The sequence below is a fragment of the Arvicanthis niloticus genome, chromosome 15, assembly GCF_011762505.2.
Source record: "Arvicanthis niloticus isolate mArvNil1 chromosome 15, mArvNil1.pat.X, whole genome shotgun sequence".
In the NCBI taxonomy this organism is placed as follows: Eukaryota; Metazoa; Chordata; class Mammalia; order Rodentia; family Muridae; genus Arvicanthis; species Arvicanthis niloticus.
In genome coordinates this window covers 16,095,866-16,207,296 of record NC_047672.1, presented here as the reverse complement: position 1 = coordinate 16,207,296, position 111,431 = coordinate 16,095,866, and the positions used below count along the sequence as shown (strand labels likewise).

General features: G+C 46.2%; 3 protein-coding genes, 1 long non-coding RNA gene and 2 other non-coding genes across 11 annotated transcripts; 3 read left to right on the top strand and 3 right to left on the bottom strand.

Annotated features, from left to right (window-relative positions):
- Positions 1–2,744: 2,744 nt before the first annotated feature.
- Positions 2,745–13,998, top strand: LOC117721036 (zinc finger protein 783). Its single transcript, XM_076913402.1, has 7 exons — positions 2,745–5,122; positions 7,319–7,657; positions 7,742–7,868; positions 7,985–8,113; positions 9,786–9,911; positions 10,807–10,917; positions 11,972–13,998. The coding sequence occupies exons 1-7, from the start codon at positions 5,099–5,101 to the stop codon at positions 12,709–12,711; spliced, it is 1,596 nt and encodes a 531-aa protein (XP_076769517.1). The 5' UTR covers positions 2,745–5,098; the 3' UTR covers positions 12,712–13,998.
- Positions 13,999–15,352: 1,354 nt separating this feature from the next.
- Positions 15,353–31,653, top strand: LOC117720389 (uncharacterized). Its single transcript, XM_034518839.2, has 5 exons — positions 15,353–15,653; positions 17,895–18,248; positions 19,571–19,697; positions 24,253–24,360; positions 25,071–31,653. Exons 1-5 carry the CDS (start codon positions 15,630–15,632, stop codon positions 26,165–26,167), a joined length of 1,710 nt encoding a protein of 569 aa, XP_034374730.1. The 5' UTR covers positions 15,353–15,629; the 3' UTR covers positions 26,168–31,653.
- Positions 31,654–38,639: 6,986 nt separating this feature from the next.
- On the top strand, positions 38,640–38,711 carry Trnac-gca (transfer RNA cysteine (anticodon GCA)). Its single transcript has one exon. It is a non-coding gene; the product is annotated as a tRNA-Cys (tRNA).
- An 8,855-nt stretch (positions 38,712–47,566) lies between these two features.
- Positions 47,567–47,702, bottom strand: LOC117721162 (small nucleolar RNA SNORA70). The gene has a single exon (XR_004608421.1). It is a non-coding gene; the product is annotated as a small nucleolar RNA SNORA70 (small nucleolar RNA).
- Positions 47,703–56,221: 8,519 nt separating this feature from the next.
- LOC143434518 (uncharacterized) lies at positions 56,222–71,653 on the bottom strand. The gene is made up of 2 exons (XR_013104028.1): positions 71,402–71,653; positions 56,222–57,038 (listed from the first exon to the last, which is right to left on the bottom strand). It is a non-coding gene; the product is annotated as an uncharacterized LOC143434518 (long non-coding RNA).
- Positions 71,654–80,157: 8,504 nt separating this feature from the next.
- Znf777 (zinc finger protein 777) lies at positions 80,158–103,784 on the bottom strand. 6 transcript variants are annotated; one of them, XM_076913385.1, is made up of 7 exons: positions 102,989–103,127; positions 100,374–100,475; positions 98,724–99,596; positions 96,756–96,882; positions 92,538–92,651; positions 84,928–85,179; positions 80,158–81,773 (listed from the first exon to the last, which is right to left on the bottom strand). In XM_076913385.1, exons 2-7 carry the CDS (start codon positions 100,401–100,403, stop codon positions 80,584–80,586), a joined length of 2,586 nt encoding a protein of 861 aa, XP_076769500.1. In that variant the 5' UTR covers positions 100,404–100,475; positions 102,989–103,127; the 3' UTR covers positions 80,158–80,583. The 6 variants fall into 6 exon arrangements, with proteins under 6 accessions (XP_076769500.1, XP_034375368.1, XP_076769501.1 ...); XM_034519477.2 differs by lacking the exon at positions 100,374–100,475 and adding an exon at positions 102,635–102,689 and having other exon boundaries at positions 102,989–103,063; XM_076913386.1 differs by lacking the exon at positions 102,989–103,127 and adding an exon at positions 102,635–102,657.
- Positions 103,785–111,431: the final 7,647 nt, after the last annotated feature.

The window sequence follows — 111,431 nt, the reverse complement described above, 5'->3', positions numbered from 1 at the left end:
TTTCTGTATTTTTTTAAAGAACCCAAAATTCTCACTACATTCTAGTTTCCTCTACTGGATTTTTGTACAGACTTTCCTAGACTAACACCATTTTATAATCTTCACTCCCAAATGACTGATAGCTTTCATGTGTTTAAAAAAAAAAAAGAAGAAGAAAAGAAAAAAAGTTTTTTGAGACAGGTGTTTGCTGTATAACCCAGACTTGGGCCTTTTCAGTTTCCCTGCTCCAGCTTCTCAAGTGCTGGGATTACAGGAAAGTGCCGCATACCCAGATGAACATGAAGTTGGTTGTTTGCTTGTTTTGGCTTTCCAAGACAGGACGTATCTGTAGTCCTGGCTGTCCTGGAACTCTGTGTGGACCAGGCTGGCCTCCAACTCGGAGATTAGCCTGCTACTGCCTCCCAAATGCTGGGATTAAGATGTGCATCACCATGCTCAGAATACAACTAAATTATATATATACATATTTAAAGTTTTACTTCCTATTTGTGTGTGTGTGCCAGAGGAAAACTTTGTGAAATAAGCCCTCCCTTTCCACCTTTATGCAACTCACATCATCAGGTTTGCATCATCTTGGGCAGCAAGTGCCTTTACATACTGAGTCATCTTGCCAGCCTCTCAACTGTTTTTTTTTTTTTTTTTTTTTTTTTTTTTTTTTTTTTTTTTTTTTTTTAATGTTTCAGATTTATTTTATGTGTCTTGAGTGTTTTGCTCAAATATATATCTGTGTACCACCTGAGTGCCTGATGCACAAGGAGGTCAGAAGAGGGGTTTGAACCCCCTGGGACTGACATTATGGACGACTGTGAGTCACCATGTGTGCGCCATGAATCTAATCCTCTGCAAGAACAAGTGCACTGAAACCACTGAGCCATCTCTCCAGCTTCTCCACCAACCCCTCAACTGCTTCTTACCCAGCATCTTTCTATCCTGTGTCCACCTTTCCTTTAAAAGCTCTTATTTAGCCCAGGATGGTCTTGAATGTGCTATGTAGCTGAAAATGATCTTGAATTTATAATCCTACCTACATTATCTGACTGCTAGGACTACAGGAGAGAGCCACCATCCCTGATTTATATAATGCTGGAAATTGGACCCAGGATTTTGTGCGTGCTAAACAGGCATTCTATCAACTGAGCTACATCCCTGACTGTTTTGGTTTTGGTTTTTGAGACAGTTGGTTGTAGCCCAGGCTGTGCTTGAACTCCTGGTTCTCTTGCTTTCACCTCCCAAATGCTAGTAGTCTGGTCAGATGGGAAGGAAATGTGGTAAATAATGGTGGAATGGCCAAGCAGTTAAGAGGCAAACAGCAGTCAAACAGTTGCAATCTGGCTGGAAAGTTGGGAGTACGTGAGAAGTAGAGTAGTGGAGGCATGGCTGGGGCCAGACTTTTCATTTAGTAATGGGATAAGGAATAAGCTTTGCAAAGATTGGCCTTGATTCTGACTGATTTGGGTTGGGATTGGGGACTGGTGTGAAGAATGGGATATATTGTCCTGTGAGGTTTTGAGTGAGACAGGCAGGAGCCTGTGAAGATCTGTTAGCAGCTGTACTCGGGAGAGAGAAGGACAGGGTCACTAAGGTTGAGTCATTGCTACAAAATGCAGGGACAGTTTCTTAACTGAGTCCTACATAAGGTGCTTGCCAAATGTTCATTTAATGAACATGTATAATGGGTATCCTCAGAACAGAAAGACAGTATTGTCAGAATTCTTGGGGGAAAGAGGCCTGGTTAAACATATAGTCTGTGTTTTTTCTCCTGTGAGCATCCACTTTGTCATTGGGGGTGAATCCCAGGGATTGGACTCAGGGCTTTGTGCATGCTAGGCAAGCAGTCTCAACTAGTGTCTAGTTTCAACACCTACATCTCAACTTACTATACCATACTTGGATTGTAGGGTGAGGTGGGTCATGGGCAATGCTCGCTCTGAACTGTCCTCATCTCTTAATGGGCACAATAATACTTGAATGAATATTCTGCCCCATTCCTTGAGTTATGTTAGGTGTCTATTGCCTTAATTTTTGATGACCCCACCTTCAATAGCAGAGGCCAGTGGCTAGCTGTTTCAGAGTGACCTGTGTCTGTTAGTCAAAGGTTGTGACATTACTTTAGAAGCCCCAAGGGTTGTTAGTTCATAACTTGTCAATTTGTTACTGGACCGTCAACATATAAGGCCTTACTTGTGTATGACTGATCATCTGCATTGAGAGAAAGAAAGAGAGACAGAGGAAGACAGAGAGAGAGAGAGAGAGAGAGAGAGAGAGAGAGAGAGAGAGAGAGAGAGAGAGAATGACTAAGGCAAGAGATTGAGGCTCACATCTGTAATATTAGCATTATGAGAGTCAAGGGAGAGGGCTAAAGCCAGAATGAGACCTTGTTTTGAATGAGGAAGAGGACAGGCTTGTTGTGGTGGCATATGCCTTTAATCCTAGCACTTAAGAAACCGAGACTGGTAGATTTCTGAGTCAAAGCCAGCCTGGTCTACATACCAAGTTGATTCCAGTTAAAGGGGGCTGGAAGTGGCTTGTGAACAGAACCTGCTCTTGCAGAGGACTTAAGTTCAGTTCCCAACACCCATGTCAGGCAGCTCATAATTGCCTGCAACTCCAGTTCCAGGGAGGTCCAACACCTCTGGCTTTTGTGTACCTGCATTCTCATGCTCATAGCATAAAAACAAAATCTTAAAAAAAAAAAAAAAAAAGAAAAGAAAAGAAAAGAAAAAAAGAAAAAAAACCCCCAAAAACAAGCCCCCTCACAACATTATAAAAGTAATTTTAACTTACACTAGACCTACTGTGAGCCTGACAAACCCAGATTGGTCTGTTCAAGAAACCACATTTTACCGTAAAGTATTTTGATGAATATATTGATGAATTTAGCATTGAATGGTAGGTAACTAAACCAGTAGTTCTGGGAACCAGTTAGCAAAGCATATCTCATCACTCCATGCAGCCAAGGCAAGAGTTCAAGGCCAGTCCAAGCTATATACAAGTTCACCAGGCATATGGAGATTACATCTCAAAAAGCAAAAAAAAATCCTCTTCCTTTCTGAGTAAAGCTCATTATTAATGTTTCCCACTTTCTAGTACATTTTCAGATTCTTCTGGTTGTATTGCACATTAACTGTTATTATCATCATCATTATTTTCTGGAGCAGGATCTCAGTCTCACAATGACTATACTCATATAGGTAGTATGGTGGTTTGAATATCCTTGGCCCACTGTTAGGAGGTGTGTCCTTATTGGAGGATATGTGGCCTTGTTAGAGGACTTGTGTCACTGTGGGAGTGACTTTGAGGTCTCCCAGTGCTCAAGCTCTGCCCAGTGCAGGGAGAGTGCCCTTCTGCCTGCCTTGGATCAAGATATGGAACTCTCAGCTCCTTCTCCAGGCCTGCCTGCATGATGCCATATTTCTCACCATGACTATAATGGACAGAATCTCTGAAACTGTAAACCAGCACCAACTAAATGTTTGCCTTTGTCAGTTGCCTTGGTCATGGTGTCTCTTCACAGCAATAAAACTCTAAGACAGGTAGTCTGAAATCTAGGAGGCTGGCCTAGAATTCACAAACAACAATTCTGCCCCAGCCTCCAGAGTTACTAGGATTAGAGGTGTGTCCACCAGGCCTTAACTATCATTTTAAAAGTCACAATTTATTAGTGTTTCATCACTTTAGGTGTCTTAGACTGACCTTTAATGAGATCCTACGGAGGTTTCTATTTTATGAGCACATACTCACAGTTTTGTCTTTTAGGTGAGATTACTTAAGAATTAAAAAAAAAAATTTTTTTTCAAAGTGAACTGGTTATTGTGACACAAGCCTGAAATCCTAGCACTGAGGAGACTGAGGAAGGGGGATCACGAGGCCAGTCTGTGCTACATAACAAGACCCTGTTTAATAATAAATCAAAATGAATAATTCTAAATGTTGATTTGGATCTTGTTATAAAGAGTTAAATGTGATTTAACTCTTGATGTAATTCAAAGTAGCACTTCCTAGCCTTGCCGGTGTCCTTACTATGTCAAAACAAACCCAAAAGATTCAAAACACAGTTGCTAGCTGGAAGTTTATTGGCTTATTGAATAACAAAAATGACTGGGAATACAATACAGGAAACAAAGAAAACGGCTTTATTTTTATATCCCAAGGTCAATTCTGCCTTTCCCGGGTAAAGCTTTCTAATTTCAGAGGGAAATTGGTCTTAAATGGAATAGTTTATTCGGAGTAATTCAGGTCATGAATTGGCTAGAGTGCCTTACAAGTGAACCAGTAGCTGTGGTCCTGTCCATTGTCTCTTTTGAAGCCTCCTGGCAGGGAGAGCAGGATGGCCAATCCCAGCTCCCCTCCTGGAGCCAAGGCTAATAGGATGCCCTGCTGATGCCACAGGTAAGTCCAGACGGTGCGGCAGAGAGGCTGGAAGAAGGAGCTCTGCCGGGGGTACACAGATGCTACGAGCCTCAAAGGTGAGTGAGTGCAAGAGGGGAGAGTACCCCGAAGTACCTCCCTCGGGTTCTGCCCGAAGCCAAGCAATTGCTCTGCCACTGAGGTACACCCCGGTCCTGGGCTTGCACCATCTCCCTTAACGCTTCCTACTTGTTCTGAAAAACCAGAATTGGAGTTTAGAAACCTTACGTTCTCCTCTAGATTCCCCTTAGAGACCCAAGAAAAGGGAATCTGAACACCCTTGCGATGAGGGTGTTCGGTTCGGGGATTTCCTGAGCGTTTCCCTCACGGACGTCTTGCTTGAATTCACCCTCCGGTGGGCTTGCCTGAGGCCAGCTGCCTGCGGCCCGGCAGGTGGCAGGGTTGACGTCGCAGGTTAGCAGCCGCGGAGTGCGGTCCTTCTGGCTCCAGGGGGCGCTGTGCGCGCCCGGCCTTGGCCTCCGCCGCAGCTCCGTTTAAGGGTGGCCAGCAGGGCACGTGGCTTGGGACCGTGTGGAGTTTGCGGCCGCTAGACAGCAGCTCCCGAGTTGGGCGGCTCCTGCTCCTTTCCGACGCGCAGCCCGCGCTCGGTCGGACCTGCTGCCTGAAAATCAGCCTGCGCCTGGCCAGATCTGTCGGCGGAGGACCGCAGCCCAGCGACGACGCGGTAGCCATGGCTGCAGCGGCGCCCGCCCCGGTAAGCGCCCCGGCCCATGGCCGCCGCGTGCGAGGGTCTCTGCCCACCCGGCCCCGAGCGCCCCCGACCCTGGGGTCAAGGAGCCACCGGCCTGGAGGCCACGTAGGCCACCAAAGCCATCAGTCTACACCTGGCGGCGGGCGGCCTAAACACCGGGCCCGGTGGGCTGGGCCCTAAGACCGGTGACCGCGGCACGGCCTCCGTGGCCCCGCTAGGCCGGGTGCTCGCGTATCTCCGGAAGGCCTGGAAGGAACCATGCAGATAACACAGTCGAGAGTCCCCCTGCCCGTTGTTTCTCCTGAGACCTGCCGCCGAGCAGTCAGACAGGAGCCAGTGCCGCCTACCTGCCGTATCCGCAAGGTTGAGGCTGCGAAGGGGCCTCAGACCAACACCTTAGAATGAGCCCACCATTAAAATACCTAGCGACTCTACTTTTTCGTAGGAAACAATACCGAACTCAGTTTGCAACAGGTTTCTGACTTTTGTGACTGTTTTTTTTTCTTCCACCCAAGATCTAGAGGTTCTCAACCTGTGGGTCTCATAATCCCCGTGGAGTCGCGTATCAGATATTTACATTACAATTCATAACAGTGGTAAAATTAGTTGTGAAGTACCAACAAAATAATTCTGCTTTTGTGTGTCAACTTGACACAAGCTATAGTCGTCAGAGAGAAAGGAGCCTCAGTTGAGAAAATGCCTCCATCCAGTAATACTACTTAAGGCATTACTCAAGTTGCGATCACAGCCAATTGTGGGTGGTGCCATCCCTGGGCTTGTAGTCCTAGGTTCTATGAGAAAGCTGACTGAGCAAGCCATGGGAAGCAAGCCAGTAATAGCACCCTTCTATGGCCTCTGCATCAGCTCCTGCCTCTAGAATCCCGCCCTGTTTGAGTTCCTGTTTATAGAGTGAGTTCCAGGACATCAAGGCTACACAGAGAAACCCTGTCTCAAAAAAAAAAAAAAAAAAGGGTGGGGAGGGGAGTAGCTTGGTAATGTTCAGTATGCCAATTAAGAGAACATGCTAGAAGAATTTTCACCTGTAAAAAAAAAAAAGCTCTCAGTAAGTGGTATCTATTATTACCAATATATCTCAGACAGGTTTCTGAAATTGTAGTCTCCTGGAAGCTTTTTGAAAGGAACCTCTCCTTTCTTTAGTTTGCTGTGTGTCCTTCTGGGTTCCCTGACTACAAGGAATAGAAAATGAGCTGGAATTCTCTAGGTTGTGGGAGCAGGACTGGAAACCCTTTTGGTCTCTGTCCACCTGCTTCTACCCCTCAGCTGTCTTGCAGTACCTAATATCCCAACAAACTTGCTAACAGGATCGATATGTCAACACTATGATAATAACTACAGCTGATACCACAGACGCTCAAGTCCCTAACGTAAAATCGTGCAGTGTTTGTATATAACCTACTCATATGCTTTGAAATACATTCATTGATTTCTAGATTGCCAATACAATGGAAAGGTTAATAGTTGCGTCATGGAGGAAATGATGACAAGAAAAATGTGTATACGTTCAGAATAGACACAACGTTTTCTTTTCAATTTTTTTGTTTGTTTTTTGTTTTTCGGGACATAGTTTCTGTGTAGTCCTGGCTGTCCTGGAACTCACTCTGTATGTAGACCAGGCTGTCCTTAAACTCACAGAGATCTGCCTGCCTCTGCCTCTGGAGTGCTGCAATTAAAGACGTGCCCCCTCCCCTACCAACACTGACTCCAAATACTTTTATCCAAAGTCAGGTGAATTTTTGATTGTAGACCTGCAGGTACATGGGACAAAATGCCATTTAGGCAACAACAAAAATGCCACAAACCAGTGTTATACACGATGCAGCCTTGGCTGGTCTGGGACTTGTCATGTAAGTGAGATCAGGTTGACCTTGAGCTCACAGAGATCTACCTGCCTTGAGCTCCTGAATGCTGGGATTAAAGACATGCTACTATGTCTGGCTGGTCTCAACTTTTCAGTCTAGGCTAGCCTAGAACTCACTGTTGAGTTCAAGCTGCCCTTGAATTTGAGGCAACCTCCCTGCCTCATTTGTGAATGTTGAGATTATAGGTGTGTGTACTACCATGCCTGGTTTACGACGTGGATATTTTGATTATATGATTCTCTTGTCTCTTGAGCAGCTTTCTGAGAGGGACAGTCAGAGGTGTACTGAGAGGCCTCATACCCCTTCTTTTTCACTCCAGCCAAATACAGAGAAGAGTTCATACTTCTACTCCACGGAAATCACACTGTGGACTGTGGTGGCTGCCGTTCAGGCCTTGGAGAAGAAAGTGGATTCTTGTCTGGCCCGCTTGCTGACTCTGGAGGGCCGTGCAGGGACAGCAGAGAAGAAGCTGGCTGACTGTGAGAAGACGGCTGCGGAGTTCGGCAACCAGCTGGAGGGCAAGTGGGCCGTGCTGGGGACCCTGCTGCAGGAGTATGGGCTGCTGCAGCGGCGGCTGGAGAACCTGGAGAACCTCATGCGTAACCGGAACTTCTGGGTCCTGCGGCTGCCCCCTGGCAGCAAGGGCGAGGTCCCCAAGGTAGCCTTTGGATGCCCTGATGTAGGGAACCTGAGGGCCTGTGGCTATAAGCATGTGGGTGAACAGGTGTGACACTGGTTTCAGGTGCCCCTGACCTTTGATGAGGTGGCTGTGTATTTCTCTGAATCAGAGTGGGCCAGACTGGAGGACTGGCAGAAAGAGCTCTACAAACATGTGATGAGGGGCAACTATGAGATGCTCGTTTCCCTGGGTAAGGCTTCAAAGGAATACCTGGGCTTTTACTCAGCAATGGCTTCTCACAGTCTGCCTGTGCTTTGGAAAGCCAGACTCAGATCTTTCTCCATGTCCTCCCCACTCTGTATGCAGATTATGCCATCTCCAAACCAGACATTCTTACCCAGATAGAACGGGGAGAAGAGCCCCATCCTGCAGACCCCTGGGGCCAGGAGAAGGGGAGCGAGGAGGAGACAGTATGGCCGAGGAAACCCAACACCGGTAAGCATCGGTACACCCTGAGACTGCTGGGGCAAGCGAACAACAAACTGCCTTCCTGGAGCTGGGAAGAGAGCACAGGCCCTTTACCCAGAGCTGGCTGCACTTTGTCCAAGGCTGCTCTGAGCAGGAGTAAAGCGAACTGTAAGGATTCTGACTCTGTATAAGAGGTACCAGCACAAAAGGGATGGCCATGAGGTCAGAGGCAGCAAATAGAGATCAAGGATATAACGGGCCTCTTCTGAGTGGGCTGATGGTCTGTCCTGGTAAAGCATCTACTTTGTGCCACCTGCCGTGGTGTCCATGTCCATCAGCGTTGTTCAGCTGGCCACAGCAGGAGCAGTCTCCTGCTGTTGTGCTTCTCTCAGGGATATGTCCCTGGTGGAGAAGGCTGGGGCTGCTCCAAAGCCAGCGTTTGACAGTGGTTCCAAAGGGACTATTATTGACTCCTCTGGGGGCTGGCAAGGCTCAGTGGGTAAGAGCACTCACTGCTCTAGCAGAGGGCTCGTGTTCAGTTCCCAGCACCCGCATGGCAACTTAGAGCTGTCTGTAACTCCAATTTAGGGAATCTGGTGCCCTCTTTTGGCCTCTGTGGGCCGGAGTCTTGCATGCAGTATATATACATACATGCAAGCAAAACACTCATACACACTGTCACACATGTACATGTTTATTTACTTATTTTATTTTTGGTTATTTTATTTAGGGTCTCACTATTAGGTAGCTCTGGTTGTCCTGGAATTCACTATGTAAACCAGGCTGGCCTTGAGCTCATGGAGATCTGCCAGTTTCTTTATTCCCAAGTGCTAGAACTAGACACCTGTGCCACCATGTTTGGCAATAAAATAAATATATCTTTAAAAAAAACATAACCCAAAGTAGAACAGAACAGTAACCACAAAATCATCATGATAGCAGTTTTTGGCAAACCTGGGTTACAGAGTAAGACCTCATATCAAAAAGAAAAGAAAGGGAAAAAAATCAGTAATAGAAATTTACCACCCATTTCTCTTCGTAAGCACAACCACAATATTATCACCTACCCACAGAAAATTATCTAACACCCAGTCCTTATTCTGTTTTCAGTAGGGGCTTGGATCTTAATTTTAATAACCCAAAGTCCACAGACTGCATTTGGTTTAATCTATAAAAACTCCAAATCCATCCACATTTTCTACAGTTTTACTGAGCTGTAATTTATGTACCATATAATCCACCTATTAAAGTCTAACCCTAACTCCTCAAGGTTGGAGGTGGGAAGACTGTAATCTAAAAAACCCCAAACGAATTGGAAAGAATCAAGAGTTCATGTTTAGGTGGGGTCTATGGAACAGGTTTGTAATCCAGACTATTCTAGGGCACAGGAGACTCATGGGTCAGAGCCTACTTAGTCTACAGAATGAGTTTAAGGCCAGCCTGGGCAACTTAGTGAGACCTTGTATCAAAATTTAAAAGTGAAATTAGGGCTGGTAAGATGGCTTAGCAGGGAACAACATGTGAAAGACACAAAAAATAGGCTTTAGACAAGGACTGAGCTCCAGGCAGTGGGCATAGCCACTGTGTCTTTACATTCTGTCTTTGGTCTGATAGCCCAGAATGCCAGAGACTCTTAGTGTGGCCCCGGAGTCTGGGAGACCATGGTATTGTGCTCAATGACAATGGTTTGTGTTTCTAGGTATTTCTCTGAGTCCAGAGCAAGCCCCAAGTCCAGCTAGCCCTGCTCAGGAGGAACCAAATCAAAGGCAGACACCTGGGCAGCAGCAAGAGGACACAAGCATGGCTCTATCTGAGCCAGGCACTGGTGAGTGCGAACAGCTGGACAGTAACACTGGTGTTCTCAGCATAAGAGACAAGCCAGATGTTGAACTCTTAGAAGCTGGACCTTGAAGAGGTAGGGTTAGTCTTTTCAGTGCTCAGATGTCTGAATAGCACTGTGGGGGCCTGGACACACCCGTCTGCCTGGAGTAAGAGGAAGAGTATAGATGGGCCTGCTGCAGCTTTCTGCAGTGGCCATGTAACCGGGTTGGTCTCTGTCTCACCTCTCAGTGTGGTGCTAGGTTGGCACGCTGCAGTTTCACAGTATTGTTTCTGAAAACTTGTTGAGACCTCTGACTTTTCTCTTTCATCCGGGATCTGTGTCTGCTTCTGTTTACAGGTGGGCCTTTCCTAGACTGACTCAGAGGATGTGAGCGCCATGCACAGAGTTGGCCTTACTGCGTCCCCTTAGTCTTCTCTTGCTGGTGATCTCACTCCTAATCCTTTTTGCCTTCCTTCGAGTGATTTCTCTGCATCTCCCCACAGCACATGACTTCTTCCTTCTGTGGAGTTCCACCCAGCTAGTATAATAAGCTTAAGCTGTATGCATGGAATTTGTGAGATGGGACTGGGTTAGGAGGGTAATGTCCTCACCCATTGCAAAACTGGGATTCTGTTCTGGGACCTTCCCAAACCTTCTATTATTTTGAGACTGATGACGGTGACAGATGTGGAGGGGCAGGTTATGAGCCTGTGTGTACACGGGATTGGCGATGTGGCCTTTATAGCTCTGTTGTCATCTCAGAGGCTCTCCAGATGAAGCCTGAGGAGTTCTTCTTCCTGCAGACCCTTAAGCATTCTAGGGCCTGCTGAGGCAATGGCCATATCTCCTATGACACTTGTGTCAAGTATGACCCTCATCGGATTGTTCCCTCTCACAGGGATTCCAGCAAGCACCAGGACTTTATCGATTAGACAGGAGGAAGAATCTGCAGAGGGAGGAGAGTTGCTACCCTCCCTTTCCACAGATAGCGTGCCTTCTGTGGGGTCAGGTGAGTGAAAGAGAAGACACTTGTGACTGTGGCAGAGCCTCATAGAAGCTCAGAGGGTCATTTGGTAGTAACAGCCTGTGGTCAACTGGCTTTCATGGAAGTCACTGCTTGAAGACATGCCGCAGGTAGACAGATTCTATCTGCTGGTGTTAGAAAGGCTGTTCATAAGGTCTGCTCCACTCCCACAGTGACTCTGTGAGGTGACCTACCTAGATTCACAGCCTGTGGTATCTTGCACTTTGCATGTTGATCTAGAGTTTCAGTGTAGGTCCTTCACCTGGATTCCATATTTTTTTGATAAAGCTCAATGCCAAGCCTGTTTATTTTCTGTCCCTGGGGACCACTATCCTCACCATCTCAGTTACACTCTTGCATCAAGTGAGACCTTCACTGAGACCGCACAGGAATCACATGCTGATAGGGCAGCACACACCTTAGTGAATTTGTTTCAGATGGGTGACATACAGGCAAGTCACTCCCTTCTCTCATCTAGGCCATGCCCCCTTTTTTGAGATGGGGTATATGTATTGAGATGGGGTGTATTTAAAGTCGGCTGGCTTTAAAATCACTGTTTGACTAAGGCTTGTCTTAAATTTGTGGCAATTCTCCCATTTCTCTTCCTGAGTGCTAGGATCACAGCTACATGTGACCCACAAGGCCTCTTAGATTGTGACTATTCTCATCATAACATTTAGGGTCTTGGTAGCACCATTGCCATGGCTGGAGTGTCTTCCCTCACAGTCTCAGCCATCTGTCTCAGAATCAAATCATGGACTCTGCTGGGTCCCCAGCTCTTGGCTTCTGCAGCTTTCTTCTTCCTCTGGAGTTCTTAGCTCAGCTTCCAGGAATAAGGCATAAGACAGCAAACAGAGTTGAATAATACATGAGACACTGCCTGTCCCATGATGTCTGTGAGTAGGACCACTGGCCTGCTCTGATGGCACTCACAGAAACTGGGGAAGGGAGGAAAGGCTTGAACCTGGAACAAGACCTGAATCGAATGACAAGGGAAGCCATGTGGTCCTCTTGGAACCAGTAATGATTTCTTTGTCAGGTGGCGGTACTGTGACCATCAAGACAGAAGCCCTGTCTGAGGAGGAACCTGAGGAGCAGCTGCCGGAGTCCTCGAACCAGTCTGTATTTAGAGTCCGCAAAAGGCCCAGGATTAAGACTAGAGGCTACAGACGGCATCACATCCAGGGAGTGCCTAGGGTGCGGATTGGGGAACCCCAGGCAGCAGAGGCAATGGGAGAGCCACCCTGTATCCTTCCTCGACCCCAGACGCAGGGATTCCTGTGCCCTGACTGTGGGCAGAGCTTCCACTTGAAGATTAATCTGATAATCCATCAGCGGACTCATGTAGAAAAGGAACACAGGGAGGCTTGGAGTGGCTTCCCTGTTAGGTCAGGGAAAAGCCACTCCACACTGGAACCAGGAGAAGTAGTGGTACCAGGCCCTGTCATCCGCTGGCTTCCTGAGGAGCCCACAAGCCACCAGTCCCCAGTAAGCCATGCCTTCATGGGACAAAGGCCAGCAGCTAAGGTTTACCACTGTAGTAAATGCCTTCGCTCCTTTCAGCATCAGAAGAGCCTGGCACTGCACCAGTGTCAGCACGCAGGCAAGAGGCACGGCCTGTCTGCCTGTCCCTACTGTGGCAAGGCCTTCCGCTGGCCCTCAGACCTCTTTCGTCACCAGCGCATCCATACTGGTGAGCGTCCCTTTCAGTGCCCCAAGTGCGGCAGGGCCTTTAAGAGGAACTACCACCTGACTGTCCACATGCAGAAGCATTCCTGAGGCCAGGCAAGCCTCATTTCTTCTTGCTTTCCGTCCTCCCAGCAAGGCTGACCACGAGCCTGCCATGATACTCTCTGGCTCTCCTGGCAGGACCTGCACTATCTCAGGGCCTTTCTCTGTGCCTGACCTGAAATTGGTCCCTCAGTCTGGGATGGCTTTGGAGAGTCTGTTTTTATTTTCCTTTCAAATTGGAAGAAGCAGCTCTTTTGGTGACTGTGTGTGTATGACAGGATGCCTCTGTCTCCTAATTCCTCCCTTTGGACATTCCTGACTTGTAAAAGATTCTTAAGATTTAAGGTCAGGCCTCTTTCGCTGGTACCGCAGGCAGTAGGAACAGAAATTGTGTCTCTTCCAGGTGGGACAAGAGGCCTGGGGGGAAAAGTTTGAATGGAGAAAAGTCTGCAGTCCACCTGAGAAAAGAAGGCAGGATGGACAGATGGCTAAGGGAAGCACAGGAAGTGTGCATTGGTTTGTTTGTTTGCTTAACGTTGTTACTTTGAGATTTTTCTTGGAGACCAGAAGCTGCTGTGGGGCAGGAACTTTTGCTACTTCCTCCATGTGGGGTTGACAGGATGGGAAGACCAGCTTAGTGTAGACTTGCTTCAGTGGGGATGCCCTGAAAGCAAAGTGCCAGGGGATTTGAATGCCTACAATGGCTTTCTATGAGTCCATGTGAGTCTCTCCCTCACATGGCAGGTACATATCCATTACTACTACTTGTGAGGAAAGAGAAGCTGGGAAGAATGGATTACTCCTCGCAGATCTCAGTGTTGACAGTGAAGTTGTGTAGCTGGGCTTTGGCTACTTTGTGGGTTCTTCTTTCTTCTATCCTTCACCCCTTTTCTTCCCTTCCAAATAATAATAGCTGGGAGAGAGAAAGGATGGAGGGAAAAGTGGGTGATGTTATCATTAGACTACTTCCTGCTGATAAGTGGTGTTGAGTTTCTTGGGACAAGTTTGATCTCCGATGTCAGGATATCTAATTTGTCCTTTGTGTACAGCTACATAACAAACCCTAATGGACAGCAACCAACCAACAGCCCACCATTAGCAACAACAACCAACACTTGGGGCTCTAGCATTTACCCTCTTGAATAGTCCCCAGAATTCCAAACAGCGCACAGGTGCAGAAACTATCTGCCGCTTGCAAAAATCACACTCCTGCTAAAGCACAAAAGAAACCATAGCCACTGCAGACAGTCTGAAGCAGTCCAGTTCCCACACCTGGGTTTAAGACAAAAACATTCCTGTAAGGTTTCTGTGTTTTTCAAAGAAACCAAAACTCTACTGCTGTCACTATGTTATTGATCCATTGTGACAGGCCTTCAAAAATGCCTGAAAGAGAATGTTAGAGCAAGCTCAGAAAGCACCTGTCCTTTGCCTCTCTCAGGGCTCATGTTCCTTGTGTGACAAGGAGAACAGCTCCAGGATGTCACCTTAGAGTTGTGTCAAAAGAGGCACCAGACAAATATGCATGGTTTTGCTTTTCCTATTAAGTCTGGGACACTTTTCTTGATCCTGTGTCCTTCTTCTCCAGACAGGAGGGACCTTTCTTTCCTGCCAAGTGGTAGAAGTTCCTTCACTTTCCGCTGAGCTGGTACTTTAGGGGCCCTTCAAAAGCACAAGCTCGAGACCAGGAATTTGAGGTGATAGTGTCATGCCTCAAAGTCATGAGAGCCGGTGCTTCACGTGCCTCTTTGTCACAGCACCTTGGGTGCTCCTGGAGCTGGGGTGTTGGATTCCAGTACTGATAGTTTGCTTTCTTGTTCGGCACTCAGACACCAGAGCACATGCTCCTGGGTGCCTTCATCCTTGGCTATGCTATTTCCTAATGTCCTTCAGACTATAGCCATTCAAAAGCCCTGCACAGATGAGGCAGAGGGTAACACTGCCATCATTCCTGGGTAAGGGTAAGTAAGCAAGTCTGTGGCGTGCAGCCATGGTTCTGGACTCTGCTGGCCTTCTCACCCAGCTGTTGTTTATGCCCTACAAGCCAGACAGCCGTCTTCAGTAAGTGTTCAGACAGGATGTGGACAGTATAGCTTCCCAAGCTTAATCCTGCCTGCAAGTGCTCATGCCACTGTCCCGGAGGCTCCTGGCCTCTCCTAATGCTTTAGGTGTTCTCTGGAAACAAGTATTCTATATTTGAAGCACAAATTCAAGTGCTAGGGGCGAGGAAAAGGGTGCTGTGTAATCCTGGATTTTTGTTTTTCCTACCTCTATCTCCAGAGTTCTAGGATTTACTTGCCTTTATCATTATGCCCAACTGGGCTTACTTACTGCATTTATACTGAAATTCAATAGGACAGGTTAAAGAGAGTATTTTGAGTTAAGAATGAACAAAGCCTGCTTGGTTGCAGGAGCTCAACGACGTTGGATCCCAGATTCTCTGACTCATTTTGTAAAACAAAGATATGATTGGGCCACGAGGCCCTAAACTCCGGAGGTGGAAATCTTAGCCCAATCGGTGCTCTATAAACACACTGGAATAAGCAACTGCGTGTTTGTGGCCTAGTTTGTTCTGGGGAGTCTCAGCAGGTGACCCTAGTGGTTGGCTTGGCTCAACAGTTCATTGGTGAAAGAAGCTGAACACCTGGCTCTCAAACCACACCTGCGGGGCTGGGACAACACGCTATAGCGAACGCTGTGCGGCTTGTGCTCCCAGCTAGCCAATAGAATCTGGCTTCTCTACCTCCAGGGGCGGAATCTCCGGGGCTAGCCAATGGGGAGCCGCCTTGTGGAGGGTGGGGCCTGCGTTTCAGCCGCGGGAGCAGTGGAAGAGCAGCAAGGACGCCGCGGTCTCAAAGCTGCGGACTCCGTCCAGGACGACCGTCTGGGTTCCGTGTCGTGGGGCCAGGAAGGGCCGCCTGTAGGGAACACAGCAGCTACAACGAGACGAGGCAAAATCTCGCGCAGCCATGACTGAGGCGGCCGCTGCACCGGTAAGGGTGGCCCTCATCCATCATGTGGGGGATATGAAGCGAATTCGCTGCGAATCTTACCACCTAAAACTGGGTAGATCTTTGGCCAGGGAGTCGAGGAGGACCAGGAGGCCTGCTGCTATATGATAAAGTCCTTGTCTCTTTTGCCACGGTTTTGATCATTCGTAATATATGGCCATTGAGCTTAACCAGGAAATCTGGGCCCGGTGCACCGGCTGCGGACGTTTTTACCCCACATGACTCCTTTTTTCCCAGGACCTCTCTGCTCCACCTCTCAAGTATTGGCCATCTCCAATCCAATCCCGAGCTAAGGCCCCTACAGTTAGCTCTCTTGGTCCTGGGACCTAGAATCTTGTTCCAGCCTAGGAAGGTTCCACGGCCTTTCAGGCCTGAATTCGATTCCATTCAGGCTGGATATGCATATCTTTGCCTGCTGCTTTCTGATAACCACCAGGAAGACTTTCCTACTGCAGCTGGTTAGGGAATCAGTGTTTATAGGGTAGGCGTGTTTTAGGCTCAGACTTGACTTAGTATTGCCTTCAACCCCTGTGAGTGAACTACTGAGATATACTGTCCCTGAAGGTAGGAAGCATCTCCTGCTAGCAATAGCTATGCAGTGACTTCAGAGACATTTCTTGGTGTTAGATTTGTGGCAAGGGATCACAGAGAAACAAAGATATTTGACCTTTATGTGTGAAGACTGTCTCCTCCCAACCACGTTTTGTTGTATGGGTCAGTGGTCACAGACCCCAGGATGGCACCATGCTGCTGAAAGAGGAGTGAGGAAAAGATAGTGTCTGGTGACAAGTATCTTACTGTGTGGGACGCTTTGCAGTGTCTTTTTATGGAAGATGACTTGGGGAAAGTTTAATGTCACACAATTGTATTAGTTGCAGTCTTTGGTTTATAACATATAACACATTGTGGCCAATGGTCAGGAGCCTTCATGTTTATTGGTAATACAGTATATAATAATGTCATACACCCTGAGTGCTTTTTCATACCTGTAGCTTCACCACCTTAGAGATAAGAGGAAAGTTCCATGATTTATCTGCTGTCCCCACAGCTCATTTTATTTATAATTATGCATGGTAACATTGTCCCCCTTCTTTTGACGAAGATGCTGGCTTTCAGCTTTCTCTGGCTCTGCTTACTGGCATCTAAGATCTAGCTTCCAGTAAAGTGACTGTTCAGGGGCTGTTTGTTGAGGTGTCCCAGTCACAGGGACCTAGTGTCCAACTTGACACAAGCTGAAGTTACCTGAGAGGAAGGAACCTCAACTGAGAGAACGCCTCCATAAGATCCAGCTTATGTCAAGCCTGTGGGCTTTCTCTTAATTAGTATTTGGTGTGAGAGAGCCCAGTTCATTGTGGGTGGCCCACACCTGGGCTGGTGGTCCTGGGGTTCTGTAAGAAAGCAGACTGAGAAAGCCATGGGGAACAAGCCAGTAAGCAGCACTCCTCCATGGCCTCTGCCTCAGTTCCTGCTTCTAGGTTTCTGGCCTGTTAAGTTCCTGCCCTGACTTCCTTCATTGATACATAGTGATGTGTGATGTGTAAGCAGAAAAAACCCTTTCCTCCCCAAGTTGTTTTTGATCATAGTGATTCATCAAAGCAATAGAAACTCTAAGGTACCTAGTAGCAGGTTAGGAATTTGCACAGTGTTAGTTGAGTCACCGGGCCCTTAGAGATCACCAAGGAAGGAACACTTTTGGGGAAGCTGCTCCAAGAGGCGGTGAAGGTGCAGGTGGTGGCCTTTAATCCCAGCACTCAAAGGCTGGTGGATCTCTGAGTTTGATGCCACCCCAGTCTACAGTACAGATAGTGTTCCAGGGCTACACACAAAGACCCTGGTAGGGAATGGAGTGGGGTGAGAGTTGAGCTTGCCATTGGGTAGGCAGGTTTGTGGCCTTGCTGTTTTGCTATGTCCCCAGAGGAAGAAAATGTGGTCAAATAACTGGTGGAACTAATGTAAATAGTAGGGCAAGATTAAATCCAGCACACTCTGGACACTATTTTATTTTCCATTGCAATGGATCTAGGTTCAGTATTTTTTCCATGAAGGTTCTGAGGGGTCTTTGTACCTGTGTCTTTGTTCTTTTGTGCCTGTGTCTTTGGTCTTGACTGGGATCTGATCAGTGAGGAGTCAATCCATTCCAGAAAATACTGTTCTTTCTGTATTTGAGAACAGTTCTGGGCCTTCTTCTGGAAACCAACATAATCTTCTTGTCTCTGGTTCCAGGATTGGCATATAGGGACTGACCTCCAGCAGCAGGCCCAGATCCAGTCTGCAGAGATTTCCCTTTTAGCTATCCTAACTGCTGTTCAGGCAGTGGAGAAGAAAACAGAGTCCCAAGCTGTTCACCTTCAAAACTTGGAAGTACGAACAGGGTCAGCTGAGAAGAAGCTGGCTGACTTCGAGAAGACAGCCATGGAGCTCAGCAGTCAGCTGGAGGGCAAGTGGGCCGTGGTGGGGACCCTGCTGCAGGAGTATGGGCTGCTGCAGCGGCGGCTGGAGAACCTGGAGAATCAGTTGCAAAACCGAAACCCCTGGGTCTTGAGGCTTCCCCCCAGCAGCAAGGATGAAGCACCCAAGGTATTCATTGAGTGAGGAGAGGCCTCCAATCTGAATTCTAGTGCTTAATACTAGTCACTATGGAGTTTAAGGAGCTTTAAAGAATAGTCAGAGGTATAGTATGACATTGGGAAGGTGACAGTAGAATGGGTTGTTGGAAGTGTATTTTTGGGTGGCAACAGTTGTCTTCTTCCAGAATGACATTTTTTTTTCTTATTGAAAAGAATTATTTTGCTAGGTGGTGTGGTAGCACACACCTTTAATCCCAGTACTTGGGAGGCAGAGGCAGGCGGATTTCTGAGTTTGAGGTCAGCCTGGTCTACAGAATGAGTTCCAGGACACCCAGGACTACACAGAGAAACCATGTCTCGAAAAACCAAAAAAAAAATTGTTTTCACTAAGCATGGTGGTACATGCCTTCAGAGGTAGGTGGATCTCTGTGAGTTGGTGGCCAGCCTAGTCTGCATAGAGAGCTCAGGACAGCCAGGACTATAGAGAGAGACCCCATCTCAATAAATAAATAATAAATAAATAAATAGAAAAGAGGAAAAAGAGGGGCTGGAGAGATGGCTCGGTGGTTAAGAGCACTGACTGCTCTTCTAGAGGATGTAGGTTCAATTCCCAGCATCCAATGGCAATATACAAGTGTCTGTAACTCCAAGATCTGCTACCCTCACACAGACATACATGCAGGCAAAACAAGACAAAGTCTCAAAACTACCATTGAGTCTGTTTTATGTTGGCCAACTACTCCTTGATATAGGGCTACCCTGAAGCGTGTTATCCATTGCAGATAGCTTTTAGTTAGAAGCCTGTGACTATCAGGACTCCCATCTCTCCTTCTTCCTCCTTTTCCACATAGATCCCTGAGAGGAGGGGTGATAAAGATATTCCATTTAGGACCAAGTGCCTCAAAGTCTCTCACTCTACACATTGCCCATCGTGGGTCTCTGTGTGTGTTCTCACATACTACAGGAAGAAGCATCTCTGATGGGTGAGCCAGGCACTGATTTGAGTCTCAGCCTGATGTGGCTACTGGGGTTCCCCCATAGAAAATGTTTCTGAGGATGGGCAGCTGACCTACAGGACTGGAGATGGGCCAGAAGGGAAGACACCAGAAAGACTCTTTGAGAGTGAGAACTGTTTTAAGTAGAGGAAATCAACAGAAAGCATCTCCATTCAGGTTCCAAGAGAAAACAGAAGTGTGCATAGGAACCAGAAGGACTCTGCACTTGTCTTCCTTTCTATAGAAAAATGCGGGCAGAAGCTAGCTAGGTCAGTGGTGCTCACAGTTTTGAAGGCTGGTTTCTGAAAGGGTGTTGGCGGGACTTGTGTTCCTCCAGGTTTCTGTGACTACTGAGGAGTTGGCTGGGGGTTTCCCTGAGCAACAGGAACGTAGCCCTGAAGACTGGCAGAAGGAGCTCTGCAAGCACATAGCAAAGGAAAGGCGTGAGGTGCTGGGCTCTCTGGGTAAGCGACATCCCTGGGGCCGTCCAGATTCGTTCTCATTCTTGTCCTCAGTATATCGAGACTCTTGGATCTGAGAGCCAGAGCAAATTGGTCCTCTGCCTTCAAGCTAGCAGAAGGTATAATTCCCATCTTTAGAATTAAGTGTAGACATGCTTCTTTTGTTTTGCCTGCATGTATTTCTGTGCATCCATCATATGCTTGCCTGGTTCCTGCAGAGGCCAGAGAGGGCATTAGAGCTCCTGGATCCATTGCAGGGAGTTGGTTGAGAGCTGCTGTGAATGTACTCAAAATAGAACCTGCATCCTAGCAGTCAGTGTTCTTAACCACTGAGTGATCTGTCTAGCCCCATGGGCATGATTTGTAAAGAAGATTCAGGTCTGAGATGTGAGGGCCAGCAGTAAACACTAGGTCCTCTAGCCAAGTATGCTTGTGTGAGACTTGATTAAATCTAGAATTTTGTAGCTATAGCCTCAGCTCTTGCATCATCCTGGACCTTGCAGAGAGGTTAAATGGCTTATCCAGAGCTTCCAGTGAAGACCTCAGGTTAGACTCTGCTCCTCATTGTCCAGCTCTTCCCAGTTCATTCTATAGTGTAGCGGCTTCCTCTACTTACGTTTATCCTGCTAGGTTTGCAGTAAGGCAGACAGCTTACCACCTCTATTACCCTTTGACGCCCTATTTATGCCCATGGCCCAGCTCTTTACCCGGCTTCCACCATGGTGTGCTCTCTTTAGGGAAGGAACTAAGTCTTAGTGTGATGTTTCTCTTTCCCAGTGCCTGGCACTCGCTAGGATTATAAACAATGAACGAGTACTGGGCCAGTACAGAGCTCAGTTTTCATTCTGTTAGGTAATAGCACCAAGTTGGAATGTGGATTGGAAAGCCATTTGCATTCATAATAGGTCAACTCTTGCAAATTCTAAGGGAGGCCCCTCCCACTGAGTTATCGCTCTAGTCTTTTGTGTCTCTTTCTCAGACAGGATCTTGCTATAACTCAGGCTGGCTGGGAAGTTACTGGGTTGCCCAGGCTGGCCTTGGATTTGTGCCTCCTACCTCAGCCTTTGGAGTATTGAGATTATAGGATTATATTATATTGCTTTTTGAAACTTTTTAAAGGTGAAGAAACCCTTAGTTCAAATGACAGAAACAACAGAAGGGATCACTCTTATTGAAAGAGGAAAGAGTCCTGTTTGCTTAGAACACAAAGGTACCATTCGCTCTAATTGTGTGTGGTGTGTGTAGTGTGTGGTGTGTGTGTGTGTGTGTGTGTATGGTGTGTGTGTGGTGTGTGTGGTACGTGTGTGGTGTGTGTAAAATTATGCTATTACTATAGATTTACAAAGTTAGTATGACAGCATTTATTTCTTAACCAACTAATTCCCCAATAACCACACAGAGAGGCTGAGATTTATTAAAATTGCCTTGAACCAAATACTGAACAATCGTTGCTTCATTCTAAACCTCCAAGCGAGCCGGGATTCCTCCCAGGAGACATTCCTGTCTTACTTGAACATTTCCATCCTTACTTAATTCCATTCTTTCTCCTGATGTTTTTCTCCACTGCCCTCGTGGCTCCTTCCCCCCTCTCTATCTACACCCCTCTTAGATTGGAAGTCCCACCTATTCTCTCTCTAAAGCTCTGTATTGGTTCATTGTTTTTATTGGCAAGGCAGAGAATGAATGGGGAGCAGTGTTTATACAGACTTGAGACCAGTGCTTCTAAGAGTAAACATAACAAAGCCATGTCTGGATTGAAACAAGATGTGAGGACACTAACCTTTACACATTGTACAAAAAAATCATACCTGCCTGTCTGTATGTGCCTGTCTGTATGTGCCTGTCGAGGCACTGCACATGTGACATTAGACTCCCTAATAATGGAGTTAGTCGGTGGTGAGCATTCCCGAGTGGCTGCTGGGAACTGAACCTAGGTTCTCTGCAAGAGCTATCTCAAACCCCTTTCCTTGTTTTTAGATTTTTACTATATTTGAGAAGAAAAGCCCTCATTTGAAGGGGTCTTTGGGTAAGGAGGAATTCACTGAGTGGTTGGCAAGTTACACTAAGATTAAAAGTTTGGGTTTTTTTTTTTTTTTTTTTTTTTGGGGGGGGTCTCTGCAGGGATAGGGACATCAGAGACAGACCAGAGTGCCAGCATACAGAAGTCACTTCCAGCACACAGAAGTGCTTGGAAGATACAAAGGATCGTGAGGGCATGTTTGGTAGGTGGTGGCACTTGTTGTCTCACTGAGGACTTTCTACAAGAGCCAGATGGCAACCCCTTCCTGTTGTACAGAAAGGCCTGGGACCCCATGGTAGGTGTGGTCAGGAAGCAGACACAGAATAGGCTGGTATGTCCCTGGAGGTACCTAGAACTTGCTGTGGCAGTTGTCATGCTGTGGAACACGGTGACTTCAGGGGCCTGGGCTGCCTGTCCCTTGACAGTCCTGGCTGTTACTCAGCCCTCCATTAGCTTCTCCACTGTCATTTGATAGAAGCTTGCTTAATTTTCTAAGTTTTCAAAGACAGCTCTTCCTGCCAAATTTCTAAGGAAAGCATAACTGAGATTCTTCAATCAGTAAGCATAAGCATTATAGTTTCAACGTGTACAAGTGATTTAGATACTTCAGAGTTTGAGACGTTGGTTATAGGGGTCCCCTGGACAGGGACTGCCGAGCCTCTAACCTTTTGACTGTGCAAGCACATTCTTACATAAATACAGTTTTGCTAGGCAGTTCGGAGAGCCAGCATTTCTCTCTGGATAGGGTCTTGCCTGTAACTCTGGTTGGCCTAGAACTTGCTGTAGAGACCAGGTGGGCCTTAAACTTGCAGCTGTTGTTCTGCCTCTGCCTTCTGAGTGCTGGGATTACAGTTGTGTCCAATTTCAAAGGCGCCTCATGAGCTGGAGAGATGGCTCTGAAGCTAAGAGCGTGTGTTGCTGCTGTTCAGAAGTCCTAAATTCGATCGCCAGCACCTATATTGGACACCCATATCAGGCAGTCTGTACTCACAAATACCTCACAAAGTGTATTTGGCCGTCAGAGGATAACTTGTAGGAATCACTTTTCTCCTTCTGCCTTGTGGGTTTCAGGGATTTAGCTCAGGTCATCCGACTTCGTGGCAAGTGCTTTACCCAGGTGCTATGTTACTATTGACTTCTTTTTCCAGAGCTTGAAGTGCCACTTGCAAAAGACTTGGTTTCTCAACTGTTTGGTTAAAATTACAGAAGCAGTCTCTGTAGAGGAGGTGGGCACACATGTCTGGGCAGCATCTTCTTGTATTTCTGGGTCAAAACCTAGCATAGTGTTGAAGCCCATGGTTGATATCTAGATAGTTGTGACTTAAAATTGAAATGTTCTTCACTTTTTTTTTTTTTTAGCTTTTAACATTTATTTTAACATAAAATAAATAGATTTATTTTTTTAGCATAAATTGATACAATGGTTGTTGGATCCCCTGAAGGGGGGGGGGTGGCAGGAAGGGTTGAGGGGGGATGCATGATTTTCTGTGATGTGGATTTAGAGCTTTCTTGGCACAGATTAGTGAAGTCACTTGTCCCTTGAAGGACACTTACCCTAGGGTACTGTGCTACATAGGCTGTCAGAGATTGATGGAAACCCCAGCTGTCAGGTTCAGATTGCAGAAGCAGCCTGTGTGATGCACAGCAGCTTAGACAAGATGGTTTTTCTTACTCCTGACAGGCTTGTTTGGAGCTCAAGGTGTCAGAGACCCAGGTGGCTTTCAACTTGTTGCTTTCCTAGCTGCAGTTCATGGTGACCGCTAGGAAGCAAGTGGAAGCTGGGCTTGGTAGCAGACACCTTTAACCCCAGTACTGAGGAGGCAGAAGCAGATGGAACTTGGGAGTTAGAGGCCGACCTGGTCTATGTAGTGAGACCCTGTCTCCAAAAAGAACCAACAAAACAAAAACCTTGTAGGAGCTGGGTGTGACGAGTTCTAGGATAGCCAAGGCCACTTAGAGAAACTGTCTTGAAAAACAAAACAAAAAGCTACTAGGAGGGAAAGATGAATTGCCCATTTCTCTTAGGATGATACATTTATTTCCAATTTAACAAAGTTAGTACTTACGCACTATACATATTAATTCATTTCCATCTCTGGTAGGTTTTTGTCTTTTCCTATATATAGATGAAGAAACTAAGACACAGAGAGGCTAGGGAAATTATAGCTGGAGAAGTCTGAACCTTACATCCTGTTGGTTAGGAGTAACCAATATCCTCCTGCTTGAAGGAGCTTAGAAACGTGGTTTGTATTCTGGAGCGATCTATGGGCCCAGCCTAAGGGGTGGTAGTGATGGAAGGCTACAGGCCCTTGGGCATAGGCTACTGCTGGTCATTCAGAAGCCATGTATCCCTGCTCTCCTGACTCCCTACCACACCTCATGTTAGCTTTACCAGAAATTTCTCTCAGTATCTGTTCTGTCTTTGCTGGCCTCTGTGGTTCTTTTGAGAGTACATGGTGGTCACAGGTCCTAGACAGAGATGGTAATAGGAAAGACCATGACATCTGATACCCTCAGAGCGTCCTCTCTTTTTCGTAGAAACGGGGCAGCTGGAATCTGCCCAGAGTGTTCTTCCCTGGATCAAGCAAGAGGAAGAGGCATGTGAGAAGAGCCTGCAGGAGACAACCAGTGCATCCCTATGCTCAGGTGAGGCCCAGGGTAGGATGCACTTCTGAGTTTCTGAACTATATGGGACCTTCTGCATGAGTGTCTGGAAGTGGCATTGAACAGGTATCCTGTGGTGTCCTGTGGTCTCTGTGCCATGTTTGCTGTGGACATCCTCCCACAGAGTTGCATAAATTGTCATTTTGTGCATGGTATAGGTAGGCACAGCAAGGATTGACTGCATGGACCACAATTCCCCATCTCCCATCCCCAGAAGAGCTTATTAGTTAGAAGAAAGATTTCCAGAAATTAACAGTACAACATGAGAACAAGAAACCATGTCTGAGCCAGAGAGCCCTTTGAGAATGGTAAAAGTTGTGGATAGTATACACAGAAGACACATATACTCAGTGTGTTTACACTTCTGTAATCAGGGTGTTATAGGCAGCCTATCTCGTTCATGGTCTTGATGGCACAGAGCAGCGGTTGTCAGAGAACAGCATCTGGTAGTATAGATGAGAAGAAGCCTTAAGCAGAGGCACATGGCTTAGCTTAAAGGGCATCTGAGTGTCATGGAGATGACTCAGAGTGGGCCTCTGGCAGAAGACAAGTGGGAAATGGGTTAGTGCCAGTGAGGGCCTTCAGGAACAGGCTCATGGGAGCCTCAGGCCTTTGATACCAAGGAACAGTCAGTTGTCTCGGATCCGGAGCCTGTGGCAGAGATGACTCATGTTTTTGTCTCATCTCACCAGAAACATGGCTGGCTAACAAGAAAAGGACCCTGGAGGGGATGACCATGGCACCAGAGCCATCTTGGGGAACTGAAGGGGGACCTGGCAAGGAGGATTTTGAGCAGGGAACCTGTGGCGATCTTCTTCCTGTTTGCAGAGAGAGAGGGGCAGCCTCCCTCCCTCGAGGCTCTCAGAGTCAGCCTGTGGCAGCTGCGGAGGGCACTGAGCACGGCCAGAGCTTCAGTTTCAGAGAGCGCACACAGCATGAGTTCTCACACCATGGATCTCAGCCCAGTCTGCAGTGTCCCCAAAGTGCTACACAGCAGGTCACTCTCACCAGGAATCGTCGTGCACCCACAGCCCAGCGTGCCTACACCTGTGTCCAGTGTGGCAAGAGCTTTGTCCACCAGTCAACACTTACCACACACTACCGCACACATACCGGGGAAAAACCTTACAAATGTGCCGAATGTGAGAAGCGGTTTGGCCGCCTGTCTACACTGCTGGAGCATCAGCGTACCCACACTGGAGAGCGGCCTTTCCCCTGTGCACAGTGTGGCCGTCGTTTTGGGCGCCTATCTACTCTGGTGGAACACAGGCGCACACACACAGGTGAGAAGCCATTTCCATGTACCCAGTGTGACAAACGTTTCACACGGCTGGCCAACTTGACAGTGCACCAGAGTGTGCACTCTGGTGAGCATGCGTTCCAGTGTGCCCAGTGTGGCTCGTGCTTCACCCACAAGCCCAGTTTCCTGCGACACCTGCGCAGCCACTCTCAGGAGAAGCGCTTTACCTGTGGCCAGTGTGGCAAGAGCTTCACCTGTCGCTCCTGGCTGGTACGCCATCAGAGCACTCATGCACACTCGGCATCCTCTGCTTATGTGGCTTCTGAGAGGAGCTCACCAAGTCATGTGTCACCTACAGGTCTCTTTAAAGGTGCAGCCAGGGGAAAGTTCTCTACTGACCCTTCTGTCTCACCCAGATCCAAGGACACTAGAGTCAGTCAGGACCACAAGTCATATGGCGGAGGTCAGCAGCTCAGCGACCATGGTCAGGAAAGTCTAGTGGGGTCTCTGCATAGTTGTCTGTCTGTAAAGATGGAGAATGCAGGGTAGCACCCAGAGAGCTACATAACATGGCTACTAGGAAACAGGCTTCTGGGTCCCCATGTATCCAAGCTGCTTTTCCTGGGTCAGATGTGTGGTGCCTGCCATCTGCTAGGCTTCCCAGGCCTAGGTTCTCTCCCGTGGACTGCATTGGCTAAGTGCCCCTGGGATTCTTGCTGCAGGGGAACTTGATGCACACAGAAAATGTTGCAGAAACAAGCAGCCCACTGCACAGCCACTCTCAGGAGAAGCGCAGGGGCTCCATCACCATCTTAGCAATTTAGGCGGCATCGACAGGCCGGTTAGGAATGTTGCAATTTTGAAGAGTTGAGTTGCTCAGTCAGAAGCTGAACAACTCAAAACTCAAACTAGTTTCCAAGATTTCCCTAGGACAGAACTGAGAATGTGACTCGATACAGTGTTCACTGAGCATGGATGGATGGAGCCACGGTTAGATTCCCAGCATCTAATTACAGCCATGGTGGTACATGCCTGTAATCCTTGCATTTGAGTAGAGGCAGGAGGAACAGAAGTTCAGGGTCATGTTTGGCTGCATGAAACCCTGTTTCAAGGAACCAAAAAATATCTTTAGGAGTTGGAAGTCTGAGTTGTCAGAATCCATCTCTCTCAGCATTGGGCACATACTTCTATAACCACATGTTTGTTTCCATGGACTCCCACTGAAGGGGCTGGGACTGTTGGTGTGATTGTTCCCACTTTGGGGGAATGTGGGAAAACAGGCCTATGCTGCTTTCTTCTTGGCCTGGGTTTTACTGAAGGTCTGATTTCCCTTACACACACACACTCTCTCTCTCTCTCTCTCTCTCTCTCTCTCTCTCTCTCTCTCTCTCTCTCTTTTTTTTTTTTTTTTTTTTTCTTGTTCTTCTGAGACAGGGTTTCTCTGTGTAGTACTGGGTGTCCTGGAACTTGCTTTGTAGACTGGCCTCAAACTCACAGAAATCCACCTGCCTCTGCCTCCTGAGTGCTGAGATTAAAGGTGTGTGCCACTACCACCGAGCTCCATATTCACTTTAAAAACCTATAAAAATAAAGGTATTTATGAGAAGTGTAAAGTCCCCTTCTTGCACTGATGACTCTACCAAACTTGGTCATTGTTTGTGATGCAGTATTATTTTGCTCCAGATGTTGATAATGGTGATGATTAGTCATTTTCAACTGTGTGTCCATATTGAAGTTCTGAAAGAAAAGGATTAATAGAAAGTACCATGGAGACTTGGGGCGGGGTCAGCTGGTTTCTCATGGAGGAAATTGCTGGGTTTGCCATAGAAAGCCCAACCCCCTTCTGTAGCCCTCTTTTGACTATGATGGACACACATAAAGACATGACATATACTCACATTGACACATGCACATATAAGATCTTAAAGCACTCTATGGAATGGGTGGTACATATGTTTCCATAAGGTGGCACCACAGTTCACCACTTCCCATCTGCAATGTTTATACATTAATTTTCATAAATCCTAAGGTCCATTGATTGAAAGACATACCTTTATTTTCTACTTCTCTAAGAGAGGAAACGCTGTAGCCCTGTCCTCATGACTCCTACAATGGAGGATGTCAACTGCTGTAGCCATGTTACCAAATTAAGCAAAAGTGTTAGGCTCTCCTAAGTAGGTCCTGACCAGCAAATTTCTCTCCTCCCCAGTTACTGGTGGCAATGTGTCTTCCTCTTCCTCACCATTACCCTGTACTAGACTTGAGCCCTTTATGTGACACACACCCTACACACTCAGCATAGACTCTGCAGGCCCTCAGCTGCTCTGCCTCATGCTAGAGGAGTGAGGACTTTGAAACAAGGCCCTTTGTGCAGTGCTTTCATCATGGAAGCATATTCTCAAACACCATCAGGGTAGGACACCATGGGTCCGGCCCCACAAAGGGCCTGCATTTGGTTGTATAATCTCAAAGAATGAGCAAGTATCTTGGGATAAAAGAGGGCTGGAAGTAGAGCCTGGTAGGATGTTGATCTACCATGCATGAAGTTGTGGGTTTGATCCTCAGAGCCATAGACTGGTACACATCCATAATCCCAGCACTTGGCATGTGGAGGCAGAATGAGCAGTTTAAGGTCATCTTTGGCTACATAGGGAATTCAGGGCCAGCTTGTGCTACATGAATCCTTGTCTTAAAAACAAAGATCTGAAGCCAGCCTGGGCCACATAGACCATCTCAAAAGGAAAAAGTCTTATGTAACAAGAACTGAATATTTGGAAACCAGAAGCAGAATTGCTTGGGGGCAGGGGGCCAGAAGGAAAATCCAGTTCTGTGCAGAGGGTGCTCAAGTTTGTCTAGTGAAGCAAGTCAAGACGAGCTCCGGGGATCATCTATGAAGAGAACAGGTTTTGTGTCTGAAGCCATGGAGCTGGGATGAAAATTCTTTCCCTCTTTCTACTTCTCAACCTTCTCCGAAATGAAGACCTGAGTAGCCTGCTCTCACTGTCCCAGACAAAGGCATCCCAGATGCCGTACTTTCCTCCCCACGATGGACCAGAGGGTATTACACTGCAGCAATCTAAAGTCCCTCCCTTAGATTGCTCTTGAGAGCAACAGTATGACAAAAATCTCCACTGTAGTCCCCTTCTCTCTTTTGTTACTTTGATACTCTGACCTGAAGCTCCTGTCTCAAACCAGGATTGTCTGTATGCTGTTTCTTTGTCCCTGTATTATTCCTTTTTAAAGATGTATACCTGTCAATCTACAAAAAAAAAAAAAAATTCCACAAAGCTTTACATAGGACCCATCAAATCAAAGGTCAATATAAATTGCTATGTCTAAAATATCTTGAGTTGGAGCTGACCACCAAGCCGCACTTCCTGCACCTGCATATGAACTCATAGTGGTTTTTTTCTTTATAAACTGACAGAAAAAGATACCTGTTGTCATAGTTCAGATAACTCTGAGCTATGTCCCTGCTCTGGGCACTATCAGGGCGTGCGTTCAATAAATAATTCTTACTTAACTGAGGTCAGTGTCCATATGGTTTGCGTGGTGACTCCTGAGCCCCAGCAGTAATTACGACTCTTTCTCCCAACAGGCAATCAAACCAACTAGAGCAGTTCCACTGAGGTACAATCAAAACGATCATCTGTAGGGGGTGCAGCAAACTTTTATCGATATTCAAGAGTACGGAGGGCTCCCTAGGCCCCTCGTGTTATTATGGGGGTCTGGGATGGAATTGTGAGGAGATGCTCAGTGTTGGGGACAGGGACTCCTCAGCAACCGAGGGCCTCTCTCTTGCTCTCAGTGTCCTTGCTGCGGAGGGTGGTCCAGGGCATCTTACTCCTTGGAGGCCATGTAGGCCATGAGGTCCACGACTGTACTGTACTGTATCCTATTCATTGTCATACCAGGAAATGAGCTTTACAAAGTTGTCCTTGAGAGCAATGCCAGCCTCAGGATCAAAGGTGGAAGAGCGGGAGTTGCTGTTGAAGTCGCAGGAGACAACCTGGTCCTCAGTGTAGCCCACTTTCTTCTCCTTCTCCTTCTCCTCCTCTTCCTCTCCCTCCTTCTCTTCCTCCTCCTCCTCTTTTTTTTTTTTTTGTTTTTGTTTTTGTTTTTTTGTTTTTGTTTTGTTTTGTTTTAGACAGGGTTTCTCTGTGTAGCCCTGGCTGTCCTGGAACTCACTCTGTAGACCAGGCTGGCCTCGAACTCAGAAATCCACCTGCCTCTGCTTCCCAAGTGCTGAGATTAAAGGTATGCGCCACCACTGCCCAGCTAGGCCACTTCTTTAAACCCAGTTCTCAGGAACAGAAGCAGATGAATCTCTGATTTCAAGGCCAGTCTAGTCTATACAGTGAGTTCCAGAATAGTCAGGACTACACAGTGAGACTCTGTCTACACTATGTGTAGATCCAGGACTACAATACTGCCCTGTAAAATGCATTATGGGAAGGGCATGGGTGAAAAAAAAGCAAAACCAAAAAATACAACCATGTCAGTCCTCTTTTAAAAAAAAAAAAAAACTATCTTGATACTAAAATTTGTTTTGAGAATTGTATATTGCAGAATGATCAGCCTTGGTGTATCTACTCATCAAGCAAGGTGGGCAGACCTGCTCAAACCTCTGAGGTCCGGGAATTCCATCTGGATGCAGTGAAGACACAGCATCAGAGGCTTATCAATTTGCTCTTCCCCCCACTCCTCTTCTAATATCTCAACGCCCATAATCAGCTTGAAGAAGCTAATGAAGAGTCAGTGCCCCTATTCCCTGGGCTTGAGTGGTAAATGTTGGGCTGTCTTTCTAGGAAAAAGTAGTGGTTTTGTGGGAATAGAGAGGATTAGCTAGGATTTATTGCATATGGCTTAGACCCAGTCCTCCTTTAACTTTTTTAACTTATTTGAGATGGTTAGACTGAGTTAAGGGCCTATAGCAAATTCATGGCTTTGAGTTTATTGTTGGGGAGTTTTCTATATTTTCTTTAGAAATAGCTGAGAGGAGTTAACAGACAACAGCCCAGATAGCCTTACATGGATAGTTGGTTTTCAAAACATCAGAAATCCACAGAATTGACATGATAAACATTTCTGTATTAATGTTCATTTTGATTAGAGAGCTGTCTGCTCCTGACAGCTTCCTGTCTTGTATTCCAAGAAGAAATTGAGCATCTTTGGAGTTACTCCAGTTGTGGTGAGACAGCCACTAGGCAAGAATTGCCTCTTTCCATTTACAGACAAATTACTGTCCAGAAAAGGACACACTTGCAGAATAGTCGACGGATTATATCTGCCTAGACAGAGTAATCAGCCCTTAATAATCCTGCATCACTAAAGTCTGTCAGATGATTCTAGGCAGAAGGCTGAAGATTTGATGCTCCAACGTTCGGTAGTATAGGGGCTTTTCAGGTGTTCAAAGGTCTCTATAAATTGGCTAAGTTTTAGAAGCTATGCTTTGTGCTTCCCACAATTATAGTTAACTCAGTCATTCTGGATTTCTGACGGGGTTGAAAACTTATAGCCTCATAGCCAATCCTGGCTATTTACCTTGAGAGAAAAGATTTGAGTGGATGGTTGTCAGCTGACATTCATCCTAAAGCCAAGGAAAAAGCCAGGTTCAGAACTAAGTGTTTTAGTTAGGATAGATGACAGAGGTTCTGGTTAGTCAACAAAATGATGGACTGGGTATTAGGACTATCTTGTACCTCACTGGTACAAATTGGCATAATTATGCTCTAGTTGTATTTTGAGAGAAAAGTTTCATTTTAGCAGGAAGGGTGATATGTAGGAGGAGCTAAGGTTTGAGGAGTACTGAGAGGAAGAAAAGGAGTAAGAAGAGGAGGAGAAGGAGAGGAGAAGCTAGGTGATGAGAGAGAGAAGGGGGAGACAGGGAGGCAGATGTTCATGTATCTCTGCCAGTCAAATATAGTTGATATATCTAGGTTGGGTAGTGGGTTACACCTCTGATTGAGCAATACCAAATTTATAAAGCCTTTGATTAACATTTTTTTAAAAATGTGTAAGTGCAAAAAAGGAGAAGGGGGCATGGGATAGGGGCTTTCTTAGGGGGCGAAGAATGGGGAAAGGGGATGGTATCTGAAGTGTAAATAAAATATCCAATAAAAAAATGGAAAAAAATACAACCAACAGCTGACTGAGACAGACCCAGATACTTATACCCAGCCATTGGACTGAAGTTGGGGACCCCTATGGTTGAATAAGGGGAAGGCTGGAAGAAGCTGAAGAGGAGAGCGACCCCATAGGAAGACCAGCAGTTTCAACTAACCCGGTCCCCAGGCACTGAGCTAACAACCAGGCAGCATACAGGAGCTGGTGCGAGGCCCCCAACACACATATAGCAGAGGACTTCCTGGTCTGGCCTCAGAGGGAGAAGACATGCCTAATCCTGAGAGACTTGACGCTCCAGGGAAGAGAGGCCTGGTGGTAGGGGAGCAGCCTCTCAGAGATGGGGGAGGAGAAATGGGATGAGGAACTGTGGAAGAGGGTACTGGGGGGAGGGAGGCTGGATTATAAATAACAAAATCCCACTTAACTATAAGTAACAGGATTAGCAATATTTTGGGGACAAAATCTTGATCAAAAAGGAAGACTTTATGAGGCCTGTGACATATACCTGTAATCCCAAAGGCAAGAAGACAAGTGTAAGGCCAGTTTCAGCTATAGAGTGAGTTAAAGATCAGCTCGACGATAGGCCTTGTTTCAAAGAAAGCAGGAAACCTTGGCTGGACATGGTGATAGACACCTCTAATTCTAGCACCAAGGAGCCAGACGCAGGGGAATTTCTTGAGTTCAAGGCTATTCTGGTCTACATAGGGAATTCCAGACCAACCAGGACTACATACTAAGACCCAGTATTTAAAAAAAAAAAAAAAAATAGGGTCGGGCAGTGGTGGCGCACACCTTTAATCCCAGCATTTGGGAGGCAGAGGCAGGAGGATTTCTAAGTTCGAGGCCAGCCTGGTCTACAGAGTAAGTTCCAGGACAGCCAGGGCTACACAGAGAAACCCTGTCTCAAAAAAAAAAAAAAAAAAAAGGAAGAACACAAAGCCTGGAGGGGAACAGGATCTCATGTTGGTATGTCAAGGACAAGAACAACTGCAGAGTTTGTCCAAAAGGCCCTTCTACATATGTGCCAGTGACATGGAGGCACGTCCGCATAGGAATCCTTCAGTTACTTGCCAGCTGTTTGGTTTGTTTATGTATATCCCATGCCTTGTAATAACGCACTGACCAGTTTAGCTCCTACATCTGAAGATAGCAACGTACACACACCCTTCTGAACAACACACCTAGCAACTTCAGAATTCCTCAGGCCCCTGCCCACGTCAGGCTGTACCCCTCTTGAACATTAGTGTGCCTCTCCACACCTAGCAGCAATCAAACGTGCTCCAACCTAAACTGGTTTTGAGTGTATGATAGCAAAAAAAAAACAAAAAACAAAAAAAAACAAAAAAACAACAAAAAAAAACCCTCCACTGTATACTAGGTATCATTTCTCTAACTCCAGTCCCTGAAAGATAAGTGTCCAGTAACCCTGATTCATTGACCTCCACTGGAAAATGTACAACCTTGGCCACCTACTTATGACTAACTGCTGTTTTGGTTTCTGTAACTTGCTCATGCAGACACCCAAGGACTGTTTTGGGGCCTTTGAGTCGGGAAACTGCTGATGGCTGGGAGAGTGAGTGGGCAGAGTGACCTCTGGAGGCTGGCAGCAACAGGCCAGCTGCACTGTCCACAGCTGTATTGAACATCCCTGTGGACATTTCCGAGAATTTGCTGAACACTGCAGATGCTGAGAAGGACTGCTCAGCTTTCTGTCGGGATTCTGGATTGTTCTTCCTTGTTACTTTAGAATATTGCTGATCTTGGATGACATGCCAGCCTCTGTGCTTGGTAATGGAGCAACACAGGGAACTGGGACATGGCAGTGGTCCTCAAAGGAAGATGGGGAATGATGAAAGCAGATATACAATGCCCTACTCTGACATGGTCTGGTAAATAACAACAGACCACGTTAGTATTAGAAACAGTATGTCCACAAATCTAACTCACTGTGCCTGGATACTGTAAATATGAATACCTTCTTTTTTCCTCTCGGTGTTCATGCTTAAAGCCTAGGCCTCACACATGTAAGGCAGGCTGAATACCACTGAGCTAGACCACCAGCAAATAAACTTGTTTTTTTTTTTTTTTTTTTTCAGTGCTGGGGATCAAACCTAGGGCCTTAGGTATATTTGGCAAGTACTACTACTAAGTTACATCCGTGGCTCCTGAATCCCCTTTCCTTGTGTTTTATAATAGCTCACGAGTAACTGGGTTTGGAAACTTTACTACTCATATCATCTTTAAAACGTAAGTGTCTTCGCCATGGCAGTAGTTCAGTGAGCGAAGGCAATTGCCACCTTGCAACACAAGCACAAGCCTGATGACTTGGATTTCTGGATTCTACCATTGTGATGGCTTGTAGATGCTTGGGTCAGAGAGTGGCACTATCAGGAGGTGTGGCCTTGTAGTAGGTGGGTCACTGTGGGCGTGGGCTTTAATACCCTAGTCCTAGCTGCCTGGAAGTGAGTATTCTGCTAGCAGCCTTCAGATAAAGTTGTAAAACTCTCAGCTCTGATGCACCATGCCTACCTGGATGCTGACATGTTCCTGCCTTGATGATAATGGACTGAACCCAGCCCCAATTAATTCTTGTCCTTATAAGAGTTGCCTTGGTCATGGTGTCTGTTCACAACAGTAAAACCCTAAGACAACCATAAAAATGGATGGTGAGAACTGACGCCAGGAGTGATGTTCTCTGACCTCTGAACATATGCCATGGTATTCAGGGACCCCCATCACACTCTCACATATAAGTGTGTGTGTGTGTGTGTGTGTGTGTGTGTGTGTGTTGGATGCATTTGAGCATGTGGATAAATGTGTCTCAATGTAGTGACCTGAGCAGGACAAAAGGTGTGTTCTTCTAGCCTCTCTGCCTTGCCTTGATACAGAATTGCACATTAAAGCAGAAACTTGCTATTTCCTCTAGCTTCTCGAGATCCCCTGGCTCCACCCTCAAGGTTGGTTACAGGCACATGTAGTGATTCCTAGCTTTTTGTGTGGTTTCTGGGGATTCAAAGTGCCAGGGATCATGAACTTAGGTCCTCTTTGTGCTCTTTCCCACTGAACCATGTCCCCAGTCCCACTTTTAATGTGATCCTCCTGTCACTATGTAATTCTGGCTGTTTTGGAACTTACTATGTAGACCAGGTTGGCCTCGAACTCGTAGAGATCCCCCTGCCCCTGGCCCTGCCCCTGGCCCTGGCCCTGCCCCTGCCCCTGCCCCTGCCCCTGCCCCTGACCTTGCCCTTAACCCTGCCCTTAACCCTGACCCTGCCTGTGCCTTCTGAGTACTGGGATTAAAGTTATGTGCCACTACACTCATGTGACATAGAACATTTTATAAACTGACATTTGATATTTATGGAGCACTTATCTCCATTATTAAAACATTCTAAGGGCTAGAGAGATGTCTCAGAGGTCAAGAGCATTCATTGACTATTCCCTGAGAGGTCCTGAGTTTAATTCCCAGCACCCATATGATGGCTAACTACCATCTATAACTCCATTTCCAAGGAGAATCTGCCACCCTCTTCTGGCCTCTACAGGCACTGCATGTGTGTGGTATAAAGACATACATGTGGGGAAAATATTCATACATGTAATTCCTCCACCCAAAAATATAGGTCAAGATTAGTGGTACACACACTTTTAATCCCATCACTCAGGAGGCAGAAGGCAGAAGCAGGTGAATTCTGGTACAACCAGGGCTACACAGAGAAACCCTGTCTTGGGAGAAATATGCTGGCAGTGGTAGCACAGGCTAGTCAGCCCAGTTACATGAGAGACTAGAACATACTCCAGCTCCTTTCACCAGCACCACCATAGTACACCATACTGTAGCTTCCTGCTCTCTTTCTGGGGTAGGGCAGCAGGAAGAAGGCCCGAGAGGTCCTGGTCCATATTCTGCCTCCAGATATGAGGATGGGTTTTGCACAGCATGTGAACGCCCCTGCCTGCCAAGGCATTACACGTTGTTGAAGCCATTGGCTTTCCTCCAATCGGAGTTGAATTTCTTTCTGTAGTACTGCTTAGCCTTCTGCCTGTTTTGGGAGTAAGGCTTCAGGGAAAGCTATTTTCTGGCCAGCCAGCCAGCCAGGGTGCCACGCCAGAGTCCTGCACATCTGAGTAGCTCAGTGAAGCTGGAGAAGCTGGTACTTAGCATCCAGGAAGCACCAGGTCTGCTTCACTGTTCTCTTCATAGGTCAAGGCTCTAGCCAGAGAACCCCTACCTGGGGCCAAGTCCCCTGAGGTTACCGGAGCAAAGTATCACAAATTAGGTGGCCTCAACAATAAAACTTTAACCTCCCATTTCTTTTTCTTTGAATTTTTTATTAGATATTTTCTTTATTTACATTTCAAATGTTATTCCCTTTCCTGGTTTCCCCTCTGAAAACCCCCATCTTATCCCCCCTCCCCCCACCCACCCACTCCTGCTTCCCTGTCTTGGCATTCCCTTACACTGGGGCATCAAACCTTCACAGGACCAAGGGCTTCTCCTCCCATTGATGACCGACAAGGTCATTCTGTGCTATATATGCGGCTGGAGCCATGGGTCCCTCCATGTTGTACTCCTTGGTTGGTGGTTTAGTTCCTGGAAGCTCTGGGGGGTCTGGTTGGTTGATACTGTTCTTCCTATGGGGCTGCAAACCCCTTCAGCTCCTTCAATCCTTTCTCTAACTCCTCCAAACCTCCCATTTCTTGGGAGCAGAAGTGTGGCATCCAGGTGAAGACTGGCTCAGTTTCTTTCCTTACTCCTTCTTCCTCATTGCTGGGGATAGCTAGCAATTCTTGGAATTTCTTTGCCTTAGAGACTAGATCAATCCCATATCCACTATCTTCGTGTTAATCTATGCCTGAGTGTGTCTCTCCCCCTCTCATAAAAACACCAGCTGGCCTGTTGATTCATCTTGACTTTATCAAGTGCAGTTGCACATCACTATTTCCAAAGAAAAGCACAGTCAGAGACCAGATGAGAAAGTCAACATGTTTTGTTGGTTTTGGAGACAGTCACAGGTAACCCAGAGGAGGGCCTTGAACTCTCAATCCTCCTAAATGCTGGGAGCAAGGGCGTCATGCCCCACCGCACATGATCTCGACAAATCTTTTTAGGCAACACAATTTAAAGCATGACAGTGACCTTGCCCCATGGAGAATACAAGTGTAGAGACTGTCTGGTTTCGCAGAAGGTTGTAGTGTGACTGAAACACAAGGGTGCTCAAGTGGGAAACCCAACCCAGGATGGAGTAGAACATCTGGACTTCAGAACATCTGGATCTAGCCCCAAATTCTGAACTTGTAGTTCAGGACCTCAAACCGTTACTGGCCAGTCTGGTGGCCCTTTTTCTCCTTGGAATTTCAGTGAAAACTCAGATACTTAATAATTCTGTCTTGGGTCGGGGAGAGTCCCCACTGTACCACAAACACTGTACCTGGACATCTCCTAGGTTCCTCTCCTACCTCTCAGAAGTGCAGGGCTATGCCAAGCCTCTTAAATACAACACTGTTTCCCCTGTTCTTGTAGCCATCTTCCCCCTAATCCCTCCCACCACCCTATCTATGAGGTAATCTATCCAAAGTGTGAGAGAATAGCCTGGTCTCCAGCTGTGCTCACTGCTAAAGAGCATTCCCTCTTCTGTGTTCTCCACAGCATCTAACTCACAACTACTTTTGCTTTTGCCGTACATCAGGCATTTCCCCCTTGGCTGTTAGCTTCTGATATCAGGAACTGTATGGATGTTTGAGCCAGGCACACTGAGTGTTTGCCGGGTAAATGAATGATGACTTCCAATGAATGTAGCAGTGGGCTTTGGATGGCTCCATGAAACAGAACAATATAAAACATATATACATATATAAAACATATATACATATATATATATATGTATATATACACATATACATATATAGTTAGTCTCCTTTAACATAATAATATATATGTAATATATTTAAGACTATATAGTCTTATATATTCTTTAACATAGTAATCTCAAATGAGTTTTAGGGATGACCTGCTCTAGTCTCATCTTGGTTACCCCTGACTTCTTTTGGAGATTAACTGTTTCTCTCCACTCCATGAACTCATATTCTAAGTGGAACTGTGTTGGGGTTTGTCAACTGACAATGTACTTGGGAAGAACAAATCTCAGTTGAGGAAATGCCTCCCTTAGATTGCCCTGTAGGCAAGTCTGTGGAACATTTTCTTCATTACTGATTGATGTGGGTAGTGCCATCCCTAGGGAGGTGGTACTGGGCTGTAAAAGAAAGAAAACCGAGCAAGGCAGTAAGCAGCATGGCTTCTCTCTGCTCCAGTTCCTGCCTCCATGTTTCTGTCCCTGCCCTGTTCATGCGCTGACTTCCCTCGATTGATGGACTGCGATCGGGACATAGAAGATCGGGGTATTGTGTCCTGTGCAGCAAGAATCGGAGCAGAAACCACACCAGACCAAAGGCAGGCCCAAGCCTCATTTCTGGAGACCTATGTATGAGGTGTGAGTTTACAAATGCTGGAGGTTATCTCTACCGCACGGAGAGACGCCTGTGAGACATTAAAGCTGACGTACTAAGGAGCCCGAGCTGGGTTCAGTGGCATATACCTGTAACCCCAGCCCGAAGGCAGCAGGAGGAAAACAGTTAAGTTCAACTTGGGTTATATAGTAGAACCCTGTCTCAGTATCTCACCCTGCAAACAAAAGTAGGAAAGCAAAGCTTGACAGGCAGTTCTAACGGCATTTGAATTCTTGATATTCATTGGCTTCTTTGATAGTTCCACTGTTGTGGCCCAGTAAATTTCTTTTATTTTGTATCTATTGAAATTTAATGTGTATCATCTGTGGCTAATAGGACCATACTAGGAAACTGAAGGTAAATTGGTTTAGAGAGATTCCTCTGGCCAGTAGGGGGTATAGCTCAGTGGTAGAGCATTTGACTGCAGATCAAGAGGTCCCCGGTTCAAATCCGGGTGCCCCCTTATCTTCCCATGGTGGTGAGTCAGCTTTTTTGAGTGTATATTTATCATTAAGTAATATTTGGGAGAAAAAACAATAATGTGGGAAAAAAAACATTTCTTAAGGTATTTCTTAAGGACTGAAGGAACAGAATCAGTAAGTAGGTGTCCACCAGAGGGAGCAAAAGAACAGGCTAAAACTGGAAAAACAAAACCACTGATCTAGTTTGCTTGGAAGTGCAGCTACACAGATGACCTGGCTCATAGACACTTCACCTCCCTTGTGCAGGGCTTAGTCTCATTCCCTTTTGAGCTTTTTCTTTCCCCTACACATATGACAAAAGCACCAACCGAAATAGTTTCTCCTTATTGATCTACACACCAAGCTTAAGCTCAAAGATTTCGTGGCCTTGGGATTTCGTAGGAGCACAATTGAGGTGAAGGACAAGAAATCCAACTTAGTTAATAACAGCACTTGGGAGGCAGAGGCAGGCAGATTTCTGAGTTCCAGGTCAGCCTGGTCTACAGAGTGAGTTCCAGGACAGCCAGGACTAAACAGAGAAACCCTGTCTCAAAAAAAACAAAACAAAACAAAACAAACAAAAAAAAGAAATCCAACTTAGGTTTACTGTGGTGTTCAGTCATAATGTCAGGAATATAGAAGCAACATGGGCTGCAATGATACTGGGCAAGCAAAATGTAGTGTACATGTATGACAAAATATTAATTCAAGTTTTTTTTTTTTTTTTTTTTTTTTTTTAAAGAAGGCACTGAGGGGGTGGTTTCAATGAGAATAATCTCCATAGGCTCAAATATTTGAATGCTTGTTTCCCAGTTTGGTGGAACTATTTGGGAAGGATTAGGAGGTGTGGTTTTGTTGAAAGAGGTGTGTCACTGGGAGGGAAGACGTCAAGGTTTCAAAAGCTAATGCCAGGCCCGGTCTCTTTCCCTGCCTTCAACTTTTGAATAAAATGTAAGCTCTTAGTGTGCCTTTAATCCCAGCAGTGGTAGAAGTGGGCGAATTCCTGCAAGTTCAGAGTTCCAGGCCATCCTGGACTACATAGTAAGTTCAATGACAGCAAGAGCTACAAAGAGAAACCGTGTCTCAAACACACACACACACACATACACACACACACACACACACACACACACACACACACACACACACACTCACTCGCAGACGTAAGCTTTTAGCTCTCAGCTACTGCACCAGCATCATGCCTGCCTGCCTGCGGCCAAGCTCCCCACTGTGATGATCAGGAACTCAGCCAGTACGCAGCACTCCTCCACGGCCTCTGCATCAGCTCCTGCCTCCAGGTTCCAGCCCTGTTTGAGTTCCTTCCCTACTACTATATGTGGAAGTGTGAGTGGAGTAAACCCTTTCCTTTTCAAGCTGCTTTTGACCACAGTGTTTCATCACAGCAGTAGAAACCCAGTGAAGACGCGTGGTGGGACACACCTTTAATTCTAGAACTCAGAAGCAGAGGCAGGTAGATCTCTGTGAGTTCTGGCCTGATCAACACGGGCCAGCCAAGGCTACACAGTGAGACCTTGTCTCAAAACAACAACATAAAGGAGGACATTCAAATACATGCCCCAGAAAAGGCATTATGCTAAGTGAAGACAATTTAATGACATAATGACAAGTGTGGGTGGGTGCTGGGAAGACTGCCCAGCTGGAAAACTGCCATAAGCACTGAGTTCAAACCTCTGCACCACATTAAGGGGGGGGAGGGCAGGTGAAGGGGCACACACCTTTAATCTCAGCACTCAGGAGGCAGAGACAGGCGGGTCTCTGTGAGTTCAAGGCCAGCCTTGTCTACAGAGCATGTTCTAGGCAGGAAGGATAGTCAAGTCTACTCAGAGAACCTTGTCTCAAAATAAAAATAAATAAAAACAAAACAAATAAACAAAATTAAAGGCTAGGTGAGAACTGATTCCCATTTGTCTTCTGGCCTCCTGGCCTCCATGTGTATGCTGTGGCTGGTGTGCACACACACCAAATAAGTGAGAAAATCAAAGGTGTGCAATGCAGTGCACACACAAACTGTATGGTTCTGTTTATATGAAGTACTTAAAGTCATCAAAATCATCATGAGAAAGAAAGTAGAACACTGGCTTTGAGAAGCAGGGGAAGAGGGAGAGTTGGAGGTTAATAATGTTTCAATTTAGCTGGGCAGTGGTGGCGCACACCTTTGATCCCAGCACTTGGGAGGCAGAGGCAGGTGGATTTCTGGGTTCGAGGCCAGCCTAGTCTATAGAGTGATGTTCCAGAACAGCCAGGGCTACACAGAGAAATCCTGTCTTGAAAAACCAAAATAAAAAATATATATGTTTCAATTTTGCAGGATGAGTTATGAAGATAGATAGTGATGACACTATTAGCTACAGAACATTCTGGATTTACAAAAGTTTTTTATTGTTTTTATTTATGTGTGTACTCTAACTCACATTATAGATTTTTATTTTTAAAAATGTATTTTTATTTTATGTGTATGAGTGTTTGTATGCATATATGTGTACTAAGTGTGTGCCTGATGCCCTCAGAGGTCCTGGACCCAGAGTTATTAGTGTTTGTGAGCCAACACATATGTGGGTGCTGGAAACTGAGCCTGGGTCCTCTGCAAGAGCAGGAGGCATTCTCGACCACTTCACCGCGGCTCCAACATTATGGAGTTTTAAAAAATATCACTGAACTGTGCATGTACATCTGGTAAAGATGGTAAATTATGTGTTCTGCGAATTTCACCACAGTGATGACAACTGAGAAAAATCTCATTTGTAGTTCTATATTTCAGGTACAATAGAAAACATAAATTGTATAAAATTACATTTATTATAGAATAAAATATGAAGCATTAGAAGTAACTCAATCAAAATACTGACAGAATTTCCTCCACCTGGGAAAGTATAAAACCTCGAGGGATATTGTACACTAAGTAGATGAAATAAAGTACTCTATATTCCATTTATAAAATGCTTTAAATCTCATAGAATTGACTTAAGAGATTCTTTGAATTCCAACCAAATTATTGACAGGCTTTGCCTGGGGTAGGGGAAACCAACAAATTCTAAGGTTCATTTCAAAATATTTTGTTTTTAATATATATTATATATATTATATACATTTTGTTATTGAATATATTATATACATATGCATATGTATATATATTCTAGCACTCGGGAGCAGAGGCAGGTAGATCTCAGTGAGTTCAGGGAATCCCAGCTTTGGCCTCAGCCTGTGCCATTTCTCATCCTGGCTGAGGTCCACATCTCAGGCTGAGTTTCCCACCCACTGAGTGGTGCTTCCCACAGGCCCAGCACCGAATGGCGTACCACAGAGTGATAGCAGCGCAGGGTGAACGGCAGTCTAGGTTTCCCAATTCATCTGCCTGGCATGCCCCAGAATAGACAAAGAACGCAGAGCCACAAATTGAGGCACTTTGAATTTCTTTCTTTCTTTCTTTCTTTCTTTCTTTCTTTCTTTCTTTTTTAGTTTTTTGCGTGGTATAGTCTGACAAAGCAGGCTCTTTGAGCATTGGTTATCCCTTGGACATCCTAGGGCATGTTATGTGTCTAAGATTCCAATGGCTGGGAATGTGGGGAAGACATCTTGATGGTTCTGGGTTCTCACTAGGATGCAGATAAACAGCCAGCTCTTCCAGGAGGAGCCCTTCCAAGCTGTCCCTGCCATGGCTGTTGGAAAAAAGACTTAGTGCCTTGCTGGTACTGAAGGTGTCTCCTTCCTGCTATGTGGGGCTCTTCACAGAGCAACTCCATGTGTCCCCGTGGCACTCACTTGACTTCTGCCAGAGATCCAAGGGGTAGCAGATGTCATCAGTGACCAGGTTCAGAAGTGACAATTTCACTTCTGCTACATCCTAGTCATTAGAATGGTGTCACCAAGGCAGCTCACATTCAAAAGAAGGTTAACTGAGCTTCATAGCCTTTGAAGAGATGCATCTTCAAGAGAAGGAGTATAAAGGTGGACCCCTCTGAACTTTCCCAAATGGACGATGAGCTGAGATTTCCCAGCCTGATGTGTTAGTTCCATTCAAAGGTGGCATCTGGATTTGAACCAGGGGTCCCTTAGTAATTACTGCATATAATAGTTGCATACACTCATCTCCCCATCAGCATCCTCTGCTCCCGCTGATATCCCTTTTCTTTCTAGAACTACCCTTTCCAAAACTACCCTTTCTACTTTTAATTTTTTTAAACAATTTCTTTTTGGTTTTGTTTTTTTTTTTTTTTTTTTTTGAGACAGGGCTTCTCTGTGCAGCCCTGGCTGTCCTGGAATGAACTTGCTCTATAGACCAGGCTGGCCTTGAACTCTGAAATCTGCCTGCCTCTGTCTTCTAAGTGCTGGGATTAAAGAGGTGTGCCACCATGCCTGCCTACAGTTTCTTAAATTGTTTACTTTCTTATGATTGGACTCAGGTCCAGACTTTTCCAGTCAAGGCTTTTATCTGTGAAGCCACTTCACACCCCAACACACTTTGGTTGGAGGACACAGAAAAAAAAAAAAAAAATCAAGCTGAAGAACTGAACTGGCAGCTTCCCTAAAGATCAAGAAGGTGCCACGTGGACTTTGGCTCTGTGTGTGTGTGTGTGTGTGTGTGTGTGTGTGTGTGTAGTGAATTGTCGCTAACAGTCTTGCTCAGGTGTAGACCATAAAAGCAGCAACTGTACCTGGAAGTGGCCTGAGGACAGTCAGAAGTCTCCCATGAGGAGGGGCCCCAAGCTGGTGCATGATGCTAGGTGCTGCTGGCTGTAAGTTCTACAGGAGGCAAAGGCTGTGGCACCTGCCACCTGCTGAGGTAGGCAAACAGAAGAGCTTAGCAACCTGGACTCCATTCAGCTTGGACTATGTACACATCCCTCTTGGAATAAAGCAGCTAGCAATCTGTCAGCCTGCGACCTCCATTTGTACAGAGCTGCAGCCCACTTGTTTCAGAATCCTCTGCTTTCTGCATCACTCTCCTTAGCAACCTTTGTCTGCTTTCTACTGCTTTGATAAAGACCATGACCGAAAGCAAGTTAGGGAGGAAAGGGCTTCTTACAGCTTAAAATCCACCATGAAGGGAAATCAGAGCAGGAGCTCAAGGCAGGAACCTGGAGGCAGGAACTGATGCAGAAGGTATGGAGAACCCTGGTGTGCTCTTCTTAGCTTGTTCAGTGTTCTCTCTCTCTTTCTCTCTCTCTCTCTCTCTCTCTCTCTCTCTCTCTCTCTCTCTCTCTCCCTCCCTCCCCCATTTCCTTCCTTCCCTTGACACATTGACACATATAGCTCTGTATAGCTCTGGCTGGCCTGGAACTTTGCCGACAGCGGCTTGCACCACCACACCCGGTTCTTGGTTTGCACAGAGCCACCTGTGCTGGGAGGGCCCTGCCCACTGTGCAGCTGTAATCACCAATCAAGAAAACGCCCTCAGGCTCGCCCAAACCCCATTTGATGGAGACATTTTCTCAACTGGTTTCTCCTCAGATGACCCTCAAATTGTCCCACTCCACAAAAACAAATCAAAAAAAGTCTAACCGCCCTTTGATAATACTGTACTGTATCCAAACACTTCTTGGAACTCCAGGTGCACTCTTAACATGGCAAACTTCTAGGGAGAACCCCCTGGTTATCATCTGATACCTATTCATAGTTGGGTATGTATGTGATTAAAATCAGCTGTATTGTGGAATGGGACTTATGTAATAAGCAAGGGCTTAGGTCAGTCAAAACAGAGAACCACCAAACTAAACCCCTAGCGAACAAACTCCTCTCTTGTAAGACAAGGTCTCATTCTTTAGCCCTTGCTGGCCTGGAACTCCTCATGAAGACCAGGCTGGCCTCCAACTCACAAAGATCCTCCTGCCTCTGCCACCACTGTGCTGAAATTAAAGGCGTGCACTGCCACAGCCAGCTCCTCCTTCTCTTGACCCCCATACAAGGAAACCCCAAATAATAATGGGGGGGGGTCTTGGGCACCCTCACTCCTGTGGCTCACTGACGGTCTTAGCAGGGTGTTTCTGGTCAGTTCTTGTGCTCTGCTGCAAGCTTTTCTCCTTTGCAGTTTAAATAAACTTTTTCTTAGTCTTTAACAACTGGTTCAGACCCTAAGCTCCGGTACCACTGCTGTAGAAAGCACACAGCTACCAGGAACATGGATTCTTCCTTCTCCGGGGCCTCTGTCTTCTTTATAAGCATAACATTGTGCCAACTGATTAGAGAGAGGTGTACAGTACCTCTGTACTACTGCAGAGCAGGGAGTCGTTGTCTTTTAAATTAAGAGGTGGGGCCAGGCAGTGGTGGTGCACGTCTTTAATCCTAGCACTTGGGAAGCAAAGGCAGGCAGATTTCTGAGTTCGAGGCCAGCTTGGTCTACAGAGTGAGTTCCAGGACAGTCAAGACTACACAGAGAAACCCTGTGTCAAAAAAAAAAAAAAAAAAAAAAAAAACAAGAAAAACAAACAAACAAACAAACAAACAAAAAAGACAAAAAAAAAGTTAAGAGGCAGGATGTTGATAATTGCTACAGGAAACATCTGACCAGAGATACTTCACCTCTCATGTTAGGGAAAACAAACAATCAAACCTCATCAGTCCCAGGGACCCCAAATGGTAGACAGGCCCATCTGTGCATACCACTGTAAAACCAGCTTTGCAAAGAACCCTGCTAAGTCAGTTTAGTGGGAATTGCCTTTGACACCTGTTCACTACCTGCATCCAGTCAAGGTCCTCATCCTTCACAGCCACCCAGGTACCATCCAACCACTCACCTGTCTTAGCAAGAATTCCACTTTCTTCTGTTACCTTTTAGGAATTTTCTTTATAAAAAAAAAATAGCCAGGCATGATAGCAGCATCTGGGGGAGGGATAGACGAGTGGACCTTGGTGAGTGAAGCCAGTTTGGCATACATAGTGAGAGCCAGGCCAGTCAGAGCTATATAGTGAGAACCTGTCTCAAAAAAATCATCTTTGGGGGTTATGTGTCTGTATGCACATACATACATTGGACCCCCAGGGAGTGTTACCAGTGGCTGTGGGTAGTCTAAGGAGAGTGCTGAGAACTAAACTCGGGTCCTCTGGCCATGTAGGGCAAGCACTCTTACACGCTGAGCCACAGCTCTGCTCTCTGTTCTCTTTGTTCTTTTATAAGACAGTCTGTCATGTACTTCAGGCTGGCCTCCAACTCCCTAGGGAGTCAAGAGGTTTAGTTAGGTTTCCATTGCTGTGATAAAATACTGAACGAAACCAACTTTGGGAGTAGTAAATGACTGACTTACATATCCTGGGTTATATAGTCTACTGAGGGAACTCAAGGCAGGAACCTGACAGCAAAACTGAAGGACAGGTCATGAAGAAACAAAGGCTGCTGTCTTACACAACGCAGGACCATCTGTTTATAGCACCACCCACAATGGGAGGAGCCTTCCCATATCAATTATAGCACCACCCACAATGGGAGGAGCCTTCCCATATCAATTATAGCACCACCCACAATGGGAGGAGCCCTCCCATATCAATCATCAGTCAAGAAACTTCCTATACCTTTTCTTACAGGCTAGTCTTACACAGGCATTTCTCAGTTGCAAGTCCTCTTCCCAGATACTCTAGTTTGTGTCAACTTGACAAAGAAACCACCACCACCACCACCACCACTAACAACAACAACAACAAAAACCTAACCAAGAAGCCAAGGATGACCTTGAACTCCTGAACTCCTGAACTCCTGCTTCTACCTGTACTGGGATTAGAGGAGAGAGTCACACACCCAGGTTAGTAGTGGAGCATTTGTTAAAGTAGATGCTCTTCGAGACCCTGAGTAAGCAGTCCCCATGACCATCCTAGGTTCTTCAGTTCTGCTAACATCTGGCTCTACTCTTACCTACTCTGCTTTCCCTCAAATATGAAGCTACAACTTAATGGGCCACCTAGATGCCTCTCCTGGCATCCGGGACAGCCTAGTCCCCTGTGAATGGAAACAGAAACAAGTGGGAGATAGAGAAGATGCAAAAGAAGTAAAAAGCAGAGATCTTTTTGTATCCAATAGTGGTGATCATGGGGGAGTGAGGACGTCCTGGACAGGGGTGTGTGGGTAGTAGCCAGTGGGAATACTCAGAAAAGGAAGCAGATCTGACCTTGGTAGAGGTGTGTTGTTGATCTGTGCTACTTTGTTGCAAAAGAAAGTTTCCACCCTCCCTCCCCCCTTCCGCCCCTTATCCCAAATGGGAGAGAAAGAAGGATAGAGGGGGAGAAAGAGAGCTCTGAATTTCTTCTTGTTTCTTCTTTGAGCATGAAACCAACCCCCTGAACAACTAACAACCCCTGTCTATGGGGCTCTAGCATTGATATACCCTCTGAAAAGTATCCAAAATTCCATACAATTGCAGAAACTATCTGCAGCTGGCAGAAGCATGTCTCTGCTAGAGCACAAAGTAAATCATAATCAGCTGCTGCAGCTGCTCCATATCCCACACCTGGGATTAAAACAAAAACATATTCTTATAATATTTTTGTTTTAAGAAACCAAAATTCTAGAATTCTCACTACAGGTGTGAGCAGAACATCTTGGATAGTCTCCAGAAGACGATGAAGCCAAAGCGCTACTGGAGAGGGCAGTGATCATGAAGACAGTATTACTAGACAATATTCTGTAGCCGGGGATAGCTGAGGATAGCTCAGGGGTAGAGGAGTTTGACAGTCGATCAGGAGATCCCTGGTTCAGATCCAGGTGCTGCCTCTTTTTTTTTTTTTTTTTTTTTTTTTTTTTTTTTTTTTTTTTTTTTCCCTCCAAGTAGTCCTTTTTGTCTGGTACACTGACTTGTGAAATTCTTTAACCATCATTAACTGGACAAGTTATTATTCTTTTTTTTTCCCAGAAAATTGTCTCCAAAGTCCCTTGAGAAAACCCATATAGACAATAGGCGACATACACTACCAAGGAGGCTGCTGTTTGCAGCCATTGCACACCAGAGTCCCCATGGGGAAAGGGACTTGGTCAGCTTAATTAGCTGCACTGGATGAGTTATTATTGTGACGTTTTTCATGCTTCATCTTTACCACTTTAGTCACAGTAATTTTTTGAAGGACTTGAGAAAATCTTTCCCAGGCTTTGTCAGTGTTCCCTGTGTCTAATAATTATTATCCCGACTTTATTTGTTGATACCACACTTGCTTTTAAGGGAAATGGGATCTGGAGCTCACAATAAAGTACTAAACTGTTTAACACGTACATAAAGACAAGAGCTGACATTCTGGATGAGCTAATAGACAATATTCTAGAAGTCTTGGTTAGAAGTTACCACAGTGAAATACAAAATCATCTTGAAGCTTCCTGGTCATTAAAAAAAAAAAATGAAAACATCCCATTCAGCCACTAAGAACTAGCTGTGATTAGCTCTGACCAGTAGGAATTCATAAAATAGATCTTTACCAGACAGACGATGTTACTGCCAAGGTAGTCATCTATAGCAGTAAGTGGACGTTACACATTTTCACCAAGTGCATAGCACCCTAGGGCTCTATAACATTGTGACTCCAAATACTCGACACACCTTATGGTTTTTTTTTTTTAAAGGGGGGAGGGGTGGCTCAATGGGTAAAGGTGCTTGCTACTAAGTCTGACCATCTAAATTCAATCCCTGAGACACACATGGTGGAAGGTGGGACCTGACTTCCAAAGCCATCCTCTGACTGCCACGCATTCACCGTGGGCTAACCCATGGTCTCGAGCCCACCACTTCATTAGACATTAATATTCACAGACATTCACTAGACAACATATACTCTGTTCTAGTGTGTTTTCTGTGATACAGACCGTAAGTATATGATATACCGAAAGTAACGTGGAGAGGAGAGGGTTTACCTGTCTTTTTTTGTTTGTTTGTTTGTTTGGTTTGGTTTGGTTTGGTTTGGTTTTTCGAGACAGGGTTTCTCTGTATAGTCCTGGCTGTCCTGGAACTCACTCTGTAGACCAGGCTGGCCTCAAACTCAGAAATCCTCCTGCCTCTGCCTCCCAAGTGCTGGGATTAAAGGCATGAGCCACCACTGCCCTGCCTTGGCTTACCTGTCTGATCACAGTCTATTGTAGAGGGAAGTCTGGGCACAAACTTGGAGGCAGGAACTAAATCAGAGACCATGATGAAAGAATTTTTGTTTTGTTTTGGTTTGGTTTTTTGGTTTGTTTTGAGTTGGGGTCTCTTTATGGAGCCCTGTCTGTGCTGGAACTGGTTCTGTAGATCTGTCTGCCTCTGCCTCCCTGCCTCTCCCCTACCTCCCTGCTTGTAAGTGCTGTGATTAAAGGCTTGCACCAACTGCCTCCCACTCCCAGCTCAGCCAGTTTCTTAACCACCTTCTGTCCAGAGGTGGTTCTCCCCTCTTGCATCAACCACTAATCAAGAAAATGTCCCGGGCTGGAGAGATGGCTCAGCAGCTAAGAGCACTGACTGCTCTTTCAGAGGTCCTGAGTTCAATTCCCAGCAACCACATAGTGGCTCACAACCATCTGTCATGGGATCCGATGCCCTCTTCTGGTGTGTCTGAAGATAGCAATAGTGTAATCACATAATAAATAAATCTTAAAAAAAAAAAATGTCCCGCAGCCATGCCACAGGACAACTTGATGGAGGCCTTTTCCCTGTTCAGGAAGGATTCATTCCTCTCAGATGACTCTGGCTATGACAAGGTAACAAAATAAAGACCCACACACACAACAAAGCTGTGAAGTCTGACTCAGAGAAACAATTGTTTTCTGTCACTTATCCTTTTTAGTTTTATAATTCTGATTTCATCCCTTCTTCCTACTTGAGATACAGATAGAATGGCTGGAGCCCCCGCTGCTGACTTTGAGAATGGGATCCATATTTTAAGGACAGCTGACAGAGAGATAAAAGAAGGCTGTGTTCCTAAAATACACTGAAGTCACCATGCCAGCCCTGGCCACGGCTCCAAAGATACTTTACCCAAAGAAAATTCCTATCCTGTTAAAATCTCAGGGGAGCGACCAGCCCAGGAAACTAAGAGCCCTCTCCCTTTACAGGATGATTCCTTAGATGAATATATTTCCATCGATACACTGGAAATTCCCGTGGCCTTCTCAGCTCACTTGAAACGTAGGACAGTGTAGGCAGACCTGTTACAGCAACATGCGTGGTCACTGACTGGTGTCTGTGTCCCCACACAACAGAAGGTTGTTGCTTCTTGTGCTTCCTACAGCATCACAAGTAGGCGGTTCCCACCTTCCGGTGATAGAGATGAGCATGCTGGTACAGGGCTGCAATCCCCACCCTTGCGGGGTGGAGGCAGGAGGATTCTGCTCTTGGTCAAGGCCATTGCCCTCTTCTATCAGCAACTGTGAGACAACATCAGATCTGCATAAGATCAGGTTCATCAACGTCCATCTCAGTGGGCGGGGCTCAACCTCTACCTAAGGATGCTGCTGCGCAGATGACTGTGTTCCTGTTGGCAACCGCTCACCCGGGCACCCGTAAGCAACTCTAATGAAATGAATTGGCTCATAAAAGGGAGAATACTCAACCCACAGAAGACTGATTTACAGGGGGAATTTGGGTAAAGATCAAACTTGCCCCAAGGAGCTGGGCACCCCAATCAGCAGGAAGTTGTCTAATGATAACATCGCATCCTTTCTTTTTTCTCTCCTATCTAGTATTAGGGTGTTGAAAAGGTCAGAAAGGGTGCAGAAGGGTGGAAGAAAGAAGAACACACAAAGTAGAAAATACCAACTGTAAGTGGTGCCCAAATGTGGGGCTTGAAAATTAAGGATAAAAATGGGAAATTTGATTTAGAAAATGGCAGGCAGCCGGGTGGTGGTGGCGCACGCCTTTAATCCCAGCACTTGGGAGGCAGAGGCAGGTGGATTTCTGAGTTCGAGGCCAGCCTGGTCTACAGAGTGAGTTCCAGGACAGCCAGGGCTACACAGAGAAACCCTGTCTCGGAAAAAAAAAAAAATGGCAGGGGACAAAGGAATGGATATGTCTTTTCAAGATGCCAGCAAACAATGTATTGAGCCTGCTGCCTCTGCAGTATCCCTTGCTCTGTGTCGGGGGGGGGGGGGGGAATTTTCCATTTTTTTTCTTTTTTGTATATACTGTTTCAAAAACGGTTAGGAGAATGGCTGAGCGGTTAGAAAAATTGCAGGGGGAAATGGAAGGACCTGAGTGTACTGGCTGGTTTTGTGTGTCAACCTGACACAAGATGGAGTTATCACAGAGAAAGGAGCCTCAGTTGAGAAAATGCCTCCATGAGAGCCAGCTGTAAGGCATTTTCTCAATTAGTGGTCAAGGTGGGAGGGCCCAGCCCATTGAAGTAGTGCCATCCCTGGGCCGGCAGTCCAGGGTTCTATAAGAAGGCATGCTGAACAAACCAGGGGAAGCAACCCAATAAGCAGCACCCCTTCCTGACCTCTGTATCAGGTCCTGCCTCTAGGTTCCTGCCCTGTGTGAGTTCCGGTTCTGACTTCCTTCAGTGATGAACAGCAATGTGGAAGTGTAAGCTGAATAACCCTTTTCTCCCCAACTTGCTTCTTGGTCATGGTGTTTCATTGCAGCAATAGAAACTCTAAGACACCGAGAAACAAAAAAATGTCTGAAATGAGAAAATAAAAGGGTTCATTCTGCCCTTTCTTCTTTCTGTTCTTTCTGTTCATTCTGTTCATTCTGTTCATTCTGTTCTTTCTTCTCTGAAAGGGCTGCAGAATTGGCCGAGCAACTGGGAAGATTGCTGGTGGAAGTAGGATTGTGGGAAGGTGAGGAGCACCGGAAAAGAGAGAAAAGGCTCAATATGGTGACTGAGCAATAAAAGTACAGTTTCTGGCAGAAGATAAGAGGGAACCTGTGGCAGTCAGTCACCTTCTTCCCTCAGGGAATCGAAGACAAGGGAACAAGTGTTGCATAGCTAGCTGTGCCAGCAAGCCAAGCTCTGTCTCTATTCACCCCATGGAGTCCTATTTATACCCTCCAAATGTCACATGTCCTCCATGTGCCTTACCTCAGCACATGTCTTATGTTGGCATGTGCATGCAAGCAGCCTGAGTCCTTGGAAGTGGCAATAAACTGCAGCACACCACCAGACTTTTTGGTGCATTTCTTTCTATGGAGTCCCGACAATTGCAGCTCAGCTACACAGTGTAAGGTGGACCAATACTTGCATGTTGTTAGCAAAGAATCCTTCATCATGTGTCCTTTCATGTGTTTGCTTTAGCAGAACATCCTCTCTCCTGTGTCTGCTTGAGTGCAACATTCCTTCTTGACTCTGCCTTAGCTTTTCACACATGTCCACTTTAAAGGTTCCTTCACATGTTTGTCCCAGCAAAACACCATCCAGTCGACTTTCCAAACCCTTAAGTTTCCACTTCATTTCCCTCCATGACAATAATGGGCCAGCCCTCTGAACTGTCTTCCTTTATACGGGTTGCTATGGTCATGGTATCTCTTTACAGCAATAGAAACCCTAAGACAGGATCCTTCTTGTAGTAGTCCTGAAAAAATGAATACGCCAGAACCACTGCTTTCCCCTCTAGCAACATGGATATCCATGACTGAGCATTCTTCTAGGTAAGTGAGGTGTTGCGTTTATCCCAGGTTGAGTTTTGCCTTACAAGGGACTGAAGAGTGAAGAGTCACGACAGGGGTTAGAGAGTTGGCTTGGTGGGTAACAGTGCTTCCTGCTTTCCCAGAGGACCCACGTTCACTTCAAGTTCAGTTCCAGGCACTGACATGGGGCTCCTCACAACCACCAGTGACTTCAGCCCCAGGGGCTCTGAGCCGCCTTCTGGCCTCCATGGGTACTGCACTCATTTTCACAAACCCACACAGACAGACACACAATCAAAAAGAGTAAATCCTGGGCTACAGCGGGCTCAGAGGCTGAGGACACATCTTGCTCTCTTAGAGGACCTGAGTTAGATTTCTGGAACCCACATCCTGTGGCTCATGACCATCTGTAACTCCATCTCTAGGGGAACCAATTACTCTGGTGTCCACAAATACCCCCCACCCCCAACTTGGTCAACTGTACTCACATGAACATAAGCCCCATGTATACAAAAAGAGTGGCGTCAAGTGGATTATTTTTCCAATATTATGAGCATCACTTTAATGAATTTAAACACCTCTTTCCCTATATCAGACTGTATCCCAAGAATTGACTTCTTTTCCTTTTTTTTTTTTTTTTTTTTTTCAAGACAGGGTTTTTCTGTGTAGCCCTGGCTGTCCTGGAACTCACTCTGTAGACCAGGCTGGCCTGGAACTCAGAAATCTGCCTGTCTCTGCCTCCCAAGTGCTGGGACTAAAGGCGTGCGCCACCACTACCCAGCTAGGACTTATTTCTTAATGTGAGAATTTTAGGATCCAAGGCTGCTCTCAGTAACTTACAAGTAACTCTCAGGATAAACCCTTAGAGTTCCTGGCAGTTCTCTGTCTCCCTCACCAATGTCTCCTGGCTCTCACATTCACTCTGCCCTTTGCCCTCATGAGAATGCTAACAATTAGCTTAGAAAAAGACCCAGAAATCCTGATTTGGCAGACCTTCTGCACAGCCATCCAGGAATGGATATTAGACCTCAGATTTGCAGCCGGATCTCTTGACTTGTACAGGAACCTGATTTGACTGTATTCTCAAGACCTCCTTAATTATACTCTCAAAGACTGATACATAATACGCCATAATGCCCTTCAGGTTACCTGGGAAACCAAATTAGCCAACAGAAGGTTGCTTAGTGAGGCTGTCATCAGAGCAAATGGAATTGAATGCTCTTGAGACTATTTTCTCTGGCTGTGGAAAATTAATATGAACCATTCTTGTTGCAGAATACTGGCCTCTCTCTAGAGGCCAGAATGTATTCTCACATCCACAAATTCAAACCCCCAATTAATCACCAGCTCCGTGACCTGCTATGCAGGTCTAAATCTTTTGGCACAAGCTGAGGGATAGAGGATAGTTAACTTTATTCTTTTATAATAAACCGGAAGCTAGGTTTGATGATACACATGAGAACTAGGGAGCTGAGGCAGGAGGCTGTCAGTGAGCAGGCCTCCTTGGTTTACATAGTGAGTTCCAGGATAGACAGGGCGACATAATCAGTCAGACCCTGTCTCAAATAAAACAATACAAAATAAAAGAACTTGATCTAAAGTTTGGGTTTAGAAGAAACTGAATGGCCCACACTTAGTGGCTTCACTCTGGATCCCTCATGCTTCTCTCTGGCATTCTGTGCACAGCAGGGGTAAGGGCTCTGTCCTCCCAGTGCCTCTGGTCTCCTCCCGCCTGGGTTTAGGTCCTTGCCCGCGTCTCTTTGTTATATTCTTGAACATGTCTAGCTGTGCCCAGTTGTTTCTGCTGCTGGTTATTCACATATCAACACTGATTTCCTGAGTCCCCCACGCTCAGTGTCTTAGGGGTCTGTATTGCTGCAAAGAATGTGACCAAAAAACAAGTCAGGGGAAAACAGGGTTTGGCTGACCCTTCCACATTGCTGTTCATCACTGATGGGGTCAGGGATTGCCTCACAAACCACACAGAATACCAATCTCAGTCAGACAGGGACAGTTTATTGAGCATATGCCCCAGGACTGATCACCCAGGGCTACGGTCCAGATTCAGAAAATGAACCATGACCCCGAGTTAAGATCCTACAGTGTTTTTAAGCCCCAAATCCACAGACATTCGTGCCAAGTTATTTTTACCAATCAGGATTTAGGGATAGGGGATTTCCTTAGGAACATGTCTTTGTTGTACATTTATCCTGTTCTCATTGGTTGGGGTAGTCAACTGCGACAGGGGACTTGCCTTGTCTAATATTCATGTCCTAACTTGTCTATCAGGATGAGACTTGTGTAACATTCGTGTCTTAACTTGTGAACTTGGTGTCGGTTTCCAGGGAGGTGTTGGGGACTTAAACTTTACTGGACTACCACTCAAAATGGAAGTCTTATGTAGAATCGTGAAAGGACAGCATGGTTTTATGGTCTAGCACTGGCTAGAAATGGCTGGAGACCCTGCAGGGTTCCCTGCAAGGGATGGCAGGAATTTCTCCACGTTCCCAGACTCCAGGCTCCTGACGGGTGGAACACATCCATGGGGGGAGGTCCTCTGGTTACGTAGGACAACACCCTCTATCCCCTCCACAGGTAGACGGCATGAGTACAGGCCACAGAGCCTCAAGACAGATCTCCATATTAATGAGATACCTAAAGGCCAGATGGGCGTAGCCAATTAAACATTCCTTCCCAGACCCTCCTTCTTACAAAAGGTATTTAACCTCAGGCCCACCCTGAAAATACCAGGGTATAGTTTCATCCATTTTCTGCCACGACAATAAATATCTTAAGACCATAGCCTATTTCTCTTCTTTGGGACCCACTGTGGGGGACTGTGGAGGTTTTCAACTACTGAGCCATCTAATCTCCTGCTAATTGACCTCTCTACGTTCTCAGCCATGGAGGCCCAGAAACCCAAGAAAGCAAGCTGAGTCAGCCATGACCAAGCCAAGCCAGTCACTGTGACCAAGACTCTCATCCTCACAGGATACAACCAGAGCTTCTCCCCCCCCCCCCCCGACTTCAGCTGCAGGCCAATCTAGCCTGTATGACCCTCTTCAGTCTTGAACCTTCCACAGCCTCTCAGTGGTGCCTAAGATCCCAAGGGCCTGAGAACCAACAGGTTCCAGGCCACCTTTTGGCCCAAGGATCCCCCAACCCAAGAGTTCTGCCCCACCCCCTTGGGACCTCAGACTGTGCTCCCTCACCCCTGGAGCAGAGTCCCAAGGCTTCACATAGCCCAACATCTGCCTGGTGCCAGTGTGGAGTGAACACAGTCAAATTCCTTCCTGAGCTTTGGCCCTAGCCCCTTGCGGGGGCAGATGTGGGACCCACATGAACATTGTCACACCTGCTTGACCAGCAAGGAAGACTCAAACAACCGGATCCTTCTCAACAGCCTTTATTGTAGAAGCGCTCTTTTAGTTTTCAGGAGGAGACCCTGAATGCCCAGGGCGAGCTGCTTATATACCCTCAGCCCTGGGTGGGGGGGGGGGGAGGGGGGAGGTGAAGCACGTGGAGGTGCTTGATTGGTCAGAACTGCAGTGCCTCATTAGCATACCACATTAGCATACCCCACCCGGGAGGGGGTGATTGGTCAGGATCGTGGTACCCCATTAGCATACCCTGCTCGATTGTGGTACCTCATTAACATACCCCGTTCGGGAGGGGTTTGGCGCCAAACTGAGTTGATGCATGTGCAGTGCACTATTTACTAGTAGCCGATACCAGAGGCCGAGGCCGGCACCATCTTGACCGGCCAAGTCGGGTCGGCAGCCTACAGGACACCACAACCCAACAATCTTATTCCAAATAGTTTCTTATATTATTACAGGTGTCTCACTTATGTTGGGGTCTATCCCAAGGGCAGCTAATACTATAAATGCAGGAAATGCTGTTGGGTGGCTGGTTCTGTTCAAGCTTATTGTGTGTCTTAGTTAGGGTTTTACTGCTGTGAGCAGACACCATGACCAAGGCAAGTCTTATAAAAAACAACATTTAATTGGAGCTGGCTTACAGGTTCAGAGGTTCAGTCCATTATCATCAAGGCAGGAGCATGGCAGCATCCAGGCAGGCCTGGTGCAGGTAGAGCTGAGAGTCCTACATTGTCATCTGAAGGCTGCTAGCAGAATACTGGCTTCCAGGCAGCTCGAATGAGTGTCTTAAAGCCCACACCCACAGTGACACACTTACTACAACAAGGCCACACCTTCTAATAGTACCACTCTCTATACCTAGCATATAGAAACCATCACATTCCAGCCCCTGGCTCCCATAGGCTTGTTCGAGAATATGAGTCAATGGGGGCCATACCTAAACATAGCATAATGCAAAATGCATTTAGTCCAACTTCCAAAGCCCCCACAGTCTATAGAAGTCTCAACAATGTTAAAAGTCTGGCCCCAGGGACCAGACTTTTAAGTTCAAAGTGTCTTCTGAGATTCAGCCAATCACTTAACTGTGATCCCCAAAGCAAGACAGGAAACCAGCTGGGCAAATTCCAAACTCTGCAACTCCATGGCTGATGTCAAAGAGGTCTTCAGATCTCCAACTCTTTTTTCATCTTTGTTGATTGCAACAAAGTTCTTTCTCCTGGGCTGGTTCCACTCCCTGTTAGCAGCTTTCCTCAGCAGATAGCCCAAGGCTCCGGCATCTTGAACATCTGGGGGTCTCCAAGACAACTTCAATGTTTCAGCTTCTTGTTTCAATGTCTGGGATCCACACATGATCTTCCGGGCAAGAAACTGCAGCACACCACCTGAAGTTTCTCTCAGTGGAGTCCTGACAAATGCAGCTCAACTACAAACGTAAGGTAAACCAATACATGCATGTTGTTAGCAAAGAATCTTTCATCACGTGTCCTTTCAAATGCCTGCTTTAGCGGAACATCCTCTCTCCTGTGTCTGCTTCATTCTCTCACGAATCTGCCTTAGTCTTTCACCCGTGTTCACTTCAGGAAAACACCGTCCAACACAACTGACTTTCCAAAGAACCCTTAAAGTTTCCACTTCATCCAACCTTCTAATCCTGCCTCAATTCATTGACCAGTCAGCATTTTATTGATAGGTGAATGCTTTTACACAGTGCACAAGAGATTATCTCTACAGGGTTTCTCTGTGTAGCCCTGGCTGTCCTGGAACTCTCTCTGTAGACCAGTCTGGTCTAGCACTCACAGAGATCTGCCTGCCTCTGCCTCCTGAGTGCTGGGGTTAAATGTGAGAACCACAACTGCCCAGATCAGCTTGCTTTCTTATAGGACTTAGGATAACTAACCCAGGAATGGCACCTCCTCCATTGATCACTAGTTGAGAATGCCGTACAGATGGATCTCAGGAAGGCCTTTTCTTGACTGAGGCTCCCTCCTCTCTGATGACTCTAGCTGGTGTCAAATTGACACAAAACCAGCCAGTACACTCAGCTTGCTAAAATTTAAAAGTGAAGCACTAGGGGGGCCTGGTGGTGCAGGTTTATGACAGCTATTTGGAAAACTCAGGTGAGAGGACTGCAAGTCCAAAGGCCTGCAAGGACTCGAGTGAGCTGTCTGGGGAATTTAGATTCTTTCTCAACACCAACAGCAGCAGCAACAAAAACTAAAACAAGAACCAACCAGCCAAACAAAAAAAAGGTGACCCTCAGTTACCCTGTGAATTCATGACTAGTCTGGGATAAATGAGACCCTGCCTAAACAAACAACAATAAAAACAAATCAAAACAAAAGTCCTGTAGGTGGCAGAGGGTCTAGGTCTTCTCAGTGGGGTGAGGGAGACACCTGTCCATCCATCTTCTTTCTGTAGATCACAGTTAGCAGAGTGAGTTCCATCTGAACTAGCCCCCTTGGTTGCTCACAGATGCACATGTCTGGGTCACTTCTGCACACTCCCTGCATGCTGGCTGACTCACTGTCTCAGGCTGAAAATTATCTCCAAGTGACTTAATCCTCAGGTTCTGAGAGTATGTCCTAGTTTTATTTACAAAATAACCCTGACAAAACGTTAACGGGAATGGGATTATTCAGCCTAACATCCCACATCATACTCCATCATTTGGGGGAAGTCAAGGCAGGAGCTCAAAGTGGCTAGTCACATTCACAGTCAAAGCGAGAATCACGTTCACAGTCAAAGCCGGAGTGGGAGTGAACGCACATTTAGTGTTGAGCATACTCTCTCCATTCCTCTACAGTTTAGAATCCAAACTGAGAAAATAGTCCTACCCTCTTTCAGACAGGGGCTTCCTACACCAACGAACATAGATAATCCCTCACAGATGCATCCACAGGCCAGCCTTCATTTAAATACTACCTCGTTGTCTAGATGAGACGCTCTCATGTATTCGATACTAGAGCATCTCATAGCATCTACCCATGTGATACTAGAATGTGTCAAGTTGACAATTAGAAGTAATCACAGGGACTGGCAACTCTGCTCACAGAGGGTCTGGGTTCAGTTCTCAGCACCCACATCAAGAGGCTCACAAATACCTGTAACTCCAGTTCCAAGGATCCAACACCCTCTGACTCCTGTGGGCACTGCACACATGTGGTACACATCAATTCATGCAGGCTTGACTCACATATGCACAAATAAATCTAAAAAAAACCCAAGAATATCGCCATTTAAAATCTAAAGGAGCGCGGGAAACAGTTCTGCTTTATAGCTCAGGCAGGTGATGGATTCATGAGTTGTAGGAGCCCAAAGGGCTGCTATGCCCTGGCTGAGACTCTGGGTGTGCTGCTGTCTACAAAGTAACATTCTGCAGTTTTTCTAAGAACAAAACATCCTGTTAAAGGAAGGGAATTTACACTTGACATCCTATTGCCCCCTTCTTGGTTCCTGTTTTTTCCTATTGCCCTCCATTTGAGTTCCTGTTTTTTCCTGAGTTTGTGTTTTTCCTCCCCTGGCTTGGTGTATATACTGAACCTGCCCAGTAAAGGCATTGGCGTTCTCTCACAGCGAATGACCCAAGTCTGAGTTGTTCTTTAATCCCCTAGGCCTACACCCGAGCTCGGTACCATGGGCAGCGCTGGTGCTGCCAACGAGTCACCTGCCTTAGCCTCACAAGGCTGGGATTACAGGTGTGCCGCACATATGTAAACTTTGAAAACTGTTTGAGTCAACGGGAATTAAACATAGGGGCTTGGTTCGCACACTACTCCAGAGCGTAATACCCAGCTCTCTTTGTTCTTTGGGACAGGGTCTTGTTGGGGGTATTCACCAGGGAAGTCTGCTAGGACAGCGTTTAAACCAATAGAAAGTCTTTTATTAGGTGACCACCCACTACACTGTGTGTTGGGGACCCCAGTGTAGCACTTTCTCATGTGAGCTTTTAAGCATTAAAAACCATGTCCTGGGTTGACATACTTCAGTTAACAAGAACAGTTAGCCGGAAGCAGAACCACAGAAGCCAACAAGCAAGGTCAGTCCATTTAGAGACTTTCCCAGAGCTAAGGACTTTGATGGATTAGGCTTTAATTTTAGTTTTGGCAGGTGGCGCTGTCGTCATGCTGAGTTTTGCACTTCCACCATGGAGTCAGTTGCGCTAAGGTTTGGCTTGTTATAGTCTCACTAAGTTGCCTAATCAGGGTTTGAACATTATAAGTAGCCTGCACTACCATGCTCACCTTTAAACATTTAGATTTTATTTAGTACTACCATTTCTGAGTATGTAATGAGGAGGGGTATGCACCACCATGCATGTGTAGCTAATAGGACAGCTATGGAATTAGCTCTATTCTTCCACTGTAAGTTCTTGGGGCCAAACTCAGGTAGTAGGCTTGTTGCAGCAAGCACTGTAACTCACTAAACCATTCTGCAGGCCCCATACCCAACTTTAAATTGTACCTCTTTGTTGTTGTTTTCAAGACAGGGTTTCTCTGTGTAGCCCTGGCTGTCCTGGAACTCACTCTGTAGACCAGGCTGGTCTCGAACTCAGAAATCCACCTGCCTCTGCCTCCCAAGTGCTGGAATTAAAGGCATGTACCACCACTGCCTGGCTAAATTATACCTTTTAAGACATTAATCTTTTATTTTTTGAGACAGGTCTCATTATGTAGTTCTGGCTATTCTGGAATTCCTCATTATGTAGACCAGGTTGGCCTCAACTCATAGAGGTCTGTCCGCTTCTGCCTCCTGAGTGCTGGGATTAAAGGTGTGTGCCATCATGCACAGCTAAATTGTACTTTTAAAACATAATCACTGAATTCACAAAGTTCACATTCAAAAGGAACACATCAAACACTAAAGATTCTCCTGTGGTTGGTTCATTTACCCAGTTTCTGAGCCCACCTGTGATGGTTGGTTTAAACTGCTAACTTGCTACAACTTAGAATCACAAGGGAGAGTTTCAATGAGGGACTGAACACTGGGTTGACATACAGGTCTATGGGAGGTGTCTTAATCAAGGTAACTGATGGGAGAAGATCCAGCCCACTGTGGGCAGCACCATTCTCTAGGCAGTGGGTTCTGAACTGTGTAAGAGTGGAGAAATGGAGCTGACCACAAACAACCAACAAGAGAAAGAGTACGCTTTCATTTCTCTGCTCTTGACTGTGAATATGATGTCAGTTGTAGTGAGACTTCTGGAATTTTGGTTTCTTTAAAAACAGAAATATTATAAAAATATGTTTTCATTTTAATCCCAGGTATGGCGATGTGGGGCTGCCTTGCAGCAGCTGTGATTTGCCCCGTGCTCTAGCAGAAGCATGATTTTGCCAGCTGCAGATAGTTTCTGTGATTGTGCAAGGTTTGGAATTCTGAGAACTTTTCAGAGGGTATATATGAATGCTAGGGCCCCAGAGGCAATGGGGTTGGTTTTGGTTTATTAGTAGTCATGCTCAAAGAAGAAGCAAGAAAAAGGAAATTAGATTCTGAGATCTCTCTTTCTCTCCTATCTAATGATAGGGGGTGAAACTGGGGCCGGGGGTAAAGGGTGGGAAAACGAAGAACCCACAGAGTAGCAAAAGCCCAGCTACAATCAATACGTGTCCTACCACGATGAACTAACTGTAACTTGGATTTATGAGGTTTTTTGTTTTGGGTTTTTTTGTTTGTTTGTTTGTTTTCCAGACAGGGTTTCTCTGTGTAGCCCTGGCTGTCCTGGAACAAACTCTGTAGACCAGGCTGGCCTCAAACTTGGAAATCCAATTGCTTCTGCCTCCTGAGTCCTGGGATTAAAGTCACGTGCCACCGTTCAGCATATCTGATTTAATTTTATCTCAACAGTAGTGTATGTGAGCAACCCACTCCTAAGCTAAGGGGTGATATTCTCAATGTCTGTATGCTGTCAAAAGAAAAAGATGTCATCATTTCTACAGGGGCTTTGCTGGGAGAGGAGCATCATTAGAGAACCCAGAAAGGCACAGAAACACTTATGCTAACTAAGGGGGTGGCTATACCTATGTTTGAACCACATATCTTTATATCTGCTGTCAGATGATCTACCCCTAAGCTACACCTGACGAGCCACTGCCTGGGCACATCTCATTTTAATAGCTATATCTAAGATTCATGCAGGACTGTGCCTACAGCTTTCTTTTCTTGCTCTGTGTGTGTGTGTGTGTGTGTGTGTGTGTGTGTGTGTGTGTGAGAGAGAGAGAGAGAGAGAGAGAGAGAGAGAGTGTCTGTGTGTTTATGTTTACCTTTTTTTGTTTTTAAACAAATAAAATTTTAAAGATTTATTTATTTATCCCTGCATGAGTTTATATGTACCACATGTGGAAGAGTCTGTGAAGGACAGAGGGTGTTTGATTTCTTAGAGATGGAGTTAGAGGCATTTGTGAGCTGTCTTAATGTGGGTGCTGGGAACCTAACTCAGGCCCTTTGTGGGAGTGCTTGTCCCTGCTGAGGCATCTTTCCAGCCCCCTTGCTATAATTAATTAATATTTTGTTGTTTGTTTGTTTGTCAAGACAGGATTTCATGCCGGGCAATGGTGGCGTACACCTTTAATCACAGCCCTCGGGAGGCAGAGGCAGGTGGATTTCTTCTGAGTTCGAGGCCGGCCTGGTCTACAGAGTGAGTTCCAGGACAGCCAGGGCTACACAGAGAAACCCTGTCTCGAAAAACAAAACAAAACAAAGGCAGGATTTCACTGTGTAGCCCTGACTATCCTGGAACTCATATAGATCTGTCAGCCTCTGCCTCCCAAGTGCTGAAATTAAATGTGTGCCCATTACCTCTGCGTTTGTTTTATTTTTAACACAAGAGTTCCTGAAGTTAAGGTTGATGTAGAGGCAAATTTTGGCCACACAGCTTTGTGCTCTTGGCAGGTCGAGTGTTTCCAGCCACCCACCTAGGAATTCTTTGGATCCAAGAATGAAACACACACACACACACACACACACACACACACACACACACACACACACACACACAAGCTTATTTATGTAATGCCTTGTGTAGCTCAAAGGCTGGGCAGTTCTAATCCTCAGTCTGGCTATCATAGATTTCCCGCTACGATCTATCTTTGCTGCCCTGTTCCTTCGGGGTGGGCCCCTAGTCTGTGCTGCCCAAGACGCTTCTGGGCAGCCCTTCTGCGGACTGGACCAAATTCCTTCACACCTACATTTCAGATGATTTTCCTTCTGCAGTTCTAAATCTGATCCATCTTCCTCCAAAACCTGGCAGTGCTCTGTCTCTCCTCCTCTCTCCCCGACCCTAGCCAATGCAAATCTAAGGGTCCTGCCCTGTCTCCCTTTGCTGCTGGCATCTTTATTGATCAATCAAAAACCAATTGGGGACAAGGACCTTCAGGGTTTGGACATGCAGATTCCCGATTAAATCAAAGCATTAGAACCAATCCCCAACAGGCTGACCTACAACACTCAATTCTCTCACCTTCCAAGTGCTGGGAATGCAGGGCCAAGCCTCCACTCTCAGCTCTCAGCACTTACAAGGCTCCGGAGGCGCTGTGTTAGGGGCCGCATGTACACATGCTAAAACACTGGGGATGGTTGATGACAGTGACACAGGACACTGAGGCAATTTGCTCCAAATGATGGTGAGTGGACAGGGTCAGAGTTGAACATTATCCTAAGGTCAGCTGCCCTTCCTGATGCTGCTTCACAACCAACTAACTCTTCCTTCTCTGTCCATTTTTGACCAGTGCCACCCTCAGCCTCCCTCTGTGAAGGGGCTGCCTCAGGATCAGAGATGCCACCTGGCCTAGTACCTTGAGAAGGCTCAACAGATAATGAAAGTTTAATGTGACATTTATTGTTTGGTTGGCTTTTGCTTTTTTGAAGCAGGGTCTGTATAGCCCCAGCATCCTGGAACACACTACGCAGCCATGCTTGCCTTGAACTGATCTTTAGGTCTCCGTCTCCTGAGTGCTAGGATTACAGGCGACACCACTAAACGTGGTTAAACTGAACTTTTTTTTTTTTTTTTTTTTTTTTTTTTTTGAGGCATGTGAGCTAATTAGCCCTTATAAGAACTGTGGTTTCACATAGATGAGAATGGAAAAGGCACAAATGGCACACGGAAATTTAAGACTCCATTCCAATCTGTCACATTGTCTCCATGTCACCCTGTTACCCTTTCTTGTACATCCTTGAACAGGAAGTGCTTCCTCGGCCTCCCAGGGTTTAGTTTATCCTGATGCTTGCATTTGTATACAAACAGGTGCATAGACTGAGACATAGATATCCATGCTTCAATTTCATATATTAAGGCAAAATAATTTTAGAAATAAATACAAATAAAACTGAAAGTGGTTGTTTGCACCTATGAATAATCCCAGCATTCGGGCGACTGCAGCAACACGATCACCACAAGCTTGAGGCCAGCTCTAGTGTCATATTTGTCTCAAAAAACAAAACAAAATTATATCTCTATGGACTTTGAAGTTAACAGCCATTCGGTGACACTGTTTTTGCTAGATCTGACAGGCTCTGCTCGAGATCCTTATGAGGCCACCAAGCCTATGACCACCCCATTGAACCCAGTGCTCCTCTGACAATGTAGCCAGCTCTTGTTCTTCTGCTATCACAGGTGTTAAAGTACTCTGGAGTGAAGCCGAGCACTCGGACGCTCTGAAGCACCAAGTGTCTATAAGTAGCTCTTGATTATAAAGTGGCCAGTCAAGCAATCCACGGCATGTTTGCATGGAAATCGTCAAAGCTGCAGGACTGATGGCTGGCGTGTGGTTTGTGTGCCTGCAGTCCCAGCACTTGAAATGTGGCAGCAGAAGGATCAGGAGTTTAAAGTCATCCTTTACCGCACAGTGAGTTTGAAGTCAGCCTGGATTATGTGACAGCCTGTCTCAAACAAAACAAACAAAAATGCAAATGCAAGCAAGCAAGCAAGCAAGCAAGCATACAAACAAACCCTCCAGCCCCCGAAAACACAAGAAAAGAGGGCCAGCAGTTAAGAGAACCCAGGTTTAATCCCCAGCATGCACGTGGTGGCTCAAAACCATCTGTAACTCTAGTCCCCTGAAATCTGACACAGGCATGTGGTTCACATACATACAGGCAGAATACCTACATACACATAAAGGTGGGGACACAGGCATGCTCCATTGTGTTGTCCTCTGACCTCCACATATGTCCTGTGGAATGTACATGTGGGCGCGCGCGGGTGCGCGAGCACACACACACAGGGCGGGGGAGGGAGAGAGAGACACAGAAATATAAAACATTTAAAAAAGGAGAGTATTCATAATCTCTTTTATTGAAGGGAAATCTGGGGTATTTATACTTGGAGGCGTGGCTAGCATGTGGATAGCTGCTTTCTAGCCGCTTTCTGCTAAAGGTCAGCTCCCAACAGAGTTCTGTCTGAAAGAGGCTCCAGGTTGCCTGCCTGGCACCTCGAGGACGCTGGTGACATTCAAGGCTGGGACTCTGGAGATTTGGCTTTTCTAGAGTCTAAACCACAGACCTCCCAGGGGTGGGGCTTGCTTCTGCTTCTTCCTGTTCTCCCTTCCAGAAGCACTTCCATGCTCATGAGAGTCACCAGCAGGTGCTGCAGATATCCAGGAGTTAACAGTCCTCTTTTCCTACAGAGAATTTAAGTCTGCCATCGGGGACAGTTATACTGTCATGCCTGTTGCCTGGCATCTGTAGTGAGAATGTTGGTTTCTTTAAAACACACACACACACACACACACACACACACACACACACACAGAAATAATAATGTGCTTTCCTTTAGGTCCCAGGTGTGGGATATGGGGCTGCTTCAGACTGTCCACAGGAGCTGCTTAAGATTTGCCTTGTGCTCTAGCAGAGGCGTGATGTTGCTAGCTGCAGACAGTTCCTGCTATTGTGTGAAGTTTGGATTTCTGGGAACTTTTCAAAGGGTATATGAATACTAGAACCCTGATAGCTAGGTTGTTGTTGGTCACAGTTTGTTAAGTAGTCCTGCACTAAGAATAAACACGAAATTAGATATCCTGATGGTGAAGATCAACTTGCCCCAAGAAACTCAATGCCCGTCACCAGCAGGGAGTCATCTAACGATAATATCCCCCCCTTCCCCTCCATTCTTTTTTTCTCTCCTATCTAGTGTTAGGGGGTTGAAAGGGTGGAAGAAAGAAGAACCCACAAAGTAGCAAAAGACTACTTTGTGGGTTACTTACATCATCTGTTCAGGACAGCAAGTGAAGCTTTTGGAAGTTCATTTTGTCTAAAATGAACCAAAGCACAATCAGCACCTAAGTTTATGTAAGGCTACCATAGTCAGGGTGAGATTCAGTTCATATGCACTGCCTCTCCTGGGGGGCGGGAGGTGGTAGTCAGATTAGGACCTCCTGAGGACAGGGCCAGTACCTCTGGGACCTCCCTGATGGGCATCTGCAGTGGGTTTCACATACGCATTCGTTACCTCTGGCCTGACCTGTTGAAATAGGCTTTCCACGTCAGCCTGCATTCATCTCAGCCATGCTGAGTTACCGATTCAATAAGCCTCATGCAGTCTTCCTGGTTCCCACCCTTGAGGAGTGGCTTCTAGTGGAGGAAGCACAGGTGAACACACCATAGTCATTCGACATCACCTCAACTGAGTGGTTTCAAGAATTCCCTGAGGTAGTGACATTTCTAAAAAGCAGCAGGGGTGGGATGGGGGAATTAACCAGGAGATAAGTTGATTAGGATGTCTGTGATTAGAAAGATGGAAAAGATGAAGCATATGGTGAAGGCTGGGGTGACACCACAGTAGTCCTCCAGAGACAAGGTGAGGGGCTGGACTCTGAGGTGCTTCACTGACATTCTTGTCTTAAGAAGCTCTAAATGAGACCTAACTGGAAAATAAAGCCATCGCTGATGTAATGAGTTAAAAATTGAGGCCACATTGTAAAAAGGAGCCTTCAATCCGCTATGGCTCTTATCCTTCTAATGAGAGGGAACTGGGGTCAGAACAGCCATGTGAGGCGAGGCATGTCTAACATAGACTAGAAAGACAAAAAAACCGTGAAGCAACCCGGGAAGGGGAAGGAATCCTGCCAGCCCTGTGGCTGAGAATGACAAGAATCTCACAGGTGTGGCATGGCTGTAATTCCAGCACTCAGAAGGCTGAAGCAGGACCATCATAATTTAAGGCTATCGCTACCCTGGGCTACAAAAAGAAAACATATTAAAGATTATATATATATATATATATATATATATATATGTATATATATATATATATATATATGATGTTTAATAATATATATACACACATACACATATATGTATATATGTACACACATATATATGACATATATATACATATTCATATATATATGTATATGTATGTATATATGTATATGTATGTGTGATATATATATGTGTGTGTGTGTGTGTATATATATATATATGTATGTATGTATATATATATATATGTATGTATGTTGGGGGCGGACTTTTAGCAGAAAGCGGCTATCAGCTTTGCAGCCATCTCAAGCCATATACCCTGATGTGAGACTTGTTTTTCAACAGCCTACAACAGCTGAAGCACACTCTAATATCCCACATATCTTGTTTTGCTGTTTAGTGCCCCCAGCTGCAAGGCGCACGTGGTATCCATGCCTGCAAGGCATGCGGTTCACGTGCTATCCACGCTATACACGCCTGTAAGGCTTACGTCATATCCATACCTATAAGGCACGTGGTATTCACGCACCTACAAGACATGTGGCAAAAGCCTATAAATACCCCAGATTTCCCTTCAAAAGAGAGAATACGGGAGACAATGAGAGAGACAATAAAGGAAGAGAGACACAATAAATGAGACTTGAGACTTGATCAGACCCTCTGTCTTGTCTCCATTCTTCGCGTTGCTTGCCCCACACTCTCTCTCACTAGACCCGGACCTGTGGAACAGAGCGGTCGTTACAGTTTGGCGCCCAAAGTGATGCTCCAGTAAGCGTTACAGTTTGGCTGTACACACATATATGAATGATAGTGTCTTACTATGTAGTCCTGAAACTCCCTGTGTAGACCAGGCTGGCCTGGAACTCACAGAGATTCACCTTCCTGCTCCTGTCTCCAGAGTGCTGGGATTAATGAACTACCACATCTGGCTAAAGAGAATATTTATAAACAAAGTTATGAGGTGTGTTGTTTCTATCCTGACTTCCTTGTGACCTGGGGATGATTTAGTGTTGTCAACTGCACTGCCTCACACTTGGCGCCACTTTGTTGAGGCCCACCCTGGCCCTCGCTTGGGGCTACTATGTTGATAACCGCACACTGCCTCATGCTTTGGGGCTAAGTGATCTGGTCAAGAGAGAGAGAGTGGTGAAGAATGGAGACAAACCAGAGTGTGTGACCAAGTGTCGTTTCTCGTTTATTGTCTCTCTCTTATTGGCTCCCCCCTCTTATTGGCTCCTCCTCTTGCAAGGAAATCCTGGGTATTTATAAGCACAAGCAGGGGAACACAGCTGAAGAAGCTTTACCATGTGCACCATGCAGCTGGGGTCACTAAACAGCAAAACAAGATATTTGGGATAAACAAGATGTTTATCAGTGTGCTTCAGCTGTTGTAGGCTGTTGAAAACAAGTCTCTTGTCAGGGTATATGGCTCGAGATGGCTGCAAAGTTGATAGCCGCTTTCTGCTAGAAGTCAGCTCCCAACAATTCAGAACTCCTTGGAGTAGGAGGGACGATGGCCTAAGACCTCTGCAGAGGCCTGGAGTCAGGACACCAAGGCTCAGGAACTGTGTGTAACTCCAGTTCTGGAGGACCCGATGCCCTCTTCTGGCTTCTGAATGCTAGGATCAAATCCTGATTCCTCTGGAAGAGCAACAGATGTTCTTAACTACTGGGCTGTGTTTCTAGCCCTGGGTCACAGGATGTTTGCTGAGACAGGGGTTGCCCAGATTGACCTCAAATTAGCTGTGGAGATGAGGATGACCTTGAACCCCCGATTCTGGTGCCTCCATCTCCCAAGGGCTTGGATTACCAGAGTTCACCTCTGGGACCAGGTCTGACATAGATCAATGATCTCAGCTCTGCAGGCTCCTACAAGTGCAGAGAGCAAAGACTGCTGGTCCACACAGACAAGGACAGCAGAAGCCAGGAAGCTTAAACTCCCAGGCACCATCATAGGAAAGAGATGTTTAACCTGTCTTCCTCCTGGAATGCTGAGCATTGATATAGTTTACAGCCTGTTGATCTTTTGCTGTCTGATGGGCCAGGCTCTGTGCGCCTGTCTGCCAGAATTTACGTTTTACTTATCCCAGACTCCTTTTTCCTGAAACCTTGAACATTACTTCTAGGTATAAAACTCACCCTTGTGAGAGATGTCATTTGTACATTAAAGTGACTTCTATGCTATCCTAGGGCCAAATCCTGACTCCCACAGGGATTGTGTTTACCTCAGTCATTCTCTAGAGAATTCTCCCTAGACCCTTATCTTGGGTATTGCTTCTAAGTCAATAAAAACTGATCTTTTAAGGATGAAGCCAGGCAGGGGCAGGCGGATTTCTGAGTTTGAGGCCAGCCTGGTCTACCAAGTGAGTTCCAGGACAGCCAAGGCTACACAGAGAAACCCTGTCTCGAAAAACAAAACAAAACAAAACAAACAAACAAAAAAAGGATGAAGCCACATGTACTTTGTAGAGAGTGTCTTAAACTTGTGTCTGAAACATGTCTTAAGCATTTTTTTTTTCTTTTTTCTCCCTTCCCTTCTCCTTCTAGCCCCGCTTGCTCCAGGCCCTGCTTGCTCATATGAGGTAACAGATCTGATTAATGCTGGTTGTAAGCCACCATGTGGTTGCTGGGATTTGAACTCATGACCTCCGAGTTAAGAACAGTCAGTGCTCTTAACTGCTGAGCCATCTCACCAACCCTCTTAATCATTGTTGTACTCACCGGGATGAGTTGGTATCTGAAAATTTTTCCCAAAATTGTGCTATGCTTAGATACGGCAACATTAAACAAGTGGACGTCGGAATCTAATAAGTCTTGTCCCAACAATAGTTCCCTAAATCAGGCTAAACCGAGTTTTATTTTTCCCTCTGTGGGATAATCTTTCCTGCCAGCTGTAAAGCCTGTAGGGACCTCCTGTGGAAACTTACGTGTCTCTTGCTGACGCTGGTAGCTCTACTCGTGGCTTGTTGAACAACCCTCAGAAGCTAAGAGACAGTCAGAGGGCAGATTCACTGCCAAGGCTGAAGGTTTCTGTACCTAAACTGGGTCCTTTTTCCCTCTAGGAACTGTGGAACCAATATAAAGACTGACTGACTAGTGAGACGTTTATTATTATCCAAGAACAGGAGACGTGAGAGATAAACTCCATAACCAACTCTTGGTGTCTAGGAAGTTACAGAGAAAAGGAAATCAGGGCAGGTGGGCTCAGACAGGAGAGCAGTAGCATGCTTTTTTGAGAATGGGAGACTTGCAGAGAATTATGACACCTCTCTTTCTCCATCCTACCCCATCCCTCTCACCGATTCTTTCCAGATATAGCTGTGGAAATTGTTGCTTGTTATGGCAAAGGATGGCGTGTTCTTTAGCATGCAAACAGGATTTATGATGAAGTCACAGGGTGTCTAGTGGTTACTCTGTCAACCATCTTAAATAGTAGTTCCTGATGGCTCACCTAAGGAGACAGGTACCCTATCTTCAAAGATAAAAATGGGCCATTGGGCGGGGGTGCCGTGGGGGGAGGAGAAGAAGCTCAATTGGGCACAGAGGCAGTACTCCCATTAACACAGCCAGGAAGGACCTATCTGTCCTACGTTGAACTTGGGCTTCCCTCCAAAATTGTGACAGAATTAGTGGGTGTGGTGATCTAGCACTTGGGAGACCTAGGCACGAGGCTGAATGTAAGGTCATCTGCATAGTCGTCCAGCTAAGACCATATAGTAAGGCCTTGCTCTCAAAACAGAGTCCGGAGGGTGTCTGCTCCATAAGTAAGAGGACCAGGATTCAGTTCCCAGTACCCACACAGTGTCAAATACCCCTTAACTCCAGTTCCAAGGGACCCAACACCTTGTTCTGACCTTTGCGGTACACATGTATACATACAGGCAAAACACTCATACACATAAAATAAATGTTAAAAACAAACAAACAAACAAACAAACAAACAAACAAACACCATGAGAGCTTGCTGCTCCTGCAAAGGACTGGAGCTCAGGTCCCAGCACCCACATCAAACAGCTCACAACCAAAAGGGGATCCGGTGCTTCTGGCCTTGGGAACTGCACTCATGTGCATAGACCCGCAGTCAGAGGCAGACTCATACACATTTAAAAAAAAAAAAAAAAAAAAAAAAAAAAAAAAACCCGAAAGGTCTGTAAACTCATTCATTCCTTTCTCCTTTTGGCTTTTTTCTTTACAACTGGTTTGAGCCGTCGGTTGGGTGTAAGTCTCGTATCTATTATTACCTGCAAATTCCTGAGGCCTCGCCTTGGTGTAAAATAAATGTTAAAAACAAACAAACAAACAAACAAACAAACACCATGAGAGCTTGCTGCTCCTGCAAAGGACTGGAGCTCAGGTCCCAGCACCCACATCAAACAGCTCACAACCAAAAGGGGATCCGGTGCTTCTGGCCTTGGGAACTGCACTCATGTGCATAGACCCGCAGTCAGAGGCAGACTCATACACATTTAAAAAAAAAAAAAAAAAAAAACAAACCCGAAAGGTCTGTAAACTCATTCATTCCTTTCTCCTTTTGGCTTTTTTCTTTACAACTGGTTTGAGCCGTCGGTTGGGTGTAAGTCTCGTATCTATTATTACCTGCAAATTCCTGAGGCCTCGCCTTGGTGTATACACAATTGTGTTTGCACGGGGATTTGGAGAAAGAACAGGAAGCACAAGACCCAGGGAACGGGCCGTGCTGCCCCGAGGGTGCAGGGTAAAAAGAGTGCCGGCGTTGAGGCATCTCTGCAGTGGAAGGGCAAGCCGCAGGCAGACGACGCTGGGACTGGCCCTCCAGGGTCCAGCCACCCCTGGGCGTGGCACGGGGACTGGGCGCGCGGAAACCGCCTGCGCCACCACCACCGAGAGGCACCCCCCCCCTTTACATTCCTAGAGCGGCCACCAGCAGCCAGGTGGGCGCCGGCCTCCGAGGCCTTCTCGGTGCGGGCCGCCAGGGGGCAGCACAGCAGCCAGCGCGGCCCGACGTGGCGGGGCCTGCAGGAGCTTATGCAGTGTGCCAGGCCTAGGGAGGCCAGAGAGAAGATGCTGGGAGAAAGAACTGTTTGGAATTTACACCATTAAAATTGGTTTAAATGTATAAACAAATATCTATTTACATTTATTGAAAGTATAAAGCCCTATAAAATACGGTTTGAGGATTAGAAAATAGGAAGGCTTTCTGGAACCTTGGCTCATTGTCTTTCTGCCGCACGTGTGTTCAGGAGTTGAGAGGTTTCTATAAAAGTCTTTGGGGGCAGAAGTGATGGGCTCTGTCGCCATCCTGGGGGGTGGGGTTCTCTGGGAGTCTGGAGAGCTTGCCCTTTCTGGACGGGGTTAGATGACTGGAGTTGGGAGATCTCTCCCCAGGGTCAGCGCTTCTGCTCATGACTTAGAGAGTAGCCAGACAGCTAAGCCAGGCAATAAAACAAGAGTTCCAGAGTCTGACTTATTTTGGATCACAACAGTGTGTGCTCAGTCAAAACGGTGGAGTGGGGTCCTTGGGATATGAAGACACACCACACCGTCTTCCTTGCGACTGGCTTTCAGCCTGCCTGCCTTGGATTCCTCATCAGACCTCGAGATACCCTTCTCTCACATACCAGGAATCCGTTTGGAGGCTTTGGCAGGGGCCTGCAGACTCTACCTAGTATGTGGGCTAGATATGAGAGGCAATACAAAAATGAATGCATACTAAAAGGTAGTATCATTTAAAAGTTTTAGAGTTTATTTTATTTAATTTTTTTACTGAGGCAGAATTTTGCTATAGCCCTGGCTGGCTGCCAATCCGCTATATAGTACATGCTTGCCTCAGCCTCCTGAACACTGACACTGCTGTGCCACCACACATGGCTCTGGTTTGGGATTGTCTATAATTAAGAAAGTGTTTCTGACTGAGAAGCTGGTGTTACGTGGTGGTCTTGCGGACTTGGGAGGAAGAGGCAGGGTTCTGTAAGTTTGAGGCTAGCCTAGTCTACATAGCAAGTTCCAGACCAGTCAGGGATACCTAGTGCCACCCTGTTTCAAAACAAAAACAAAACAAAAACAAAATCTGTTCCTGCAAGGCCAAGTTTTTATCATTGTTGATCTGTAGCATATTTATCCATGAGATTGATAAGCCTGGGTGTCAGACTCCAGAGCAAATACAAAATAAGTAGAAGCTATTCCCATTTGTGAGGAAATCAAACACATGATTGCCCCAGCCTTCGGGGATTCGACGAGACCCCAGGGAGGCGGGGTGAAAGAATGAAGGGACAAGAGACACAAGAATGGAGAGCAAGTCTGGGGTTCTGATCAAGCTCTGAAACTTTAATTTTGGGGGCAGGATATAAAGACACAGAGAAACGGGAAGTTTAGTCGAGGGTCATTGCTATTCCAGTATTGAATCATTGTCTAAGACCATCCCGCGGTTGTAACCTTATTGCCCAAGATCATCCCATTGTCATAACTGGCTCCCAGGAAATGCCAGACGTTCTTTAAGTTCCTGGGACCTGAGACCTGTGAATGTCCTTTCTTAACCTTGTACTGACTAGGCTTTCTAGAACAGCAGGAAATTTCCTGGGTTTGGCTCCTGGCACATGATGGCCATTAAGTGCTGCCCCAGGAAGTGACACTAATCTACCAATCCCAGGACAGCACAGCCCCTCCAGGATGCTTACAAGGTATGAGGCAAGGTTCCTGAATCTTCCATGGAAAAGGCAGTGGGAGCATGTGCTGTAATCATAATGTATCCTTTAAGGACATCTGTGCTGTCATTTCCAAAGCCTTCCAGGAATTCCTGGTGAGTTTTGGCTTCTGAGATTTTCCTGGTGAGTTTATAGGGACTTACCATCTCCTGATAAGAATATCTGCCAAGCGAATGAAACCTTAAAGGGAATTAAAGTTAAGAAACTTTGCTCCATCCAAGAGTGAGGTAACTATGGCAAGTACCACTGAATAAATCAAACACCCAGAGCCTGGTTTGAGACTGGGAAATGTTAAGAAGAGTCCCAGGTACTTGGTCAGAACCTTAGGTGTAAAGCCAGCTTCTCCCTGGTAGTTTCCTCACAGAAGCCCAGGCAGTGGCCAGCAGGAAGGATGCCCTGACATTGAAATGATTCTATTAAACAAGGGATTTAGAGGCTGCAAACAAAAGTTTTGGACTACTGACAAAGTGTGGAAATTCTGAGCTGCAGATTTGGCAGATCTTCATATAGTTGACAAAGCTTCGTGTCTTGAATCTGGTTGTTCTAGCACTTGGGACATGAGGCAGATGGTCACCCTTCCACACATAGTGAATTCTCCACCAGCCTGCGCTTCATGAAACTCTGTCTTTAAAGGGGAGAGGGGCAGCGAGCAGGTTTTTCCTAGTGACACACTTCATGTTGACATCACAGGTATGGAGATGGTTACAAAGTTCTCATGCCAAATGGTAGCCAACACACATTTCTTCTGTTATGATTGGAAATGGAATTGATTAACGGGAAAATAAGTTGTTTGTTTACTTAAAAGTTTCCTCAGTGCCGGGCAGTGGTGGTGCACGCCTTTAATCCCAGCACTTGGGAGGCAGAGGCAGGCAGATTTCTGAGTTCAAGGCCAGCCTGGTCTACAAAGTGAGTTCCAGGATAGCCAGGGCTACACAGAAAAACCCTGTCTTGAAAAAAAAAAAGTTTCCTCAGAAAAGCCCACTTGATCCTGTCACAGACACACTTGGCACACAAAGAACCATCAGAGATCTTGGACTGTGGCAAAATGGTAAGACCACTTTCTTAGCATAAGGGACTCGGTCTGACCCTGGCCCTTAGATTTTAGAATTTATAAACATAGTTTATGTGCAGGAAATTAGATCATAGAAGACTATAATTTTTAATTACCTTTCATAGACAAAACAGTGCCATAGTTTCACAGTTATTTGTGTGTGTGTGTGTGTGTGTGTGTGTGTGTGCACTGGTAGAGGACAGCCCTCTAGAGCAGAATTTTTTGTAATTCCACTATGGAATCTGGGAGTTGGAGTTTGGTTTGTCAATCTTCCTGTTAAGACATGTAAACTATCCCCACCCCCCTTGTTTGCTTTTTTTTTTTTTTTTTTTTTTATTAAAGTTAGCTTAAATCCAGCCAATTTTAATTCTTTGAGAGCATAGTTTTAGTAGTTGTATATCTTGTAAATAAAGGACAGGTTGAATGTTTTTCTTAAAATGATTCTGACCCAGGCCTAGTGGCATTTGTAATCCTAGTTACTCTGAAGGCTGTCAGGAACAATGTAAGTTCAATGTTTGGTTGTGTTAATTTAGTACCCGTTCTTATTCATGTTGGGAGGGATGGTAGCACTGTCCTGCAGCAGGCAAGGTGTGTGGCACTTTATTAGGTGCCTTTTTCTTACAGAAATCTTCTCCCAACTGCTGCTCTGATCACTGCACAAAGGGCTTCTTAGGTGACAGACTCAGACAGAACCCCAGGAGGTAGCCTCTAGCTCACCTCAGTGTACAGTGTAGCTCACATCACTGCAGCCATTACTTTGTCAAACATGCAAACTGGCAGTCTTCTCAGAGGCCTGTTTCAGTGAGTGGGAAGCACCTAATAAATCTCAGTTAGGGAAAACCGTACTGGCTGTCCAGTGCTGTGAGAGGGCTGGAAGATGCCCAGGTTTACCTGAGGTGTCTGTGAAAGTCAGAGCTGCCTTCTTTTATTAAACACCACCTGTACGGAAATGAGGAGGCATGCCAGCAACTTATGGGGCCACACTTACGTTAGATTTTAGCCATGTGAGTTCGATGGCTTAACTTCATCTGGTAGAAGGGACAGGGATAGCAGTTTCATAGCTTGTCATGGGATAAAACAGAAGCATTTGCCTGGTATAATGCCTGGTGACGGTAAGAGTCAATGAATTATTATACATTATTATCATTATCCTTGATAAAATGCTGAGTGGTGATTTCAGACCAGAAGTTATTATGTTTGGCCACTATCAGTAGTATTAGGTTAAATTCTTTTCCCTTCCTTCCTTCCTTCCTTCCTTCCTTCCTTCCTTCCTTCCTTCCTTCCTTCCCTTTCATTTCTTTTCCTTTCTTTGATTCTGTGAGTCTGCAGCTGTTTATCCTTTGTCAGAAACAGAAGTTAGACTGTACGTGTTTACTACAATATTTCAAAAAACCCAACTAGAAATGATCAATTCAAGATTGATTTTGAAGACATTCTAATTTAAAGGTTCCCACTCTGAGAAGTAAGATGATTCTGCAGCCAACTCATTTCCCAGAAGGTTGATGCAGAGGCCTGGGCCTGACTTGGCGTTGCCCTGGCAACAGGAGGGCCTACAGCGCCTCAGTCCCTGATCCCAGAATCTAAAGAGCTGCCACAGGGCGCAGCAAGGACGGTCTCCTCTAGGCACCTGGCTGTTGAAAACTGCTCTCAGGAAGAACAGAGGAGGAAAATTGAAGATATGGCTTGCTTTTTTTTTTTTTTTTTTTTTTTTGCGCTACCTGGGTTCTTCCTGAAGGCCTAGGCTTCTCTGGATCTCAAAGAGTCAGTTTAGAGAATGAAGACCAAAACTGCTCCCAGACTCCAAGCACTGTCAGGGCAGTTGGTTTCTCATATTTTTGTTTTCCCTATGGAGCCCAGAACATAGTAAGCTCTATGGGGTTGTACAACCAAGCTCTGCTCCATATGCTCCCCCCCTCCTACACAAGAGCCTCTCAGATGACTGAGAAAACAACCCCTTGGTTGCCTACTTAATGTCTCCTGCCAGGAAGTACTGTCTTGACATCTTGACTCATGACTTCCCATGTCCATTGCCACCCTCAGGACACTTGTCATCCTGACACACGAGGCCTGACCCCTTAATAGCTTCCCTTTACCTCAATTTCATTCTTAGTTTAAAAATATCTGGGGTAGTTGGGATAGTTAACAGACATACTGGTTTTTATCTTACAACAACCTCCAGTTCCCAGGAAAAGAACACTATGATCAAACGTGGGTTTGGGGGTTTAAGTTTTTTAAGATTTGAGTTCAAATCCAGACTGTAACTAGGCATGGGTGGTTCAGGTCTTTAATCCTAGAATCTGATAGACAGAGGCAGGTGGATATCTATCAGTTCCAGGCTACTCTGGTCTACATACCAAGTTCTAGACCAGCTAGAGCTATATAGTGACACTCTGGCAAACACAAAAACCAACACACACACACACACACACACACACACACACACACACACACACACACACAGAGTCATGAGTTTGAGACCAGCCTGGATGAGAGTAAGATCCTATTTCAAAACACTAAAATCCAAAAAGTAAACAAAAATCCTGGTTCCCCATTTCCTTCTTACGACTCTGGGCTACAAACGCTCTCTATGCCTCAAATTCTTCACCTAAAATAGATGTGGGCTGGAGAGATAGCCCAATGGTTATAAACATTGGCTATTTTTCTATATGGCACAGGTTTGATTCCCACATGCCTTACATTCAAACAGCCTTACACTAAAGATAAAGGGGAAAATAAGTGGAGGAACGGCGCATAGCTTAATTGTCTGCAGTCACATGTGGAAGGGCTTCAAGATAAGAAGCACACATGCAGTGAGTTTCTCTATCTGGTGCCATCCACATGGGGACAATAACTCTGGGCAATTTAGAAATCCAAGTCTGTCTTGCTTCTGACTGTCACTGCCACAACAGGAGCACAAAGCAGCTGCTTGGTTGGGTTTAAATGTCCTCTCCTCACAATTGAAAGTGTTCTGCCTCTGCAGGCAATCCCCCCCACGGGCCTTCTGCCTGAGGAGCCGGCTTCTCTAAAAGAAACAGAATTCCCTTCTCAGGTTTGCCAGTGATACAATGATACAGCACAAGTCTGAGGAACTTTGCTTTTTACTAAGACAACCTCCATCTCCCAGCTTTAGCAAGTTGAAACATCATTGCAGAAGTTAGAGGAAGTCAGTAAGCTTTTGAATTCTTAGTTAAGATGACAAAGTCTGTGCTAGGTATTTTTTTTCTTTGTTATTTAAGCCTCAGGACAATGTAATTTGACACTGACTTAATTTAACAGATAAGGAAATGGGTATTAACTAAGGTGAAAAGCGCAGGTGGATTTCTGAGTTCGAGGCCAGCCTGGTCTACAGAATGAGTCCAGGACAGCCAGGACTACACAGAGAAACCCTATCTCGAAAAAAACCAAAACAAACAAACAAACAAACAAACAAAAAACAAAACAAAACAAAAAACTAAAGTGAAAAGCCCTACACTTTGACAGGATTTGGTTGAATTCCTTAAAAAACAAAACAAAACAAAACAAGAAACCCAACTAGGTTTCCTCAGCAGACTGGCTCTTAAACCCCTTTCCTACGTGCTGTGTGTTTCAGAAACTTTGTGGTTATGAAAAGAACTCTGTTAGCTTTGACTCTAAACTGCATGCATGGTCTACACTTGAGTCTGGGCACCTATATTACTCCTGCATCCAGATAAATAAAGATCTTAGGTAACTATCAAACACCTCCAAAAGACCTTAGTCTCTCTTTGGAGCTTCAAATACCCTGGTGTTCAAAGGAACTATTTCCTCTGCTCTCCCTTGACCCCTCACCCACTTCCATCACTTGTAACCTCTCCCCATGGTCCTCAGCTGGCTCTCCCAGCCATCTGACATGCTTCCTCCCGACCCTCACTCTATCCAATCTGCTTCGTGTTGTCCACTGACATCATGTCCCTCTCCTGTTCAAGTGTCTGATGATTCAATGTCTAGTTTAAATTCCACAGCCATAAAACACTGGATCCAAGATCTGCTCTGTATCCCTGGTCCACTTTAAGCCAGCATGTAGACTGTTTTTCCTACAAAGCCTTCTCAGACTTAGTGGGATTCACCATAGGAGCCTTCTTATCACCCTTTAGTTCTTAAGAACATCCTACTTATAAGTCCTTATACAGAAATTCTCCCCATTCAACAGATCCAATTCTGATTATGCCACCTGATGGGGAGCCTTCGCTTCCATCCCTGCAGGGCAGTCTTCCTTCTGCCTCTCTTGGTGTTTGCGGCACAATGATGTAATACCCAGGTTGGTATCTGCCCTAGATTTCTGCCTGGCTCTAGGCTACTAGCCTACCTCCTCTCTTGGGCTGTTCTCTGCTGTCCTACCATCATTCTGGAAATGTGCAAGTGAATGGTGAAGTTATATCTTTTGTGCCTCAATTTATCTTTTTTTTTTTTTTTAATTTTACATATAAAGAGTGATATATTAGCTGGTGATGAGTTATAGTCACCTTAAAACCCACATTGGGTTACCTTTACCCTCCAAAAGTCCCTTGAAGCTTCCATTAAATAGTTCATCACTTGGTATGTCTAGCTTCAACAGGCTCTCCTCTGAAGCCAGTCTCTTTCTTCCCTAAGCCTAGCTTCCAGTGTGCTGAGCTGGACTCAGCCCACTGTCCCTTCTGTTGACTCAACTCTTCTCTGGCTACCTCCAGGTCCAAAGCATGTGAACGTAAACAGCTCGGGACCAGTATAATACACATGCAGCTCCTTCTGGAGATGGAGCAAAGGGTGACAGGAAATGCACACAGCTTTATTATAAGTGCATCCAACACATCCTCTCAGCAACTTGAAATAGAGAAAAGTATCCTGGAGCTGGAGAGCTGGCTCTGTGCTTAAGAGCTCTGTGGTTACATTCTTGCAAGAGGACTGCAGTTTAATTCTCAGCACCCATTTTGGGTGGTTCAGGACTGCCAGTAAGTCCAGCTCCAGGAGCTCTGATATACCACTGCCCTCTGTGCACTTGTACACACACACACACACACACACACACACACACACACACACACTTCCCACATAAATAAAAATAAAGGAAGAGGAGGAGATGGTGGAAAAAGAGAAGGAGAGGAAGGTGGAGGAGAGGAAAAAGAGGAGGAGGAAGAAGAGGAGCCGTTCCTGATGGGGCTATTTGTGGCTGCCCCATAGACCACACTGGAGGCTCCCTCGCTCCTGCTCCACTTCTCTGCCAGTGGCATTCCAAGCTGAACACGAAAGGATAGGCCCCGTGGAAGCCCCCATCTTTTGCCATAGGACCATTTTTTTTCGGATCATTTTCAACCTGACGATCACTTTCTTCCTGATCACTCTGGTCAACTGGGATTACCTACTGAGATACCACAGCCCAGGAAAACAAGAAGGCACAGGAAGGCTGGCAGGCAGGTGCTTCTACCCTTCCCCAAATGTCTCTTCTTCAAGTTGGTCAACATCCTTCCTTTTATTTTATAATAAGCGGTACCTATTTCTCCTCCATCCAGCAGACAGCGGGTTTGAGAAAGGAATTTGGTTGTCAGCTGATATTGGGCACACGTCCCTGGGGGACTTCAGCCCCTCCCCTTACAAACCAAACAAGAACAGCAAACAGGAAACACTCGTCTTTTAAAAATTACTCTATTATTATCAAATAGAACCACAGTATCCAAAAGGTAATTAGAAAGTTCTATCCCCGACTAAATGGCCCTGCATCGCGCCTGTGAGTGGCTGGCAGCCAAATCACTGCCCCCGTGCAGATTGTTTTCATCCATTTTATTGTCAAGGAAATTAACAGCCTGAAGGGGTTCCCCAGGCCCAAGCGCTCCCCCCTGGGGCCCTGGGGAAGCAGGCAACAAGCGACCTGGTCTCACTACCCCGTCCTGGGGAGAAGGGACGGGAGGGGAGGAGGGTTCACAGCAGAAGGGCTTGGGGCGCCCCGCTCCCGCCCACTGAGCTCAGTTTGGGGGCAGCCGAGGTACCTGTCCCAGGGGCTTTTAGACCCTTGCACTTGGCTGCGCATCTGGCCGGGGCAGGGGCGGGGCGCATGCTCACTCGCCCGTGTGGGTCCGCAGGTGGTACTTGAGCGACTGCTTGTAGCGGAAGCACTTGGCGCAGTGCGTGCAGGGGTAGGGCCGCTCGCCCGTGTGTGCTCGCTGGTGCTCCAGCAGGTGGTGCTTCTGCGTGAAGCGCTTGCCACACTCGGCGCAGTGGTAGGGCCGCTCACCCGTGTGGATGCGCCGGTGCTCCAGCAGGTGGTGCTTGCGGATGAAGCTCTTGCCGCACTCGGGGCAGGCATGCGGCCGCTCGCGCGAGTGCACGCGGCAGTGGTTGGTGAGCTTAGATTTCTCACTAAAGCTCTTCTCGCACTCCGGGCACTTGAAGGGCCGTTCCCCAGTATGAGTCCGCTGGTGGCGCAGTAGATGCGAAGGGCGGCTGAAGCTCTTGCCGCACAGACTGCAAATGAAGGAGACTTCATGCTTGCCTGCATGCACACGCTGATGGATCACCAGGCTAATATGCAAACGGAAGCTCTTCTTGCATTCTGGGCACGTGTAGGGCCTCTCGCCCGTGTGTGTGATCTGGTGCTTGGTCAGGCTTGACTTGTGGCTGAAGCTGCTGTCACACTCAGGGCACTTGTAGGGCTTAGGGCCGCCACCACTGCCTGAGCTGGGTGATTTGGGACGTGGCTTGAGTGAGTGCTTGGGATTGAAGGCTGACCCGCGCTCGGGGGAGGCGTAGCCGCTGCGTACCCGGTGGATGCGCTGGTGCAGCGTGAGTTGCTGCTTGTGGCGGAAGCTGATCTCACACTCGGCACACTCGTAGGGTCCTTCCTTGATGTGGTTGCGCTGGTGGATGATGAGGTTAATCTTCAGTCGAAAGCTTTTGCCACACTCCATGCAAGTGAAGGGCCGCTCGCCACGCCGGTTCCGCTGTTGCTGGCTGGAGTTCCCACGGTTCTCACCTAGGTGCCGCTCACCGTGCCCGTGCCCGTGCCCATGCCCATGCGTATGCCCATGAATGCTAGGTGCCAGCCTCTTCACTGCTGGGTTACCCAACTGCAGTGGTGGGGGGCTTTCCTCGCCTTCGGGTGACATCTCCCCAGGAAGGGGGGTCTGGTACATACTGGCCTCGTACCTCCCGGACAGCTGCCCAAGGGACTGCAAGTGTTGTGGCAGCTCATCCTCCTCTTCCTCTTCCTCCTCCTCCTCCTGCTCCTCTGTCTTTATCACGATCCCCTCTGCTCCAAAGTTAGAAAGAAAGCATTTAGCTATTGTCTAGAGCACCCTTATCCGGGAGAAGTATAACATGGCTTCAACCTCACCGACAGACTTCGAGCTACACAAACTCACACACACGTGTATGTGTTTGTCCACATTCCTCCTTTTGGGAAATCTGGTTTCCTGTCCCATGATTCCTACCATCGGACAACTAGCCATGAGACCCAGAGCTTAACAGGGCTCTTGGGGGGAAGTAGCAGGGGAGATGGCTTCTCAGAAAACCAGCCTCAAAACCATCACACCTGCCTGCGCTCAGTATTTTCATGGACTCAAGTTTGTGAGCCAGAGAAGTCCTACTTTTCCTTTTGGAGCAGTTGGGGGCTGAGTGTCTGCCAGTGGGCTCTGAGCAGTGCGGACTCATCTACCTCCGCATTGCTCTTCCCTCCTGAGCCCACCCTCATGCCTTTTCTCCTCATGCCTTTATTTACCCACCTCTATCATTTCTTCCCCACTACCTCTCATTCTGTTTTCCTCTGTGATCCTGACCTGTGAGTGACATTCAACACCAAAGATTCTCTTTGGTGGGTCTCAGGCTCTGGCCGTTTGTGGCAACTCGGAACTGTAGATGCAGGACTCACTGTGCAGCCGGAACGCCGGCCTTAAGGCTTCCTTCAGAGTGCAGTACCACGCATGCCTGACTGGTGGATGCCCTTACCTCAGAGCCTCATTTGTCCCAGGGACATAAAGAACTCGGAGTTCTCTAGGGGCCCCTGGGAACCCAAGCAACTTGTGACTCATTTCAACTTCTTCAGGTAGTCAGTTATCTGGCACTTCCTAACCAGTGTTAATTGGAGTTTTTTTGTTTGTTTTTGAGACAGTGTTTCTCTATGTAGCCCTGGCTGGTACTGCTGGTCTCTGCCTTCTGAGTGCTGGGATTAAAGGTATATTCCACCAAGCTCAGATACTTTTTTTTTTTTTTTTTGAAAATTAAAGTATTGCTTCCTTCCCCCTCCAAGGCCTCCTTGCTCTCTTTTAAATTTATGGCTTCCATTTAAGTTGTGATTAGATACATGTGTGTCTGAGTGTATATTCTGAAGTATAACCTCCTCAGTCTGTATAATATTACTTATATGACTGATCATGTAGTATACCAGATTTTTAAAAATTATCTTTCAATTGTGAATCTGTGTGTGGCTAAGTATGTATATACAAGTGCAGGAGGCCATGCGCTGTCAGATCTCCTTGGAGCTGGAGTTAGTTACAAGCAATTTTGAGCTGCCTAATGTGGGTGCTGGGAACTAAATTCTGTCCTTTATAAGAATAGTGTGTACTCAAAAAAAAAAAAAAAATAGTGTGTACTCGTAACCATCAGTCACATCTCCTGTCCATTTTCTGAATTCTAATGAAATCTTTTCTAGAATATTTTAACCTGTCCTCTTAACTTGAGCACAGCACTGGAAGAGGACCACGTCAAGCAAGTATGGCAACATTTCACAGCTGGAGTATCTAAGCCCAGAAATCAAAGGATATTTCTAAGTAAAGTGACAGGTCACAGGCCATCTGGTTTACCCTCACTGACAGGCACACTAAAGCTAGCAATGCCTGTGGCATGACAGAGCTTATGGGTTTTGTTCAGTGTGTGTGTGTGTGTGTGTGTGTGTGTGTGTGTGTGTGTGTGTGTGTGTGTTTTAGAGACAGAGTTTTTCTGCAGCTCTGGCTATCCTGGGTAGATCAGGCTGGCCTCAAACTGAGAGATCCACCTGCCTCTGCCTCCCAAGTGCTGGAATTAAAGGGCTGGGCCACCATGGCCTGTCTTGTTCAGTTTTTTGTTTTGTTTTGTTTGCTGACTCCTCAGGCACACATACTGTAGAACTTGTAAAGCAGTGGATCTCGGTATGTGGGTTGAGACCCCTTTGGGGGTCAAACCACCCTTTCACCCTTGCCTAAGAGCATCAGAAAACAGAGATATTTACATTAGGATTCACAACAGTGGCAAAATTACGGGTATGGAGTAGCAACAAAAATAACTGTATGGCCGGGGGTCAGCAGGGCCTGAGGAACCGTATTAGAGGTGACAGTGTCAGGATGAACTGCAGTGTTTAATGGCAACACAGGTGTGCCAAGTGAGTGTTGTCACAGCTGGCCATTGTGCATTCATCTAAATGTAAGGAATTTGATCCTGATGACTTGACCAAGGTTGCTATGAGGTTTTTATTCATTGAAAACATACCAATTAAAGCCATGTGGGGAGGGACAAGCTTGTACTCAGCACCTGGGAGGCTGAAGCAGGAGGATCAAGAATAAAGCCAATCTAAACTCTTGGTTTTAAAAATAAACAAACCACAAACACCCAGCTAAACAGTGAGAACTGGGACAGCAGAAAAGCTGTCATGAAGGATGGACACCTCAGGATCAGCACCAAGGGCTCTGCTACAATGCTGTCCCCTCATGGGGACCCGGACGAGGACATGGGATTATGGAGCTAACAAGCTCTATGACTGGAGTCTACCAAAGAAGGAGAAGAGTCTTTTTTTTGTTTGTTTTGTTTTTGTTTGTTTGTTTGTTTAAAAGGAAAACCCCAGGGCAGGCAGGCTGTCAATCTTAGCATCTGCTCAGAGAGGGATGAGAGTAAAGACGACCTCATATCCTGGGTATGAGAAAGCATACCCAGGCTCTGGCCAGTTGCAGGAAGATGGACAGGGAAGTGAGAGGGAAGAATTAACCCTTTCTAGGCTGGGACTCAGACTGGCAGGCAGAGCCAGCAGACCCTCGTAGCAGCAGCTCACAAGGACCACTCAGAGCTGTTTTTTAAGAATCACGTTTTTCTTGCAGGGTGTTAGCACAGAGCTTTATTCCCAGCACCCAGGAGACTAGCTTGGGCCACTTAGTTAGACTCTGTCTCAAAACAGACATAGCCACCCAAACAAAGCAAAATGAAAGTAGCAAACTCTAAAATCAATGGTGCTGCAATGAGTGAGACGGAAGCTGGAGCCCTGCCTCCACCTGCATGACCGTGGACATGTTTCTGACCTCATGGCCTTTGAATTCTCGTTTGAGCCAATCTCGAGCAGAACAACTTCTTTGCTAGGCTTGGGAGATTCTAATAAATTCTGAGTTTATTAGGACCACATCCTGGAGACAGGGCCCTCAGCAGCTCCACCCTCCAGAACTCACCCGTGCAGTTCCTCTGCTGCACCAGCATCTGCTTGAGTTCACTGAACTCGCTGGAGCCCTCAGTGCATTCCTCCAGCGCATTCTCTTGGTCCTGCATGTCCAGCTCTGGCTGCTCTCCACAGGGGTCACCCAGCTCTGAGTCCTGAAAGCCGTGCTCCTCCACTTGTCCCATCAGCGGCTCTGGTGTCTCCAGCCCTTCGGAGCCCTCATCGTTGGTCTGCACCTCGATCTTAATCACGATGCCATCATGTGCTGAGGGAAGGTGAGGACACACAGAGCAGTCATGGCACATCCCCAGGTTTCTACAGTCCTAGCACTTACATTCCAACTGGTCTTTTTAAAAAGAGACCCTAAAAAATACAATAAAGTTAATGGTGAGCAGAAAGAATTTTCTGGACACTTTGTAGTCTTGAATGCGAATACAAATTGGAGTTAAGTTACAATAGATTAAAACCTTATTCTCTTCAATTGTTTAAAAAATTATTTTACTTTCCAAGTCAGGCAGCCAAAACCCAGTTTTCCTCTTGTTGGTCTAATCATGCACCAAAGACCATAAAAGGTGAGCGGTCTCCTCACTCTGGCCTGCTTCTGAGAGGCGCACGTTGCAGAAGGCCCTTCTTGTGGACCACAACATTTTCCCATCATATTGCACGGCTGTGAGTGGGGTGTTTGGGTTTTGTCTGTTAGACAGAACACCATTATATACACAGCTGTAACATCTGCATTTTCTTGTTCAAGTCTGTAGATCGGCTTCAGATGGGCTTTACAGATAGGCCATCAGTCTACACAAATGATAACGTAACACACACTTTTGCTTTTCAGTGCCATCATCTTTTCTCTAATAATTCGTTTTCTCCTCTCATTTCTCCATTAGGACCTTGAAGATAACTCTAGTTATTAACCAAAATTGCTTCCATGTTTACACAGATATGTTCAATCAGCATACATATACTTATTTTTCCTTGGGTCACACTGTTGAGGTAAAATAAAACAGCCTCTTTTCCTCCTCTGTGATCAAATATAGAAATTCCTGTAAGATGATTTCCTATGGTGCTAACCACTCTTTAAAATGATGAAAATATCATATCCTGTGGCTCATGCTGTAATTTATGAAGTTATTCCCAAATGGAAAACCCTTGGGTTCTCATCTTTTACTATAGTAAACAATAGTACAACATCTGCTTCCATCCCGTTATAAAAGTGCTTCATTTCTATGAGTTGCTCAGCACTGTGACTACAGAATACAAAGGTTGAGTATTTTTAGTGTTGGTGGATGTTACAAGATTGCTTTTCAATAAGGCTCTGAGAGTTCACCCTCCACTAGGCTGTAAAAGATAGCCCTTTCCCCACAGCCCTGACAACAATGTCTGAATATGCTCATTTTTTTTTTTTTTCAACAAATGTAAAACGTGGTAACTTAGACTTTGATTCTATTTCTTTCTTTGTTTTGTTTTCACTACATAGCACTGGCTGGCCTGGAATTCACAGATCTGCCTGCCTCTGCCTCCTGAGTGCTAGGATTACAGGCGTGTATTAACATGCCTGGCTGATTCTATTTCTTGGAGAAGGAAATTTGAATATTATTTGCTTTATCTATTGGTCCTTTAGAATGATTTTGTGTAGTGAGTACCGATTATCTCCCCCCCCCCCCCCCCCCCGAGATAAGTAAGCTTAGTGATACACTTTTGAGAGATGCTCCTGTTAAATTTTCCGTGCTGTCTTGAACTCACTCCAACTTAGTCAGGTCTTAAATCTGTGACCTCATCCTCCCAAACTACCAGTCCTGGTGGTCTGGGTATGTTTTGAGTATTTCTAAAGGTTCACATGCAGTGAGTTTGGTTGTATGTAATGGGTCTGAGATGGAGGGTATTAAAGACAGCTAGACTTGGGGCACAGCTCTTGTGAAGGCAGTGATGTGGCTTAGTCAGGACTTTCTCTTTCTCTCATCAGCATCTACCATACTGTGATGTAGCCAGGACTTCTGAGAGTAATGAGGTGGCTACAAGCTCTTGGAAGGCAAAACTGTAAGCTAAACAAACTCACTTCTTTACTATCTTCAAGGTCTTACTCTGAAGCTCAGGCTCATCTGAGACTCAGGGTAAGCCCCGGCTGACGTCCACATTTACCTCCCAAGTAATGGGAATATAGAGGCATATCACGAATGCAAAACAAAACTATTTTCCGTATAAATTACCAATTTGGGGGGAGTTTGTTAGAGCAACACAAAACAGATTTTAAAACTCCCCCTTCTCCAATCTCTCCTCCAACCCTCCCTCCTTCAACCTGCGTCCACTCGTGTTGCTTGTTTTTATCCTGTAAGTGCCATGGATGTGCCTCTTTACCCTGTCTTCAAGCCTATATTAAATTATTACATCACCCCAGGAACATGACTTACCAAATTGCATAAACTCCTGAAAGTATTTTACTTGTTTATTCCCTAAAACAAAGTTTCAAAACTATGGTCTCTCTGGACCTTTGTGAATAAATACATAGGCAAGCTGGGTCACCACTGTAATCTTAGCACTTGGGGTGCTGGGGCAGGAGGGCTGTTACAAGCTTGAGACCAGCCTGGGATACAGTCATCCAAAGTGGGATTGGAAACAGAGGCTCAAAGAGGAAATGGAGTAAGCAGCCCAGCTATCATGATAAACAGTCATCCAATATGGAAAACGAAAAACTCTGGAAATGAATCTCTTCTAAGGATAGGTAGAAACCTTCCTCAATTATCTCACTTCGTAGAGAATGAATACACGCTGTTACTGTATATGGACAGATCAGAGTCAGGCCTACTGTTTTTCATTTTTACAGATGCAGGTCCTGGAGCACTTCATTTATAGCGGTATGTGGATAGGCTGGAATGTGTGCACTTAGAAAACACCACTTGATTCTTTGAACTTATCTTGAATTACATGCTACAAAAATCATGTGGTTAACATATCATCAACCATTGGTTGACAACTCTATTCTTGCCATCCAGGTCTAAGAGCAATGTCCGTCTGGACATGTCCCCTGGCAGTCTGGATGATCTGGGTGGTGACCCAGAGGGTTAGACCTCAGAAATATCCATTTAAGGCTGGTAAGACAGGGGGTGCCCTCTCATTTCTTGTGGTCCTTGGGATGGAACCTGGGATCTCATGGAAACCAGACATGTCTATCACTAAGCTGCGCTCCTGGCCTGCACTTTACTTTTTAAATTTTGAGACATACACCTAGCAGGTGAAAATGAAACCATACCAGTTCTGTATTAGAAACAAGCCAGGGTATGCAAACTTTACAACTGTGAGCTGAGGAACGGCTGTCTGCAGACCTCTGAGGCCTCAGATGCTCCTGTGAGAGACGAGGTGGTCGATCAAACAAACTGTTAAGTGCTCTAGTTTCTCATCAGCCGTAAGCTTTCACTGTTCCATTTTTTGCTATGTAGCCCAGGCTGGTCACCTAAACCTCAGGCTCTCTAGCCACATCATCACAAATGCTGGGATTACAGATCTGTGTTGCTATGCCAATATTTTTTGTTATTTTATCACAGTTGTCTGTGTGCATGCTCTTGTGTAGACACAAGCTGATGGACAATAAGCTGAGGCAGGATTAGAAGGTGGGACAAATGGAAAAGAGACAGGAACTCTGGGAAGGAGTCAGGCTCAGGAAGATTTGCCACTGAGACTTAGAAGAAGTTGGATGTACAAAACTGAGGCAAGGTAACTAACCATCCACGTGGCATACATAGAACGGTGTACATGAATTAACAGAAGTCAAGAGCAAGTTGGGAAGCAAGCCTAACTTAAGGCCATAAGCATTCCTAAGTCAGTATCCATGTCATGCTTCAGGAGCTGGGCCGAACACAAAGACCAAACTGTGACATCATGTAATCTGTGAGGACCGAGGTGGCGATCCTCTTGGGGACCTTCCTGCCTCTGTGTCCCAACAGTTGGGACACATATGTCGGTGTACCTGTCTGTGACTGATTTTCAATCTCTGTAATCACTTTTCATAAAAACTGTCACGGAACAGGAAAACTCAATCCTGTGAGCTGATTTTGAATACATGAAGGATTACTTGTTAATGAAGCTTGCGCAGTGTTATACTTGGAGAAACTTAGTTAAAAATTCTTTAGTATTTTTTTGTTTTTTTCTCTAGGGGAAAAACTTGTTTACATTTCAAATATTTTGGGTTTTTTTGGGGGGGTGGCGGGAATAAGGATTAAATCTCGAGACTTTTGTGTTTGAGTACTGATCTGTAACCTCAGCCCTCTTTTTATTTTGAGACAGGATTTCTCTGGAGCCCTGGCTATACTGGAATTCACTATGTAGACCAGACTGGACTTGAATTCCTTCTTATCAACAGATTCCACATCCCCAAATCTTCCAGCTTGCTCTTTCCAGACCAATCAATTTCTGTCTATACCATTAACATTTACGGTCCGACGACAACTGTCTCTAGTTCAGGGCTTTGCTTCTAAACTCTGGACTTCGACAGCTTTCTCTTTAATGTCTCGCTGGGCGGGAGTTCCCAACCCACAGGAGTTCCCAGGTGCATTGTTACTGGTTCCCTTCATGTGAGCCTCAAATCTGTCCTACTTGAGGCTGGGAGTCATCCTTTGCTCCTTCCTCTCCCTAACTGACATCCACCAGTCATTAAGTGTGTCTTGGCTTAATCCCAGCACTTGGGAGGCAGAGGCAGGCAGATTTCTGAGTTCGAGGCCAGCCTGGTCTACAAAGTGAGTGCCAGGACAGCCAGGACTACACAGAGAAACCCTGTCTCGAAAAAAACCAAAAAAAAAAAAAAAAGTGTGTCTTGGCCAGCAGCCAGGACATGTCTTGCAAACAGCCACTGCTCCCACTGGCTGTGCCAAGGCCTCCAAATACTGCTATTAGTTTCCAGTATTTTCCCTTCAATCAGCTCTTTGAGGATCAAGGAACATATTTGTTATTTAGGTCTCTACTAAAATTTCCACATTCCAAGATCTGTCTTCTTTATTAAATGTTTTTACTATATTTTTGTGCTGTGTGTGTGTACGGGTTCATGTGTGCAAGCATACTATAATATGCATGTCGAGGCCAGAGGACTTGAAGTTGGCTCTCTCCTTCTATCATGTGCATCCTGGGGATTGAAGTCAGGTGCTCACGCTTGGCAGCACCTTTACCTGGTGAGTCCTCTTGCCAGTCTGTAAGATGCACTTTTTGACCTCCCAAGCTCAGCAGTCTTCTGTGTTTTGTCTTGCAATCTAGCTGCTTCTTGTCACAGCTTTATTATAGGAGGTGACTGGTTTTGTCTTGTTAAGACTTACTTTACATATGTGTACATCTGTGTGCACACAGATGATGTGTACATGTCCTGCTCATGAAGATGCTTGAGGAGGTCAAAGGGCAGGAGATTCTAGAGCCAGAATAACAGGCAGTTGTGAATGACCTGATACGGGTGTTGGAAACTGAATCTGGGTCCTCTGCAGGAGCTGAACATGCTAATGACTGAGTCGGCTCTCCAGGCCAGTGGCTGTTTTCATACAGTGTGGATGTGGTTGCTAATAGTGGTCTTTCCACTGGAGGATGTAAGCCTCAGTGTGAGCAAGAGCCTCTTGGGAACACAGCTACTGACAGAATGCCTTGATATATGAGACATCTGATGAATTAAAGAATGGAGAAACAAGTAAATTTATGGCATAAAATCCTTCATAATGTGACATCAGACGTAACAGAGTATACCATATTAAAATATGATATACATAGTATGTTTTAAACTATATTTTAGATTTTGTTCAATGTTTCAGACTCTCAAGCACATTATTAGGTCAAATGTATTAATGCTTTAAATATTTAAAACATATATATGAGAACACACATTTCTGTCATGGCTTCTGGCTTGTGTACACAGGAGACGGAGGCAAATGTACGGACACACAGACAAGCACTCTGAATATTTTCAGTCACATGTTAATATCTGAACTCTGTTTGGATCTCTTAGGGACCCAAAACACTGAATGAATTTACTGAGGCATTCATTTAAACTGTCATTCTTGATACATGTGGAACTAGGAAAGTTCTCAGTTTTCTAGATGCCCCTGCTTGGTATTGCACTTCTGGGTCTGGCTCAGGGTTGTCTCTACCACATTCTTACTGGGAAAAGACACTGGACACATGACTCCATTATGTAAAGGCTGATGCTTACAGTCACTACAGTAGCAATGGTTTGGCTAAAAACTATATGGCACAGTAGTCCTGTGGTACCTGTCCTCCTGACTGATGCCACCTTCCAGGGTCAGAAAGGATAAGTGCAGCAAGTGATACAATTCAGCAATATCAGGAAGTCTCTATGAGGCCACTTGCCTCTGCAGAAGTGCAGGCTATGGACATATATCTGCCAGACCAAACCCAACTCAGTACAAAGTGGGCTTGGTCATTTGCTTTTTATTTTGAATCCTATTCAAGCACAGCCCCTGGACATCAAAACTAGCTGGAGCAGTGGCCATACTTCAGGGTTTTGGCCATAAAGCATCTCTGCAATTCTCACCTTAACCCTGCCTGTCTCTGAGTTCTTCCATGCTGAATCTCTCTATTTCCACCTAATTCTTGTTTTCAATGTGGCCACTCAAAATTTTAAGGTAAAGATTTTCCTCCAACCAAAATGTACCTCCAGAACAACCCCTCCACCTCATCTACTTTCAAATCCATCACCTGTGGTATTGGATTGGGGTACGCCTCAGCCCTCTATTTGATACTTGGCATTAAAGTACCCATGCACCCAGGCATCCATGGACTTCCCTCTCTGAACCTGTGAGCCCAAACAAACCTTCCTTGCCTTGGGTTGTTTCTGAGCTAATACAGTCTTCAAATCAATGACATCCGATCCTAATGTCCGTCTGCTTGTCTTTAGTTGAGTTCCCCAGCAGGATCATCTCTTTTCTGCCATCAACAGGATCCCTAATGATAAACCATTATTCTTGAATGTTACCTACAGAAAACTGAGGCAAGTGATGCAAGTCCAAAGGAAAATCCCCAAATACAGCCTACAAAACAGATGTACCAAGACAGCACTCACAGTGACTGTGACTGTGTGCAGGCTACTGCTCCAACCACTGTGAAGAGGACACTGGTTCTAGCTGTATTTACTGAGCCACCATGACATATCAATCTCCACGCAGACCCTTGGTACCTAGTAGTGTATGTACTTAGGTCATGAGACCTATCGGCTGATCTCATTTAACTGCCTCAACCAGGCCTGCTGGAGTCCCATGCTGCAGGGAGTTTCTAGTCAAGTCCATGCCTGTCCGCTATTCTGTAGGAACATGGCCCTTCTATGGGAAATCTAGGAGGTAAGAGCATAAGACAAGAATGCATTCTCTGTGTTTCTTCCTGCAAAAAGGATGATGAGAATGGGTCATGTCAACAAATAAAAACAAAAACAAAACACCACAAGACAATGAACTTTATGCATTCCCACTGATCAGCTACCTGGGCTCCTGGTAACTACCTACCTGCAGGCCTCCTTTCTGCATAGCTTGATACTGTAGCAGCCTTTCAGGTCCTCTCTGGACCTCAGCAGTGCTCTACACCGGAGCTGCCTGTATACTGAGAGACTCAGGATGCAGGGCCCTAGGCCACCCATCTGCCACTCACCAGCACTGGGATCTGTGGGCGTCTCACCCTCCTCAGAGTCCTCTTGCTCCTGCATGGCTGGCCTCTCTCCACGCTCCATCTGTGACATGAGGTCTGGTTTGGATATTGCATAGTCTAGGCAGAAAGAAGGAAAGAAAATGTTCTGTGTGTGAGGGAGCACTGTATGCTGTGAGGTATCATCCGTGGGCATGTGGCCCCGAGGAGCCTCTCTGCAGGACTGGCTATGCTGGCAAAGAAATGGGCAAGTGTTCAAGCTCGCACTCCAGGCCCTTAGGTGTGTGCCTCATGTTGCTGGCAGACACTGAAACTTGCAGGGCTTCATGACAAAGCTGAAACTGTATGAAATGAAAAGTTAATCCTGATAAAGTATAAACTTCATCAAACAAAATACTGATAAGAGTTCCTTATATTAAAAAGGATTGCTAAGCATGGCAGCTCATGCTTGCAGCACCAGCACTTGGGAAGAAGAGAGCCAGCTTCTGTGAATTCAATGCCAACTTGGGCCACAGATTGAAATCTGTTCCAAAAAACAAGAGTTCAGATGTGGTGGCACACACCCTTATCTCAGCACTGGGGAAGCAGAGGCAGGCAGAGCTGTACAAGTTCAAGATTAGGCTGGGCTACTTAGTAACTCTCTCGCTGGCCAAGGCTACATAGTGAGACACTGTCTCAAAAAAGAAAGAAAGAAAGAAAGAAAGGAAGGAAGGAAGGAAAAGAAAATTAAAAAAAAAAAAGAAAGAAAAAGAGAAAAGATAGGAGTAGGTATGCAGCTTAGTGACAGAATATGTACTCAACAAGTATGGGACCTGAGATTCAATCCTTAATACTCCTCAAAAAGGTTATAGTTATTTTGAAAAAAAAAAAGATGAGGAAATATTAGAAATATACATATTCATCACATATAGTAAATGGTTAATATTCATAATTATATAAAACAACCTTTATACTTAGTAAAAAATAAGAGCAAAAGTATGATTAGGTAATTCATAGGAGATAGACAAATGACTAGTAATTATATAAAACAGATGCACAAGTTTACTAATCACCCAAGAAATACATTCAAATAAAAATAGTACCATCTCTTTCATCTATCAAAAGGACAAACATTGCTTAGATTAAGTACTTGGGGTGTAGGAAGATCAGGAATCAAGGACAGTGCATTTGAGGCCAGGCTGGCTTTCATGATCTTGTCTCAGAAAAACAAAATAAAACAAACAAAGGTATTAAGACAGAATACATGAGGGTATGGAGAAACAGTATTCTCATGTACATGCCGACAAGACACTGGTTCAGCTGTTAGGGGGCTCGACAGCCCACTCTACACCTGTCCTGCCACACACTGGGTCACTGCACAGACAGACAGAGAGGGGCTGTTTATCACAACATTCTGCAGTGAGAGACAGAAGCACCCATGGATCAGCAGCAGTATAGTCAAAAGCCAGAGTTCAGGGGGTCAAAGAGAAAGGTTAGGGGTTAAGAACACTTGTTTCTCTTGTACACAACCTGGGTTAGGTTCCCAGCACCCACATGGTGGTTCACAAATACTTGTAACTCCAGTTACAGGGGACCCAATGCCCTCTTCTGGTCTCCATGGGCATTAGGTATACACGTGGTGTACATGTACGTGCAGGCAAAACACTCATACACATAACATTAAAAAAACCAAAAAAAACAAAAACGAACTTTGCCTGGATGCTGTACTTTCTTTCCAAGGACTATGGCCTATGGGTGCTGATAAAGGCCCCCTGGTCTAACATGAGGAACTGTTAAGTGGATGGTTGCCTTGTGCAAACGCCATGCTGCGTGTATCACAGGACATACACTGTGTATGTTTTACACATGTACAGAACATGAGCGAGACTCCTGGTGGCACGAGTGAGTGCATAGTAGTTGCTCTTTATTATATCATTATAAATTGTTATGTTTTCATAATTGCATATGAAAACACATATTTCTAAAAAGTAATATTAGCCTATGGAACATATCTAAAATTAACTATTGCCTGAATCAATTTTTTTAAAAAAATATTCATTTAAATTTGGGGGATTTTATTTTTACTTTATGTCTACAGGCATTTAGCCTACGTGATGTCTGTCCACCGTGTGTACAGTGCTTACAGAGGCAAGAACAGTACATCAGTCTTTGATGGGGTCTGTCCACCGTGTGTACAGTGCTTACAGAGGCAAGAACGTACATCAGAGTCTTTGGAACTGAAGTGACAAATGGTTGTGAGCCATTACACGGGTGCTAAGAACCAAGCACAGGTAGGTCCTCTAGAAGAGCGGCCTGTGCTTTCACATGCTGAGTGTGCTCTCTCTCTGGCCCCATATTTCTTTCTTTTTATCCTATGTGCCCAACAGTGCACTCAACATTTAACCCACCCACCCTTCCTCCCTCCCTTCCTCCCTCTCTCCCTTTCCTCCTTTCCCTCCCTTCCTTCTTTCCTTCCTTCCTTCCTTTTCTTTCTTTCGTGTGTTCATGGGGTTAGGGGAGAGCACATGCAGGCATGCTCACCTGTGTACATACTCGGAAGGCAGAGGTTTTTATCTTTCACTTTCCTCTGTAGTTTTCTGAGATAGGATCTCTCACTGAACCTGACGCTGTTTTGACTAGACTGGCTAGACAGTTAAAGCCCCAGGCACCTGCTTTTTTCTGCACCCCCAGCACTGCATACAGACACACACCGAGCTCTGCATTTTATGTGAGTGGCGGTGAGCTGAACTTCGGTTTCCCCTGCTTGCACAATAAACTCTTTATCTACTAAGTCATCTCCCCAGTTCCCTTAGATTTTTCTTTTGTTTATGTAAAAAAAAATTCTACACACAAGAGAAAAGGGTACATAACAGAAGAAAGTCCAGCTTGCCAGGCTTCTATCCTTTCATGTTTTTAATGAAAACAAGAATCAACAGACTTTGGCATAGACAGGATTTAGTGAGACCATGACTTCCTGACGGGGACCAGGACACTGGGGCCACAGGCCTCATTGGTAACGTTCAGTTGTATGAGTGAGAAAACGAGACTGAGTGCGTCCTTAGTCCCTCACAAGATGTTACTCTTGGGAAGCATTTCACACCCTGCAGGCACACAGTAGGTCCTCAGTACATTTGTTTTCTTCTAGTCACTTTTTCTTCTTCAATGATAGTTTGCTAGACAAATGACTTTTGTAAGCAGGGTGCATGGGAAAATGCTGACAGCGAGAGCCCACCACAGTCTAGCCTGCCCTTTCTCTGCTTCCCCAAGCACTTCTCTGTAGTGTGGTGTCTTCATGGACAGACTGTGTCTGCTTGTGCCCTACTGACATACAAGGGGACATGAGTGGCTTTTCTCTTCATTTGTGTTAGTCTTTTTAAAAGAAAAACCATTTTAATTACATGTATATGTATGTTTGTACACATATGACTTCAGATGCCTACAAAGTTCAGAAGAGATTCAGATTCTCTGGAGCTGAAGTTACAGGTGGCAGTAGGCTGCCTGATGTCTATGCTGGGAACTTTTAAGCACTGAGCAATCTCTAGCCTGTTTGTGGCAGTCTTGTCTGCCCAGTAAGAAGAACATGGGTTTGATTCCCAGTACTCATGTAAAAGTTGGGTGTAGTGGTGCCCGTTGGTGACCCTAGCGCTGGAGGGGATGGGAAGAGGGGGAGGGAGGGAGGCGGGTCCAGAAGCACTCTGACTAGGCAGTCTAATCGGCTCAAAAACAAATGAGGAGAACGGAAGACTAAGTTTGCCACTGACCACTGGCCTCCACATGCACCCATGCAGACACTACAGTATACATGTAACACACAATACAACTAAAACTCTGTTTGAAGCCAGGTGAGGTAGTGCCTGTCTATAATGTCAACATTCAGGAAGTCATAGCAGGATTCTGAATTCAAGGCCAGCCTAACTCAACAGTACGGTGCTGTTAAAACCATCTGCTGGGGCATGGTAGTGCATGCTTATAATCCCGGCACTAGGGAGGTAGAAGCTGGAGGAGGATCCTAGTGAGTTTGAGGCCAGCCTGGTCTACACAGCAAGTTCCAGGCCAGCCAGGGCAGCCCCGTCTCAAAACAAAACAACACATACACACAAACCCAAACAAGTGCCACACCCCAAACAAGTAAATAAAACCAAAGCCAAAGAGAATGTTTGCGTTTCCCCACTGCAGGAGCTGCTGTTCACGGTTCCCAAGTGTCTATACAGGCCTCACACCCACGTCACTGTCCTTTGCTCTTACCCATAGAGACCAGAGACTCATAGTTGCCCCTCATTACATTCTTGTAGAGCTCCTTCTGCCACTCAGAGAGATTTCCCCATTCCTGCTCAGAGAAATGGACAGCGACATCGTCGAATGTGACAGGAACCTGAAACCAAACAACTGGGTCAGGAAAGACCAAAGTGATAATACCATAGCCGGCCAAACCCCAACTCCCTCTACTTAGGATGACAGAAGAAAACCTTCCTCCACTGTACTTGCTCGGGGTGTGTGTTATAGGGAACGTTACCAACACCCGGCTGAAATCTGGCCACATCCCTGGCCAAGGAGTGGAGGACTCATCTTGCCTGGGCCCTTCCCCCACTGAACAAGAAGTACCAGGAACATCAGGAAATCTGCTGAAAATGCAGACCCTTAGGCCTCACCCTGGACCTTCAGAGATCAGTAAGCCTTTAGTGAGACCTAGAGTTCTAATGTACAACAGCTTTCAAGAGGAACTGGCCTACAGACTCAGTCGGTTAGGAACAAAAAGAAAACTGGTCTATACACATGTTCCTTTAGACCCTTCTAGAAATAAGATTTAAAAAATTAGAATAAAACCTAAGAGTTAAACTATTCTTCTCCCTGTCCGGCCTGATGGTAAACCATTAAGCACTGCTCATGGTCCCTTAGTACCTGCAAGGAATTGGTTCCAGAACCCTCAGGATACCAGAGTCGGCAGATGCTCAAGTGTGTGTGTGCGTGTGTGTGTGCATGTGTGTGTATGTATATATGCACGCACAGTATCTGCATAAAACCTATACAAAAACTCCAGCATTTTAAACCGTCTAATGATGGTATGCAATGCCCCCTCAAGGTGAGTCCCGGGTGCGGCTATAATCTACCATTCAAGGGATGGCCAGAAAAAGTGTTCATGGTCAGTGCAGACAGAATTTTCTTTTTTCAGTGTTGTAGTGAGACTTTAAAAAAAAAAAAAAAAAAAAAAAAAAAAAAAAAAAACCCAACAACACAGAAATAGGAATGTGCTTTCATTTTTAATGCCCAGTGTGGGATACGAGGCTGCTTCAGACTGTCAACAGCAGCTGACTAGGATTTGCCTTGTGCAGGGGTGTGATTTGCCAGTGGCAGCAACTGTGTGAAGTTTGAAATTCTGGAACCTTTCATAGGGGATGTAAATGCTAGCTCCAAGGAGCAGGTTGTGTTGTTGGTTGCTGTTAGTCTCAGTTTGTTAAAAAGTTGTGTAAAGAAGAAACAAGAACTAGATATCCTGATAGTGAAGATGCCACTTGCTCCAAGGACTTAACAACCCTAATCAGCAGGAAGAGCTCTAACGATAACAACACTCTTTCCCTTCATCCTTTTCTCTCTCCTATCTATCTTAGGGGTTGAAAGGGTGGGGAAGGGTGAAAGAATAAAGAACCCACAAGGTGGCAAATGCTGGCCACTTGATATTAACCATATTAACTGGAGTGGCCAGAAACCACCATACAGACTCAGTGTGGAGGACAGACAGACATGTTCTGTGTGAGCTCTCACAGACGTCTGTCTGCATCCTATCTCAGGCTGTGTGTGAGCTCTCACAGACGTCTGTCTGCATCCTATCTCAGGCCCTGTGTGAGATCTCAGACGTCTGTCTGCATCCTATCTCAGGCCCTGTGTGAGATCTCAGACGTCTGTCTGCATCCTATCTCAGGCCCTGTGTGAGATCTCACAGACGTCTGTCTGCATCCTATCTCAGGCTCTAGGAAAGGCTCCACTCATCCCTTTCTAAATGGACTTTTCTACCATTTCATGCTTTTACCAACAGGAGAAATAATTTGCTTTTGGTGTGCCCTGCTCTTGGTGAAGCAATACCGGAAGGCAGGGACACTTGCTTCTTGATTTTCTTTCCCAACCATTACTTTCCCTTTTTTCAACAGAACTAAATCCTTAAGCCATGTTCCCCTGCAGATGGGAAGCCTTGGGAAGCCCCCAATGGAATGGATGTACCTTGGGAACTTCTCCATTGCTGCCTGGGGGTAGCCGCAGGATCCAGAAATTTCTGTTTTTCAGCAGATTCTCCATGTTCTCCAGGCGCCTCTGCAATAGGCCGTACTCCTGCAGTAAGGTCCCCAATACAACCCACTTGCTCTCCAAATGATTTGCGAACTCCACAGCCGTTCTCTCACAGTCTGCTATCTTCTTCTCATTTGTCCCTGTCCTGCCCTCCAGAGTCAGTAGTCGCATGGCCTGGGCTTCCAGTTTCCTCTCCACTGCTTGGACAGCAGCCCACACGGCCAAGCGAGTGATCTCTGCGGTGGGCAGTGGCTGCTCCTTCTGGGCTGCAGAAGAGGTATGGAAGGGAGTGTCCTTTTGCAAAGTAGGACTCTGGAGCAAGGGGTCCATGTCGGTCTCGGGAACTGTGGGTGACAGAGTCAGCGAGTCTTTCTCAGGAACTTCAGGAGAGTGGAGTGGAGCTTCCTGATGATGAGAGGAGTGGGAGAGGAAGGGGATCCCTTGACCAGCAGCTGAAGGAGGGTACTGGGTTTCTTCCTGGGAAGCCAGGGATACCTGGTGAGGTGCGTCTTGCTCAGAAGGGGCAGGATACAGGAGTGAAGGTCCTTTCTGGAGAACATGTGACATCTGGCCAGATGTTTCTTGCTTAGGAGTATTGTCGGTCTGGGGCAGGGCACCTTGCCGGAGGGCAGCAGGAGACAGGGCCGCAGGAGACAGAGGAGGAACTTCTTTGGGGGGAAGAATGCAAGAAGGGAACACAGTTTCTCTAGGGAACCGAGCAGGGACCTGATGCACAGATTCTTCGTGTGGAACACCGGAGAATGACAGAGGTGACGAGCGATTGTCCTCCATGTCCAGCTGCTGGACCTGTGTTCAAGGAGAGAAGGAAAGACAGGATTGAAGGTCACAGCCTCCAGATGGCAAAACAAATCTAAGAGACAAACATCCACACTAAAAGGTTCTCAGTTTTTGAAGCAATAAGACACATTCCAAAAGTGGCACTGATCTAGACACCAGTGCTAAGCTATTAGGAACAACACATAAAAGATGGCTACGGCTGTTTTCTACAGAGCCATTTTTCCCCCTTCATGTTTCAAAAGTGATGAATGATGTGCAGGAGGTGAAGGGGACTGGGAAGAAATCACAACACTCAGCTGTTGGCTCTGTTAATACCTATTGCTGCCCTTGTCACTATAGACTAGTCACTATATGTGACTGCTGCCTTCGTTTGTCTGGAAAGGTATGCAGAGGCTGGGTGGACTTGGGGTATTGCAACTGGCTTTTATTACAAGTAATGGACAGTGAGACATGGTGACGGCTAACACAGGTAAGTCAGTCTCTTCAGGAGCCCAGGTTTCCTAGGTAGATGGTCCACCAGGGCAGGTGGACTCTGCTGGGCTCCTTCATTGTGGCTCTTGAGGTAGGGAATAGGAAGAAAGGCCGGTGGTGGCTGAAGCTATGAGACATTAAACTAGTTTTGAGTGTGACAAGAGTGTTGGGGACTAGAAGCAGAAGAAAGACGCGTTTTCTTTTGGTACTCTGGTCCCCATCCTGCCATATCCATGTTAAAAATCTTAAACCACCAGGGAAGTGAAGCCACACTCTTCTGTCAGTGCCCAGTTCATTTACCTAGCTATTCAATACCTTTACTGGATCTGAGCAGAATTTTCCCATGACAATTTTGTTCTTTTCTTCATAATATTCCTTCAAGGAATCTGTTCAGCTTCTATGCTCTCTATGAGTGTTCTGTAAGGAAGGTAATTAAAACTTGTTTTCTTCACTTGAAAATGAGCAAATCCCTTATGTCCAATCTTACAGTGTGTGGTCGCTCAGTAAATGCCTGTTGAATGAGCCAGTTGTACATTGGTAAGTTAAAAAGATTATCAAGGTGGTAATGAGGTTCCTTTTGCCATCTATCAGAGACTTATCTAAACCCACCTCATACCTTCCATAGCTGTCTTTCTTAGTCTGTTCATTGATTCACATCCAGGTGACTCAGTAAAGCAGTGTCCTACCTTTAAGCCAAGGACTGGAGATTCTGAGACCTTGTCCAGTAAAGATCTTTGAGAAAGCATGAAGCCACACCTCTGTTACATGGGAGCTCATTAGCAGAGTAAATAATTAGGATTTATTATGTGCCATAAACTGTGTTAAGCATTTTTAAGGATTATCTTGTTTAAGCCTCACAAAACCTGATGAAATAGGTACTACTAGAATTATTATCCAGGTTTGGCCTATTTCACATTTAGTGAAAACACTGAAAACAGGAGAGGCTCTATCTACCTTGCCTCAGGTAACACAGACTCCAGAGATTGTTGGTGACCTCTAGGCCTCAATTATAGACAGAGCAGCTGATAGGTTTGAGTCCTGAGTTAAAGGCTTGGTGACTAAACAGACCTATGGGAGGCTTACTACAAGGCGGTTATGTTGGAATTGAGGGCCCTATCCCTTACAGACATACGGCTGACAGTGGTGTCTAGAGCCATCTAGGAAACCTGATGCAAGTGATGAGGTCTCGAAATATATACAGATGCAAAACCCTGAAAGAGTTCAAAGACCCCTTATCTCTCAATCCTTCACTGTTACGTTGGTAGCATACTAGAGGAAGCCTCAATCACAAAGCTAAGGAACCAAGAGCCAACAAGAGAGGCATATTAAGGCAGTCTGCCTGAGGGAGGACTAGGGTATTTGCCTACAATTAGTAGGAAGAGGGGAAAAATACATGGAGGGCAGGTTAGGTGCCAGAGTAATAAGGGGTTTTACCTCAAACAAGAAAAAAAAAAAAAAAAAAAGAAAAGAAAGAAAGAAAGAAAAGAAAAAAGAAAGAAAATAAAAAGAAAAAAAGGGCTTCCCTAAATGAAAAAAAAAAAAAAAAAAAAAAAAAAAAAAAAAGCCAGTAGAGCAAGACATCCTTATTAACCACCTGAATCAGAGCTCAAAAGAAAATGGTATTTTTTTCCCTCCATTTAGAGATGTGGAATATTGGAAAGCGGCGAGGGGTCACAAGGTATGCCCCCTTCTCCACTACCTAAGTCCTGATACAATGTCATCAGTTCTAGCAAGCATGTGGCTTGATCTTACCCTCAAGCAAAGATATCTAAATCGAATAAGCTCAAATTCTCAAACTGCTAGCTGCTAGCAGGAGACGAACGTTAGAATTCCTCTGCGCCACATTTCACAGATTCTACCTGTCTCTCTTTCCTCCCCACCCTTGTGTGGTAAGTGAATAGCGGCTCCAGGACTCCATGCCAACATACTAGAAACATGCATAACGACACACATCTGACTTTTTACAAAAGCTGTGCCATTTTCTTACATGACCCAGGATGGTTCGTTCAGAATTACATGCCAAGACCTAAGCCCAGAGGTAAGAATGTTTAAAATAAAAAAATCTTCATTTTATTTCCCAGGAGTTTTGTTATTGTTATTTTAAGAACTGCAAGGCTTTTAGAAAGCCATTTATCCCATCTCTTCCAGTATACATAGAAATAGGCTCAAAGGCACGGGCTCCCATGCAGCAAACCTGCCTAGCACAGCCAGGGTGCCTCAGAGAGCACGTTGGGTGGGAGGGCGTTTAATTATTGAATGGCCCTCGGAAGAGGCACATCAACCTCTTAGGCTCTGACTCGCAGGACCCCATTCATCCGTACCCCAAGTTTGACTCGGGGTGCTCCTGACGCAGAGGCTACGGATCACAACGCTCCCCACGCCGGAGTCGCTGGGCTGGGCGCTGCCCGGCCTTCCCCTCCTCCCCCGACGGGCCGCAGCCAGTGCTCGGCTAGCCCAGGCCGCCCACCCTGGTGAAGCCACCGCCAGCGCCGCCCCTCCCCGTCCAGGCCCGCAGCACGCTGGGCAGGCCTCTACGGGGCTGCGGGCACCCAGCCCGAGCCGACTCGCTACGTGACCTTGGGGCAGGCAGGGCAGGTCGCCGCCGGGTGTCCGTGCCTCAGTATCTCCGCTCTGCGAAATGGGAGAGCCGCGTCAGCACCGCGCCCAGGCCGGGAGCCGTTCCGCGGGGCCGAGCTCTGCGGAAAACGTGCCGCCGGCCACCCCGACGGACGCAGCGCCGGCTCCGCAGCCAGGGAGCGAGCGCGCCGCCCGCGCCCCACCTCGGGCCGCGTGTCCGGGAGTCGTGCGGCCGCGCAGCCTCGCACGGACGGCCGCCGCTCCCGCCCGCCCCGGCCGGCCTCCCCCCCAGGGGGCGCGCGAGCCCGCCAGGGCGCCCCCTCCCCGCTAACGTCGCCGCGCCCGGCCCTTACCGAGACCCCAGGCCGGGCCGCCGAGCCCGGAGCACGCAGGCAGTCCCCGGGGCCCCGAGGCCGCGCGTCCGTGCGCGCGCGGGCTGCCCTCCCCTGAGCCGGGGCCGCCTCGGCCATGGCCCCGCGCCGCCCGGCCCGCGCCGCGCGAGTCCCCGCCGCCGCCGCCGCCGTGCGCAGCCCCACGCAGGCCCGGCGCCGTGGGCGGGCTGGCAGTGCGGCGCGGCCTGGCCTCACCCGCCGGGGCTGCGCGGCCGTCGGGCCCCGGCCTGCTCCGGGCTGCGCTCGGCGGGCGGGCGCGGGCGGCGGTGGCGGCGTCGGAGCGGGGCTGTGCGGGCTGCGCCCCGGCGGTGAGCTGGGCCCCAGCGCTGTGCGGCCGCCCCCGGCGCGCTTGCCCGCCCCGAGCGGCCGACGCTGCGACCCCGGCTGCGGCCCGGGTCCCGGCTGCGAGCTGCGCGGCCGTCCCGGCGCCTCTTCAGCAGGGGAGCTGCACCGCAGCTGCCATGTTGCTACAAACTGCATCCTGGGAGGCATGTCCCTCTCAGGCGTTTCAAGAGGAGCGCTCGGAGGCTCGTCGGAGGCGGCCGGAACCCAGACAGCTCCATCTACAGCCGGTAGGAGCGAACAGTGAGGCGCGGGCCGCCGCGGCGCCGGACACGCCCTGAGCCCGTCGCGGCTCCCGGTCCCTCGCGGCTCACCTGGCGTCTTGGCGGCCCGGCGCCCTCGGGCCAGGCCGCGGCGGGCGGCGGCGGCGGCGGCGGCGGCGGCGGCGGAGCGGAATCCGGGGCGCGCGGCCCGCGCGGCGCGCTGGGTCTGGAGGCGGGCCGATGGGCTCCGACAGCCTTCCGCCCGCGGCCGCCTGCGCGTCTCAAACCCAGAACCCGGTCGTTGGCTTTCAAAACCTGCGCTCACAAAGGGATCGGAGAGAGCCGTCACACCAGAGAAAGCCGGAGTTCATGTGACCAGCGCAGTGCAGCCCGGGTTCCAGGGACGCGGGCTGTGGATCCAAGGGGAGCGAGGGGTGGGGGTGGGAGTGCTTTGTGAAAAGCCTCAGTGTTGTTTTCGGCCAGAAAGGACAGAATTCCTGGAATCTTTGAGGGCACGGCTTGGAAGGGGCTAGACGGGCTGCTTAGGAGGAAACTGAGGCCGGGCTGGGAGTGACTTGCTGATCCCAAGTTGCCGTTTCTTTCCAACCATGGGAGACGACCCTCTTTCCTGGACAGGTTCAGTGAAACGCACGTTTACTGAATATGGAGGAGCTGGCAAGATTTGGGAACGGAATTAAAAATCGGAAAAAAAGTGTGAGCAGGTGTCCTGGTTACAGTTAGGGATGAATGAACCCCAACTGCAACCTAGAGGAAAAGACAGAGTAATTTTTTCACTTCATGGAACCCTGGGGATGTCTGTCTGGGTTGGAGCTTGTGTTAGAAGGCAATGGGGCAATATACAGCTCTCAGTAAAAACGGAGACCAGGCCAGGGCCACGTATCTCATTTATCCGTGAAATGTCACGTGTGTGCCCCCCCCATATGTTTATGAATTGCTTATCATGTGTGCCTACAAGGGCAGTGCACACTACTGGCTCCCATGTTCTTGAAGTTCTATATAAATTATATCTAGTCAGCCTATATCCTGTTGCAACTTTTTGTTATCTTGATGGATCTTTGTTATTTTGAGATACAGTATGTGTAAACAAGTCTGGTCTATTCATTTTAACCCCTATATAGTATTTCATTATCCTTTGGGGGAAATGAAAGCAAACCTGCTGCCAGGATGCCACATATACATCACATACATAGCGCATTGTGCTGTTCACCAGCTATGGAATAGTGGCATGAGTACCTTCAATTTTCCCAGGCTTTTAACTGCTCACTAGAGACGGTGCCCACATACCCTACCACCATGCATGACTTCCTGTTTTCCTGTCCTGACCAACGTTTCCTGACAAGGGACTTGGAAAGTTTGTCAAAAAGTTGAATGAGAAATGCAACTCTTTATTCTCATTGACATTTATATTTATGTTGCCATCATTTAAGAAGTTGATTTTTTTTAATTTGTAGCACTAACATTAGTTTTCTCACCCCATAAGGCTCTTCATATTCTGTACCTGCTCTGTTGGGTGGTTTTTCACCCATTGATTTATAGTGTTTTATAAAAAAATACACTCTGGTTATTAATCCTATCACCCACTAAACATCTAACGTAACAATGGATGCAGTTACAGTTATTTATTTCTTTAATGCGTTACTGAGACTGGGGATTAAACCAGGGCTTCTTGCATGCTAGAGTGCAGTTCTACCACTGAGCTACATACCCAGCCCTTATTTTTTTTTTTTTGTTTACATTATTTACTTATTTGTGTGTGAGTCGTGGGGGTGGGGGTGTGGTCATCCATATGCTATGAGCACCTGTAGAGATCAGAGGACAACTTTAAGGTTCTCCCCTTTCAACATGTGGATTCCTGGGATTGAGCTCTTGGTGGAATACAGAATGTCATTTCAGCATTTCAGGGTGTCTATACAACATAGGTCAGGACAACTGGCTTATTCATTACCGTGTCTTAGTGTTTGGATTACCCAAAATCCTCTTGGCCGAGGCGTCAGGCACGCTAGGCAAGCGCTTCACTACCGAGCACCCCAGCCCTCATCCAATAAACCATAGCCACAGTTTACTCTCTTTTGCTGTAAGAATTCTAAGAGGATTTTACTTGAGTCTATCATCTTATGAGCCATTTTCTACCTCTTATGGATGTTCAAAGATATCCTCTCTCTCTCTCTCTCTCTCTCTCTCTCTCTCTCTCTCTCTCTCTCTCTCTCTCATGGTCTGACTATTTAATAGAGTTCCATATGTTATGGTGACCACCAACCATAAGTTAAGTCATGACTGTAATTGTGCTACTATTATGAATCACAATGTATTGTACCTCTTTTCTGTGAAACTTAGGTGACCCCTGTGAAAGGTTATTTAACCTCCAGAGGGGTCAGGACCCACAGGTTGAGAACCGCTGTTAGCAGTGCAGCAGTGCTGTGGAATGGCTTCTTGATTGATGACTGGTGTGGAAAAGCCCAGCCCACCATGGGTGGTGCCATTTCTGGGTTGTATAAGAAAACATTGAGCAAGCCATGGGGGTAAGCCAGTAAGCAGAAGTGCTCTGTTCAGGTCTCACCTCCAGGCTCTCACCGTGAGTTCTGCCCTGACTTCCTTTCATGGGGCTCTGTTACCTGGTATAAGCCAAATAAACTGTTTCATTCTCAAGTTTCTTTTGGCCATGGTGTTTATCACAGTAGTAAAAAGCAAACTAGGACCGCCTTGTTATGCAGCCCACTCCCTGGGATCAAACCCAACACCGTTCTGCCCCCGCCACCATCACAGCAGATCACACAACCATCCACTACCTTTCCTCCTCACCCCCACCTCTGGTTTTTTTGAGACAGGGTTTCTTTGTGTAGTCCTGTCTGTCCTGAAACTCTGTAGATCAGGCTGGACTGAAACTCAGAAATCTGCCTGCCTCTGCCTCCCAAGTGCTGGGACTAAGGGACTGCACCAGCACTCAGCAGTGTGCCTTTCATTTTAACAGCCTGCTTTGCATTGGTTTTTCTGCCTCACAGGCTGGAGAGATGTTCAGCAGTTAAGAGTACTTGCTGCTCTGGCAGAGGATTTTTTTTTTTTTTTTTTTTAAATCCTGGGGCTAGGAAGGGAGATGGCTTAGTGAGTAAAGACGTTTGCTCCCAAGTCTGATGACGATAGTTTGATCCCTGGGACCCATATGGTGGAAGGACAGAACCAGATTATCCTCTGACCTCCACACGTGCCTCATGGCTCTACCCCGCACCCCCCCCCAAAAAAAAATAAATAAATGTGAAAAAAAGTCTACAAAATATTTTTGCCATTATTCCCAAACAATACCGTAAAACAAGTATTTGCATGTATTAGATAAGAGTCTGAGCATCAATGGGTTTTTGGTATGCACGGGGGTCCTGAAGTCACTCATCCTAGGTGTCATGTACTGCTCTGCTGTCTGCAGCCTTGGGGACCCACTAGGGCCTTGGGCTGTATTCCATTTTACACCTTGCAGGAGTGTACTTTTCGCTGTATTTTTTTTGTGTCTTAAAACGGTGTGTTTGTTTCTGTAATTGTATGCATTTTTAGTATTTCCCCCCTCAAGATTACCGACATGAACATTATATATTCTGTAATCTGATATCATTTTGTTATGAACTTTCCATAGAAAAGATTGCTCTAGTCGGTGTCCAATCTGCCCTGAACTGGTCTGATCTCAGAAGCTGAGCTGGGTCAGGCCTGATTGATACTTGTATGGAAGGATTGCTTCCCCCAAACAATATTTAATATTTTACATTTTTTGTCAATAAATGGCTATTCTCTTTACAAAATTGTTTATTTGTTTGTTTGTTTGTTTTTGAGACAGGTCCCACTATGTATCTCTGTCTACCCTGGAACTTAATATGTAGACCATGCTGGCCTTGAACTCAGAGAGCTGCCTGCCTTTACTAGGATTAAAGGCATTCGCCAACATGCCTAGTTACAAAACTATAGGGTCAGGATATAGCTGGGTGGTAGAATGTTTGCTTAGCATGTAAAAGGCTCAAGGTCAAATTCTCAGTACCACCACCCCCAATTATGTATAGTTTTGTTATTTACTTTTTTATTTTAGTGCATTATGATTTTTAAAAGTAGTCTGAACAAAATAGGGTATTTGAAATGTGTTTTGCTTTGTAGCTGTGCTATTTTTTTTTTGTTGTTGTTGTTTTTTTGTTGTTTTTTTTTTTTTTTTTTTTTTTAGACTGTGGGTTCATGTAGGTTGGCCTGGAATGATTACACCACAAGAAAATCTCTTGATGAAAAACTAACCATACCTTTCAAGTTTCTTAAAGCCTTGTTACTTTATCAGTTACTGAGATAAGTATGTGAAAATATTTCATTTTTATTTTTTTCTTATAGTTCTGTAATTGTTTTGCTTTATATATTTTTGAGGCCATGTTGGAAACATTATTTTTCCTTTGAGATTGTCACCTTTTATATGGTAAAGTTGGAGCCTCAGGTGTCGAAAACCCGCTTTGTCTGGTAGTGTTAGCACATGTTTGCTGATGTCTCCTCATCCACAGGTTAACGTTGAACTGTTCTCCATCCTCAGTCTGTACGTCATCTGTGTTACAGACAGTTTCGTGGCACAGAGTCAAGCATCCTTTTGCCTTTGTCTAGGATTTAAGGCGCGTGGTCCCGTGAGACTGCAGGACTGGCCAGTCGCTGACCTGACCTCATCACACATACAGAGCAGATGTGGAGGCCTCGCATGTATCATGTGCTCTGTTTTAGTCTTTTAGGAAATGGGCACACTTAAGACACAAAAGCAGGCTTTAGTGCAGAGATTTTAAAGGAGGGGTGGCTTCTAGCCCTTCTCAGCTCCTCTTGACCCTGCTAGTCCACTAACTAGATAAGAGGCAATCGGCTTAACCTGCCGCCATCTTGCTGACCGTTCCCTGTTATCTCACTTTTTGGGTTACTTTCTCCTTTTCTTTAGATTACTTAGGTTTCCTTCCTTCCCTTTGTGTGTGTGTGTGTGTGTGTGTGTGTGTGTGTGTGTGTGTATGTGTGTGGTATATGTGTGTAGTGAACTTTATTGATGGTATTCAGAAGAGTAGGGCTCTCTAACCCCTTTCCTTCTTGGGGTCTGGGATGGACCCGAGGGGGATATCCTCAGTTGGGACAGGGGCTATTCAGCAGCCAAGGGTCCACCCTTCTCTCTCTCTCTCTCTCTCTCTCTCTCTCTCTCTCTCTCTCTCTCTCTCTCTCTCTTTGGTTTTTCGAGACAGGGTTTCTCTGTGTAGCCCTGGCTGTCCTGGAACTCACTCTGTAGACCAGGCTGGCCTCGAACTCAGAAATTCGCCTGCCTCTGCCTCCCAAGTGCTGGGATTAAAGGTTTGCACCACCACTGCCCGGCTTACCCTCCTCTCTCTTGACCTTGCTTGGGTGAGTAGTCCAGGGGGGCTTCTTACTTCTTGGAGGCCTTTGAAGGCCATGAGGTCCACAACCTGGTTGCTATAGCCGTATTCATCGTCATACCAGGAGACAAACTCTAAAGAGAGTTGGCATTGATAGCAATGTCAGCCTTATCATCAAACCTGGAAGAGTGGGAGTCACTGTTAAAGGTGCAAGAGACAACCTGGTCCTCGGTGTAGCCCAGGATTCCCTCTAGTGTGTCCTCCCCTGCCTGCCTCGCTACTGTCTTGAAATCATTGTACTTGGCAGCTTTCTCTGTGTGGCATGTCAGAGCTACAGTGGACACTTTGTGGTTAGGAACATGGATGGCCATGCCAGTGAGCTTCCCATTCTGCTCTGGGATGACCTTGCCCATGGTCTTGGCAGCGCCAGTGGATGCAGGGATGTTGTTCTGGGCAGCCCCACAGACATCATGCCATAGCTTTCCAGAGGAGCCATCTACAGTCTTTTGGGTGGCAGTGATGGCATGGACTGGCCATGAATCTCTTGACAATTGCAGAGTTGATGTGGATGACTTTGGCCAGTGGCCTAAGCAGTTGGTGGTGTAAGAAGCATTGCTGACAGCCTTGAATGAGTTGTCACACTTCTTGTGGTTCACACCCATCAGCAGAAGGGGCAAATGACCCTTTGGGCCCTGACCTTCATGGTAGTGAAGATACCAGTAGATTCCTGTCATGGTTTAGATATGCACAGCCTAGGGAGTGGCTATTTGGAGGTGTGGCCTTGTTGGACTGGGTGTGTCATTGTGAGTGTGGGCTATAGAACCCTCATCCTAGTTGCCTGGAAGTAGTAGTCTGTTAGCAGCCTTCAGATGAAGATATAGAACTCTCATGTCTTCCAACACCATGCCTGCCTGGATGCTGTCATGCTCCCACCTTGATGATAATGGACTGAACTTCTGAACCTGTAAGCCAGCCTCAATATATCTTGTCTTTTATAAGACTTGCCTTGGTCATGGTATCTGTTCACAGCAGTAAACCCTAACTCAGACAACTCCTCAACCCACTCTGCACCAGCATCATTCCATGATGTTGGCATAGTCTCACTAGGGAAGATAGAGATGGCCTTCCAGTTGATGACAAGTTTTCTGTTCTTAGCCTTGACTGTACCACTGAACTTACTTTGGGTAGAGCCATACTGGTACATGTAGACCACATAGTCGAGGTCAACAAAGGGGTCATTGATAGCAATAATACCCACTTTACCAGAGTTGAAGGCAGCCCTGGCAACCAGGTACCCAATATAACCAAATCTATTCACTTCAACCTTTAACATCATGGTCTCAGGGATGAGGCTGGTACTACACAAGATGTGGCTGTCTCTGGAGGAGCAGAGAACATTTTTTTCCCTACTTTCTCCCCACCCACTCCCCACCTCCTTGTTTTTGTTTTTTGAGATAGGGTTTTTTTCTATGTGTAGCTCTAGCTGTCTTAGAACTAGCTCTGTAGACTAGGCTGGCCTCATAGAGATGTGCCTCCCGAGTGCTGGGATTAAAGGCATGTGCGGTCACTACCTGACAGCTTCATTGTAGCAATAGAAACCCTAACTAAGACACTATACTTTTACTTCTAGAAATGCCTTATTACTTAATTTATGCAACAGGTTTTCACTATTTAGTCCTGGCTGGCCTGTAGCTCTGTATGTAGACCAGGCTGGCCTCAAATTCAAAGAGCTTTACCTCCTCTGCCTCTCAGTTGCTACCATTAAAGTTGTAGGCTTATGCCTGGCTAGAAATACTGTTTTTTTTTTTTGTTTTGTTTTGAATGGTACATTGTTTTTCATGGTATGTCAGTTTTCTTAAGGTTTTGTGAATACACACACATATACATACATACATACATACATACATACATACATACATACATTCATACGTACCTATATATATGCAATTGAGAATTTTATATTGTATTTTGATCATATTTACCCCCAATTCATTTCAAATCCATCCCTAATTCCAAGCTCCCCCAATATTGTAGCTTCAATTTAGAAAAAAATCCAGCCCATTTAACACTGGCTATATCCTTCTGGGTGTGTGGCTATCTACTGTAGTGTGCCTAACTTACCAGAGACCATACCCTTAAAGAAAACTATCTCTTGGCAACTATCTACTGCCAATAGCAAGTCAGCACGGGGTCGCGTTGTACCCACTTCTTCCCAACTGTGTTGGGATTTTGTGTGGCTTGATCTAGCACAGGCCTTGTGCATGCTGTCATAACTGCTGAGTCCGCTCATATGTGCAGCTGCCTTGCTGTGTTCTCGTGTAGTCACCTACCGCCTTTGGCTCTTACAGTCTTTCCACACCCCACACACCCCCATCATGATTCCTGAGCCTCGGTAAGAGGAGAGTGTGATAAAGATGTCCCATTTAGGGCTGAACACTTTGTAGTTCTTTATTCTCTACATTTTGACCAAATGTGGGTCTCCTTATT

Coding starts and splice junctions, on each gene's coding strand:
- LOC117721036 (XM_076913402.1), top strand. CDS start 5,099: ATGGCTGCAGCGGCGCCCGCCCCG. Junction 9,912..10,806: donor TCTATCTGAGCCAGGCACTG/GTGAGTGCGAAC, acceptor TCCCTCTCACAG/GGATTCCAGCAAGCACCAGG. Junction 10,918..11,971: donor CGTGCCTTCTGTGGGGTCAG/GTGAGTGAAAGA, acceptor TTTCTTTGTCAG/GTGGCGGTACTGTGACCATC.
- LOC117720389 (XM_034518839.2), top strand. CDS start 15,630: ATGACTGAGGCGGCCGCTGCACCG. Junction 19,698..24,252: donor TGAGGTGCTGGGCTCTCTGG/GTAAGCGACATC, acceptor TCTTTTTCGTAG/AAACGGGGCAGCTGGAATCT. Junction 24,361..25,070: donor CAGTGCATCCCTATGCTCAG/GTGAGGCCCAGG, acceptor TCATCTCACCAG/AAACATGGCTGGCTAACAAG.
- Znf777 (XM_034519475.2), bottom strand. CDS start 103,105: ATGGCCGAGGCGGCCCCGGCTCAGGGGAGGGCAGCCCGCGCGCGCACG. Junction 92,652..96,755: donor TGAGTCTCTGGTCTCTATGG/GTAAGAGCAAAG, acceptor CTTTCTGCCTAG/ACTATGCAATATCCAAACCA. Junction 85,180..92,537: donor GCCCACAGATCCCAGTGCTG/GTGAGTGGCAGA, acceptor ACCTTCCCTCAG/CACATGATGGCATCGTGATT.